The sequence below is a fragment of the Chelonia mydas genome, chromosome 9 (assembly GCF_015237465.2).
Source record: "Chelonia mydas isolate rCheMyd1 chromosome 9, rCheMyd1.pri.v2, whole genome shotgun sequence".
NCBI lineage: Eukaryota > Metazoa > Chordata > Testudines > Cheloniidae > Chelonia > Chelonia mydas.
Window position 1 is genome coordinate 61550533 of NC_057855.1, and position 112795 is coordinate 61663327.

Sequence of the window (112795 nt, forward strand, 5' to 3'; positions counted from 1 at the left end):
CAAGTCCCTTCGCCACCCTGTGCCTTAGTTTCCCACCTGTACAATAGGGACCATGGAGCCTCAGGGAGCCCTACCTCACACAGCTGTTGGGGGCAGGGGCAGAGCTGTAAAGATGCGGGGGTGGGGGAAATCAGGTACTATGGTGAGGGGGCCAGCTGAGTCCTTGCGAAGAAGAATCTTACAATCTAATTCAGGAAAGAGTGAGAGGCAAGGATTATTAATTACGATCAGACCTGTTTTTCTGAAGACCAGACTCAGCCCTCCAGTGCTGTGGGGAGGTAACCTGCCTCTCTCCTATTAAAAGACTGCTAGGAGCCCCTATCAGCCACAGAATCACTGGAGATGGAAGCAGTGTCCCTGGGCAGGGTAAAGCCACCAGTCCCCTGAGCCATTCAGCCCCTGCAAGTGCCCCTTCTATAGGAAGATAGAGACAGGCCCCTCACTGTAACTCTTCTCTCTCTCAGTATGTCCACACTGCACTGAAAACCCGGGTCCGTGAGACCTGCACTTGCGGACTCAGTGTTTCCAAGTCCGGGCTTGAGTGTCCACACTGCATTATAAACCTGGGTTTCCAATTGCTGGACCCACATCTCACAACCATGCTAACATGTCCATATTGTACCACGCAGATCTTCTTGGGTCTGCGACGTGAGCTGTGTCCACACCAGGGGCGCCGGAATGGTGGGGCCAGCGGGCCATGGCCCCCATCACTTTTAAAAGTGGAGGGCACTGCCCCCCCTTTTTACCTGCTGTAAGGGTTAGCAATGGAGGGAAAGGGGGCAGAGAGGAGCAAGCAGGGGATGGGGTCATGGATGGAAAAGGCAGCGTGAAAGCAGGGTCTTGGGGGAAGAGGTGGTGTGGGGGCAGGGCCTCAGGGGAAGAGACAGTGTGGGGGCGGGGTCTCAGGGGAAGGGGCAGCAATGGGGGTGGGGCCACAGTTCGGGCCCTGGTGGATCCCACTTTTAGGGGGTTTCCACTGTTCCTGGTTCAGGCTGTAAATGACAGGGCTTGGACCCAAGTCACAGCAAGATTTATGCTCTGACCCCCCCCACATCCCCTCCAGCAGGATTGTAGGGGTTTTGAGTGCTTGCTGAGCAGAGTCAGACTGATCTGTATGTGGACCAAAAAGGGGCTTGAGCTGAAACCTGGGTCATAGCCTGGGCTTAGTGTACAGTGTGGACGTAACCCTCAGTGTTTAAGCAGTTCCAGGTTTCTGTTAAAGGAAACTATTGGTACCAGGCGCCCACGACATGGAAGACCCCTCACAGGCTAGCAATATCTCTGCAAAAGCGATAAGCAGCAGCAGTTAAATTGTGTGGGAGGGAGGGGGCAGAGGGGGCAGAGGGGGCACAGTTTCCCTCTCAGCCTGCCCCACCTGGTGGGGTGAGCACAAGGATACCCTTCCACAGTGAGTGCAGGGAGAGCTCCCTCCCTCTAAACCCCCACTCCTTCCCTTAATCCCTTCTAGGCAGTGCTGGAAAATGCCCACACTGGAGGTGGGGGTGGGAAGCCCCTAGGGAGGGCCTGAGCCACAACCTCAGATCGTCCTGCCTGGCCCTTGAGCTCCAGGCCAGGGAGGCTAGTCCCTGGCCCCTCCCCTGCTGTCCCCCCCTCCCCCGCAGCCTCAGCTTGCCACACCACCAGCACTCTGGCCCACCGCTCCTGCCAGGCAGTGCCGGGCGGCGACCTCCTGCTGCTCTGATCGGCATGGTAAGGGGGTTTGGAGTGGGGGGGGGTTGGATAAGGGGCAGGGGATTCTGGGGGCAGTCAGGGGACAGGGAGCAGGGGGCAGTTAGATGGAGTGGAGGTTCTGGGGGGGATGGTCAGGGGATGGGGAACGGGGGTGTTGGATAGGCATGGGAGTCCCGGGGGACCTGTCAGAGGGTGGGGGTGTGGATAGGGGTCAGGGCAGTCAGGGGACAGGGAGCAGGGGGGGTTGGATGGGGGGTGGGATCCTGGGGGGTGGGATCCTGGGGGGCGGTTAGGGGTGGGGGTCCCGGGAGGGGACGGTCAGGGGATAAGAAGCAGGGGGGGGGGGAGGGATTGGATGGGTCCGGGGCTCTGAGGGGGGCAGTCAGGGGGCAGGAAGTAGGAGGGGGTGGATGGGGGCAGGGGCCAGCCTTCCCTACCCAACCCTCCATACAGTTTCACAACCCTGATGTGGCCCTCGGGCGAAAAAATTTGCCCACCCCTGAGGCAGAGAGACTTTGGACCCAGGATCAGCTGCTAGAACCCATCTCTAGATTTTACCAGCATACTTGACAGCTTCCAGCTGCCCTCGGACTGGACCACCCTGGTCTCAGCCTGTGCTCCTTCCATTCAGTGGCCCCTGCTGTGGAGCAGGGAGAGTGCTATACAGATGGTACTGGGGATGGCCTGGATCACACGGATTGCTGAGGGTGCGGAGCAGCCAAACCTACTGAAAATGCGTCATTTACTGGAGTTTCTTCTCATACCAAAATCCCGAGCAGTCGTATTGCTTGGGGTTGGTACGATTGTCCTTTGTGGCCGCTGAACCTTTATGTCTTGTCAATATACACTCTTCGGCCACCCACTGACGTCCTTTGTTCTTTGTGGTTGATTTCACTCTTACCCACACCGAGATTATCATCACTGGGTAACTGGGCTGCTTTCTCCACTCAGAACTCTTTCAATCATCATTGGTTTCAGTTGTTTGCTTGCTTGTTACAGTATGCGGCGGATGAACTATGTGAGAAAAGCAGAGGGTCTAGCATACCTCAGCTGAAATCAATTTTCATGCGGTTGGTACGACAGGGCTTACGGTGCATCCTTCAGTGGCCCGGCTTGATTGGTGTTTTTTTCAGGCCTTGGACTCCTTACAACTCTCTCCTCTTTAAGCACCGATTGTGACCACATGTATGACAGGAATTGCATGTGCTCTTCTGTGTCTGTGTCTGGAGCTGGGCAACTAACTGATTTTTCAAAATGTCAAAAAAAATTGTTTCAGGTTGGATTGAAAACAAATGGGTTTTTTTTTTTTAAAAAAGGTCATTGAATCAAAAAGGAAACAAAATAGTTTCAAGTTGAATGAAGCATTTCACCTCAATTGTGACCAATTTTCAACATTTTTTACTTAAAAAAAAATAAAATTAAAGGAGAATTTGAAACTAAAATCAGTTCCAAACGAAAAATTGAAAAATGAAAGCTTCATTTTGAAGACGCCCGCATGAAACACTTCAATCATTTCAGATTTTGGGAAGCATTTATTTTCAGAAATCAACTATTTGGTGGAATCAACAAAAATTCACAACCTGTGTCACCAAATCTGCATTTTTTTGCAGATTGGCAAGTGTCAGCTAAAAACTGTTGCCCAGCTGTCATATGAAATGAGGATGAGTTGTGTGTCTGCATCTGGTGTATGAATTGTGTGGGCTCTACAGTGTGCAAGTATAATTTGTGTAATCAACTGTGTGTGCACTTGTGCCATTGCACCTCTGCATGAATTGTGTCTGTGTGTGTGTTTGTGGGCATTGTGCGTCACTCTTTGGATGTTGTAGGTACTACTGTATGTGTGTATGAATTGTGTCACTCTGTGTGTGGGTATGTGTTGTATGAACGCGTGTGTGCGCGACTTGTGTTTATGAACATGTGTGTTACCGCACATGTGTACGTCTGCATTGGGCGAATGTGGCTGCATCCTGTGTGAACTGTTGTGTCTGGAAATTCTCAATGAAAATATTCAGGGTACAAATATAGCCCAGAAGTGACGTCCCTGGAAACTGTAACAAGGGTCCCCCCTCGCAGACCCCTGGAAAGGCCAAAGGTGGGATGTGCGTGCCTCTCGGGGACCGTAAGTTTCTTTGCAAACTTCCCACTGTTGCGACACTGAGTGCGTGGGCAGCACCCTCTGCCCTTTGTGTGTGCACGGGGGTGTGTGTGTGTGGGGGGGGAGGGGAATGGAACAGGCCATTGAGAAATTCAGCGGCGCTGCGGGCGTGAGTAACTTTCTCTGCTCACCCAACAGCTGACTATGACGAGCAGCGCCGCTTCCTGGTTGCGATCCACAGCGGGACCCATGTGTGACACCACCGACACGGAGAGAGCGGGGCGCTAGGGGCGTGACATCAGGGGCGTGCCCCGCGGCGGCGGCTCCTTACCCGGCACTCGGCTTCGCCCCTCCAGCGTGCCGGACAGCCCAGCCCCAGCCCCGAGCATGGAGACGGGCCCCCTCCTCGCCCTGCCGCACGATAAAGCAGAGCTCCTGCCCGAGCTGCAGAGAGGGGCCCCCACGCTGGATTTCTGCCTAGAGCAGGGCCCCCGGCTGGGCAGACCCCAGGATGATCTGGCTCTCAACAGGTAGGTAAAGCTCCAGCGGGGCCGGGGGCTATTGGGAGGGGGCGTGTGGCGAGCGGGGCGGGGGGTCTTAGGTCCCATCAGAGCTTTAGCTGGCAGGGAGCGAGAGGCATCAGCTGTGACCCCCCCCCCCCCCCCACTCCAGGTGCTGGAGCTGGGAGCGGGCAAGGGAGCGGGGAAGTGAAACAAGCCCCAGGAGCTGCCTTTACCACCTCTTAACGCCCTGCCCTGTTCTTCTGCGCGGGGGGCCAGAGAGCCCCTCCAGGGGGCTGTTTAAAGGAGTGCTTCGTGGTGCCTTGAGAGCAGCAGGAAGTTTGAGAGAAGGGCTGAAGCTGGGGGCTGTGTGTGAAGGGGAGACATAGGAGTTAGGCTGCCAGGTCGTATATAAAGAGCAGAAGGGGGTGTGTGTGTGTGTACAAAGATACACACTGGCATGTAACCAGGCCAACAGGCACCGGTTGGTGGTTGTGGCCGAAGCTGTGACATCAGTGCTGCTATGAAACAGGTGTGGACTGGGAGTTCTGTTCTGTGGGAGCCCGAATCCAATTCTGGATGGCTTGGCAGCTTCCCGGCTCACTGCTGAACCCCAGTGGTTCCTGTGCCCCCAACACACACACCTCTCCAAGAATCACAATATAAACCTACGTTGCTGAGGTAGGCTGGAGACCAGCAGTGTGAAGGAAAACCAGTCCTATGAATCTATCAGGAAGACTGTGCCAGGTCCCCGTTTCCAGCAACCATTTTTAAAGGGCAGCCCAACTCTGAACCAGTGACTGAACCAGTGGATCTGCATGCTTCCCTGTTTGTCTCAATAGGCTTGGTCTCCCAGTCAAGAGATGACTTTCTGTTTGACAGTCTTACAAACCTGGGAATCACCCTGGGCTCTTTCTAAATTGTGCATCATCATAACCCGTAATAAGGATTCTTGGAGCGAAACTTAGTTATTAATAACAATAGCGACAGATGAGCCAGACTAGAACCTACCTCAGCTTCCCATCACTGTGGTGGCTTGGCTGAGCTGACAGGAGCAGAGGCTGTCAGTTGCAGGAAAGGCATCTATCTAGGTATTTATTACTGTACTCATCTGATTCTCAGTACACACAAGGGACAGTGCTGTGGGATCAGAGGGAAACTTTTCTATATAGTCATTTTCCTGCTCATAACTACGCATCAAACACTCTTCTACCTAGCATAGCTTCAAATGCAGCATGGACAGGAGCTTGCTGGAAATTGGGATACAATTTCAGGGAAGTAAATTCTTTTTGATGAACAGCTTCACTCTGAGCACAATGACCCAGATCCCCAAAGGAATTTAGGTGCCCAGTGATTTACATGGGAATGAGGCACCTAAATACCTTTGAGAATCTAGGTCAAAACCACTATAGCTGGAATTTTAGGGCCACAGTTAGGGCCAGATTTTTCAAGAGCTCAGCATGTTGGGTGGACATTGAGTGCTGAAAATCTCAGTCTGAAAATCTGGCCTTAGAGTCACACTGGGAGTTGCTGGCTCTGAACTGATCCTTATTTAGGAGCCAGAATGGGAACTGACAGCTTGAGAATCTGGCCCCATAAGAAGCAGCGCATCACAATGCATTGGAATAACCTGGGATGGCCATTATACTGCACTAGATATACCAAGATTCACCTTTTAGTTTACTTTACAACAGGCACCACTAGATAGATTGATAGAGCCAGTTCCTAATTTGCTATATATCGGTGTCATTTCAATTACTCCAATGGAACTGTGTCAATTTACAGCAGCTAAGGATTTGGCCCATAAAATTTTACTCTTTCTCTCTCTCACACACACACATGCTTTTGTTCAGATATTTGAAGGTAGTAAATAGCAGCTTTCTGCCACGTGCAATGTTTGTTACTGACCTGAAACTCAAACAAAATTGACCAGCTACACGCCTCTGGGCAGATGGAGCCTGTACATTCTGCATATCAATGAGCAAGTAATTTGCATAAGCCCTCTGTGAAGTATACAGAGCCAATGATTGGTGAGTGTGGTCACCTCCAAGCATTGTTTAGGTGGCCCATTGTTCTCATAGACTCTGGCAGGCCCCGTATTCACACATTGCCCTGTTTTCTTTAATACACAAGATACCACACAATCACCAGAGATTTACATTATCATTATTTCGATTGCAATAGCACTTAAGGCTCCCAGGCAGGGATCAGGACCCCAGTGGGCAGGGACCATCTTGTCTATGCAGGAGACTGGCTTTTCTCAGAGGCTGGTCTAACTAAGGGCCATCACAAGCTACCTTCCACTCCAAGTGCCAGGCGGAGTCGGGACTTGGACTACTCCTGCCTGCCCTCTCTGACACCCACAGAGCAGCATCAGCATTTAAAAAAATAAAACCCAAATCAAACCCTCCCAAAACCAACCATTCCACTGCGCCCACAGTTCTCCCCCTGGGGAGAGGATGAGAGAGAGAATGAACCACATGCTTAATGCATGACTGGAAGGCAAGGCCGGCTCTACGATTTTTGCCACCCCAAGCAAAAAAATTTTTGGTCGCCCCGCTTTTTTATCGTGCCTCCCCTGGCTCCGCCCCTTCCCAACCCCTTCCCTAAATCCCCGGCCCCGCCTCCTCCCCCGGGCATGCCACATTTCCCACCCCCATTGCTTCCTGCGGCTCCCCCCCACACCGTCCTGCTCTAGCTCACCTCCGCTCCGCCTGCTCCCCTGAACACGCCGCTCCACTTCTCCCCGCTCCCTCTCAGGCGAGGGAGCAGCAGCGCGTTCTGGGGAGCAGGCGGAGTGGAGGTGAGCGTGGGGGGGAGAGCGCAGGAAGTAATGGGGGGTAGAGGAACCACTCCCCGCCCCAGCTCACCTCCGCTCCACCACCGCCGCCTCCCCCAAGCGCACTGCCACTTGGCTTCTCCCCCCTCCCTCCCAGGCTTGCCGCGCAAAACAGCTGTTTCGCACGCGGCAAGCCTAGGAGGGAGGGGGGAGAAGCCGAGCGGCGGCGGCGTGCTCAGGGGAGCAGGCGGAGGCAAGCTGGGGGCACATTTCTAGGGGCAGCATGGCAGGCGCCGGAATGCCACCCCTAGAAATGTGCCGCCCCAAGCACCTGCTTGTTTTGTTGGTGCCTAGAGCCAGCCCTGCTGGAAGGTCAGATACTGCGGTGATGAAAGCAGGACAAGGGCCTCAATAGAACTGTGTGTGTGTACAGCACCTGACACGATGGGGTCCTGGGCCATGCTTGGGATTCCTTGGCGCTATCACAATACAATTGCACCGGACAGACAAATAACACAAAAGCAGCCTCTGCCCCAGGCAGCTCACAATCTGGGATTTAGACAGAAGGTAACAGGTAAATGGGCAGTCATGGAGGGCAGGTTGGGAGAATAAGATTCCACTAGAGACAGGTGAGTATGTATAAGCTAATAGTCAGGGAGGTCTCAGTAATCACAAGTGACCACTAGCCTAAGCAGTGCCAGCTGGGCATGATTTGTAGGGATCAGCAAAGGCAGACATTAAGAAGAAATTTAGAAGAGGCTGAGGTCATGGGAGAACGAAAAAGAAAATATGGGGTGAAATCCTGGCTCCATTGACTTCAATGGGAAGTTTCCCATTGATTCCACCGTCAGGATTTCTCCCACAACCTCTCCAGTCTGGGATGCCAGTGGGAGCTGTTACTGAAGGTGAGAGGAAATGGAGTGGCTGGCTCCTCACCACTCTACAGTTTCAAGGAGGCCCTGGGAACTGGGAAGCAGTTTGGGTTGGGAAGGAAGGCTGGTTCTTGTCTCAGACCAGCATGGTGACACATTCCCAGTTCCAAGGTGCTCAGTCTCCAGCCAGCCTGCCTGCCAAGTTTTGTTCTGCTCCACCTATGACATTTCATGCAAATGGTTTAACAAGATCATGCCACGTGTGTAGTTGAAAAGAATTTGAATACGCGTAAGCTTTTATGGTCAACACGCCCTGCCCTGAGCAGTGGCTGGGGTAGGGGCTTGAGGTTGTAGGGGAGTGGGAATCTGAGTGAGGAGCTGGATGGGTTGCTACTGGGGTTGTGGGGGCTAGAGAGGTCTGGGGGGCAGCAAAGCTACCAGTGAAGGAGGAGGGAGGGGCGGACTGCTCGGTGGGTGCTACAGCAGCCTATAGTGGCCAAAAGGTGCAACTGCAGAAAAATACTCCCAGAAGAATGTGAGAGGTGTCAGCTGAGATGCAGGAATGTGTGACAGGGCTGCCTAACGCATGCCCTATTTGTATTTATTGTTACTGCTTGTGCCGCAGCCATGGCTGGAGGCCCCTGCCCCATTGTACTGGGTGCTGTACAAACACATAACAAAAAATGGCCCCTTGCCTGGAAGAGATGACTGCAATGCTCGTAAAAGGTGCTGCACGATTGGACAGACCTGGAGACTGATGTCCTATTGATCCCAAGAACAGAGGCAACAAAGGCAGACCGTGTCTAAGATTCCCCACTAGTGTGCATCATTCCTGCCCTAACGGCACCATTAGGCCTCTCCACGCTAGGTGTGTTTGTCAAACCTGACAGCTAACACATCATAAAATCCTAGTGGGTAGTTGGTGCCCAGGCGAGGCAAAGGGATTTAGGGGACACCCAGATTGTGACCCTGCTAAACTGCTACGTCCCCAGTCTACACTGGGATTTGAACACAAGAGCTAGTATTAGTGTAAACCACTCCCACTCAAGGTGGCACTGTGTGTGTCACCCCCTAGTGGTGGCTGTGTCACATAGAGGGTGATCTCCTGCTGCACCCTGACTTGCCCAGCAAGGCCTTTTAGCTCAGGCAAGTAGAGGCTCATGCCTGTACATCCAGAGGTGCTAGGTTCTTTCCCTATTGCCAACAGCCTACTCGTTTTAAAAACACCTTTTATCCTGATGTGGACAGACCCTTTGAGAATGACAGGGGAATTCTGTCTTCATAGACAGTTCGATCTTTGTTCTCCTTGCTGGGACTATTTATAAGGCATGTATGTGGTGTGTGTGTGAAAGGGTCAGTGCTAATTGTGGTGAGACCCCACCTTCTCCCCCCGAAAAACAACCTACATCTAGGCCTCTCCTGTGACAGTGCATAATCCTAGGGCTCACTGGACATGCACTCACCGATCTGTTTAATACGCATTGACATTTCTTACCTTCTAGCTTTTTGCTGAACCCTGTGGACATGGGAGTCATTGTCTAAGCCTCCTGCCCATAGCAGGGACTGAACCTCACAGCCCAATCCAAAAATCAAAGGCCCTCACGTGGGTCCCAGTTCTCAGATTGGACTGGTTTATGCCTGGGCAAATAACCCACAGTGATGCTAATCTAGTTAGAGATGTAGTCCATGCTACTCCTATGCAGGGTATTCTGGGAGGAGCTAGCTAGCTGGAGCACCTCTGAGAATATGCAGAGTTACAAATAGACACCGTGACATCATTGCAATTAAAGCTCTGGCACCTGTCAAGGGGGATTTCCCAGCTCTGGTCTCCAAGGCTATTTGCTCATGAACAACAACAGAGATTCATTTGCACAGGTGAAATCTTGCCTGCAACCAGCAATTATTTAGTTCTTTCCGATCACAGGTTCCAGGGCTGATACTTGAAGGACTTGACTGTTCCTGAAATCATGGGTAGTATTAACACTGCTCAGCACTGACACCGTGCTTTACTGCACATTTTCAAAGCACCAAGGTGACTCTGATCCTAGTAGATCACAAGATGCCAGATGATAAAATCACATCATTCTGATTAGCATCCTGTTTCACTTACACAGAGAGAGAGAGAGAGACCGACAGACATATCCTGCAAACTCTCATACATATGAGTTGGCATTATTTTAGTGGGTCTATTTGTGTGAGTGAGAGTTACTCACAAGAATCAGGGTGTGCAGGACTGGTCCCATTACATCATGCTAGTAGTAGCTGATATTTAAGGAACTGATGGGGCAAATGCTGTGTGCTATTTCCAAGCAGAGACCCAGGCTGCTTTTACAGGGCAGACAGAATTAAGTCCAAATTTTAAAAAATGGAGCCCATGATTTTGGGTGCTCAACATGAGACAGTGTGGCCTGATCCAAAGAAGTGCTGAGCACACATAACTCTACCTAATGTCAGTGGGGGCTGAAGATGCTCTGCACTGTTGAACATTAAGCCCAAGGTGTCTCAAACTACAAGCCTGAGTTGAAGCCCAATTTAAATACAGTTGTGGCTCAATGGGACTTGATCACAGGTTGGCAGACTAGTGTGTGAAGGGCTAACCCTATGTGAGTATCATTCAAGAATCCTAAACCCTACCTCAGGTTGAAGCCTTGTGTGTCTAATACATATAAGAACCCCACCACTATGACAGGTTTCAGAGTAACAGCCGTGTTACTCTGTATTCGCAAAAAGAAAAGGAGGACTTGTGGCACCTTAGAGACCAACCAATTTATTTGAGCATAAGCTTTCGTGAGCTACAGCTCACTTCATCGGCTGCAACTATGCTCCACCACTATGGATCATCCGCAGGGATCTTCATTGCCAAAAGCACAAGCTTCTAACACTTGCGCTAAAGGAATAACTCCACTGTTAGTAACAGGAGTAGGCCACTATCCTCTATTAAGCCAGTCACTAGAAGGGGACATACAATCGGGTCAGACAGCATGGATACTGCTAAACTGTACCTACCCCTCATTTCCTCTGGTTATCTCATCCCAAGCCTACAGATGGTGCCTCTCTGTCTGTAATACACTAGCCAAATTGTCATTAGAGTGGGAGATGGGCCAAAGCTGCACCCAGATTCCATTATACCCCTATGTTTGGGCATATTTGGGTGTGGGTTTTGGTTCAGGCCCATCTTCATTTACAACCCCACTTGACCACATTGGAGTTTAAATCCTTTTAAAGTGTGGTTGCTTACAGTAGTGTTGATGGGGCCTAAGAGACAGATTTCCAAAGCGATTTAGGGGCCTCAAGGTGCAGATAACAGGTGTGGCACCTAACTCCCATTGAAAGTCACTAACTGACTAGGCCTCTATCTGCCCCTCAGTTCAGAGCCAGCACCTAGCTTGCCCTAGCCCTAGATTCATAGATTCATAGATTCATAGATATTAAGGTCAGAAGGGACCATTATGATCAACTAGTCTGACCTCCTGCACAATGCAGGCCACAGAATCTCACCTACCCTCTCCTGCGATAAACCTCTCACCTATGTCTGAGCTACTGAAGTCCTCAAATCATGGTTTAAAGACTTCAAGGAGCAGAGAATCCTCCAGCAAGTGACCCGTGCTCCATGCTACAGAGGAAGGCGAAAAACCTCCAGGGCCTCTTCCAATCTGCCCTGGAGGAAAATTCCTTCCTGACCCCATATGTGGCGATCAGCTGAACCCTGAGTATATGGGCAAGATTCACCAGCCAGATACCCAGGAAAGAATTTTCTGTAGTAACTCAGTTCCCACCCCATCTAACATCCCATCACAGGCCATTGGGCCTATTTACCATGAATATTTAAAGATCAATTAATTGCCAGAATCATATTATCCCATCATACCCACCTTGAATGCTCATGTGCAACTCCTAGGAAAGGGAGATAGCTACACATGGTTACATCTCCTTATACACAGCAGTCTCATGACAGCTCCTGGCTAGAGATGGGCTAAATCTGCCAGCCCTCTAAACATCTGAACTAACAGGCCCAGAACACACATGCCAGGAGTAACAACAGTCAGCCTTGAGTGGAAACAAACCGGGCGGCCTTGTCTGTACTAGGACAGTGAGATATGTAGGATTTAAAATTCGATCTAGACAAACTAGGGCAGCCCCCTAACGTAGGTGCATAAATCAGTTTCACTCCTACACCAGTAAATTACCTATTTAAGTTAAAATCGATATAAGCAAGGGTTAAACCAGTTTGTGTGTGTCTGTATTGAGGGTTTGCACACATTTAACTGGCTCAAATTTTAAATAGATTTTCTTAGGCAAGAACTCAACCTCATTGTATCTGGAGTGAGACAGCCAGGAACAATGCAGAGCTAGTGAGAGAGTGAAATTCCCCTGGTCAATCAGGTTTGATAGTAGGATCACCAAGCTACATATATATATATCCAGTTCCCTGTTAGTAACACACCTCCTCCCACCAGGTATGCCACTGATTATTCCACTGACAGGGAACTGGCAGCAGGCTGCGTGAGAACAAGTCATACAATGAAGATCGAGCTCTAACTTATGTACATACTGGCTTCACAATGCCCTGGGTGCTGGAGATCAATATAGATGCACTTTGGAGCTCCCTCGCACAACAGGTTGTTGTAGCACAACACAGTCAGATACCCAGTCAAAGTATTGTCACTTACACTGTTACTGTGATACTCCCCCCATGGACTCAAGTAGAGAGGCTATTAGTAGGGATGGGAGAGCTGGTTTGGACGACATGAGAACCAGCGCCGAGCCTTTGAGTTTTGGTAAAAAGGTGGAAATGGGGCCTGGATTTCACATTCCATGTTTCCGAAAACAGAGTGTCTTTTCTTGTATTACTGGCCCCCTTCCCCTGTCTCTGGAGTACCCCTGCTGGCCTTTCTTGCTGTATTCCCCTCGCCCGCCCTCCCCCCCCCCCCCCCATTTTCTGCTTCTTCCCTTGAGCTGCCTCCCTCCAGCCAGCCATGCTGGCACAGCAGCTCTCGCTGCGTAAGTGACAAAGGAAGGACAGGGTTCAGCCACTGAGAATAAGGACTAGGACTTGGAAAACCAGCACAGGATATCAGTGCCCAACTGCCTGGACTCTGCCTGCTACACCTGCTGGGAACCCAGACTCCCATGCTCTGCTATTGCCATGGTTTGAAAGCCTGAGTATGAAAACGTACCAGCTGATGACAGGCTCCTCACATCAGTGACTGGGGTGAGAAAACAGACAGCGCCCACCAGCTCCAAAATAAACCAAAACACAGCTCTGTTCTTCTGCCTCCTGGAATGTCTCCATCCCTGCAGGAGAACTGACTCTGCTGATGCTACTGTGGGCAGGGCAGAGGGCTGGGCATCACGGCTTCTATCTGCAGCTCCCTGCATGAGGTCAGGCCCTGCCACTCTCCGTGCCTTTCTGTTTCCCACTGAAGTCACGATACCAAGCCTCCTCTGTAAAATGCTTTGAGATCCCCTGCTGGAAGATCTCCTCCGATCATTAATGCCAAGGACTCTCCCCATGCAGGACTCCACGCAGGCCACGGACTGGCCAAAGTTGGTGACACCAAGGGATAATCTGGCAAGTGATCCAAGCCCAGGGGCTGCCCTGTGTTTGCAGTCCCATGCTGTTAACAGCAAACAGGCTGCTTTTTCTTAACAGCACTGTTATTTCAGTATTGTCACACCAGGTGACAGCATCCCAGGGCGCAGGCGTCATGGCAGGGCAGCATGGGAGAAGGCTGCTGTGCAGATAAGGAGAGGTCTGCAGTCCCCATGGAGATAAAAGGATCTCTTCCTCCAGCACTAAGTTACCTTAGAAGCCAGAGGGTAAAGGCTGCATTGGCTAAGGTTGTCCCCTTACACAGGAACCTTTCCACCCCAGTGGACTTTTCCAGCCCATTTACTGGGCTCGTTGGCAAGATTTGTCGTGAGTGCGCCTTACTGGAAGTGTGATGGGTAGGGGGGGCTTTCCACCCAGCAGGGGGAACCCCATCGTTGCTCAAGTAACTGGGAGCAGGGTGGGTTTTTCAAGTCCTGTCTCGTGTCAGAGTTTCCTGTCACCGTGGCCCGTGCATCCTGTATCAGCATCACCACTTCCTTCCGCCATCAGACTGGCCTGGTGAAGCTGCTGCCTCAGAAACAGATTCTTGGGCAGAGGAAGCTGTGCCGCCCCAGTGGAACCTCTGAGTTTTAGGGGGTGGCTGGAGGCACAGGGCATGCGGGGGAGTCCGAGAGGTATCCGAGTACCTGCTTGCAGAGGGCCTGCTGATTTTGAGAACAGGGTGTGTGTGTGGGGGGGGGAAACTGCTTCAGTGCTACCCCTCGGCACACCTGCAGGATCACAGTTATGATCAGCTCCAGTTCCAAAACCCAGCTTCCCAGTCTTCTGGTAGATCTGGCCCAGGCTCTAATGACTGGCTGGTGTGTGGTCGTAAGGACCATCCTGGAAAGCAGTGAAAGGCCTGGCTCATTTCTAAGAGTTGCCAAGTGTATGAGACAAATGCTGCTTGCACTGAGCACTTCCTCGATGGAAAAGACAGTACCAGAAATGCTTGAGAGAGATCCGGCAAAGCATCCCCATGGTCAATCCAATGAAGAATTGGGTAGTGAGACTTTGGACCTGAGATTCAACATAAACAAGGTGGTAAAGATCCTGGAGCTGAGCCTGCACATCTGTGTTTAGGTGCAACACACACATAGCCCATCCTGTCCAGCCAAGTGGCCTCGTAGCACATGCAGAAACTCAGTGATGGGTAAGGTGGGTTTCATGCCCCGGAGCTTGGTTACGTGGACGGATCTGGCATCCAATACACAAGTGCATCTGGCCCCTGGAGGGGGAGAGACTTCATCCATGCTCCTGATTTATTCCAGTGAGGATACCTGGGTAAGACTGGGCTGGTTTGAAGGGTAGTTGGGAATGGAACACAGACATTTCAAGACATCCCCGTCCCAGGGGCATGAAGGGAAAGAGTCACGATGCTGTCCACTTGCAGCACGCCTGGTCTGTATGCATGGCATGATGCCTAGGCCAAGGAGGCAATGTAGGTTTCACTGGGCTGCAAGCAAAGGAGGGAGGATTTGTATCAGTACATGTGAGAAACAAGCCCAGAAACATTAGTAGAGTCATGGGCTTGTTTCTCACATGTACTGATACAAATCCTCCCTCCTTTGCTTGCAGCCCAGTGAAACCTACATTGCCTCCTTGGCCTAGGCATCATGCCATGCATACAGACCAGGCGTGCTGCAAGTGGACTGCACCAATGCACCAATGGGCTATTGCCTTTGGCAAGCCCACAATGCACCTACCTCTGGAAGGCAAAAGCCTACAGTAGAGATTCCTGTCTGTAGCATGGGCATCAATGGTGGAAATACTGCTTTGGTGCTAGGACAGTTTTGCTAGGCACAACACATCTTAGAAATGCAAGAGCTGAGTTTTCTCCCTGGGAAGACACACAAGCTTGGCAGTGCCCCAAGGTCTGGGCATTCATCAGATCAGTTTGCACCCTTTGGGACCCAACGGGCAAATTGGGATAACACACTGTGCTGGATATTAGTAGGATATTAGTACTGTTGCAATTTAAGGGATTCTTCCATCAACACCTGAATGAATCCCAAAAGGATTACACTGAAATATGGTCTAGCACTTGCTATATTTGGCCAGTAGTCCAAGGGACAAATGAAGGTCGCAAGGTCCCACAATACATACACCAGAAGGACTGGGGTGGAAAAATTGGTGAATCTGCCTGGCAAGCTATTGGGATTTCCAGCTCCCTGCTGGTATAAAGCAATCCTTTCCAGACCTGGCAGACCAAGAGATAGAAGCCCATAAAATTCTTCTGATTCCCATCTCGCTTTCCCCCTCAGACCTGGTTTTAGTGCCGTGATCTCAAGCCCAGGCCCATTACTGAAATTCAGACCTCTCGGTGTTTCCACAAAATGCAAATATATGTTAATATTTGTACTTCTGCTCCAATTCCCCCTTCCAGTGAACTGCAAGGGGCTGTTTGAGTCCCACGAGGCAGCTGCTGCTGCTGTCCTAAGCAGTTCCAGTTTCAATCATCAAGGGGATCTCAAATAACTCAATAAAGTGGAAAAAAGAGGTCACACTGTGATTTCCACCGGGCAGTTTTCTCCCATTGCCGATGGTCCCCAGCTAGCTTAGCTCATGGTAAGGACTCCATGGGGCTGCCCTGCTGGCACTGAGAAGGGATTTGGCTTTGATTCATGACTTTGTGACCATTCACCTCCCCACGGAGAGGTAAAATTGCAGACAGATCCGCTCTTAGTTCTGCTTTTGGAAGCACGTGGGGAAAGGAGACAGCTATTCTGGAGGCATTGGTCACGGATCCGTTGTTAAGGTTTGTGCTCAGTGACAGACAGGTTTAAATCCCTTTGTTACACATGACAACACCTCTTGGTCAGAACCACTTACTTACTCATAAGCAGATGGGTGGTTTTTTTTGGAAGGCTACAAGTAAAACTGTTTAGGAGCCTTTGAAATGTTGAGGCTGGGTGTGTGTGTGTGTGTTGGATTTCTGACCTTCTGGGCTTATTTTTTAACACCATAGATCTGTTAATAGAGATCTGAACATACCTCACTAAGACCCATTGACCCCCAGATGTAGCCTGACAAATAAACAAGGGTCACTTAATTTAACAGGTGCACCCTAGCTATGGTTGTTTACAGTGCCCCCATAGCATAACAGCAAAGGCACAGTGGTGCAGTCTAGGTTACAAAAGTCACATGGAGTCAGTGAGAGGACATTTCACTACAGCACTGTGCTGGGCCATGGGGCAGGTAGGCTGCGTGTAACCATGCCTCAGTGGGTCACAACTAAGAATACCAAATTCAGGACAAACTGCTGAAAAAATAGGGCAGACACTCTCCAAAACTGGTTGTTATTCTTCCATGAGATATACCAAACCAGCAACTTTCTGTTTCACCACACTTGCTAACCAGAAGTCAGAAAAGCAGTTTCCTTCGGTAATCCAGTCCTTGTATCACCACCAAAAACACTATTCTTATAGATGAGTGGTTCTTTAAAACCAATTTAATCAGATAAAAAGTTCTTCTGATCCCAAAGGACCAGCCACACACCCAGGTCAATATATAAGTCAGATCTTACCCAAAAATGATGCCGTTGCCAATCCTTTAGTATCTAAAATTGAAAGGTTTATTTATAAAAAGAAAGAAAGAAAGGTGAGAGTTAAAATTGGTTAAAGGAATCAAATACATACAATAAATGCAAAGTTCTTGGATCAAGCTTTTAGCCGTGATGGAATAAACTGCTGGCTTGACAAGTCTCTGGTTGCTTCCAACTCATTGGAAGGTCCTCAGTCCTTTGGTTATAATGCTCCCATTAATATAAGTCCAGAGGTTTGATGGAAATGTTTCCAGGGCCTTTTATAGCTTCTCTCAAGGGAAGGGAATCCTATTGTTCTTACTGTGGAAAATTACAGGTAAAAGATGGAGTTTGGAGTCACATAGGCAAGTCACATGTCCAAGCATAACTTGGCTTAGTCATAGCAGGAAAGTCCATTAAGAGTAGATAAGTATCTTCCATTGTAAGTTAAGTGTTCTTTAATGGGCCATTCTACTCGAATAGTTCCTTCATAATGTGCTGGCTAAACACCTTGTTGGCTAAACACCCAGAAGCAAACACCTTAAAAATACAGGTACATAGTTAATATTCCTAACTTCAGCTACAAAACTGATACATGCATACAAATGCCACAATCATATTCAGCAATCTATTGCCTTTCCATAGACATCTTACATGCCACATTTTGTACAAGATTTGTTTCAATTAGATAACAGTGGTAGCAACAATGATCTACATAGTCATAGTTTAATCAGATAACCTGCAAACCCAGCGTGACGTTAACACACTGAGAATTACTGTACGGGATGACAGTGGGCAGGGCATACTCATTAGAGGTGATCTGTTGGATCTTGAGCACGACTCCACTCGCAAACCTTCCAAGGGACAGTTTCTGGTGACACACTGTCCACTGTTGTGTGCGAGGGCCTGTCTGGGTGAGGTGCCGAGGGGCGGCCCTGGGAGATGTGAGTGCTCAGCAGTTTGAAGAATGAGGCTGGTAGGAACAAATCTAGGCTCATAGTGCCTCAGTCTCACACACACTTCTCTCTAGCTGAATTCCCCTTCAAAACCCCTTTTCAATGAAGCTGATTATGCAAATCTAGGGTATGCAAATACCACTTACCAAGAACTTCCCCAATTTCTGTGTGAGATCAGCGTAACTCTACTCCTCTGAGCCCTCCTCAGTATGTGACTGTGCTTGTAGTGGACAGGGAATGCATCAGAGAGAACTTGTTCTCCAGCTGGAGGCTTTGAGGAGCCTGCTAAGCTAGGCTGGGTCACAGCCCCCTATGTTGACACCCGGGTGAGGGGAGAGCTTTCTGTGCACAGATCTAGCCCCGCTGTGTTTCTTGGGTGCTGCTCCTGGAAAGCCAGGGTGGGGGAAGAGCAGGGCGTAAGCTGGGGCCCTCATGTCACTCCCTGGAGAGGATGCTGATGTGAGCATCAGGGCAGTGCTGGCAGGGTGCCTGCACAGGGAATGGGTGGGGAGGGGTACCCTGGGGTGAGGGCCCCAGAGAGGAGTGGGTGCTGATGCGGGGGCCCCTATCCTGGAGCCAGACACCTAGGTGAAGAATGGGAGTTGTGCCCATTCCTTCCTTTTCCCCTCGTTGACTTTCCTCCTCTCTTGGTGATGCTGGCAGGGAGGGCGCACCCCAAGTGCTCAGCGAGCCTGTCATCTCCAACCGGCACGACTCAGAGGAGATCGTCACCTACATCTCGGAGAGCATGACGGTGACCTCGGCTGACGAGGAGAAGCTGCTGCTGCTCAACAAGAACACGGAGCTGCGGCGCATCAACAAGGAGGTGAACAAAGCACAGGCGCCCCCGTCTCAGCTCCCTGGGCCATAGACCGCCTCACGCAAGCTACAGGCATGCCTTGAGCCGCCTCTCTGTGGCTGGTGCACACGCACACCCCATCTGTCCCCTGCAGTATGCTCAGCCCTCACACCCTCCTCTCCAGCGCCCTGTACTGAGCTATGCTACGTCAATCAGGGCCAGCCAAAGGGAAACTGTTGGTCCTTCCAGGGTTTGCCCATGATAGCGAGGACCAGACTCAATGACTCAAAAGGTCCCTTCCAGTCCAATGAACAGCTCACTCATTACCTCCTTGGCTAGCAGGGGTGGGGGTGGGGGTGGGGATGGGGGGGTGGGTAGGGGACAGAATAGTTCCTGCATGCAGATGTACAGTCCTCCTCACGCACTAAGAGCCCTTCCAGATCTGCCCCTCTTCCCAATAGCACTGTGTGGGTCCGGCTGTGCTCTGTTCTCCAAGTCCTGCCCTACGCATATCACAGTAGTGAGTGCAGTTACATCCCCATAGAAGCCAGGTCTTCATCTTTAGTCTCTTCCCTCCCATGGGACCATGCAGCTGACTATGCAGCCGCATACTGGACTTAGGGTACAGAGTCCAAGGCAGCAGCACCAGCAGAGGGTGAGCTCCTGTGTATCAAATCAGGCTGTGATCCTGCTGGATCTTGTCTGCCAGCTGGGTCATTGTCATCGTCGGCGGGCGGGATCCAACCTGGGACCTCTAGAGCTAAATGCATGAGCCTCTACTGCATGAATTAAAAGCCACATGGCTCTTAGCTAAGGCTGTAGCAGACTCATTAGTTTCTAAGTGGTCTCAGAGCCACTAGAGGGGACAGAGCACCACACCCAGGAGGTGTGTAGGTTACAATTGCACGAGCTTAACCACAACCCCCAGAATTAATGCTGAGCACAGCTCGCCCTAGTCTACACTGGGTACCATTGTGTTTGCTACCATGACTCCCCAACGTCATGTACCAACAGGAACCGATGTTCTAGTGAAGACAAGACCCTAGACTTACACACACACACCCCCCCGGCTCAGTCCTCCTACCACAGAAGCCCCTTGGTACCAGGACCTTCCATTGTTACGTGCCTAGGAAGTGCCCTGGGGCTAGAATCTATAATAATTTAATAGCCCATAGCCAGAGCAGAGTTGTTAAGACAAGTGTCCTGGGCAGGTCCTTTCCCCAATCCCTTCTGTCCCCATCATCTCCCTAGAAACTCCAACAGGAGAAGCTATTTCTCATTTGGCCCAGAATGGCTGAGTGACGTTCACCCGTGATGGGTGAATGCGCACATAACCTGTTGGGGGTTAGTCTGGCGCAGAGAACACTCACTCCCTGTGTGGAAAGAAGAAGGGCAACTAAACTCACCAGCGGCTTTTCTGCCCCACTCTTGCAGCTCATGAAGCTAAATCAGGAGTGGGACCAAATTTACCATACCACTACCCTGGGGCTGCAGCAGAAGATGCGGGCCCTGCAGGAGGACGTGGTCATCCTCAAGCAGCAGACGGAGAGGCTCTCCATGAAGCTTGAGCATGAACAGGTGAGCAAAGGAGCCCCTGCTACTTTCTGGGCATGCAGCAGAGCGCCTAGGGCTAGGCTTGTGTTGAGAGCACATGACAGCACAGGGGAGGGACTAAGGCAGCAAATCCTGAGACGGTGGTTCTGTGTAGAGTTCCAGGTCAGCCAATCTCCTCCCCTCGAGTCTTATTTGGCAGGTCAGTTTTTCAGTTGTGTAGCAACATTCTCTTGCCTCCCTCAGGGGCTCTTCCCTTCTCCCCCAAAAGGCAGAGCACTGCCATGCTGTGTTCATCCAGAGAGACTGCGTGGTGTAGAAAAAGAAGCACCAGGGGCAGAGGCACCAGCCTCCCCTGCAGTCAGAGCTACAGCGGTAGGTGAGCCCCTAGGTTACTTCTCTTGCACTGGGAAAAGCCCTGATTCAAATCTGTCTTAGATGACAAGAGACGTGAATCTGATGGGCCTTTGCCTAGTCCTAGAAATACTGGTGGCAGGAGGAAGGGATACGTAATACCGAGCTCGTTTTCCAAACCTACTCTCCTCATCTCTAATACCAAATTCATCAGGGAGTCATACCATCTACAGGAACTGTGCGGGGACAGAGCAAAGCCCAGCGAGCCTGATTCAGAGCCCACTGAAGAAACTTTTTATTTAGCACTTTACAAAGGAAGTCAGTATCATTATCTCCTTGTTAGGGAAACTGAGGCACAGAGAAGCAGAGCAACTTGCCTAAGGTCACCAAGCTGGCCTCTGCTAGAGCCTCATCCAGTGTACTATCCCTGTGGTGACACTGAAGACACCAATGATTTAGCTGACTGTGAGGGAGTTGGGGAGGTAAAGGACATAGGTTTGCTGCTTGCAAAAGACACACTGCAGCTCCCTTCTTTGCATAGATTTCCAGGAAGTGGCGCAATAAGGCTGGGTGGAGAAAGGTCAGAACAGAAACCCCTCTCCTACCACATGTGAGTTTAGGATGCTGCAAGTAGCATCCAGGGCCTGTCTGCTTCCTTTGACTGTTAGATGCTGTTCTGACTGTGTCCATCCCCATTGCAGAACAAGAGGGAGTACTACGAACAAACCCTCATCCAGGAGCTCAAGAAGAACCAGCATTTACAGGAGTACGTGAGGCAGCTAGAAGGCAGACAGCACCACGGCAGGGAGAAGAGGACCTCGGCTGTAAGTTCATTGTAAACCCTCCTCCTCCTCCCATAAAGGAATCTAAGAACGGGGACTGTACCAAAGCTGCAGTATTACAAACACAACTGACAGTGATTCATTGGGTTAGGAGAGTCCAGCTTTGTTATTGCACTGAAAACAGCCACCACCTCCATTTTCACTCAGGGAGGGCAAGGAACCCCACAGTCTTTAGACCAGCTCCTAGCTGTAGACTCAAAGGCCACCTGTGCTTGGCATTTGTCATACTGCTAGGAGTGAAAGACACTAGGTCAGTGCTGATGTACAGCTATGGCTTTGACAATGTCCCAGGGCCGTGCAAGTTGCCAGAGCATGTAGCCAACTCTATTAACAAAAATGCGTTAAGCAAGTTTGACTCAGCTGTAATTACTGAGGTTCAGGATGCAAAAATCAGAATGAAAGAAGCAAAGAAATATTCTCAGCAGCACAAAGAGTCCATCTCCCACCACAACCCTGTCCTCTAACAGCTGGGGATGGCCTGGTGCTCAGAGCGGGTTTAGAGGACAGGGAGATCAGCACACCCAGTCGACACCAGCATTCTCTGGGTTGGGCTAGAACAAGAGTGGGAGAATTATTGACAATGTATATGCCTCATCATGTGACCCCACCAGCCAGTCAGCACCTATAATTTCTCTTTCTTCCCTTGACTTTCCAAAGGACTCCGTTTCCATCTATCCTGGCTTTGAAGTACAATTGCACCCAAATGTGCTCCAGAATTTGGCTGGCGAGCATGGATGGGGATCCAACTGTGTTAAAACAACAAACCTGGCTCAAACCTGGCTAGGAATCAAGGCTAAATCAAGGCTCCCCTATAGCTTGGCCCCATACACACTGGCCAGCCAAACTGTACTCGATTATTTCAGCTATAGCCATGCTGAAGCTTTCAAACACCGCTTGAAAGCCAGTGCAGACATCTTATTTTGTTATTTGTATTAGAGTAATGTCTACAGGCCCCATGTTGTGTCCCTGTTCTGCTAAGCCCTGGCCATACACAACAGATTTTACATTCTGAACAGGAGGGGAAACTGAGGCAGAGTGAGGAAGTGACTTGCCCATGGTCACACAGCAGGTCAGTGGCAGAACCGAGACTAGAATCTACTTCTCCCAACTTCCAGGCCACACCTATCCACTGGACCACCTGTTTCCCTATATCATACAATAGTCTTATTTTGCTAAGCCCATTGTTTCAGGTGGCTCTTCGATGGAGTTGCTGGTAGCAGAGAGATGTGGTCTTGAACAGTTTAGTTGCTCTCTTGTTGGAACGGCTCATGATCCAAAATTATATCTGAAACAAACCGAAAAATGCAGAGGAGACTCAAATCTCCCCGGAGAGACTGACAGTAAATGCAGGTCTTCAGGACCAAGCTTCTCTGGTAGCACAGAACCCCTTTGTTAGGCTGGGGACCAGGAGACCTTAGCTTTACCTTCATGCTTTTCTGACTCATGCATGGTTCCATCTCCTACCATGGACATGACCTGATTTAGGGCTTCTCAGCTGTTTCCATATCACGATGCCACATGCAGCCACTCCGAACTGGCCTGTCTTGCTGGCTCCCTGAAGGCTGTAGGCTGACTCAATGGGAGGGTGGCTTGCGAGGGTCTGCTACCCCAAGAATGACTTTGCTATAAGCAACAAATTCAGTGTCAAACACAGCCCCACCCAGCCCCTCCCCCTATTGTCACCTAGAGACCAAACTGCTGTCCCTTATCCTAATGTATTGTGACCAGGAAGAGAATGAAACACCCAGGGCTCAACGTACATGTGATCATTTAGCATTTCTAAGAAGCTGGTCACCAATGCGCTGGATGATGCCAACAACTGACCTTTAAGCCTTTCCTTCCTTAGGGCTCCGAGGTATTGGCATCTGTGCCCTGGGAGGAATTTGTAGATGCTCAGTTCCTGCTTCCCAGGAAGAGCTTGAAGGAGAATTCATCCAAAAAGCATGAAGAGGCCAGTCAGAAAGTGCAAGGGGGTGAGACCTACAAGCCCAGGAAGTGCAAGCACTTGGTCCACGTGAATAATAGCTCGGATCCTGTGAAAGAGGTGACTGACTTGAAGGACCAGCTGGAGGCCTTGAAATGCCAGGTAACCAGCGCTCAGCAACGTGTTTGTGGTAAAAATGTTGAGTTCTGTGGTAATTTTTCAAAAAACTGAATGACCTAACTCCCCCACCCCCAACATCCGTCACTAAGTACGATACTTTTGTCAAGGGTCTGTCACGCAACATGGTGGTGCCGACCCCTGCAGGTAACTCAGCATCAGTCATGAAGGATGGGTGCTCATGGGGAAAGGGACTGCTGCGGGGGGAAGAAAAGAGAACCTCACTGAAATGTTTGGTAAGGCAGGTGGGGGAGGGAGCTAGTCTCAGGCGAACGTCCAAGAGCGGGGCAGTACTCCTCTCCAACCTTTCGCAGGAAGGACTGAGTATTGGCTCTGTGCTTTGCTCCTTCACCAGCTCACACCACCCCTCTGTATCAATTTAATCCCCCATCCTCCCAGCTTGGAGCGACCGTGGAAGCATTCTTCCAGCACCACCTTGTTAGAGTTCAAACAGCGTTGCTTAGTTGCTAGCGTACTGGACCAGGACTCGTGAGACCTGGGTTTTAGTCCCAGTTCTGCCACTGGGCTGCTGGGTAACCTTGGGCATGTCACTGTGTCTCTCTGCCTCACTTTCTGCATCTGTAAATTGGGGATAATGATCCCTAAGTGCTTTGAGATGGTTATATAAGAACTAGGTAGTATTAATGGAGTAGCAAGGGGAAGATATTGGCATAACCAGTCCCCAAAAGGTGGCAGTGACCTTTGCATGACAATGGGCATAAGACTGTAGAACAGAGGTGGGCAAACTGTGGCCCGCGGGCCACATCCGGCCCGTGGGACTGTCCTGCCTGGCCCCTGAGCTCTCGGATGGGGAGGCTAGTCCCCAGCCCCTCCCCCGCAGCGCCGCTGCCTGGCCCACTGCTCCTACTGGGCAGTGCGGGCGGCATGGCTGGCTCCGGTGGGGCTGCGAGCCCCTGCTGCTCTGAGCAGCATGGTAAGGGGGCGGGCAAGGGGGCGGGCAGGATAAGGAGCAGGGGGTCCCGGGAGGCAGTCAGGGGATAGGGAGCAGGGGGCAGTTGGATGGGTGTGGGAGTGCTGGGGGGGAGGGGCTGTCAGGGGGCACGGGTGTGGATAGGGGTAGGGGCACTCAGGGGACAGGGAGCAGGGTCCCGAGGGGTGGCTAGGGGCAGGGGGTCCCAGGAGGGGGCAGTCAAGGGACAAGGAGCAGGGGGGTTGGATGGGTCAGGGGGCAGTCAGGGGGTGGGAAGTGGGCAGATAGGGTGCAGGGGGCCAGGCTGTTTGGGAAGGCACAGCCTTCCCTATCTGGCCCTCCATACAGTTTCACAACCCCCATCTGGCCCTCGGGCCAAAAAGTTTTCTCACCCCTGCTGTAGAATGATCATCCCTCCCTAGTGTACTGGCCGGTTACCCGGCAGTGACAGGGCTTCCAAGCCCCTACTGACAGGCATCTCTTCCTGCTTTCACAGACAGAAATTTATGAGGCGGATTACAGGACAGAACACAAAGACCGGGAGCGAATCAAAGCAGAGAACGAGAAGCTACGGAAGAAGGAGGAGGAGATGAGGCAGCAGATGGCACTTCTGAGAGAGCAGGTGAGTCCCCCCCGCCAAATGCACTGGTCAGCCTGTTAATGCAACTCAGCTGGAGGGAAGGAACAACAACAGCCAGCAACTAGGCTGTATTTGAGGCTTTCCCAATGAGGGCAGAATGGATTTAGGAACATGGGGCTTGCCATACTGAATCAGATCACTGATCCTGCTGATTTAGCCTCCTGGCTCTGGCATTGACCAGTGCCTGAAGCGTGAGAAAATGTGAAAGACCCTTCCTGATATACCTTGCAAGTTTTTCTGCCTCCAGTTAATGTAGCTGTATGTGCAGGGGAATCCTTTCTGAACCCTGAAGGGCCCACCCTAAGCATGAGATGTGATTCTCCATATTGTCTCTTGGTCTGCAAGTTACAACTGTTAGCAGGTCCCATTTTCTTATAGTGTGGTGAAGATAGAAGAGCACCTTACCACTCAACAGATCTGTTCCTGATGGATACTTACAGCCAGCACTGAGATATTATGGTGATTGATGCTGTAGAAATGCTGAGAGATTAGATCTGCTGCTTTTGATAACAAAACTTGACTGCTGGCTCTACGGAGCCAACACAGCTACTGGGAAACGAGCTGGGGTCGGGTCTGGCTTATGGATCGCCAACTTTGTTAGCGAAGGTCCCTCTAAAGTGACATGCTCTGCCCTCAGTTTAGAGCTGAATATTCCCAGTAAATACAACAGGTGCAGAGGAGAACGCTGCTTGACTTTCCAATCCCAGCAGGAGGCTGAACTGGCAGTTAGAAAGACATCCCCTTCCTTGTGAGCAGTCAAATGGAGGAAGCAGCCACAGTCCCAGTGTCCTTTCAGCCATGGGCTACTTAAAAAATGAAGAGGGTTGCTTTTTGAAAGCGATGTAAGAAACCCATTCCAGCCAGTCTCTCCTTACCATCTGCAACTTTCCCCGATCTTCAGGGCTTAGAGAGTCTGTACCAACCCTCCATCGCTGCAGTGCACTGCCATGCTCCATGCAGTTTAATGGCACAAGGCTGCCTGTCCCACTTGTCCCGAAACACTCTCTTGAAGCTGAAGGATTCTCACTAGTCAGGGATGCAGATGCTACAAGGGGACTATTTCCTAATCCCGGATGGTCTAGATATCTAGAACATAAGAACAGCTATACTGGGTTAGACCAGTAGTCCATCTAGCTCAGTATCCTGTCTTTCGACAGCAGCCAATGCCAAATGCTTCAAAGGGAATAAACAGAACAGGGCAATTATCAAGTGACCCATTCCCTATCGCCCAGTCCCAGCATCTGGTAGTCAGAGGTTTAGGGACACCCAGAGCATGGGGTTGCGTCCCTGATCATCTTGGCTAATAGCCATTGATGGACCTATTCTCCATGAACTTTAGTTCTTTTTCTAATCCAGTTATAGCTTCAGCCTTCACAACATCCCTGGCAATGAGTTCCACAGGCTGACTGTGTGTTGTGTGAAGTAGTACTTCCTTTTGTTTGTTTTAAACCTGCCGCCTATTAATTTCATTGGGTGACCCCTAGTTCTTGTGTTATGTGACAGAGTAAATAACACTTCCTTATTCCCCTTCTCCACACCATTCCTGATTTTATAGCCCTCAATCACATTCCCCCCTTAGTCGTCTCTTTTCCAAACTGAAAAGTCCCAGGCTTTTTAATCTCTCCTCGTGTGGAAGCTGTTCCATAGTCGGAGTCATTTTTGTTGCCTTGTCCTTCTCTGTGCCTTTTCCATTTCTAATATATCTTTTTTGAGATGGGGCAACCAGAACTGTACACAGTATTCCAGGCATTGGTGTACCACGGATTTACATAATGGAATTATGATATTTTCTATCTTACTATCTATTCCTTTCCTAATGGTTCCTAACATTGTTAGCTTTTTTGACTTCTGCTGCATATCATGGATAGTTCTCTGAAAACATCCGCTCCACGACTCCAAGATCTTTCTTGAGTGGCAACAGCTAATTTAGACCTCATCATTTTGTATGTATAGTCTGGACTACGTTTTTCAATGTGCATTACTTTGCATTTATCAACACTGAATTTCATCTGCGATTTGGGTGCCCAGTCACCCAGTTTTGTGGGCTAACACAACTACAAGGGAATGAGCTGGGGTCAGGTCTGGCCTATGTATTTATATAGTACCCAATCACCATGCCAAGTGCTAGGTAGCTGAATAGCTGGAATTGTTATTCTGATCTTTGGAAAGTGCTTGCCACTTGGGAAAAGCAGATCAGAAAATAGGAGATGGGAATTATTCCCTCCCCAAATCAGTGTGGACTGAATTTAAAGTGTCTTCAAAACTGGTTCATGGTTTTAGCTGCACAATAGCTAGTGCCTCAAGTTGCACAGAGCTGGCCAGAGCCACCTCTGGGCTCACCTGCCTCTCCCTACTCAGTTTTGTTTTTCCTTTGTCTTCCCTGCAGCTTAAGATCTTTGAGGATGACTTCAGGAAGGAGCGGTCGGACAAGCAGCTGCTTCAGCGCCTCCTGAAGAGCAAGGCCAGCCCCAAGGAGCCCATCCTGGTTCATCGCTGCAACAGCCAGGAGAGGCCAGTGGTACCCGCCTCGCCTGCGCACTCCACTGCCACCACATCCAAGAGAGGCAACTGCAGCAAGCACTGTGAGAAGCACAGCCCCAAGCAGGGGGAGTGTGCCAAGCACCATTCGCGGGATGCTGAGGCACAGGCATCCCCATTTAACAGAGACTACTAGGAAGGAGAGTCATGGATCTTCCAGGTAGCACTTCTTAAGCTAACACACACAGTCTCTCCAGCAGTCACCTGCTGCTGGGTGCATGTCTCCAGCCACAGGAACCAGCACTGCTCTCCTGCAGAGGCCATCAGGACATTCTTTCAACACCGTAGATGCTTTCAGCAGCCACACCTTCCATTGGTTATAGCTCAGACCAATCAGGGCTTGAGGTTTTGGCAGCCCCGTAGAGCAGAAGCCCAAGTTAATTTACTTGCTTCCTCCCTATTTTTCTCCAAGCTACTGAAATAAGAATGGAAGGTTTGTGCCTGGATTGGAGCTCATCTCTTAGAGCCATCCAAGCACCTTCACCTTGTTCCGGGGCATCACTAGCTTAAATCCACCTTGCAAGTAATTCTGGGGCAGGGAACGCTTGACAAGAAGTATGTACGTTGCCCCCCACATCAAGAAGAGTGTCGATAACAAAAGGCCCTTGGACATTGTGGGGTGATGCTAGTGTCTGGAAAGGGCTCATCTCCCCCTCCTTGAGTCCTTAGCTGTAAGTCATCCTATATTCTAGCAGTGCCTCCCAGTGCAGCTGCTGCTCCAACAAAGGGATTTCAGCAGCTCCCCACTCCAGCCTCAAACTCAGCCAGCGAGGACTGGGGACAATTGTTACCTTTATTTATTTTAACCAATCTCCTAGATCCCATAGAGTTGGTACTTTATACAAGTGATTAAAAATAAATAAAATAAATACAAATGCCCTTGTTTCTTCTGCTTTCTATGTGCTTATAAGACTCAAGAGCAAAGACATGTTCTTCCCTTCATTAAAAGCTGACAGCTGTGGATTTAGGAACCAGCTCCACAGCACTGGAGATGGACGCTATTTACGTACAATGGAAGCAAAGCATGGCCAGCCGCAGGGCAAACTTCCCCAAGCCTGTCCTGAACAGTCCCCTGCTAGGGGAGAATTCTGTCTGGGTGGCCTCTCTCTGCCTCCTAAAGAAGTGGTCAGCAGGCAGCTGGTTGTGGCCACGCTAGACTGTTTGTGAAGTAGACTGTTGTCCATTAGGAACTGGACTGAACAACTTACAGACTCTGGTTGGCTAGGTCCAGACCACTAACCTAAAGCTAAAAGCCCCAAATTCCACTAAGGGATTTAAAATCCTGTTTGAGGCAGATCAGGCTCTCATGATCCTAGGTACTGCTAACAGCTGAACCAGTTAACTTTGAATGGCAACCACTGACTGGGCCAGGTTACCTGCTTTCCAAAGCAATACCAGGAGAATTTTATGCAATGTTATTTGTGACACACCAGATACGCATGTGCTTATGAGATGAACATAGATCTCTGCTCAGACACCTCAGTGATAAAGGTGGTATAACTACTTAGAGTGCAGATAGTCAGATCAGAGCCATCGTATCAGGGTGACAAGCTTGTGCATCAAGAAGTTCTAGCTGTGTGGAAAACATCCAAATAGTGATGTATGGGTCATTCTGGTTCAGCAAACTAGGACCACGCTTGTTAAAAACTGTCTAAAGTTCTGTTTACCAGACAGAGGGGGAAGGTCCTATGGGCAAACCTTTGGGCTTGTGTAGGGAAGTCACCAAATAACAAAGCATCATTGACCTTAGCGTCAAGTGTGAATCTCAGCTCGGAGTTGCATCATAGCCTAGCACCTTCTGTTAACGGTTGGCAAGGTTCAGTTTTCCTGAATGCCATCTTCCTTTGCTAGTCAGCAACATAAGAACAGCCATACTGGGTCAGACCAATGGTCCATCTAGCCCAGTGTCCTGTTTTCTGACTGTAGCCACTGCCAGGTGCCCCAGAGCAAATGAACAGAACAGGTAATCATCAAGCAATCCTTACCCTGTTGCCCATTCCCAGCTTCTGGCAACAGAGGCTAGGGACACTTCAGAGCATAGTTTTACATTCCTGCCAATCCTGACTAATAGCCATTGATAGAACTAGCAACACCAAACTGGGTTGAGCTTGATTTTTTTTTTTTTTTTTTGGTCCCAGAGCAGAGCCATCTATTCTCCAATTCCCATCTCTGCAGAGCATATATCATTTTGCACAGACACCTCAATACGCCACTCTGCGCATCTGCCTTGGCAGTATAAAGGTGGTGTCAGCATGGTTGCTTCCTAATGTGTTTTTTTTAAAATAACTAGATGAGCCTTTCCTAAATGATTTTTTTGCCCCCGAAATTGTATCTTGGCAATTGAATACCAGCATGACAAGTACCTCAGTATTGCTTATTAAGTAGAAAAGCTTTATTAAGTAGAAGAGCATATGTCCCCTCCTTCCCAGCCCACACCCGTACTACCACCCTGCCTCTTGGCATAGTTCCTGTAGCCTTTTAGAAAGATGTATTTTCCCAAATAAGTTTGTTCAAATGCCACATATGGCAGCAACACAAACCCAAGATTCATAGTTACAGCTAAGCCCCTCCTTCAGGGGCCATCTCAACCCATCTCCCTCACTCTATTTTATGCCAAACCCAACAACACTTTGCGATCCTCCTGCAGAAGGACAGAGGAGGGGAGAATGGTTCACAGAAATTTATTCACACTCACAAAACTGCTGGGAGAGAGCTGTCCTTATCTGATGTTACAGATGGGGAAACTGAGGCATGAAGAGACAATGTGACCTGCCCAAGGTCACAGAGAGGCAGTGTCAGCTGGGAATGGAACTCAGGTCTCTCAATTCCTAAACCAAAATGTCCAATTTTTACAACTGTGCTCCACTGGATGACTCCTTTCCACAGCTCAGATCGCACTCTATTGTTGGGGAAAAGAGTGCATTGTTACATGAGGTAGTAACACTGGGAGGGTATTAAAAGAGCTCAGTCTGAAAAGACCATGAAGGCATCACTGTGACCCTCTGCAGTACACAGGCCAGAGAATTCCCCCTTGTATTTGCTGCAGTGGAGAGAATTATTCCTCTTTGCTGTGTAAGTGAATACAATCAAGTCACCCCGCAATGGGAGCACCTGCTAATGGCTGCTCCTCTGGCACAGAGTTTCAGACTTAATAGGGCCAAACCTCCCTCATTACCTGCAGCCCTCACTGATCTAATCCCCCCAAGTCAAGTTAGTTCTAGCCTCATGTCCATCTGCCATGCCTCCAGCTTCAATATCAACCACAGATCTGATCATCACTGAACATACAGCAAAGGACAACTCAGCAAGCCACCACACAGGAGTGCAGCAGGAGACCAGGCAATGACCAGGATGGGGGAGGATCGGCACATTAGCCATAAATTACTCTCCCCCACCCCCAAACCTGTGGATTGAAGTTGTGATTTGGCCATCACTTTTGGCCATTTGAATCTCAGTTTATAGTACAGCCACTCAGCCCCTCCAACTGGATCATTCTGCAGGTCAGAAACCCTTGTAGCCCAGCCAAATGCAGCACGTTGCTAATAACTCTTGGTGTGCTGAGCAAGTACGCAAGTCATAAAATCAGCACAAATACAGCCTTTCTGATAACACTGCTTACATGCAACCCTTCAGTTCTGTTGGGGACAGCACCCCACTATTTGCATAACCATCCCAAGTACAAAAGCCACAGCCATACGTTCACTAGGATTCCCCACCTCCTGCCCCATTTTACTGAAAGCCTCTTAGTTTGCTATGGGGTTGTTCCCTACATGGAAATCCTGATTTGACTTTCAAGGAGGTTGTAAATTTCCTCCTTACACTAATTATATAAGATCTTTCAATCAAATGTGCTTCACAAACTTCATACACAGACAGAAATGCAGGCACCTCTGGGATAGAGCGCAGTAATCCATCAACACAGAGCACACTGTACAACAGAGGGACATGGGAGGAATTTGGGGCAAGGATACTGCAGGAAACTTCTGCAGAACTTTGTCAAATAGATGAGTCCTCGGTTAAAGTCACAAACCACATACAGCATGGAACTCCAGGAAGGACAAGGGCTGAATCAATGCTGCTGACAATGATAACGTTGTTCTTTACATAGAGTACTTGCAGGTTCTTTGAGTCCTATAACTTTTTACATCAAACATCTATTAGTTCATTTGCCCTTCTGTGGCACCACTGAATAGTAGCTTGTTCTTTTCTATACACCCAGAGTCTACTGCATGTAATGCTCTGCAGTAAGATGTCTAGCCAGGTACTAGTATAGGCCTAACAGTTGCTAGTGAAAGTCTGAATGTGGTTTATTGCTACGATAGTGACTATTTGATAGTTCAGCAGAGAGCGTGTCCTGGGCCAGTAAGTCTTTGGATGGCCCACATCCACACATCCAGAATCATCAGCAAACTCGATGTCAGTTCTAATGGCACAGTGAGAGGCCAACCCATACAGGACTTGCCAATCTCCACGTACACTCAGTGGGGAAGAGGAGGAGATGACAACTTTTCAATAAGACCGTGGCAAGGGTGCCTTGAATCAGAAACAAGGCACTATCACCCAACCAGAGATGCCGCTTTCAGTGTTTTGTACTTCTGATCATCAGAGGAGGCAGGGAACAAAAACCAAGCGAGAGTTTTAAGCACCTTACCCACGAATGGGAAAAAAAGCTGCAAACTGTGTTTGCCGCATTTCAAGGACAATGCCCTGCCTTTGATATCCATTAAATGCCCAGAGCCTCATGCCATACAAGGATAAGGAGCTGCAGGAGCAGCTTTATAAAATAAAAGGGGTTCTCTGAGAATCACCATAGACACTTTCATGATCATCACATCAGTTGATCTCGCAAAATTCTGATAAGAAATAAAGATTCATTTTTATAAGCCACATTTAAAGAAGGGTAAGAGTTCTACTTTGGATAATAAGTCTTTTCCTCTATGCTGTAGCCTAATTCAGACAGCAGGGGGAAGCAAGTGGCTACAGTACAAACACAAAAAGAGTGGTGGCACTAAGAATTGTACCAAAAGACTATTATAACCGGTACTTTTAAATTTAGAAGGGAACAGCTGAGCCTACAACACCTGCCCCAGCCTCAGCCCTGGCAAAACTATCTAGATTAAAGACAGGTTGCACAGGAGCATAGAGATGAGAACATGGGAAGAAAGGGTCAGGAGGAGGAGCAGCTTAGAAGGAAAAAGTTATTAGCTACCCAGGTACACTGGGGTTTTACAGTAAGGATTAAGAGTGTTTTTATATAGCCGGTATCTGAGTGGTTAACCCAATGTAGCATGGTATTCATCTTTAACCTGTTCCCTTAGCATGCAGGCAACACAGAGTAATGTTAAATCCTGCATCTACCTGAGACACAGAAAAGCAGCAGAGAGCCCTGTAAAATTTAGTTCCTGCAACATATGAGTTGCATTTACATCTTTCACCAAGACTTCCGTTCCATTCACGAGGTGGAGCCAGGCTAGGCACAGAGGTACTGAAATGGTGATTTAAATGCTGTTCGAACAACTTGTGAGGAGCCGATCCGGGTCTGTGAAACACTGCTTCTGTAATAGCTGCTGTTTCGGAATTTCAGCCATCATGTGGCAGGGCCTCACAGATGGCAAAGCTAAACACTGCCCCCTGCCAGCAGCACTTCTAGCTCTGACTGTAAGGGTGCCAACAGATTTTAAACTAATGGTTGCTATTGGACTAAATGCAGAAATAAATACCATCCAATGTATTGACAGATAGGTAGAGTAATCCAGTAGCAATTCAGCCTTTGGAGCAGCTGGGGGATGACAACATTCAGAAAAGTAAGGAAAAACCACCAGTTTAGTCCACTTTCATCACAATTTAGTGTGCAACTTGCACCTGTTAAACTGACATAAAAGCCCTTCCAGCTGAAGGATCCATGTCCAGATGCTGCTGCTTTGGCATACCAGTACGAAAAGTGCATGTGTCAGCCACAGGACAGCAGCCAGGGGCCTGCTTGAAAGGACCCTTACTAAGCACAAATGCACCTCAGATGACTTACAGTGCCCCGGCTAACACCACTGTGGGTTTCTATCATAACACTTGCCCTGAGGAGTTTACAACGTGCAAAGCTGAGCATTAGGCTTCACTTCAGGCTCACATTGATCTGTACAGTAAACAGGTATGTGGAATGAGGAAGAGGACCCTTCCAGGGCAGATAACATTTTCAATATTGTTCTGCTTTCACATGCTAGCCACAGCCACATTAAACTTTCCTGCGAGGGAATCAGAGATAAACAGTTTTCTAACTCATCAGAGCTACTTTTCCATTTTTTAGCATTCATTTTAGTAATCATGGCAAAGTAACTGTGGGGCTTTCTATTCCCACAGCCAACTCATCATATTTCATCCTCAGAGGTCCAGCATTCAAACATTTTCCCCAACACACAACTCCAACCTGCTCTAACCAGAAGAGAGTACTGTTTAGCTGCGTCAGGGGATGGTGAGATTAAATCTAAGGCAGAACGACAGAGGTCTCAGCCTTCAGAGGAGAATGTTCAGAATTTGTACCTACAGGCCATTTTCTGCTTCCTCAGCAATGTTTGAAGTTTGCAGGAGGAAGGCTCTCAAGTACAGGCTCAGAACCCTTCTTGCTAATTGTTTGGAGGTTTCATGAGTTGAAGTTCCCTGAACTCAGCCAGCATGTTAGCATAGCAGATAAGCACTGAGTCCACCTGCTTTGTCAGAAGAGCACTGAGGATAGTTCTTGGGTGGAAAAAAAAAAAAAGCAGGAAGAACTCCACTGATTGAACTTAGAACAGAGAGAGTAGTCAATAAAATGGAAAAAGGCGTGGCAATTTCACTGCTTGCTGCTAAAAGTAGGGACCAGATTAAGCTGCTAGTGGCTGGTATATCCCACACCAACACTTCACATTCCACATCCTGCCTCTGTCCTCCATATCCTTCTTCCTGGAAGCAGTACATACAACTAAAGCTTCTTGTACTTTTATAGTCCAGTCATAAGTCTCCCAGGTACTCAAATGTCTGACTCTTCAATATACACATGGTAATAGAGAATTCCACTCTTGCTGGGATGCTGGCTTGACAGCTATTTGACTGAATATCGTGCTAGTCATACAGAATCTTCATATAAACATGCCTGTTGAGTAGGCTGTTTGGGGCACTAGTATAAAATAATGCAAAGATTTAAAGATGATAAAAATTTGGGGGCATCTTATTAGCTTGTGTCAAGCTAAGATACGCACTTCACATTTCAGTGCTCACATCATGAAAAACTTACCGTTTACTAGCTTGACTTTGAGGCAACATGATAGAGTGAGGGATTATATAAGACAAGTGCCACACCTGTTTTAGATTCAATATGTCCTCTTTTTCCTAGAGTAACATCACTGTGTATGCAGAAATAATTGCTCAAAGGAACATCAGCTCATTCAACAACTCTTAGAGGTTATAGATTTTCCTAATTGACAGTGCTTTAGTTTTCCTGTGTTTAATGGAGAATCAAGCACAAGTCCAGTAAAACAAATTAGACCATAATGTAGAGTCACACTGGTGTCTAATATTGTCAGGCTGCCTTTTTGAGATCACAGATGACCGAGTGCAACATTTTCAGCAGGGCAATGAGATCTGTTATCTCATCTGACTTCTATACACTTGTCCCTTGCCCTTCTCAGCATCTCCCTGCTCAGGAGGAAGAAAACCTGAAGGTAAGGACTACTATCTTGTTAAGTGGGAGTATTACTTTCAGCTCCTTTCATATAACAAGGATGATCTTCATTCTGGCATGCCTAAAATCACAGCAAAACAAAACAAACAAAAAGATTAAGATGACGAATAAATGGTCATTCTGACTATGACTCTTCTGGATTAAATGAATTTTGACACAGTAGAAACTCTCTCTCTCAAATGAGGATCTGGTTAAAAAAGGCCCAGGTAACAAGAAAGGAGAAATGCAGCTATATACCTGTTTGCCTGTCCAATGGCAAAGCTTCACAACATTTTAAAAGGAAAAATAATCACTTCCAGAGCTCTGGGAATCAAAGTCCCTGGTAGCAAAAATTTATTTTCATGACTGAAGACAAGGAGAAATTTATAAATGTATCCTAGCAACTTGCTGATAAAATAGTAATATTCCATCCTTGTGATTTATATGATCATCTGGAATACAGGAAAACATCCATAAAGGCTTCAGTGTGCGTGACTATGGCAACTAGGCTTATCAGGCCAAGTGCAAATCACCTGCCCTTGCATCTTCCCCAACCCCTAGTGTGCCAGGAAGTCTCTCTTAAAGGTCCACTGTGTATCCAGACATCATCCAAATGACTAGTGTCCAATGTTAAAAGGAGAAAAAAATAAAGAAGATTGCGGTGGTAAGCAGCACACTCATTTCAAAGCCCACAAAGACACCCACATTGTTAGATTCTCCTAAAAAAACTGCAGTTCCAACTTTTCTCCCCCAAAGACCATGTGGCTTGGCCAGTGTTCAGCGCATGAGCAGACTGTGCTTTGGTCCATCCACTCTCTCCAGCTTCTCAAAGTGTTTCCTAGCGTTGCGGATGTTGATCAGTGTAGCTGCAGAAGCTAGTGGGAAGAAAGGGCAAGAGAGGAAAAACCAGAAAGGATGTGAGTAATTAGGTCACCAGGAGTTAAAAGCTGCCTGGAAAGGTTAGCTAGGAAGGCTCCCTGTAATGTAAAACGCTGGAGTTTTGGTTCACAGCAGCAGGACTGAAGCCACGAAGCTCTGTGTGGTTTTGGTTCATGTTTCCCCTAAAGCTCCATAGCTACAGGTTTCACCAGGAGTGAAACAAACAAGGCAAGTTGCCACCTTGTTTAGCACTGAAAAGGGAATATTTTACATTGACCAATGTCAGATTTCACTGATCAAACTCTCGAGAGGAAAACTAACATACGGAAACAGGACCTCTCTTCCTAAAGGGCCTAGTGCTTATGAGAAAGTACCACTAATCTAAAAAGTGAGTTCTACCAGGTCTGTTCTGCTACTCCCAGGCCACTGAGGATGTAATATGAGGGGCACAGCAGGCAAGACTGGGTTGCCCTGCTGGATGATCCCAGAGTGGTGCTGTCCGAGACCCAAAGGGAGCACCTAGTAAAGGTATACTATATTGATGCAAGGTTTGTTAACAGGAATTGTGATTATGGAAGGAAGGTGCTTTAACTTTTTCTTAGCTTCCCATTTGTGAGCTTCCAAAGGATAATGTCACAGCTGGTAGCAAGCCCCCAGTCTGGTAGGATTAAATGCATGGGGCTAACCAAATACAGTAAAGTAGTTTTTAAAAGGTATTTTCTGCTCTCAGGGAATCACAGCACTAGGCCCATGTGCCGTATGGCTATCTCACTTAAAATCCTCAAATAGTGTAATACAAAAAGCAGTTTCATAGTGCGCAATAGGAAAACGTGTTACCAAAGAACATACAAGGGCCTGCACTCTTTGGCTGTAAGCAATGGTAATTTTCTCTATCCATTTCTTCTTGAGTTAAAAAGGAAAATGCATCCATAATTGGAGCACTAACAAAGCACAACAATACACCTAGAAAATGCCCACATTCAAGTTTAGGCCTAAAACTCACAGCCCAGCTGCCAGATTAGATCTGGCAAAGAATATTTACTGTGCGCAGCTTTACTAGAATAGACATGTTAACTGACATTGCCTGAATAAACTCCCACCTGTATTAATCACCATGCTGAGAAACAGCAGAGAAGAACTTGATTTGCAAAGTCTGGTGCTGTTTGCACTGCATGATCAAGCCATCTTTTAACCAATGTTCCCAAACCATGGTGAAGCACACTTAACATGTGTAAGTCCTATCCACAATTCCAGAATTAAACTGTTTTAACTGTCTTAGGGGCTTCGCTGATTGTACAGTGTAGGTGGGTACTCATTTATGGTCTCAAGAGTCAAATGTAAGTTTAACTAGCTCTTGGTCCCTGTAAAAGCGACACAATAGATGCCTATGCTCTATTAAACTTACGTATGGAAGGATCAGACATGACCACCATCACATATGTATTCGATGTGAAGATGTCAATGAAAGCAGCAAAGTTAGAGTTCCTGACTTCCATGCTCTGGAAAGAAGCAGCCAGCTTACTGTGAGGAGGAAAGAAAAGAGTTAACTCCTGTTATGTGACCATTTCAAAAGCAACCACTGTATTTACAAAGCACCTCATATCTAGAGATCACTTTAGTCACATCATGTATTCATAACTGCACAGCTTTCTTTGTAAAATAAGAACTGAGCCAGTAGGAGGTTTTTGTTTTTGACAGATACAAAATCTGTGGCTATATTTATTTACTTGCTTCATGGTTACAAAACTTGAACACAATTTAAGCAGGGCCCTCTGTTCAGTACTGACTAGCCATGGTGGGTTAGTGTTCTCTTTTTATACTTAATAAAAAAAAAGCTTTTGCACTGCACAATAGTGACCGACACCTGTTTGAGTTTGCTACACCCCCAACAGTCAATGTCTCCTGACCAGTGCATGCTGGAACCATTCAGCACAGACCGAAAGTCAACAATAGCAGAATGACTCTGTGGACCAGCAAGAGAAGAGAGTAGTAAACTGAAGACTCTGGAAACAGCCTACTAAAGCACGCATGTAGCTATTCAGCTACTCCTACCCTATTAGTGTTCTAAATCTTTTCAAGTATTAGGGATGGAAGGGCAAAAGTGGAGCAATTTTGGGAAAAAAAAAACCAAAAACCTATTTCAAAGTTTAACTTTGTCTTAAGTCTTCTGCTTTCCTTTTGTGACTGTTGCTAAATTTGTTTGAGCAAGTGCTTCCTCTCACAAACCAGCTTTTTGGTTCTTGAGCCCATAACTAAGTGCTTTTCTTAGATTTGCAGTGCCTCTAAGTGTCATCAGTAACTGCCATTAGGTCACAAGCTCAGTACTATAACTTCTCCGCAGAACCCAGAAGAAAAAAGGATGGGAGCAAAACTGTTTCAGAACAAACCTCTTTCAATGAACACCCCACTCATCCCCCCCAAAAAAGATGAAAGGCATGAAAAACTGAGTCATGATTAAAACAGGATACATTCTAATACCTTTCTGAATAAGAGAACTTCTCTGGTGGCCTATTATCCATAGAACCATTACTCAATTCAAGGCCAGGATGTGCTACAGAGAATTTACAAGGCGTGTCTGGTTGACACAGTTATCATTTATGCCTAGCCAGGGTAGATGGACATCAACACAGCCAAGTCGGGCTGATGGCACTCACCCAGAGTCTAAAGATTTCCAGTTCTTAGTAACGTGAATACACAGATAATTCATCTCACCTGCAGCTCAGCTTGAACTGTTTAATAATATTGCTGATTTTCTCAAATCTGTGGATATCGCGCTGTTCTTTGCACTGATAATGGGAAATAACCTGCAAGGAAAAATCACTAACTCAGCAATCAAAGCAGAAGTTCCCATCCACCAGCACATCTCCTAATGAGTCCTGAGGATCTCCTCTTCCTTGCCCTGCAATTGCCCATGCTTCAACTTGCCCCCACACTGAGACAAGAACAGGCAGAATGTCTTTTAGAAAGCTATCAAGAATGCACTAAATAGTTTTAAATTTAATTTTAAAAAAAATCTGATTGTGTATTCAAACAAACGTGCATGTATCTGGACCCAGCAAATCCTCACACTGCATGCATGTCCAGTACGATTACCAAATACGCATAATGATGTTTTTGAACAGAGTTTCTTCAAGTGTGTCAAACAGATTTCTCCTCGAGGAGGACTAAGTCCATGGCGAAGTTACAAAGACATGAGAGTGCAGAAAAATCCAGAAATTTATATTTTTTGTAAAACAGTCACTTTTAAGCTGTGAGCATGAGAAGCTTCTGTCCCAAAAATAGCTGTTTTCAAGAGTTATGTGAAAATAGGGGTTTATTACAATGCTGTCAATCACGTTGATCATTAATGTCATACTAATTTACAAAACCCCTCAGAAACTAGTAGAGCATATTGGAAGATGGCAATTTCAAGAGAGAGATGTGGTTCCCTAAATTTTCCATTAAAAAAAACAAAACCAAAAAGTTTGTTTGTTTAAGTGGAAAGTTCCAAACAAAATAACTTTCTACAAAAGTTTTCATTTAGAAAGCGGGACATTGTGTCAGGAAGAAAGTTTTGAGGAAAGTTTTCAACCAGCTCTCAGGAGTAGGTTTATATTGGATCAGGTACTCAGCAACTGAGGGACTCTGAACGGTTAAAGTACCACCTGGGAGGAAGTGAAAATCTGCATCATAATTCTCCACGTGGACACATTTTATTCCACACTGAGTGTGCCTTTGTTTGGTTTGGCTTAATCCACATAAATAACTCTTGTGCATTAAATTCACATCCTACCTTATTTCAGAATAGCTTCCCTGGCTAGGCAAGCCCTTACTCCCTCTGTCATAAAGGCACTGAATGAAAAGTTCTGCAACCTGGAACTTCCAACTAGCATGTGTTATGGTCATCAACCCCACCTGAGTCCTTTGCACTCTACAGTGCTTTTCATACAAGGACCCTACGCATTTTATAATCATGAATCTGCCTCCTTAAGGGAAAGGGCCAAGGAGCAAATGGACACAGCAAAGAGCAAGGACGGCAGTTCTCACCAGGAAAGTGGCTCTCTCAAACAAAAGAACTTCATCTGCTTCTATAATCTGAGCAAAGTTCCTCAGGTTCATTTCTAGTTGCTGGACATTAGGAATCAGCTGATAGACTATACTGGACCAAGCCTGTCAGAAGACAAAACGTACAGTGAGTGCTATGAGGATTGCATAAGGGTGTCCCCATCCTCCCTCTCTTGTTATGCAAAGTGCTTGTAAGAGTCAGCGAATTCAGGCTACAGTCAATGATAGCAGAGACAGGAGTTATGCAAGCTTCCCCATCTCTCTGTGCCCACACACTTCAATTATGGTTATGGCCCCCACTGGTGTTCCAGTCCCACACTTTTTCTTGATCAATCTACCAGCCACGTCAAATTGTGACACAGGCAAAAATCTTGCAGGGACTAGTCTGATACCATCTATTTGCCAGGTGATGTCTGGGCTGAATTTGAACCCATGTTTCCAGAGGAGAAGCATTTGTTTACTGCTCCCAGCTAAAGCCTCACAGGTTTCTGTTTTCTTGCTTGGAAATAAGCAGATCTCTGCTGTGTACCCATAGAAGTAACAGCAGAAGGCTCTGAACCACTGCATTAACTCAGGGACTGATCCCCAGAGATGCCAAGCGCTCAATTACAGTTGGCTCCAGTGGAGTTACAGGTGCTCAGCACATCTCAGGATCAGGCCCTCAGTCTGTAAGGGCTTCACCTCACTGCCTATGCCAAGCATAGTATACAGATAGTGATTTGCTTATGTATTAGAATTCCAACATACAAGCAAATTGGGCAAAACCAAAGCTTTTTTTATATTTAATCGGCATATCTCTGGTGCTCAAGGGAACAGTTGAGGTTTCACCTTGTCTGAAGGCAGAAGGTCCAAAATATTCATTTTCAATACAGAGCTCTTATGGGACTGTACCTAGAATGATGCAGTTCTGCCTCTGGGCACTTCAATATGAAGCATAAACAAGAGCATCCACAGTGACTGACTGGCTGGATGCAGGGATCCATTTAAGAAGAAAGGTTAGCCAATCTGTACCCAGTTGGCTCTCAAAAGGGAAATGTGCTAAATGCCTACAGTATGGGACCAGCGTACACACTAAAGACACAGAAAAACTAATTTCAGGAGGGTGCAGCCTGGATCAGCTTCATTCAGGCTGATGCCACATACTGTAGGCTGGGGCATTCTTTGTATTCATGGATAGATTTTAGAAGGTGCCCAGCTTCACCTCCCACTGAACTCAAAGGGACTGCCAGAAGATCAACTCCTATGAACGTCAGTCTATCAAGAAGGCTAATGGGCTCTCGCTACCTTTGCCCATTGAGATGGCTGTGGCACATTTGTAGAACCATAATTTTCTCTCAGTCTGATCCATTTAACATCCATGACCTGAATATCTGGAGGGAGATCTTAATAGGTAACTGGGAAGCATGAAGGTAAGGAAAGTTTAGGCTAGATATCAAGATAAGCTTCCAGACTATGAAGAAGTCTCCCAGGCAGATGTGTGGAAGCCCAAACACTTGAGTCATTGAATACCTGACAATGTCCTAGAAAATAAAACATGGAAACAATTCTGCACTGGCTGAACACATTATTGTGCTAAGTGGGGTGGAGGTTCCTTCTAAATGAATTGGGCAGAGAGTATGTGGGCAGTATTAACAGGAAGATACAGGACTAGGAACCAGAATACTGATGGGAGAAGGGAAAGGTGGATTTATTTTATGAAGCCAGCAATTTAACTGCGATCAGCCCCACCACTTGAACAGCCAGAATGGAACCACTTGTTTCAGAAAACATTGAGACGTTAAAGGGTTAGGGGAGTCCCGTCAAGCTATGGAACTCTGCAGCAACTGACAATGCAGCTTACACAACAGTAGAGCAGGAGGAAGATGAAGGGAAATCCCACCCATGAAGAGAAGCAGCCATTCAAACCTTATAAAGTGTTTCATCCCAGATGGACGTTCTAAAGCATGCACACTCCAGGGGGCGGGACAGTCGCCGCAGGTCTTCCTCCCTCTCTTTAAAAATCTGAAAGACAGAAGTTTGATATTTTTAGATCAGTGATACTCAGACCTCAGTGGTTCAGGAGCCAAATCAGCAATTAACATTACCCAAAAGAGCAACAGCAGTGTTAATTCACGGTTTCATTTACTATTTTTATATACATAATTTTTTTCTTGGTTATTTTGACTAAGTATTATTTTATCAACAATTGGTTAATAACATAGTAAAAGCATCCTGATTGGTTAATAGCTTACATTGGTTAATAATTAATATCACACTGTGTTTTAATATTATATGCTGCAAAGAGCCACAAAAGACATATTGAAGAGCCACTTGCAGCTCCCAAGCCTCAGTCTGAGCACCACTGTCCTAGATGAACACATACATTCCTGTTTTTGGTGAATGCTTCTGCTGTGGTTATTTTACCACATTTATAGTAAGAACTTTGCATTTCAAAACAGAACTCAAGGGCGCACAATATTTTCCAATACCAGAGCAACTGAGGATGCTGCAGGCCAGGATAGAGGTGCACTAGCAGAGCTGTCTGAGGGATCCATGACTGGAAGAACAGGGGGCTGCAGATCAAAACTGAGTTACATCAGCAGAGCTGGGTGGGACCTCAGGACTGGAAAATCGTGCGTGCTACAGGTTAGGAACCAGGTGAATTGGCAGAGCTGCGCAGGAGAAGTGTGCACAATTGCTGCTTGTACATGCCTGGCTCCGGCAATAATCATTAGTCATGTTATATTTCATGAGTTCCAAATTTACTCCTAGATAGGGCCCTACCTTATTGTGAAAAACACTGTGAAATTTAAGGTTTAAATATCTGAAACTGTGAAATTCATGGTTTTAAAAATGCTATGACTGTGAAATTTGTGAAAATGGACCGTGAATTTGGTAGAGCCCTACTCATAGACTTACAAATGTGAACAAGGACTTAATAGGCATTCAGGTTAAAAGAGAATGGGAGAAAACCCTTACAATGAAGTGTGCTGCATTAACTAAGCTGCCATGGGTTAAGTAGTCACTGCATAACCCACTGTCCCACACCTTATTCTGCTCTTACAGGTTATGGTTTAAAAATAGCTGAGATGGGTCAAAATAAGACTTTCCAAGACATCAGAACTTAAGAAATCATTAGAAAAGCAAGGTAAACAGCTAGCAGTGAGCCCCCTGGTGTGGAAAAAGCAAATTTTTCATAATAAATTCACTGGCAAAATCCAGACTGTCTGTTCCACCCACATCTATGAGGCAGGAAGTCTCAGAAGTGGACATTAGGAATGAACAGGGATAGGGAAAAAATAATTTCTATCCCAGCCCAGTGTGTTAACAACACGCTGAAGATCAACAGCATTTTGATTTCTTTGAGGTTTCTCCTCTCTTTCTCTGATATTCTAATCCACAAGAGACCCCAACCTTAAGACATTTGAGACTCGTACGCTTAAGAAGGCCCCAACCTGAAAGCTGACCCATGTCACAGGGTTTATATTCCTGATTTCCACAAGCTATTTTTAATCTGTTTTCAGGAACGTGAAAGCAGGGAACATCCAGAAACCTCCTGATCGACAACGTAACCCAATACACACAAGACATCAAGGTCCACAATTTGGCACTACTTTCAAGTCAGGTCAACAGTTAGGCCCAAGCAAACAGACAGAATCCCTGACTCAAAGGAGACTAGCAGATACCTCAAAGCAGTTCCTATTAGAGGGGTTGCAATGCTTTCAAGTTGTGTCACTGCACGATTTCACCCCCCATGCCCTTCCTTATTTCAGAGAATGATTAGAATTCATATGCAGTTGGTTGGTGTCGATACTGATGTTAATAATTACTGGACAGCAAACTGAAATATCAAGCATCACAGCCCTATGGAACCAGTTTTCATTTAACTTATGCACAGTCCAGGACATTCCTGACCCCTTGCTGGGGAGGATGGAAGGTAACATTCAAACAAGCTCCAGAAGGAAAATGCTTTAAGTTACAGCCAGGTCGAGCTAGAGTGACAAAATGAGGCTCAGAACGCTGGCCAGTATCTGCTGATTTGTGAGCCAATTTGTTTCATTGAAGAAGTTTGTCTACCCAGGGAAGACCAGCCTGTGTCTTCACCCACGTGGCCAACTTGCTCTTTTCTGAGCCCTTCGTTGCACATCTGGACAGAGATGTATCAAGCTGGAAGTGACAAAGAGTTCAGTGCGTTGAGTACGCTAGACCAGCATTTCTCAAACTGGGGTCCGCCAGGGGGTCCAAGGATCCTGCTGATCAACTCCTCCCCCACCCCTCCCAGTGCTTCCTGCACACCAGGGAACAACTGTTCCCGGCGTGCAGGAGGCACTGGGAGGAGAGTGGGAGGAATCATGTCCGGGGCTACTGACCCCACTGATCAACTCCTCCCGCTCCCTCCCTAAACTCCTCCTGCTCCCCCCCAGCGCCTCCTGCACCCTGGGGAACTCCCCAGCGTGCAGGAGGTGCTAGGAGGGAGGGTGAGGAGGGGAATGGGGGCACTTGGGGGAGGTGGCAGAAAGAGGCATAGAAGAGGAGGGGCAAGGGTAGAGTGGGGGCAGGAAGAGGTGGGATGGGGGTGGGGATGGGGCCTGGGGCTGAGCAGCAAGCTTAGGGATCAGTGGCAAAAATTTTAAATCAAAATGGGGGTCCTCAGGTTACTAAAGTTTGAGAACCGCTGCACTAGACCAAAGAAGTGATCTCCAGGTCTGAACCAGGTTGATGATCAACCGCAGAGCTAGGGGTGTGCATATGTCATAAAGAAATGTATCTAACACACAAAGTTAAATTTCTCATCTAACACCAGGAGTTGGGTATAGCTTTCTCACTGAAAGATTACCATGGCCCAGACTGAAGAGAGAGCGCAGCATGCAACAGCTCCCACTGAGAACAATGGGGAATCTCACTCCTGTCCTAGGAATAACAGGAGCTGCTGGGCACTTTGGAACTCCATCCTTAAGTGTCTCCGCAGGTTTTGCACCGAGTGCTGGAAATACTTGGCTGTACTTCAGCCAGCCCATACATCTGAGCAAGAAGGCAGGTCAGACTCAATGCCAGTTCATAGTCCATGGCCCCTTTGCTTACAACTGTCAGTCTGTGTTGGCTACTGCCAACTGTGATGTGGACATCTGTCCACTAGGATTGAGATTGAGACTTCCCCAATTTACAACACAGGCTAAACAGCTGACACATGGTAACTATTTTTATTCAATACACAGCTGAGCTGGATTTGAACCAGCAGCATAGTGGTAATAGAGTTGATCACCTAAATCTTTGAAGTACAACAGGGAGGTTAAACCTTTTGAGTTTTTCTTTGTGCCACACATCCCAAAAATTGGTAATGATGCTAAAACTGACACCATAAAGGAGAAGATTACAGGTAATTTGGCATGGAGAGTCTCTTCTCTATGTAGGTCATTAGACAGGCATTATACAAAATGGGCCAGCAGTAGCATGGAGACTACAGGTTTGGAGGCTGGGAGCAACTCAACTTTTCAGAGATTTTCCCCACACACAAACCTGAAAAAAACTTTCTGGAGAAAGTGCGGGTGTGACTATGTTTAAAGTGAAAGATGGAAACAACATTATGCATGCTCTCTGTTACAGAGTCCACACTGATAAGGGAATGCTTAGCTCCTTACCAGATCACGCTGGTCCTCCTGCACTAGATCCATCTTGTGCACTAGGCAGAAGATCTTGGCATCAGGAGAGTTCTGCAGGATAGCCTCCAGACACGACTGGTAGTAGTGCATGTCCTTCTCCAACTCGCGACTCTCCACGTCGAAGACGTAGATCAGGACTTCCACGTTGCGGAAGATGTTGTCCCGCTGGCTGGTGAAGTAGTTCTCCATGAAGGTGTCTTGTCTGAGAAGGGGCACAGCAGCAAGGCAAAGGGACTCCAGTTAGATCAATCAGACCAGCTTCGTTTACCCATTTGTCTGCATTGCCAAGAAAGTCTATTATGTATGAGGATTGAGCTATCAATACAGCAACTGTAGAAACTGAAGTCCTCTTCTTAGCCACAGAACAGGTACAGTATGGGCGGTGTAAGCTTACTCTTTCAAATGAACCCCATCCTTGCCCCACTTGAGTATATCAACTTTTTATAGGAAACCAAGTCCATTCATCAGAAGGCTGTTCAGCCTTTATGCCTTTCCAATCTCTGCTGAGTGCCAGCGAGAGGGCTTCTTCTATGGACAGCTACCCATCAGGAACCATAGCGCCACCCCCAATTCATTTAACAAAAGCCAGTGGGCCAACATGACCAGTCTGGTCCAATCTGAAGCAATGACCCCAAAACAAAAAGTTCTAGAATCCATTTCCAACAACAATTTCTGCAGCCCTAGAGGTAGCTCATCTATTTTGCACGGCTCAGAGACATTGTTTTGACAGGATAAAGAAGCAGTGAGGGAAGGGAGAGGCAGTTTACTCCCCCTGTCCCATGGAGAGGTTACTTTGGGCTCCATGATCATCAAGTCAGCCCCTTTCACCCAGCCCCCATGTCTGAGTTTATGACGTGGTTTATTAATTATATGGTACCATCTACAGTTCTATAAGCCTTCATCAACAGTTCACTTAATACACAGAAAGCATTCCTACCCCACTGTAGCTAAAAGGACAGCCTCCTAATGTATCAGATCACCATCCTAGTTGCCACAGCCACCTCCATGGGTTTCACAAGCAGAAGAACAGACAATACCTACCCTCCACAGTCCCACAGGTTCAGCACCAGGTTTCCCAGAAATCGAACATGGGAGTGCTCCACGTCAACTGGAAAGAGACAAGAGAAGTCTAGTAACTGTTCTTATGTTGCCCCTGTAAAATTGGGACATCTGGTAACCCCAGTGTGGGGCGAACACCTCATCACAGAGACCAACACTCAGGCTCTGTAATCTGATACCACATGTACATGAAACACAGATCAACTGAAAAAGGGGGACTACTGGAAAGTTACCATCCAACACAGTTGAAAACGTGATTTATGGTGACTCTTTGAAGCCCAGAGCTGTAAGTGTGGAATTCCAGCTACTCAGCTTTACTAGGTATATTCTGCCATGGATGAATATAGAATCATAGAAATGTAGGGCTGGAAGGGACCTCATGATGTCATTAAGTCCAGCCCGCTGTGCTGTAGCAGGACTAAGTAAACTTAGACCATCCCTGATAGATGTTTATCCAACATGTTTTTAAAAACTTCCAATTATGGGGTCTCCCTTGGAAACCTATTCCAGAGCTTAACTACCCTTATATTTAGAAACCTTTTCCCAATATCTGTCCTAAATCTCCCTTGCTGCAGATTAAGACTCCACGTCCTAACTTCGATGGATATGGAGTATTGCGTATTGCAGAATCATCTATGCAGAGGTCTTTCTGCTAGGACCACTGAGCCCCACTCTCTAGCAAGTTTATTACTGCCCAAAATCATTGTGTTGGCATAGAGAAGTCAGGTCTTCTCTGGAGGGTTCATCAGCAATTCTGAACAGTTCTTCGTGGGAAGGCAGGGTCAGTGGAAAAGCACTGGCTTCCGAACTCTATTTGCATCAACATTTAAAGTCACCTTCTGGCCCACAGCTTAAAGGAGAGGGATCAATCCACCTCACCCACATCCAAGGTACTTTGGCTCAGATTTTCAGCCAGACCCCTCATGGAGGGGCCCAGCAGACAAAAGAGACACCCTATTACTCCATCCACAGAGGAAAGGGGAGAGTCTCAGTGGGTAACTGCCTTGCATCTCTGTGCAGATGGTCTTAAATGTTAATTCAAGTTCAAGAGCACAGGCATCAATAAGGAGTCAATAAGAGACCAAGATCTTACTTGTGGCACCAAGGCGCCGTGTGTCTCTGGCGATGTAGTTTGCAAAGATAATGGATCTCATGCTGGTCTTTCCAGACCCACTTTTACCCATCAACAGCACCTGGTAAGGAAAGGCAAGAGAGAAGAGTTAAACTACAGTGAACACTGGCTTCTCCATGGCTCTTTAATGCCTAAATACCAATGGTGTAAAGACAAAAGGTTTCAGTAGCCCCATGCACAGAGGACTTGACCTGTGCATATCGTGATTTGTCTGCCTCAGAAAAGGCTAGCAAACAAAAGTCTTAAACCTGAATGACTGGAAGACGTGTTCTTAATTCCTTGATATTCGTGGTCAATTAACAAGCATTACACACTATAAAACTCTCACTGTCACTTTACATGCCTTCCATTTACTCAACACACAGAAGGACCATTCCTCTTCTCCTTGGCTTTTGCTTTCTTCCTTCCCCACAGTCAGATCACTCTCTGGGAGCTGCATACCCTGTCCCTAGTATTGATTGTATAGTTTCCTAAAATCCAGAAGAAAAGTTACTGTGCTTCTTGAAGCTTATTCATTCTCCTCATCTTGACCCCCATGCCAATAAAAACCAATCACAATGGATGAATGCGTCACAGAGAAAGTCAACCCGAGATCATTTCTGCTACATACATTGAGAAGGCACTTTGCAGAGTTCACAGCTGGATTTCAGACATCCAGTGAAGAGCTACATTTATTTTTGAAGTAGTTTTTAATCTTTCACTTCCCCAGCCTCCACACGTTCTCCAAACACACTGGCACTTAAGATGAAAGCTTGCTCTTCCTGATTCATCAGAGAACAAGGATTTGATGAGCCAAACACATTTAATCCCAAACATTTAAAAAAAAAACACTGACCATTCAATGTCCTCTGCCCTCCCCTCACCACTCTTCTTATGTTTTGTACAGTCCACCTCACAATACAAGAATCAGATTCTCCTCCCTGACTGTGAAATAAAATCCACATCTGCCTTTTAGATGTGAACATGCTGGAAGGCAGAAAGAAGTTTAAAAGCAGACGGACCAGTATAATTTGACTACCCAGTATTGCTACACAGGAGGCACAGATGGAATCCCAATCTCTTGCTTCCCAGGTCAGCGGGCCATGAAAGAGCAGGAGACATTGTGATTAGGTTTTTGGGTTTTTGTGGGAGAAATAATTTGAATGGCTCAGTAGCAACCCTAAATGATTTTATAGCAGCAGGGATTGACTCACACTATCAAAAGAATCATTAGCCAAGTTCCAGTCCCAAAACAAAGTTCTGCCTTTGGCAACACCTCTGAAATCCTATTATAGACAGCAGGGTTTAAAAAAAAAAAAAAGATGCAACGCTAGGCTGAAGCTGTCCTACAGAAGCTTTGACTGGCAATAGAGTATGAGTCAGGAAGACACCCGCTTGATCCTCAGATCCCAGAGTTTACAGAGATCAGAGCATGGTTTACAACTAGAAAACAAATTTCAGACTCAACCAATTGACATGGAATCCCACCTTGCCATTTTTAGTCACTTTTCTGAGAAGAATCACATTTATAGGCTAACTAGTTCCCTTCCAAAAGCAGCTCACCACATCATTAAGGTACAAACTAGTTGAAGTGCTCCCACAGCATAACAGAGTTCAGGATAACAGGTTTTGGTGGACTTTGCAGCAGAAGAATGGCAAGATACTCTTCTTCAAAGAGGCAGACAGGCCCTGTAATGTGTCTCAGACTCTTTGAAGCTAACCCCTAAGTATAGTGTTCTCTGGTGATTGCATATAAGAGGCCAAAAGAAGGAGAGATATCTGATCTTGTTTCACAACAAAATTGGTGAAGAAATGTCTGCATGAGCGTCAGCCTGTTGTAATAGTTAGACATAGCGCTATCCAATTTAAAATCAAATCTAAATTCAAAGGTGTGAGATTCCACCACCAATTCCTCTGGTGGCTTTTCAAAGGGACTAGACCCTCATATGGTGGAAGAGGAGAAATCTGATCCAAGTAAAACATACAAGAATAGTCACATTCTTTAGTTAGCAATCTTAGGCATTTCTAATACAGTTATCACTGTAATATCTACACTCCTAATTCTGAGTAGAGGAGCTATATTTCCATCATTGGCTTCCAATCACTATCCAAGACAGCCAAACTTCCCTCTCCAGATAAGATATCACTTGAACCCCTCAATGCAAATATAACCTTCCAAAGCACATTTCTCTGACAGAGATCAGGAGTGTTTCATTACATACATACATATAAACTAGAACATAACACATTTTCTCCCCTTAACACTAAATTTTTACCTAAGTATTTGCCATGAGTGAGGTGTATTCAATTAGTGGTTACTATGGCAGGTTCCACTTTGCACAAGCCCAGCTGCTCTGATTATCAAAATATTTGAGAAATACTAATTTTCAAGTCCTATCATGTTAAGTGAAGAACACAGCAGCTATCACTACCACAGGATGCGAAAGAGATCTTTGAGTATTAATGGTCACTTGACAATCATGAAGATCATACCATGAGACTAGCGCAAGCACTCACACTAAATGGGCTTCCACACCAGAAGGTATCTGATGAGCACTTTGGGATCTCAAAGGTATTTTGCTAGGTTCAAAGGGAAACTTGATCAGCATTTGCCAACGTAGGTAGCAAAAACAGAGCGTGTGTAATCCAATTCTTACCTTTTTCTTCATGGCTGTGCTTGGCATCACCCACCTACAGATTTAAGACAAAGACAAGCATCCCTGTTACACTGCTGTACTTTCCTCTGCTCCAGTTAACAACTTCATCACAACCCAGATAACAGGGCCAGTTACAGAAGGCACTTTACAACTTTTGTCTCAGGCAAAAGAGCTGAAGGGATCTTTAGGAAAAACATCCTATCATAAAGAGATCCTTAAAACACCCATGCTTACACCTCTCTTAACTATGTAGTTAAATTAGACATAAGCAAGATAAATTCAGTGTGTGGCGGAAAATAACAGGACACCCTCCACCAGCATGTCAAACTCCTAATACCCACACACTCTCTCTCTCCATTCCCCTGCAGCACTGTCAATTAGCAACACTTCTATTCCCACATTTAAATTAACCCCCACATTACTGTTCCACATATTACCCATTCTCTAAACCCCAACAGTAAGTAGTTCCAACCAAACGCACAAACCCCCATGACCCTTCCCGTTCACCATTCGTCACTCATATACACACTAACCACCCCAAGACAAACTAGTCACATGCTCCCACATACCCTAATATCCCCCATTATCCTCTAACCACCCCACAAACTCTGACATTACACCCGGAACAAATTAATCTTTAGCCCTATACAAACCCCCTAGTTACACCCTACACAGAGTTCCCCGCACCCCAGGTTATTACACAGCCATTCACATACTGAGCCCTGCCCATCGCAACTCCCCCTTCATGTCAGTGATCCTGCTCTACCCCGTGCCTTTTAAACCCAGTTACTCATACCCCCCTCACCCCAGCCAGCCGCACTGACCCCCTCACAGTCACTGCATCCCCACAGCAACCCCAGACCCCCTCCCCCCAGACCCTGCTGCCCCGGCCCCTCGCCCCCGTTACCTCTGGCTCTGAGCGCGGCGCCGCCTGGGCCGACCCCGCGGTGGGGCGGGGGGTCCCTGCTCTGCGCCCCAGGCCGCCTCCCTGCCGAGCGGGGGCTGTGCGAGCGCAGCGGGTCGGGGGGGTCTCTCCCGGCCCGCGCCCAGCGGGGGGTCCTGAGGGCAGGGCTCGGCGCGCAGAGAGAGCCAATCCCCCCGCTAGGCCCCGAGGCCTCGGCCTTGCCTGAGCCAGCCGCCCGGCGGGGTCTCTCCTCCTTCGGATGCGGCCCCCGGGACACCCCCTGCGCCCCTGGCTCACGAGACTCGGGACTAGGCTGCCTCAGCCGGTCACGTGAACAGCCGCCCAGCCCTCTCCTCCCCCGCCCGTCAGGTGACTGAAGGCGGAAGGGCTAGAACTGCCGCAGGGCCGCGAAGGGTGGGTGAAGCCAGGGCGGCCATCTTGCGTAGGGGCAAATTGCCCATAAGTGAGGCATTGCTTCAGTAGCCGGCATGATCACTGGCAGCCTGGCCCGAAGGATTGGGGGGCACCACCAAGCCCGCTGTTGTCAATGGGGGTCATGGGTGCTCAGCACCTTGCAAGTCTGGGCTCAAGTGTATGACTGCAGAGAGCCTGGGGTGCATGTAGGGTACAGACTTGGGCCCTGTCTGCATGACTGGGGCACCTGTGGTGTTCTGTGTGTAGGATGCAGACTCAAGCCCCATCTATATGGCTGTGTATATGGTGCAGGATTGGGCCCCAATGTTTGATGGGGGATATCTGGGGTGTGGCATATGCAGTGGATATTGTGTCCTGATGGATTCATGTATGGGGTGCAGCATCAGGTCACATGTATGATTAGCATGTATGGGTTAAAAGAAAAGGAGTACTTGTGGCACCTTAAAGACTAACCAGTTTATTTGAGCATGAGCTTTCGTGAGCTACAGCTCACTTCATCTGAAACCTGTCATGTATGGGTTGTAGTTGATGGGGTACAGGATTGGGCCCCGTGGAAATGATTGGAACATGCATGGAATAAATAGCGCATGGAGTGAAGGGTTGGGCACTGTGTGTATGATTGGTGCATGCACCTGGTGCTGTATGATCAGTTCCCAGGGGTGTGATTGGTGCATTTGTGGGGGCATAGTGTGTGATGTGCAGGATCCAGTTCCATGTTCATGACTGACACCTGCTTAGGGCATAGAAGCAAGTCCCACACATATGATTGGCACATGTACAAAGTGCAGAATTAGGCTTAGAGTGTAGGATTTGCACATATGGGACATCAGGCCTCAGGTGTAGGATCATTGTGGGAGAGGGGAGCATTGCAGAATCAGGGCCCAAGTATACATATTAGAGATGGGCCTTAGCTGCAAAGTTTGGATCCAAATTTTCCCAAGATTTTGTTTGGATACAGGATTTGTCTCAGCCATTAAACAAACATTTCCAAACATTAGCACCATTTGGGGGTATTTGGCTCCAAGATTTTGATTTGGCCCATGATAGAGACTGGACCAGTCCGGTTGCAAAATTTGGATCCAATTTTATGGGTGTCTCACTCCACGACTTTAGTTCACACCCAACCTGGGAGCATATTGATTATTCCATCCAATACCACAGATAATGCAATGTAACCTATGGCTGGGGTGAATACAGGCCTATGTAGAACCATGCTTGTTATAATCCCATATGGGCATGTCTAGATGGTGTGCATTAGAGCAAGTCAAACTGGTTAGACATGGTTTGTGCATGCACACTGCAGGAATGTTGCAGGTTTGCATTTACCAAAAACTCAGTATTATTCAAGAGGCATTTATTTACCCTATCTGATCACTTTTCCTCAGTTTAGATACAGAGGGCAATTTTACCTGGGGTGATATGATTAGTCCTAATGCCTATCGCCACTATAAGGGAGTGCTACAGTCATATCATAGGTTTCAGAGTAACAGCCGTGTTAGTCTGTATTCGCAAAAAGAAAAGGAGTACTTGTGGCACCTTAGAGACTAACCAATTTATTTGAGCATAGGCTTGTTTGCTAGAGCCAAAGGCAAGTAGAAAGGGACCGAACAGATCAGTAAGTAGGACAAAGGAAACAGCAGAGAACAACTATGAGAGAGCCGGAAAGAACAGTTCATTCACCGCCTCCCATATGGTCTAGCGGTTAGGATTCCTGGTTTTCACCCAGGCGGCCCGGGTTCGACTCCCGGTATGGGAAGTTTCACTTTTTCCCTTCATAATTACATAGGTTACAAATTAAATTATGTTTAGTCGGGTACACTAAACCCCGCCAACAAATACTCCGCTTTTTAAAGGGCGAACCATGGTGCTTTAAGCAGGTAAAACCCGCGCAACATGGGCTTGGAAACAAGACGCATAGCTGAGACGCTGGCGGGACGCGGCCACTAGATGGCGCGTCGGTCCATGCCGGAGGCTAGCTGCATAGCCCGAGCCTCGCAAGGGACCTTCCGGAGCGCAGCTGGGCACAGGCTGTGTTACGGCTCCCCGCTGTTTCTTATTTGCTGGAATAGGAAGGGTCTCTTCAGCGCTCTGGCTTTGCAACCTGAGATGCAGGTAATACCAAATACCTTCGCTGATTTCCTCTTAGTACCGGTGGATTTGGGATAAATTATTTTAGTTTATTTGGCAAACCGCCCATAGTGGATTTAAGGAAACCAGCTCGGGTAGATTTGGGGTGCTTTCCTCCTCCTTGGTACAGCTCCCCCAGGAGGGATATTGGCAGGGATCAGGAGACCAGTTCCCAACTTTTCCCCAGCTGCAGAAATCCATCCCAGGTCGAGGTGCTGCATCTGGAAATACTGGCTGCTTTCACCTGACCTCCGGCACAGATTGTGTTTGAAAGCAGAAACAGTTGATCATCCCTGTCTTCTTTGGATCCATGCAGAACCTGCATTATAGCTCTTTGCAGTAGTGCCCAGGAGGAGCCAAGGTCAAGGAAGAGAACCTCGGTGTGCTAGGCGCTGTACAGATACAGAACCAAAAGGCAGTGTCTCTCGCCCCCGCCAAGGGCTTAAAATCTACATACATAAAGAAGAATCCATAGTAAAATACATACATAAATAAAAAGGAAGAAGAATCTTGGCCATCCACAGGGCAGATGTCCTTCCGAGCTGTGAACACTGCTCTACTCCCTGAGCTCCTGCATCACTGACAATGGAGAGAGAGCATTTCAGCCCTTTGTATTTCTTGACTTTTAAATGCAACAATACTTAGCACTTCTTTACATTTGTTGAGTGCTTCACAAACACTTAGGTCTGGTCTACACACAGTTTTTGTACTGATTTATTGGTGTAGGCTGGGGGTGTGATTTTATACCAGTAGAGTTATACTAGAACAACCCCTAGTGTGGATACAGTTAGGCTGAGAGAAAGGTGTCTGATACTGTACATTTATGGTAAGAAGGCCTGGTCCATACACAGTTTTTGTACCTACTTAATTATTTCAATTAAGGGTGTGATTTTCTACCAAAATAGTTAATCAGTATAACCTGGAGACCTGGTCTACTCGAGGAGAGTTTTGCCAGCATAGCTATGCTGCTTTGCCACACCAGCAGAGGGCTCCTAGTGTGGACACAACTTGTACTGGCAAAACTGCACTTCTGGTCATATACAATAGCTTATTCCAGACCCCGCTAGCAAAATGAACAATGCCAGTAAAAGCGCCAGTATAACTGCGTCTCCAGTATAACTGCGTCTCCACTAGGGCTGCTGCTGGCACAGCTACGTTGGGCACAAATCACACCTCTGACTGACAGAACGGTGCCAGCAAAGCTAGTCATGTAGGCCTGGCCCTAGTGTGGCTGCTGGTATACTGGTGTAAAGGTACCTAATAGAAATTTGCGGGAAAAAGCTAGACTGGCATTAGCATCTTTATACCGGTATAACTGTGTCTACACTACACGCTTGTACCACTTTAACTATACTGGTACCACTTTTGAGGGTAGCCATGTGTCACAGATCCCCAGGATCGGTGCTCAGACTCAGAGGCTGTAAAGCCAGTAGGGACCATCATGATCAGTCTGACCTCCTGCAATTGTAGGCCATTGAACTTCACCCACCCACTCCTGTAATAGACCCATAACCACTGGCTGAGTTACTGAAGTCTGCAAATCATGATTTAAAGACTTCAAGTTACAGAGAATCCACCATTTACATTAGTTTAAACTTGCAACTGACCCATGCTGAATGTTGCAGAGGAAGGCTAAAACCCCCTACGTTTCTCTGCCAATCTGACCTGGAGGAAGATTCCTTCTCAACCCCAAATATGGCAATCAGTTAGACCCTGAACATGTGGACAAGACCCACCAGCCAGCAAGACCAGGGCCGGCTCTACGTTTTTTGCCGCCCCAAGCAGCAAAAACAAAAACAAAAAACCTGCTGAATACGCCACCGCTGGAGAGAACAGGAACGTCAGAGGGAGCTGCCGCCGAATTGCCGCAGACGGCGAGACCTGAGCCACAAGAGTCGCCGCTGCATTGCTGCCACGGGAAACAATGGAGAGGAGCTGCAGCCGAATTGCCACCAGGGCTGCTGCCAGAGTGCCACCCCAAGAACAGCCGGAGTGCCACCCCTTTAGCAGCACCGTCCCAGGCACCAGCTTGCTTAGCTGCTGCCTAGAGCCGGCCCTGAGCAAGACACCAGGGAAAGAACTCTCTATAGTAGCTCAGAGCCATCCCCATCTAGTGTCCCATCACCGAGGCCGTTGGTGCTATGGCCTCGGCTTTGGAACAGTCTCTAGGGGGAACCTCTTCCATGGGCCAGGTCCCCAGTGGGGTCTCACACTTCCTCCCAGGTAAGCCATGCATCTTCACTGCCTCCTTTGGCTGGAGCTCTGGGCCTGCAGCACTCTTGCTTCACACTGTGAGTGCCAGTCAGGAAGTCCAACTGAGACAGACCCCTGATGGAGACTTGTTCACTCTTCAGAGGCTAATGCACCTCGCCAAGCATTTGCAGTGACACACAGCGTTGTCAAACCAGTGGGGTTTATTAGTCATCTGTAACAGAGCATAGGAAGTCCTTAGGTTAGCATAGAGGAATGTAGGTTAAAGCAAAGTCCAGTCTGGGGAGCCCAGCACCCAGCCAAGCTGTACCCCATTGTGCAAGCTCTGTGTGTCTGTCAGTTTGATCTCCTTGGGCTGAACCCCAGGTCAGAGCCTCCCAACTGCCTCCGGCAGCCAACACTTATCCCGCACTTCACCTCTCTCCAGTCCTTTGTTCCTGAGCTGGGGAGATGTGGCTCACCCCCCCCACCCCAGGCAGGGAAGTCTATATCTCTCTGGGTCACTGGTTGCTAGGTATCAGTGTCTGGGCAATTGGATTTGCCATTGTCTTCTCAGATGCTCCAATGATATGGGGATTAAGGCCCAGATAGCTAGGTGACACCCATATCTATGTCTCTTAGCTGTGTCCTTTCCTACCTGCCGGGTAATAATGCAGCACACAGGGGAAACTGAGGCACACACAGGCTTCTTAAAAATATTACAAAAAATTTGCACTTTGTCTCACCATGACCGTAAAGTGCTATGCCAGTATAAGCACCTTATTATTTTGCAAATGCACAAGTGGTATAATAAAGATGGAGAAAAGTTCAAACAACAAAGTATAAAGTAGGAAACTAAAACAAGTGTATAAGTCAAAAAGAAAATATCAAAAGTGTCAAAAGGACTTAAGTAAGAATCACAGGCATTGTCACTGTTCAAAAGCATTGGGGTCAGCAGTGTGGCATCTAGGAAGTACTCATGATAAACTAGCCTGACCACCACACCTCTGACATGGTTGAGCTTGCACCAGAGGTAGCATGGCAGCTCAAAACCAGGCAGTCTCTCATCAGGCTGAGTGATGAGGAAGGAATTTCTTACAGAGGGAACTGCTGGTTCCCATTCTGCTTGCCACAGTGTGGCCGCTGTGGGGACGGTTGGTAACATAGTGCAGACTGGTCTTGTGCTGGTCAGTCAATGGCAAGTGCCTCCTGTATATCTTTGAAAAGTGACAGTTACGTCTTAATATCCGTATAGCTGTACCTACACTAGGGGGTTGTGCTCTGTGTCTTCAAGCCTTACAGCCGCACAAAGTATATGAGAAAGAAAGACATGGAAGAGGAGGTTGTTAATTTAACTAATTTCTGGCATTGTGAGTTATGGCTGAAGAGCCCCCATAAATTTCACCTTCTGACTAGATCTGAATTAGAGGAGTGGCTATTGTTATTTCCTTCCCTCCTCCCTGCTGCTGGACGTGGGGTTGTCACAACTTCTTTCAAGCAGGGTGGTTAGCCTGGGGCCACACATCCAGGCAAAATCCCTCTGTTTACAACTCCCATTGTCAACAGGGGAGGTCCATGTCCGGAAGGTTTGCAGGACTGGGCCCGTAGGCCTAGTCTAGGCTAAGATTTAAAGGAGGGATGTCAGAACATGTTCTAACATTTGAAAAGTCTAGTGTAGACAACGCAGTGTAGCCTTTAACACATGTTAAACTGATCCACTGAAAGCCTAGGCTCCTTCCTTGGCTTCAGTTTGACCAGTTTAGCACATGGTAAAGGCAATCTACATCAGATCTTTCAAATGTGTTAGTTAGAATGTGTTAGCTAAGGTTCTACCATCATACCTTCAAACCCTAATCTAGACAAGTCCTTACTAAAGACTACACTCTATTAGATTTGAAATATTTGGATGGTCTCTGCATCCATGTTCTCTTATATGTAACAATGTTTGTGTTTTGTTTGACTGATGTAGGGTTGTGTGAAATAGTCACCCCAAAATCTGAACCCCTCTGAATTGGAGGTGTTGGCATTTCATTGCGATTTCATCAAAATGATCTGATTTCATCCCCAGAAAGTCAGCGTTCGAGGGAGTGTAACAGGGCGGTCTGCCCTTTTAAGGGTCAGGGTGCTTGGGGCCAGCCAAACTTGTTCAATGATGAGACCCATTTGGGAAGGGATCAGGTGATGCCTTTAAAGCTGGAAGGGAGGCTGTGTCCTGTGCCTCATCGCTGGAGCAGAGAGCATCCCAAAGGGAAAGACCTCTGGGTCCTGGAGTCCAGTAAACCGTGCCCTGAGGGAAGGGCCTGAAAGAAACCTGAACATGGAGTTGATCCTTCCTGGGCTGGGGGAGACAAACCAACAACGTTAGATGGGAGTTTACTCAAAATTCAGGTTATTTGGGAGTGAAAAGCTCAGTGTTGTTAAAACATCAAAAATCTCCTCCTGACTAAGGTCAGTTTCTGCCTGAAGACATACAAACACATTTGTGAGGAGAGTGTTAGCTGGAGGCTGGGCAGTTACATCTCCCATGAGGCACATCCAGTCTGGGCCAGTTCCTGTTCTGGCCTGCAGCTCGCAATCCACTAAAGTAAGCGGGTAGGAATAATGACGCTCCATTCACCTCTGCTCCTCATTGTCCCAGGGCTCTTCAAAACTTACCAGGATGTCCTGGGGAAACCCTCACCCCCCTCTACCTTCCAGCAACGTGATTTTTCAGACCCCTGGCTGGAGTCTAGATGCATGTTGATAGCTAGTATAGCAACCAGCCAACAAGCTAAGACTAAGGGTGTGCTTGGGGCAGAGGTTAGAGACCTTTGCTTGCAGTGGGAAATGTTAGGGTACAGTCTCATACAGTTTCATGTATAGACCCTGAAGCAGTCCACTAAAAATGAAACCATCCTAAGGCTGGATTGTGTGATGCTAAGCTCTCGAAGGCACCGGGAGCCTTTCTTTCATACACTGATTCTGGATTAAAGAACAAGTTAGGATATGGATCGCACTAAGCACGGCCAATTATCTATGTGAAATTAACCAATCCCTTCCAAAGTATCCTGTCCTAGCATGCACTGGGTCTGGTGTAAAACTCAGGCTGGATTCTTCATTCTTCTTTGGTTATTTTAAAGTCCTGGTCTGTGGCGTGGAAGGGAGATCATTGTGGTCCCATAATCCCCTGGGACAGCTGACACAAAAGCGGGTTAAGGGCGTGTGCTTTGAGCATCTAGAACTGATTTCATGGTCCGCCTCTGAGCCTGTGCTAATCCCATTTCTTAATGGGAGTTCTGTGTTCGGCTCCTATAACAGGTTTTGCGTTTCATACCCATGGTCTCCCGAAAGCTCTTAATACAGTGATGAGCTAAATGCTGAGAGCGCAGTCATGGTTCAGGCAAACGTTCCCACCAGCCCAGGCTCAGCCATGGCTCCCACGTGGCCTTCGACCTTGAATCCTTGTTAGTGAGAGAATCCGGGACACTAAGGTTAACTCCTTTTCTCTTCTCAGAGCCCTGGGGACTTTAATTGACACCATAAAGGACCGTGATGCAATGTCTGCTCTGAGAGATGGTGCCTCTAAGAGCCCACCACATGTACTCTTAGCAGTGATGAATGAACCCTTTTTGTCACTGAGGGACAAGACTACAAATATCCCCCATACACTCCAGCCATGAGAAAACCAAATGAAATGGACACCTTTTCCTCTCTTTCCCCCCTCATTTCTGTTTGTCTTTAGCCTTGGCCCATCCAGCCCATAGTTAAAGCCACCAGTCCAGCTGAAAATATGGATTGGAAGTGGGATGAACAACTCTCCCCTAAATATAGGGGGCCAAATTCTCTGCTAAACTCCATTGGGATCAACGGTGCTGACTCCACTCCAACAGAGAATTTAGTTCAGTGGCTTCTGTTGTGGTGCTTTAATATCCCAATGCACAGAGGTGAAATGTGGCTACTGCAGGCAACACTGGATGAGACAGGAGTTGTTTAGTGATACTTCACACGTTGAACTGGGAACTCTTTTGTTTGCGGCAGGATGGCACCTGCTCTCTTGATTTTTCTCAACCACAGGCTGCTTTAGAGTGCCAGAGAAAACTCAGGTTTCAGAGTAACAGCCGTGTTAGTCTGTATTCGTAAAAAGAAAAGGAGTACTTGTGGCACCTTAGAGACTAACCAGTTTATTTGAGCATGAGCTTTCGTGAGCTACAGCTCACTTCATCGGATGCATAGCATATCGTGGAAACTGCAGAAGACATTATATACACACAGAGACCATGAAACAAAACTTCCTCCCACCCCACTCTCCTGCTGGTAACAGCTTATCTAAAGTGATCATCAAGTAGAGCCATTTCCAGCACAAATCCCAGCCCATCCCTCTTTGAAACCTCTCTTTATAATGCGCATGATAATCAAGGTGGGTCATTTCCAGCACTAATCCAGGTTTTCTCACCCCCCCCCCCACACCCCCCTCCAAAAACCGCACACACACAAACTCACTCTCCTGCTGGCAATAACTTATCTTACAATGTGCACAGCAATAATCCAAGTTTAACCAGAACGTCTTGGGGGGGGTTTGTAGGAAAAAAACAAGGGGAGACAGGCTACCTTGCATAATGACTTAGCCACTCCCAGTCTCTATTCAAGCCCAAATTAATAGTATCCAATTTGCAAATGAATTCCAATTCAGCAGTTTCTCGCTGGAGTCTGGTTTTGAAGTTTTTTTGCTTTAAGATAGCGACCCTCATGTCTGTGATTGCGTGACCAGAGAGATTGAAGTGTTCTCCGACTGGTTTATGAATGTTATAATTCTTGACATCTGATTTGTGTCCATTTATTCTTTTACGTAGAGACTGTCCAGTTTGACCAATGTACATGGCAGAGGGGCATTGCTGGCACATGATGGCATATATCACATTGGTGGATGTGCAGGTGAACGAGCCTCTGATAGTGTGGCTGATGTTGTTAGGCCCTGTGATGGTGTCCCCTGAGGGGGGTGTGGGGGGGGGTGAGAAAACCTGGATTAGTGCTGGAAATGACCCACCTTGATTATCATGCGCATTATAAAGAGAGGTTTCAAAGAGGGATGGGCTGGGATTTGTGCTGGAAATGGCTCTACTTGATGATCACTTTAGATAAGCTGTTACCAGCAGGAGAGTGGGGTGGGAGGAAGTTTTGTTTCATGGTCTCTGTGTGTATATAATGTCTTCTGCAGTTTCCACGATATGCTATGCATCCGATGAAGTGAGCTGTAGCTCACGAAAGCTCATGCTCAAATAAACTGGTTAGTCTCTAAGGTGCCACAAGTACTCCTTTTCTTTTTAGAGAAAACTCAGTCGCAAAGAGGAGTCATACACTCCTCCTGCCACAGGGTGTCAGAGTTGGACAGAATTGGGCTAGGCAGCTCAGGAGTCAGGGAGTTGAGTTTCATTTCAAAGGAAAGGGATATTGTCACATTGTCACCTTGTGTTAGGGCCTCCGTGTTGTCAGGTCATGCTGCAGGTAGGGGGTTTTCCACAATCCAGGATGTTTTGTTTTTGCCTCTGGCACAGGAGAGAGCAGCGAACATCTGGAGCATCCAGCAATACTCAGGACGGGTGGGAACCAAAGGATTTAATGAAGCAATCTGTGTACATAGGCCTTGCTTCTGAGCATGCTAATGCTCTGGACATCTTGTCCTGCCTTGAAGGAAAGGCTGCTTCCTTCAGAAATAACAGCTGAGCTGCTAGGATTCCAAGGCATAGATCCAATCTGGCAAAAGAGTGATAACTCACATCTGTCTTTCAGATGAGATATAAAACCAAGGCTCTGACCTCGTGAAAGTTAAAAAGCCCAGGAACCATTTAATGGGGGCATCAACCCCAATTCTGTCTTGGGGAACATGTCCATGTGGACATCCCCATGTCATTTCAATCAGAGATCGAATCATAGAATCATAGAACTGGAAGGGACCTTGAGAGAAATATTCAAAAAGTGAAGAGTCAGCTCCCCCCCCCCCAAATCATAAAACTGGCTTAAAAAATCACAAGATTTCTTAAATAAAAACTTAACTTTTTGGTTCTTTTTCTTTGCCTTCTGGCTTCTGAGTCTTCAGAGTGCATTCAGGTCACATTTTTAAGCTTTTCTCCACAAGCAGAGCTTTTTAAATGGAAGCTGAGATTCTCCTGCCATCACATGACTCCAGCTGCTGGGGTCTGAAGCAAAACACTAGGTATCACGAGACTTGAGATCAAATCATCACAGCTGGCAACATTGCCAGTGGTACTGTATTGAAAGTAATGGAGTTATGTCAGCATAAACCTGAAGCACTGGAGAATCAGATGCCTTCATTGTGTGTGATTTTAACTCTGTAACCTAATGCTGCATAAATGCTGGCTTGATTTATTAGATTTTTTGTTTCTTTAAAGAAGAAAAATACGGAGCTCCCAGTCTTGTGGCACATATGGACTCCCATCTCTACAGCTGTTCAGCTCATGGAGCTAACAAATTCATTGGTTTTATTAGCAGAACTTGTAAATTCTTTAATTTAGAGCTCTACTTGACTTGCAGAACTTACAGGCTTTCTCCGCTTTGCCAACGGAGTTTTTAAATTCTTTGAACCAGCTGGTGTGTTCTTAGGACTCAGTTCTGCTTAGTGCTGAGCACCAGGGGCGTTGAGGTCACTCACTCAGCACCCATTTGGTTAACACCTCAATCCTGAATTCAGATCTGAGTTGCAATCACTTGCGCATGCATAGAGCTCTGTGTGGGCACAAACATCTGCTCACGTGTAACTGATTGCAGGAGCAGGGTAGATTTCAGGACATGTTCCACCATTTATGTTAAGGGCTTGTCTACACAGGGAAATAGCCTGGAATAGCTAATGTGGAAAAGTTATCGCTCTTTAAATTCACACCCTTGCTTATTTCGCAATAGCTTCCCCATATAGAAAAGCCCATTGTGTGTGGCTTTCAGACTTTCTTGTCTTTGCTAAATACGAACCAGGGCTTATATTTTCAAAAATCACGAGTGATTTTTGGGTGCCCAATTGGAGGGACTTTAAAGAGCCTGATTTTCAGACAGAGCTGGGCACTCATCTTCTGAAAATCAGAATCATTTATAGTGCGGAGACTGGACTTCTTAAAATCAAGGCACACCAAGCCTTCAGGATCCTGTTCAGGATCCTGACGCAGGGAAGAAAGGTAAGCAGCAGGATACGGACCCTGGACTTCAGGAAAGCAGACTTCGACTCCCTCAGGGAGCGGATGGGTAGGATCCCCTGGGGGACTAACATGAAGGGGAAAGGAGTCCAGGAGAGCTGGCTGTATTTCAAGGAATCCCTGTTGAGGTTACAGGGACAAACCATCCCGATGAGTCGAAAGAATAGTAAATATGGCAGGCGACCAGCTTGGCTTAACGGTGAAATCCTAGCGGATCTTAAACATAAAAAAGAAGCTTACAAGAAGTGGAAGGTTGGACATATGACCAGGGAGGAGTATAAAAATATTGCTCGGGCATGTAGGAATGAAATCAGGAGGGCCAAATCGCACCTGGAGCTGCAGCTAGCAAGAGATGTCAGGAGTAACAAGAAGGGTTTCTTCAGGTATGTTGGCAACAAGAAGAAAGCCAAGGAAAGTGTGGGCCCCTTACTGAATGAGGGAGGCAACCTAGTGACGGAGGATGTGGAAAAAGCTAATGTGCTCAATGCTTTTTTTGCCTCTGTCTTCACTAACAAGGACAGCTCCCAGACTGCTGCGCTGGGCATCGCAACATGGGGAGTAGATGGCCAGCCCTCTGTGGAGAAAGAGGTGGTTAGGGACTATTTAGAAAAGCTGGACGTGCGCAAGTCCATGGGGCCGGACGAGTTGCATCCGAGAGTGCTAAAGAAATTGGTGAATGTGATTGCAGAGCCGTTGGCCATTATCTTTGAAAACTCGTGGCGAATGGGGGAAGTCCCAGGTGACTGGAAAAAGGCTAATGTAGTGCCAATCTTTAAAAAAGGTAAGAAGGAGGATCCTGGGAACTACAGGCCAGTCAGCCTCACCTCAGTCCCCGGAAAAATCATGGAGCAGATCCTCAAGGAATCAATCCTGAAGCACTTACATGAGAGAAAAGTGATCAGGAACAGTCAGCATGGATTCACCAAGGGTAGGTCATGCCTGCCTAATCTAATAGCCTTCTATGATGAGATTACTGATTCTGTGGATGAAGGGAAAGCAGTGGATGTATTGTTTCTTGACTTTAGCAAAGCTTTTGACACGGTCTCCCACAGTATTCTTGTCAGCAAGTTAAAGAAGTATGGGCTGGATGAATGCACTATAAGGTGGGTAGAAAGTTGGCTAGATTGTCAGGCTCAACGGGTAGTGATCAATGGCTCCATGTCTAGTTGGCAGCCGGTGTCAAGTGGAGTGCCCCAGGGGTCGGTCCTGGGGCCGGTTTTGTTCAATATCTTCATAAATGATCTGGAGGATGGTGTGGATTGCACTCTCACCAAATTTGCGGATGATACTAAACTGGGAGGAGTGGTAGATACGCTGGAGGGCAGGGATAGGATACAGAGGGACCTAGACAAATTGGAGGATTGGGCCAAAAGAAACCTGATGAGGTTCAGTAAGGATAAGTGCAGGGTCCTGCACTTAGGACGGAAGAACCCAATGCACAGCTACAGACTAGGGACCGAATGGCTAGGCAGCAGTTCTGCGGAAAAGGACCTAGGGGTTACAGTGGACGAGAAGCTGGATATGAGTCAACAGTGTGCCCTTGTTGCCAAGAAGGCCAATGGCATTTTGGGATGTATAAGTAGGGGTATAGCGAGCAGATCGAGGGACGTGATCGTTCCCCTCTATTCGACATTGGTGGGGCCTCATCTGGAGTACTGTGTCCAGTTTTGGGCCCCACACTACAAGAAGGATGTGGATAAATTGGAGAGAGTCCAGCGAAGGGCAACAAAAATGATTAGGGGTCTGGAACACATGACTTATGAGGAGAGGCTGAGGGAGCTGGGATTGTTTAGTCTGCAGAAGAGAAGAATGAGGGGGGATTTGATAGCTGCTTTCAACTACCTGAAAGGTGGTTCCAGAGAGGATAGTTCTAGACTATTCTAGTGGTAGAAGAGGACAGGACAAGGAATAATGGTCTCAAGTTGCAGTGGGGGAGGTTTAGGTTGGATATTAGGAAAAACTTTTTCACTAGGAGGGTGGTGAAACACTGGAATGCGTTACCTAGGGAGGTGGTAGAATCTCCTTCCTTGGAAGTTTTTAAGGTCAGGCTTGACAAAGCCCTGGCTGGGATGATTTGATTGGGGATTGGTCCAGCTTTGAGCAGGGGGTTGGACTAGATGACCTCCTGAGGTCCCTTCCAACCCTGATATTCTATGATTCTATGATTCAAGCATGAGTCATTTTAAAATGCAGGCTCCTTTTTTTCCAGACCAAGCCAGACCCTTTGTCCTCAGTGACATTAATGGCAAGTTTCCACTTAGAAACTGAGTGAATTGTTTTTCTTTGCACCTTCCCCCAAGTCCTGAATTTTTGAGTTTGATTTAATTACAAGGAAATGCATAGCATTGTACCAGCAGTAGTTACAGCTCATGTAATCAAATTATGAATTTATCCTAAATACTCAGATCTGTGTCTTAATTGTGAATTAGCACCTTCAATGAACAGACACAGAAGGAAGTCAGTGTTTTCAAACAGAACAATTTGGGATTTACTGGTAGAAACAAGAAATACGGGAAACATGCAACCTACCAAAGTAAGCATGTTAAACTCAGCTCTTTGACAAGTGATTTTGCTTTTTAGTTTGTTTTTGACATTGTTAATTGGAGACTTGGGACCAAAGAAGGCACTGAGAAAAGGGTGATTTTACTGACTGGTGAAGTCCCCCACCCCCTCACCTGTCTGAATAGTGCTAAAGCATTTCTCCCCCGAACACTTGAAGCCCTCTTTACATGAGCTCTCAACTATAGGAGGGTGTTATGGGGCCGTCCATAAATTATGTAACACATTTTGGGTACTTTTCAAGACTCATCCACGCTGTGTAATGCTGAAAAGGGCCCGTCCCCCAGCTCCTGCTCTCAGATGTCTCCACATACCACTAAGGGATGTATCCATCCCCTCTGCTAGCACCCGGACTGAGCACTCTTCCTCGTGCATACACACGTTTTAGTCTCCCATCCCTTGCAAACAGACCTGGATACCTTTCTTTCCCTCCCTCCCGTAAATGTTTCATCCTCGCTCTGTCTAGATACTCTGCGAATCACCGCCAACAGTGGCTCTGCCTTCTCCTAATACCCCCCAAACACGTCACTGCCTCACCAAGGCATTATTACACGCAGGCACCTCCCACCCCCCCGATTTCAGTCCTCTCTGCAAACACCTCCACTATCGAGTCATCAAGGTTTTCATCCTTTCCGCCATACCCCACGCCCTTCAAGACTTTATTCTCTTCTGCAAATTGCTTCACACACACGGGTTAAATACTCCTACGCCTCCGGTCTATAAGCCCCACGATGCCCCACACTGGCGCCGTCGGCAGGATCCTGAGCGATCGCTCGGTGCCGCGGCGTGTATCGTTTTTCGGCCGGACATACGGCATTCTTTCCGGGACGCACGTTCCATTCCATTCACAGAAAACCCCCTTCTTTCAGCCGCCGCTCCTTGACAGGCTGCTGGGGTTTGCTAGGCGGAGCCCTGCGAGCGGCCCTCTGATTGGCTTAGCGCGAAGGAGGGGGCATGGCCGAAAGCACAAAACTTGCCGCGCCTGAGTGAAAATAGCTCTTAGAATTTAGTCATTTTCATATTGTGACCTATTGTCTTCCTGTGCAGAAGAGAAGAGCGTTTCCTCCGCTGATCATGGCCAGCCCCACAGAGAACATGAACAATGCAGGTTAGTGCTGCCTCCTTCTGTATTAACTTTCCTCCTTCTCCTGTGAATTATTACAATTATATTTGATCATTGAAATGCAAATGAGTTTCTATTCATTAATGTATTTGAAAACTCTTATTGACCTTTTCTGGCTGTTTTGTTAAAAACCTCGTAGCGCTTTATATGTTTAACCTTGCCTGTCATCCTTGGAAAATCCAATTTCTAAAAAGAGATAATATCGAAGAGGTTGGTGCATCGGTTTGAATGCTATAGTATGAATTAGCTGCATCACTACCTCTGATCTTCTTAGGGGGAGAAATAATTGTTCAGTGTGTTTGTATTTTTTAAAAGATCTCTCTTCACCCTCGCTTATAGAACTTCTCTCTATTCAATATAATTTGTTGCTCTAGATTAAAATCACAATAAAGCATCATCATAAATGGTGTTAAATAACTGAAAAAAGGTTTTATTGAAAACAATTCATATCACAAGAATTATTTCCACATGCTATTTTAAAAAATCCAATATGCAGTGTGTATTTTTGATTATTTGCCCTTAACCTAAAACCTGATCAGAGGAAAAATGCCAGACTTGTTCCTTTATTTTTAAACCAAGTACAGTGAGCTTGCTCTTTCATCTCTTCACTCATACTAAAGAGGGAAAGGTGTTCTCTTAGATATACATTTTGTATGTGTATTTACTTTGTTTGTGTACACCGTCAGGAAAAAGGAGTGCCTACCCTTTGCCTTAAGTAATCCTTGACATATTTTAAAAATAAAGTTATACAAATAGACTCTTTCCCCAATAATTAACATAAATCATCACACAGCAATATATATAAAATAAAATAAATATATTAAAATATATATCTCTGATCTTTATGATCTTGCAACAGTATCCTCCCAGCATCTCTCAGCCCCAGAAAACAAATGTACTTCAGACCAAACTTCAAAAGAAAAGAAGAAAGAAATAGATGTGTTCCTAAAAGTTCAGGTCACAAGTCCAGCTTGTCATGAAGAGACATTCCTTTTATTGAAATAATAATAATGTGAACAAAAAACCAACTAGCATTAATAATAAAACTCTGCCTGGTTTCAAAAAGCCATCAGTAACCAGCCATCCAAAATGTCACAAATCCTATAGTGCTTTATTATGTTTACAGATAACTGCAACTTGGGTTCAATTAACATTTCTTTTTGTGGGATCACAATAAATAAATAAAACCAACAAGCCCAAAGCCCGGCAAGCTTTCCTCCCCTTCTCCAACCCATTATGCTGTTCCACAAAGCTAGTGTGAGTTGTTTAACATTTTTAAAGAGTAAACTTCCATGTGGAACTGTTTTCACCCTTTGGATAGAATTTTGTGGTCTGATCCTCAGCTTATTGCACTGGCTTCAATGGATTAAGGGTTCCAGGATCGGACTGTGTTGTTATATTTCTTCCTTCTTCTCATGAACGTTAAAGGATGGGTAAAAACAATGGGGAGTCCTTGTGGCACCTTAGAGACTAACAAATTTATTTGGGCACAAGCTTTCGTGAGCTATAACCCACGCTCTTGTGGATTTGTGTCCCTGCATGCAGGGAGCAGTATCCATACACAGCCACATTTTGATTAAAAATCCCCCCTGCCCCAATTTTTTTTCTTGATCGTGTACTGATAGGCACTGACCATGAGAGGCAGCTCCAGCTGCCAGGCTTAAAGGGTACAGAGCGGCGGCTGCAGCATTGAACCTCAAAGCCTGTAGCGCCTCTCTCATGGGCAGGCAAGTCAGCTGTCTCCAGTGTTAACCCTGATTCCTTCCAAGGCTGTGGGGGAAAAAACCCCATCCTGGAATCACGCTCCTGTAAACTGTTTACTAGCCATTAATTATTCCAAGCAGCACCTTCTCTTCGGCAGCTTTCTCCCCATGAAGCCTATCTGCATTGCATTTCTGCCCAAAAGAGTAAATACATGTTGTACAATGGAAGGGAAAAAAGGTAGACTGCTTTACTGAAGACTAGGGAAATATTCTAAGGGTTTTCCCCTCTAAACTGTGGTAAGAACCACAAAACAAGTTATTTATTAGGGACTTTCAGAGAGCCAAGATATGTCGCTCAGAAGGCACTCTTGCAGCACAATTCTACCTCCTCTTGCCATACTCTGTAACTAAAAACAGTTGCTGGTGGATAGAAGTTGCATTGTGTATGTTTCCTGCCATCTGCAGATACCCTGTGTACCGTTAGCCTCATTCTTGAAATGGCACAAGGATCGGGGCAGTAACCGTTATCTCTCACTCATATGCACACACCCGCACATGCCCGTGCACACCCACACAGAAGTTGGGCTTCATCACATTCTCGATTATCTTGTCTGTGCTTGTGTTTGTAAGTGGTTTTAATTATAAGCTGTAAATGCAGCAGGAGAATTTTCTGATCTTTCTGAAAGCTGTTATGCATGGGTGACCGATGAGATCTTCCTCTGAGAGTGGTACTCTCAATCAATAGCCATGAATTTACAAAGATAGAGCTGGATCGCAGCTAAGCTAAATCCAGAGTAACTCAGTGGACTTAAACCTGATTTATACCAGCGTAGATGAAATCAGAACCCAGCTTGTGGATCTCCCAGTAGCTCACCAGGATCCATTTCAGTTGAGTACATCAGTTCTCATACAGGTCAGAAGGGTTTTTTGATTGGTTTTTTTTTTTTAAAGTCTACTGTCAAAAAAACCTCAGTGGAAATGAGCACATAGACAATAGGTTCTTGTATGTGATTGTGATTGAACTTGAAGCCAGCAAGGAAAGGAGGTTGATGGGTAAAGGAGCAGGATGGCTTTCCATTTTCAACTTGCCCTAATCTTCATGAGTATTGCAGGGGGTCTCCAACTCACAGAGGAGAGTGTATTCCATACAAAATCTAATCATAACAAGCTTTTCCTTGCTCAAGTTGGCTTGCATCAAAACCTTTGGGTCTCATAAACACATTCTATTGTGAGTTGAGGAGGGAGTGCGTGTGAACAGAAGAAGCTTTCAATAGTCTTTTGGAGATCAGAGCAAATGTTTATACTGTAAACTCTTTGAAGCTAAGATCTTATTTTAAGCTCTCTCTGCAAAGTGCCCGGTGTGTGCTGATGTGATCCCAAGAACATTACATGCTTTCTGGAGATAATGATGAGGCAAGGTAGTTTTGGGGGTCAAGGCATGGACCTGGGATTTGGGAGATCTGAGTCCTATTCCAGACTCTGCCACAAGCTTCCTGTGGGACCTGTGAGAAGTCACTTGGTCTCTCCGTGCCTTAGTTCTCCATATGTAAAATGGGGGAGGCAGTGCTGTCATGGGGGTGTTGTGAGGACAAATCCATTGGGCAATTAGCTACACAAGTTTCCAGCAGTTGAGGATCTGGCCTCTTAATGTTTGTGAGCCAGCCATCTACTATGGTGATGGGCCTATATATAGGTGGCTAGAGAGACCCAGCTGACAGGCCTGTTTCTGCTCACACACCAGCTTCCCTGTGGAGGGACTCCTGACTTACCCCACTCTGAGGGAGAGCAGAATCTGGCTCTGTGTAGTGTAGAGTGGTGGTTTGTAAATGTGCTGAAGACTCTCTTGCGGTCCTGTGATGCATCAGCTCAGCTCTTCTTTCTGCAAGTTTGTAATGTTGTTTCTTTATTACACTCCTAGGCTACTCTGTAAGTTTCTCAAGGCCAGCTGTGTGGGGGGAAAATGGCAGTGGGTTAGTGTCTTCCCTGCTGTAACTCTCCTGAGGGCAATGGAGTTAAACCAGGGAAGACTTTGGTTCAATGGGTCAAAGTCAGTGGTGATGTGACTGGTTGTGACAATTAGTTTGGCTACAAGCCACAAAGTGCTGATGCACCAGCTGGTGGGATGTCCATTGAAATCAAAGGAAATAGCTTTTATTTGCTCCCAGCTGCATTTGGCACATTCTTGCTGGTGGAACTGCAGAAGGGACATGCTCACTTCTCAAGGGGGAAGAAGAACCTTGCACCATCCATCAGCAACCCTGCTGCTCCTTAGCTGGCTAGAATTGCTGGCTCTCTTACAGCCCTCCTTAGCCAGAAAGCTGCTGCCCCTAGCAGTTGGGTGGAGTGAGGCTGAAAAAGTTCTGAGGGGGGTGAGCAAGAGTTGTCTGTCCAGTTGCTGAAGCTGGTGGCCTGGGGTCGGCTCAGATGCATCCTGGAGTACATCTGCTGCTCTACTCCAGGCTGGGATGACTGCACAGCTTTCCCAGCACTCCCTGCTGCATTTCAGATGGTTTTTTTTCTCCTACAGAATTGCCAAAGCTTACAGTCCCAGCTCATAGCTTCGCAACAAGGAAGTCAAATTATAGAGGAGACTCTGCCAATTGTATTTATATTGCTTGATTTGCACGTAGCTGGAGGGCTGGTCCTGGAAACTCACTCAGCTCCCAAGGAGTAAATACAGGGCTCCTTTAAAATCCTGACAAAGTTTCCTCTACAAATTTACATCCCTTGGTTTTCCCCCTCCCATCCCATCAAAAACCACTTGGAGGAATCCAGTGAACTGGTGTGATCTGATTCCGATCTCATGCCGGTGTAAACTGGGAGTAACTATTGAAACTGGTGACATTACACTCGGGTAAGGCAGTAAGTGAGATCAGAATCAGGCCCAGCATCTGTCTCAGATTCTCTACTGCACAACTGCATCCGCGCTGTTGCTGGCATAGTTTCAATCATTCTGTAGACAGAGCCCTGGTGTTCTCAGGTCACGCTCATGAGCACCACTGCAAATGAGTGGCTGCACAGTCATTGGCTGATTAGGACATGTTGGCCAGTCAATCACAGGGATAACTGAGAGCAAGTGGTTGATGTTCATATCGGACCCACTAGTCCATGATGCTGAGAGCATAACTGGGATTGGCTGCTGGGGTGTACATGGCGGGGAATGCTGGGGGTGGATAAAGGCACACCCAGGCAGCAGCTCCTCCTGTGTTCCATTATGTACGTGGCTAAAGGTGGCCATCCTACGGGAATGCTCTTCTGTTCTACAGATCACTTCAAAGTTGCATTTCTAGTCCCTCCCCCTTACTCAGATCCAGGGTCTGACTCTGATCACTCTCACATGGGCTCTACATTGGGGTAACGTCACTGACCTCAGGCTCCTAGTCTGTCTGCTCTCCTCAGGGCATTGAATTCCCAGTTCTCCCCCAAAATCTGGCCACTGTTGATGCGAGAGCCTTCTCCCATGCAGCTCCCACCACCCAGGACAACTACTGTCTTCTCCCCATGTCATCTGATTTTCAAGCTTCACAGCAAACCTCTTTCCTCCTTTTCCCCATAATTTCCCTCTCCTTCTGATATCCTGATCCCCTTTCCCACCCTGCCCAGAAGTACTCCTGGGTTCTGTGTGTGTGTGTTTGCCTTTGCCTCCGAATGACTCACCGGGCTGATCTATTGACTCTTCAGTGCTGCCAGACGACCTCCATGACCTCCTGAGGGAGTTTGACGAGGTGATCGAAGACTTTGACAAGGGTGAAGTTTGTCAGTATGAGCAGCATCTGGAGGAGCTGAAGAGAAGGACCCTCCCCAGTGTCTATGACAGCGGCATCGATGAGCTAGAAAGTGAGTTTTGGGGGCTCTCGGTGCAGAATAAAAGGAGTCATCGTGTTCACCTGGGGTGGGGGTGTTTCATCACTGGGGAAAACCCCACTGGGAGGGACAAGGGGAACTTGTCTGCCTCCTCCATCCCCACCCAACTGCTTACTATCTTGCTGGAGATCCCTTGAACGTGGCTGCAGGGCTCCTGCAATTTTACCTCCTCAACAGTCTGTAGCTGCACCTCTGGTTTGTTCAGTGATTAAACTTCCAGGTCATTCCGTCTTTGAGCATCCCCATGTTGGCCACACATTCATGGGTCTCTTCCCTCTAGGGCTTTGTTAGGTAGCATCTGTGCTTACTTTGAGGGGCTGTGGTATCTGTGTGCCTGACAGGTGCATCTTTAAAGTCAAGGGTTTGTCAGCCTCTGCATTGTATCCCCCATGCGAGAAGGGATTTAATGGCTTCACTGCTGCATAACATGCCAGGGTCTTGGGCCAAAACCCACCTCTCTGATCTTTCACTGCCCTCATGTGCCTGTGATAATCCCACTGAAGTTCCAGATCACTCTGTTCCACCATCACACCCAGACTACAGAAGATGCCGTTAGATTGAATTTGGCCTCTGCTGGGCTGGTAAAAGAGCGTTGTTCCCTTTTGTAGCTGAGATTTGTAGCAAGAGTGATGCAGTTCAGCAACTCAGCGGGCAGAAAGTGGGACCCAGCAGCTAGATTTGGGAATCCATGTTGCACCATGTTGGCCCCTGTCCCCTGCTGGCATCTTTATAATGCCCCTGTGGCTCTTGGAGCTAGATGATGCCTCGGTGCAGTGACTGATCTTGTTCTGTATGCAGGTACCAGCACGTCTCCTGGGAGCAGTTTAAACTCCAGTGAAGAAGATCTCAACACGTCGGCCAGCACTGCTAACTCCAAAGGTAAGACCAGGACCCTGCTCCATCAAAAAGTCCTCTTCAAGGGGTACCATGGGGAATCCTATTTAAAGTGTCCTCAGGGTAGAAGTATGCAGGATCTGAGCCCATTTCCTCAGCGATGGCCCTAGAGAAATTGAATGCATTGAAGGTAAGGTGCATTCAGTTCAATAACTGCAGCGTATCCACGTTTTTATGCGGGAATCCTGGCTAGAGGGGTGTGTTCTGTGAGGAATGGAGAGGAGAGTCGGCTCCCTCTGGATTGCAGAACATGCATGAAGTTACCGAGCTATGTTTCTGATCCAGGCTGGAATCCAATCTGATGGGTCCATTCAGAGCTCATGGATCCCAGCCCAGAACCTTGTTACTGAAAGGGTCACCCAGCCCTGGCCCTGACAGAGGGCCTAGCAGAGGGTGATCTCAGAAGCGGTGCCTTGCACAGGAACAAGAGCAATACTTGGGTCTGTAGCTCTGATTTTCCTTCTACATCAGAACGCCACTGATTTGCTTGGAGTCACTCCTGACTCACCCCAGTGAATGTGAGAGGAGAAGGGGGCCCTTGCCTCCAAGCTGTCAGTTCCTCCTAATATTCAACCCAAATTTTCCTTCGATTAAGTTCAGCCCATCAGTCCAGGTGACACCCCTTTGGGCCACTCCAAACCCCAGGAGCATGTTGGCTGGGCTGAACTGGTTGTGCTAATGGGGATACAGGCTGGTGGTTGCACAAGGACCTCTAAGGAGGTTTGTTCTGGGGTGACATCCTGTGTCCCCTGTAGAAATGAGACTGGAATCTGTATGAGGATTCAGAGATTAGGGAGAGTCCCCTACACACACTTCCATGCCACAATAAAGGAACCATGGCTTACGTGTCTGATGCTCTCCCAGGCGTCTCCTGGGGACACCACCATCATCCCTCAGTCTCTTCAGTTCCTAGTCAGGACTTTGGAAAGGCTATGCCCAGGAAAATCCATCCCACATTTTGCTCTAAGACGAGTGTGTACAATGCAGGGCCTTGAGAGATTAATAAGTGCTCATGCAGGGCTGATGTGATCAGTAAGGATCACAGTATAGGCATCTTCCTGTCAAGTCTCAGTGCTTTGGTTTAAGACGTTCCCAAGGACCTGGGCCATAATGCCAGACAGAACAATCATTTGTACTCCAGACTGGCCATCAGAAATACCCCACAGCCCAGTTAGATTTCACATTAAGGCTACGAGCTAGGGATGAGATTCCCCGGCTCATGTACACATGCCCACGCCAGCTCAGTGAGCACTCGCATGAGTCTAAAGAGTGGTGTCATTGTGGTAGCCCAGGTAGTGACCGAGGAGGCACACCTGAGCTGTGCTGAGTGCAAACCACCTTAAAACAGCAGGTACGTACTTGGCAGGGCTCAGCCACCTCTGCTGCAGCTACCCGTGCTACCGGGCCTCCGCTGTTGCAGCTGCATGGAGTGAGTGCCAGTGTGTGTGCACAAGCAGGGGAATCCCACCCCTACTTCACAGTGTAGACCTAGCCTGAGGCTAGTCTATAAACGACATCCCAGATGTTCCAAATCCTTGTGACAAGATGTGCCAATGGATGATGTTATGAAAGCAGTAATAGTAGCATGGCCTGAGCAGCCATGGGCAGAAGAAGCCGAGGAGAATCCCTTTTGTAACCTGCACTGGGATGGGTGTGGCATGCCGAGCATCTGACCATGGATCTTTCTCTCTGTTAGCTAAACTCGGGGACACACAGGAGCTGGAGGAGTTCATTGCGGATCTGGATAAAGTGCTAGAGGGTATGTATGGAGCCTTGATCTCTGCCATGTTTTGGTGACTGCTGAAAGCTAGATCCTCCACTGGTGGCCATCAGTGCAGCTCCCCTGAAATCAATAGAACTATGGCAACGGACCCAGGCTGAAGATTTGTCCCTAGGGCATGACTGTGTCTGACCACACCTCTCCCTGTTCTCCACCCGGTACAGTCCCTTGCAGGAGCTCCGCCTGTCCTGTGGCGGCTGCATCCTGCTCTCCTTTAACGTTAGGAATTGTACCTTGACAGACAGCATGGGAACCTGGCAGGTGTGAATTCTGGCCTGCTGCCTCCAGGGCTGTAGAGCCCCTGGGCTGGAAGGTGGTGTCTAGGCTATAGTGTATCCTCCTGGGTTAGTCTGGCACAAGGCAGCCATGGCGGGGAATGTAATCTAGTGTTTAAGGGTGGGGTTTTCAATGGGAGTTAAGGGCCTGAATCCCCTAGAGCACCACTCAGCTCCCATGCAATCAATAAACCTGGGCTCCTAAGTCCCTCAGGCTTGTTAGAAACACCAGCATTAAACACTAGTGGAATCTGGAGACCTTGGGTGAAATCCTGGCCCCATTGGAGTCAATTGCAAAACTCCCCCTGACCTCAATGGAGCCAGGATTTCACCCTGGGATTCCAGTCTAGTCTTTTCCACCTAGTTGCTGGGGTGACCTTGGGTGGGTCTCTCCTTTCCCCTCTCGCACACCCTTTCCCATCTGTCAATGGGGTGGGGGGGGGTGATGATACTGTCCAGCCCTGAGGGAGGTGGCTGGGGGGGGCCTGACAGATATTGGTGAAGTGCTGGGCGTGCCGCACTAAATTCTACAGTCTCCATCATTCAGGGCTACATTGGCCCAGTGTGTTCAGGGCAGCCCTGGCATGCTGCCGCCTGAGCTCTGCACCCCTGCTGCTTCCTTGCAGCCCCTCTCTAGTCTGAGAGGAGAGGGGAAATGACAGCACTTCCTGATTACATTTGTCTTGCGCTGTGCTGGCGCTGGCAGGAAACCCCCCAGAGAGAGCTAGCCCAGGTTGGATTTCCCCTCACTCAAGCAGCCGGCTGCAATGAAAAAAATCAAACCAGTGTGGATGTCCAGCATATAGGATCATCTGTGGTGACAGCAGGAGCTCAGGACAGTGGACAAACACTGACCCCAAGGCCTGTAACACTGGCCTTTACTGAGCAAGGCGAGAGATCTTTCCTGCAACTCTCTCTTTGCCTGCTAATGAAACCTAGGGGGGTTTTACATATGCAGGTGGGAGAGGGTTTCTAGCTTCAGTTTTGTCTAAGGGAAATCCTTGCCCTTTTCTGCCATCCGTATGCAGGGATACTGACCGCAACCTCTGGCCCACTTCTCTAGAATGAGTAAAAAGCTGTAAATGGAATCCTCTCCCATTCATAATGGCTCACTTGGGAGAGAAGCGGTGATAACAAAACACTGCTCCCCTCCAGCACCTGGCACCCAGGCATCTCCACGCTCTTTGCAGGATGGCTGGTCTCCATCTTTACAGATGGGAAACTGAGACACAATTAAGGTCCAAACTTTCTAAAGTCATTTTTTGGTGCCCAGCCTAAGGCAGTTACGGTCTGACTGTTTTCAGATGTGCTGAGCAGCTCCCCTGGAGTTCCTTTGTTACTTAGCACCCCTGAATGTCCCCCCACAGAAGTCACAAGTTCAGCTGGTCATTGTTGAAATGTTGGCTGTTAACCCCAAGCAGAGCCAGGAGCCGGATCCAGGAGGCCTGATTCCCAATCTCGTGCTTTAACCACTACACACACAGCCTGGCAAAACAGGGTTTGGGTTTCCTTTGCATTGGCTGAGTTCAATGGCCTAACAATACATTTTCTTCTTTGCCCTGCAGAGATGTGAGATGCTGTCTCTGGCCGGGAGTTCTGAGAAGAGGTTATGGCAGAACTGAGATGTTTCTCATTGTTCCACCCCATCCTTTCATGTTCTGCTCTGGAAGAGCAGGGTCTAAAATTCATACCCCATGGGGCAAGGATAATACAGGCACACTTTCCATCTGCAGAGCAACTGTCCAGCAACAACAACAGACCTGAAGTGCAAATCCATCATGCCTGAGAATCCTGGCTGGTTTCCTTCTGTCATCTGATTGTCCCTCTTCAGACAATCAGCATAAATGGCAAATACTGATTCATCTCAGGGTGGGGGGACCTGCGAGTTGGGATTTATTTAGGTACTGGCCTTGGCATGTTTCCTTCTGCATTTGGTGAGCTACTAACCACAAACTTTCCACTTTCAAGGCAAAATTTCTCCAGTTGTTACCCATAGCACTCCTCCACCCTCCTCTTCCCAATGTATTGTCTCCCCATCTGTGAGGGTAGGGTAGAGTGTTCTGAGGAGACCTCTTTACTCTGAGCAGAATTGCAAGTGCTGGAATTGTAAGCCAAGGTTAAGCTACTCCTGGAGTCCAGAGTCCCATCTGTAATGAGAAGGAAAGCAGGGTGAAGCCTCTTTATTTCCCAGCTCCATCAGGGTCCTCTCTATGAGAAATTGTACAGTCTTTCCTGGGCCTGTGGACAATGGTTTTGCTCTTAATGAACCTCCTGGCTCCTGCAGTACTTTAACACTGCAGGGCTCTTTGGCATCAGTGGTAGCTCTTCTGGCAAATACCACCTGCAGCAATTGAGGGGCATCTCCATTTTAAAGTCGGCTAAATGTCTGCTCATGCTCTAGGCACCTTCCATACGGGTTTCAGATGGGTTAGGCTAGCAATGGATTGCCATTTATTGTAGTTTGAGTAGAGAGAGACCCATACTAACCCTCTGGATCTCCATTAGAGGTATAATGGGACTGTGCAAACCACCAGAGCTGAACATCCCTCAGCTTTGGATTTGGGTCACAGCTTTACAGCTGATAACACCAAATTTTGTGTTGATCCATATTGACCAAAGGAGGCTGAATCCTAACAAATGGCCTTTAATAATGATTCCGAGCCAGCTCTTCAGCTGCCATAAATTGACATATCTCTGACGTCCATGGAGCAATGCCAAAGTACCACCAGCTGAGGATCTGTGCAATGAGGTGTCTCTCTTCAGGTTCAGGAAGATAGCTATTGCCTAAATTAGTGGCTTTCAACCTGTGGTCCGTGAACCCTCGGGGGTCCATGAACTATGATTTCCAAAGGGGTCCACATCTCCATTTGAAATTTTTTAGGGGTCTGCAAATGAAAAAAAGGTTGAAAACCTCTGGCCTAAATAAACAGATAATGGTTCTTAGTTTCTCATAAGTCCCCAGCTGTTTACTGGATGTCTTCAGACCAGACCCTAAGTGCCTCTGCCTTGAATGCTTGTATTCTGTTGTAAATATTGTAAAATAAGGATGATTCTAAAATTTTTATACAGACGTGCATGTATTTTATGAATAAAAGGATTTTGTGGAATTTTCCCTTTGCGTGGATTTGCTCTGTGAATGCTGCCTCCAAGGCTTTCCCATTCCTGAAGTTTCAGAGCTGTGCACTCAAGTAATCTTGTAGTTATAGGGTTGCACTGAACCCCATGGACAAAGGATCTGTGATGGAAGCTGGGGCTAAGTGATTCTCCCAAAAGTGGTATGTTTGACCCTTGGGTCACCCTGAGAAATATCACAGCATTCAGACAGAAGTAGCCAAGCAACGAGGATGCTTGAAAAAGGCTTCAATGGGCATGGTGGCTCATATGCAATGACTGCATCCTCTGACCCCTGGAGCCCTAATTACAGCAGAGAGGTGACTCTGTGATAGTTGAGGCTGAGACTTGTTTTTTTTCCTACAGTCTCCAAAAACAACATGCTGAGTCAGATGGTCTTGAATATGACTGTGCTTCAGGGGAGTGTCAGCAGTCCAAATCCGAGTCCATTTCACCAAAGGCTTCCTGAGATACAGCCCCCTAAATAATAAATCCAATGATATCCCAATGTTATGGTTTTGATAAAATTTTCTCACATGTGGGGTTCAAACTATGTCTCTGATCCTCCGCAAACTGCTGTCACCTGCTGGGGATTGTTCCCAGCTACTGTCTGACAAACCACTGCCTCTTTGAGGAAACACTGTTCAAAGAGTTGTTTGTGTTGATGAGCCAGAGGAAGGCACTTGCGTGGCCGCAGCAGGACAGGGCGTTGAAGGCAAGTCCAAGTGTTCACGAGCAGCCTGCCCTTAGCATGCGATGGCCATTAAACCCAAATGGCACCTATGCTACTGTGAGTCTGAGCATTGCCCTTGTCAGCTTTGTAAAACGTGTGTTTGTGCACCTGAGTTGCTCTCTGCATATGTTCTCTAGAACTACTTCAGGAACTTCACTGCTGGTTTACAAGCCAAGAAACTTTCCTAGGGAGACAGACCACGTGGGGTGGGGTGGAGAATCAGACTGGAGAACAGGAGTGTAAGACTGCAAGGGACAGGATGAGGTGTGAGTGTGACAGGCTGTGCACAGATGAATGTCTGGATGTGTAGGTGAATGTCTGGGTGTATGGTTTTGAGTCAAAGTGTCTGAGAAGGGGCATGTGTGTGGGGGGAGGTGTGAACTCTGTGTCCAGGGGACTGGCCAGCTCAAGTCAGGCCTCCTACAGCTGGTGCCTTGGAGTGGGTGGCTCTGATCTCACAACTGAGCTGGTGGGAGTTCTGCAGCTTGGACCAGCTGAGTTTCCCAGAGAGCGGGAGCAGGCAGTGCTTGGGCTGAAGCTGTCTGGCTCCGTGTGTGTTTTAAACAAATGTTGTGTACCGAACAGGACACTAACCCTTGACATGATCAGAGGAGATCATCAGTGGAAGGGCAGAATGCCGGCACCAGTTTATAGGGAACCAAACTGATATTATTCATCAAATATTATCAAATAGGGGACTCTGAAGGGAGCTGAACTGGGATTGGGTACTAGAAGAAATGAGGACGAGTGCTGATGCTGAGGGTAGATAGGGAAAAGCAAAGAGACTGGGTGTGGGAACAACAGCGTTTTCTCTCAGGGTCCGGGGAAGATATCTGACCACTTCTCACATTTCAATTCTCTGTTTTAGTCTTTTTCTAGTTCTTCCCTTTTTAACCCCCCACAAATTTAAACCTCACTCAAGAGGATTGAGTCCCCTTCCTTCGCTTCTTGCCACCTTTGTCTTTGTTAAAGGGAGGATGAGCCCAAACCAAAACCTCAGACCCTGAGCTGCCCTAAAGGTGTACATTGGTGGCACTTGCTTCCCTGACGTCAGTGGAGTGTTACTGATTTACATCAGCTGTGGCTTTGGCCCTTGAGCTGGGTGGGAGGTTGAAACTGGATTCCAGCTTGGTATCCATTGGCTCACAGAACAGTGTGTCTCCTGGCAAATCATTATTTATTTGTACTACTGTAGCCTATAGGAGCCCCACGCATGGCCCAGGGCCCCACAGCGTTAGGTGCTGTACAAACACAGAACACACCGATGAGCTCTGTCTCCAAAGCTGACGACCTAAGAGCACAGCTACACTCCCCCTCAGGCAGGCCAGTTCGGAGCCTGGCTCCACTGAATTGGGCTCACGCTGCAGGGCTAAAAATAGTTGTGTAGCTGCTCCCGCTAAGGGTGGAGCCCCCGTTCTGAGACCCAGCCCCATCGCCCGACTTTCAGAGCCTGGGCTGTAGCCTGAGCAGGAATGGCCACACTGCCATTTTTAGCCCTGTATCATGAGCCCCACGAGCCAGAGTCAACTGACCTGGGCGCTGCAACTCCCGGCCAGGGGCATTTTTGGGCAGTGTAGATGTACAGTGCCTATTGCCATAGCAACAGATGCCTGGGCAAAGGTGCATCCACCTGCATAAGTACCGTGCAGGGAACGCTGCAAGGACCCCAGAGCGGTGGGCAGGTAGGGCGCTGCTGGCATGGCTCAGTGAGGCTCGCTGGTGCTTGGGGCACTGCACTGGTGATGGGAGATATGGGGCTTTGCCCTGCGGGCCGCTCATTGAGATGTGGGGAGGAGGAGGAGACAGAGAAGCAAGCAGGCCCTGCCAGATCTCCAAGACATTCTGCAGGGCACTGAGGGCATCTCCAGTCCACTGAGGGATGCTCAGTGAGGCTGGGTGGGCAGCTATAGGCCATTGAGGGCTGCCTCACGAGGCTCAATGGTCACTTAGCTCCTGTTACCACATCCAAGTCATTGTGACATTTTGGTCACAGCATGGTTTTACAGAACAACTTGTTCAGACTTTGGGCGCTGAATACATCCATATCCACATGGCCAGGATACAGACTGACTCTGACTCTGAATCATAGAATATCAGGATTGGAAGGGAACCTCAGGAGACTCATCTAGTCCAGCCCCTTGCTCAAAGCAGGACCAATCCCCAATTTTTGCCCCAGGTCCCTAAAAGGCCCCCTCAAGGATTGAACTCACAACCCTAGGTTTAGCAGGCCAATGCTCAAACCACTGAGCTATCCCTCCCTCCGTGAATAAACATGTTCAAATTAAACTCCTGCTTCTCTTTATTCCATTGCACAGCAGCCCGAACGAAAGGGGCTTGTCTCTCATTTAAAATGACCTATAGTGAGAAGCCGGGGGCCTGATTCTCTTCTCACTGCTCCTCCCACTCAGAGTAACCCATTGACTTAAATGGAGATACTCCCAATTGGCAGTGGGATAAACTGGAGAAGAATCAGATCCCCTGCCCTGGAACCCATCTTTCTGCCTATGGATTTTAGTTTGACTGTGCTTGGAAATACGGGTGTATTGGAATCTCCTTCCTTAGATATTTTTAAGGTGAGTCTTAACAAAGCCCTGGCTGGGATGATTTAGTTGGGGATTAGTCCTGCTTTGAGCAGGGGGTTAGACTAGATGACCTCCTGAGGTCCCTTTCAACCCTGATATTCTATGATTCAACAATTTCCATCCCACCATCAGTTGGTCCCAGATTGCTTTTTTTCTGAATGAGTCCCATCGAGTTGCTTGTGCTTAAGAACAGACCTGGAATTTCCCTCTTTTCTTGCTTGCAGGGGCAGCCTGATTTGCCAGAAGATACCAGGACTTCTATAAACTTGCTGCCTCTGTGTTCTCACAGGGAGCACTGTGCCCTTGATTACACCTGTGCAATCTCACTGCCTGCCAACGATAACCTCAGTGGCAGCTCCCTTGCCCTCGGTGCGTTTGCACACATACAACTGATTGGCCCTGTAATGGGAATTTAATCAATGATCCCATTGAGGCTGTACAATGGAGATCAGAGCTCTGCTGAGCTGTACTGCTTCTTCAGGACTTTACAGGGATCAAAGCTATTAACAACAGCCCTTAGTTATTTGTCAGGAACTAGTGCTCAGAATGCACCCAGCAGGTCTAATGACCCCTGTGCAAGACTGTGCATCCCTCAAGCTCCAGTTTGAGGGTTTCCACTGCACTTCAGGGATGCGTAGGCTGGTGATGTCCTCTGCATGGAGCTGAGCCGACCCTGGGAGCAGATCTGGTGAGTAAGCAGTCTGACACAGTCACTTATCAAAGCATAACCACAAACTATAGCTAAGAGTTTCCCTTGTAAATAAATATCAGCATCACTTTCCCCTCAAACTATTTCTGTCCCCTTCTAGCTATATGTCACAATGCCCTGTTCCTCATGATTTCCTGCTGATAAAGTGAAACGACGCACAATTATGTCTGATAAGGAGATACCATCAGAACAGGAGAGCAAGGACATGTTTAGAGTGCATTTGCCATCAGCAGTTAATTGATGGCATTAATGTTATTTAAAGCCTCTAATTATGATCTGTCACATGATCTGATAGATCCATTTCTAACAACATCCCCAAAATCTACAGTAAAAGAACCGGGGGCAAGGTTTATAAATATCCAGCAGTCAACCGCTCTTTTAGAAAAAAAGGATCTATGGTGTCTTTAAAAAGGGACTGACCAGCACTTAGCTGCAGATGGGAACATGAGCTTTGTGATGCGCTGGCAGGGGAAGGAGACCTTTAGACTACCTAGTTCCTCCTCTGATTGCACAAGCCCTGCCTCTATAACATGGAAACACCTGTTTTTTCATGGCTTCCTGGGACAAGGGAGCACGTGTGATGAGGGGGCTGCAGCCAGCATGAGCTGTGTGTCCAGGTGCAGGGTCTAGGGCAGCTCAGCTGCAAGCACAGATGGTGCTTCCTGTGCCAGGGACTCTAACCTGGAGTCATGCAGGCAGCCCAGCTACAAAGCAGTCTAGTTCTGAGCCCTGTAGCAAGCAGTGGGCCAAATGTATTCTGGGTGTTGCAGTGGATTTATACCAGTTTGCAGGCCTCCAAGTGACCCTTAGGCATCTGCCACCATCACTATTGCAAAGATGACCATCCATTACAGAAAATGCCCACAAAGTGAGCTCATTGAACCTGAAAGAACAACAATTGCCATGGCCCTATCCTATTTCCCTGGAGGAAGTGTAGACCAAGCTGGATGAGCAAGCATCTTAGAGAGGTAATTAAGAAAAAGCAGAAAGCATATAGGGAGTGGAAGAAGGGAGGGATCAGTAAGGCAAGCTACCTTATTGAGGTCAGAATATGTAGGGATAAAGTGAGACAGGCTAAAAGTCAAGTAGAGTTGGACCTTGCAAAGGGAATTAAAACCAATAGTAAAAGGTTCTATAGTCATATAAATAGGAAGAAAACAAAGAAAGAGGAAGTGGGACCGCTAAAAACTGAGGATGGAGTGGAGGTCAAGGATAATCTAGGCATGGCCCAATATCTAAACAAATACTTTGCCTCAGTCTTTAATAAGACTAAAGAGGCTCTTAGGGATAATGGTAGCATGATAAATGGGAATGAGGATATGGAGGTAGACATCACCATATCTGAGGTAGAAGCGAAACTCAAACAGCTTAATGGGACTAAATCGGGGGGCCCAGATAATCTTCATCCAAGAATATTAAAGGAATTGGCACAAGAAATTGCAAGCCCATTAGCAAGAATTTTTAATGAATCTGTAAACTCAGGGGTTGTACCGTATGATTGGAGAATTGCTAACATAGTTCCTATTTTTAAGAAAGGGAAAAAAAGTGATCCAAGTAATTATAGGCCTGTTAGTTTGACATCTGTAGTATGCAAGGTCTTGGAAAAAATTTTGAAGGAGAAGGTAGTTAAGGACATTGAAGTCAATGGTAAATGGGACAAAATACAACATGGTTTTACAAAAGGTAGATCGTGCCAAACCAACCTGATCTCCTTCTTTGAGCAAGTAACAGATTTTTTAGATAAAGGAAACGCAGTGGATCTAATTTACTTAGATTTTAGTAAGGCGTTTGATACGGTGCCACATGGGGAATTATTAGTTAAATTGGATAAGATGGGCATCAATAGGAAAATTGAAAGGTGGATAGGGAATTGGTTAAAGGGGAGACTACAACGGGTCCTACTGAAAGGTGAACTGTCAAGTTGGAGGGAGGTTACCAGTGGAGTTCCTCAGGGATCGGTTTTGGGACCAATCTTATTTAATCTTTTTATTACTGACCTGGGCACAAAAAGTGGGAGTGTGCTAATAAAGTTTGCAGATGATACAAAGCTGGGAGGTATTGCTAATTTAGAGAAGGATAGGGATACCATACAGGAGGATCTGGATGACCTTGTAAACTGGAGTAATAGGAATAGGATGAAATTTAATAGTGAGAAGTGTAAGGTCATGCATTTAGGGATTAATAACAAGAATTTTAGTTATAAGCTAGGGACGCATCAACTAGAAGTAACGGAGGAGGAAAAGGACCTTGGAGTATTGGTTGATCATAGGATGACTATGAGCTGCCAATGTGATATGGCTGTGAAAAAAGCTAATGTCGTCTTGGGATGCATCAGGAGAGGTATTTCCAGTAGGGATAAGGAGGTCTTAGTACCGTTATATAAGGCACTGGTGAGACCTCACCTGGAGTACTGTGTGCAGTTCTGGTCTCCCATGTTTAAGAAGGATGAATTCAAACTGGAACAGGTACAGAGAAGGGCTACTAGGATGATCCGAGGAATGGAAAACTTGTCTTATGAAAGGAGACTCAGGGAGCTTGGCTTGTTTAGCCTAACTAAAAGAAGGTTGAGGGGAGATATGATTGCTCTCTATAAATATATCAGAGGGATAAATACCAGAGAGGGAGAGGAATTATTTAAACTCAGTACCAATGTGGACACAAGAACAAATGGATATAAACTGGCCACTAGGAAATTTAGATTAGAAATTAGACGAAGGTTTCTAACCATCAGAGGAGTGAAGTTTTGGAATAGCCTTCCGAGGGAAGTAGTGGGGGCAAAAGATCTATCTTGCTTTAAGATTAAACTCGATAAGTTTATGGAGGAGATGGTATGATGGGATAACATGGCTTTGGTAATTAAATATTCATGGTAAATAGGCCCAATGGCCTGTGATGGGTTTTAGATGGGGTAAGATCCAAGTTACCCGGGAAAGAATTTTCTGTAGTATCTGGCTGATGAATCTTGCCCATATGCTCAGGGTTTAGCTGATCGCCATATTTGGGGTCGGGAAGGAATTTTCCTCCTGGGCAGATTGGAAGGCCCTGGAGGTTTTTCGCCTTCCTCTGTAGCATGGGGCACGGATCACTTGCTGGAGGATTCTCTGCTCCTTGAGGTCTTTAAACTACAATTTGAGGACTTCAATAGCACAGATATAGGTGTGAGGTTTTTTTGTGGGAGTGGTGGGTGAAATTCTGTGGCCTGCGTTGTGCAGGAGGTCAGACTAGATGATCATAATGGTCCCTTCTGACCTAAATATCTATGAATCTATGAATCTATGAATCTATGGCCAGAGCACTGGTCTGGGACTCTTAAGACCTGGCTTCTACTCACTGATTTGCCATTGGTTGATCTTGGGCAAGTCATGTCACCTCTGTGTCTCAGTTTTCCCTCCTCTCCCCCAACTCTGAAATGGGTGTAACGATACTGACTTCTTTTATAAAGTGCTTTGAGATCTACCAATGAAAAGCGCTGCACAAGAGCAAGGCATTACATTATTATTTCAAATTCATCCTTTCACATATACCCATATGGGATGGAAGTCGTTGCGCTTGATTCTCATTTCCGGAAAGGCCCTTTTATACCATTCCAGTTGTGTAAAGGGGCCTTAAAGTGGGAGTGGAGGACCTGCAAGACTGCCAGAGTGGTGTGGATGGGTCTGGATGTAGATGAGAGTCAGGCCCATTCTGGCCAAGACTTTCCTGAAGTGGTGAGTTTCTGGGTGGTTCGTTAACGGGGATGACCTTTCAGCTGGCGGGTGCTCGGTCTTCCTGGAGATCAGGCCCCTTTATGGTATCCCAGCTCAGGCACCCCAAATCCCTAGCCACCCCTGAAATCTTGGCCTAGATCCATGTCAAAGATCACTATTGGCAAAGGGCCATGTGTACAGGGGAAGCTTGTGCTGCCCCTGGCCATGCAGTACCTGATTTGAGGATGAATCTGTCCCCACTGCTGCTGCTCTAGTGCCTTTCAGCAGCCACTTAAAGGACAAAAAGGCAACTTAGAGGTGGTCAGTGAGACACACTGAAAAGGCTGCAGCACCTTCTATGAAAGGTCAGAAGCTGGGTCTAACTGTGGGAAGACGCCCTATTCAGAGCTGCTCAGAAGTCTGCCACGGGGTGCCACGCAATTGGGAGAGCAAAGTGGATTGGGAACCACAGAGTGGTAAAAGACTCAACACTTAGGCTATATCAGCTGGGACAGGACAGAGCACTAGAGAGTGTGTTATAGGGACTCACCCTGAACTGGGGAGGGCTGGGTGGGATGGGCCAACTGTCACCTAGTAGGTTTCACCACTTCTATGAGTCATTCTGTGTAGCAGCATCACCACCAACACTGTCTCTGCATACCCCACCCACGTCCCCTGCCCCCCTAGTCTTGTGTCTGCAGTTAGCAGCATGTGGGAAAGTATTTAAAAATTCATCTCCAGCAAGGGTTGGAAACCAGACCTCTCCCTACTGGGCTTGCCTTGCTATGCATGCTATGCAGAGCCGGTGAGGTTAGCCACTTCCTCGCATCGGAGCCACGCATGATGTCAAGATTCCCAGAAGACATCTGCTAAACACACAGCGCAACGTGACCCGAGGAGTTGCCAAGCAACCGCTTCTATAAATATACGCAAGCCCCAAAGGTTCTTTCTAAGCAGCAAAATAGTAGGGGCAGCAAAATGTGTTAGTGATTGTTTAGTGGGTGAGTTGCTGGGAGGGGTGGCTGTTTTTGCGCAGGGCCTTTGGCAGCACAAACCCTTGAGTCAGTGCCGAAAGCCGTCCGTTAAAACATAAAAGCTGAGCAAACTCACCCTAGGACCTGTGGGCAATGCTGGCTCCCGCATGTTCTGTAGTGATAAGGACCCCGCAAGGAGGATCCAGTCACCATTCTGTTGCTGGTGCATGAGCCAGAAGAAATGGAGATCTTTTCTCCCCTGGCTGTGTTGGCTATGCCAGGCTAGCCAGGTGCAAGATGTAGGAAAACTGACATTTGCCATTAACACCAGCAGATCTTACCCTGAATCCAAGCAGGCAGGAGGGACATTTTTACAGCCTCCTGTGATCACAATCTAGGGGTACAAACAGGTGTTTGCTCTTAAATGGGAAGTGCTCTTCACTGTCGTGCGTGGCTGTCCCGCGGGACATCCCACTCAGCAGGTGTTTGCTGTACCTTCCTTTAGAGCTGGTCGAAATTTCTCACATTTCAATAATTTGATGCAAAATATCCACAAAAAATTGGCAAAAAAAAAGAAAAGAAAAAAAGATGGAACAAATTTTTTGGGAAAAGTCTTTTTTTTGCCATTTGTCCCAACCAACTGGTTGACGTTTTTCAAATTTGGGTGAAAATTCTCCTTGAAATTTCAGAGAAAACAGACAAAACTTCAAATAAAATAAAGGAAAAAGCCAATGAACCAGCTCTCCCTTCCTTTAGCATCTCTAACATAAGGTGTTAAGACCTGCGCTGTCCTTCCAATGTAGGGCACCAGCAGCATATGTGACATCCTCTTTGCTATTGGGTCCTTTGCACCCTCTTTCTTTAGGGCATGGTCCAATGTCTTGTCTACTGAAGTCAACAAAATGACTCTCATTTATTAACTTCAATAGGGTTTGGACAGGCGTTTATTGCCTACAATTTAGGCCCTGATCCAGCAAAGCCCAGAAGCACATGCTTAACTTTCAGCTACCGAGCAGATCCATTGATCTCCGAGATATGCAACACCTGCTGCGTGGAAAGGATGCCCCTTATCCTGCAAGAATTCTTCACCCGTGGTAAGTGAAGAGCTGTGGAGGAGCAGGGCGTACCCAAGCATGATGATAGCTTCCATTTAATTTCACAGGGCAGAGAAAATGTGGTTTTGAATATGCAGAATGGAGAGTGGGAAAGCCTAAAACAGCCTATAAATGGGTAAGATAAGAGCATCCCTCTCACATGTCTGTGGTGGACGTGGTGCAAAGTTTATCAGCCCTGATTGCATCCGCTTGACAGCAGCATGTGACAGGCTGGGTGTTTGCTACTCCCTGCAAGTCACATAGTTTCCCTCACCAACCTGGCTCTTTGCTGGAGGGTGGGGGACAGCTTGTGGGACACTCCCAACAACCAAACAGCTCTGCAGAGAGAACAGAGCTATTCAGACTTTGTTTAAAACTCCACAAGGCCTCTGAGATCTCAGTTTTGACCCCAACCTGCCCCTGGATCTCAATTCCTGAACCACCTTTGGCCAAGATCTAACCCTACACCTACCTGTGACCCACGCTCCAACCACTAGGCCTGATTATCAGAGGCAGTGCCAGACATCAACGGCTTCAAAAACTATAGATTAAAATGTTCTAGACGGGCTAGGTATTGTTACTAGCCGGCTGCTGATGCCAACGGTGCACTAAGATCACTTTTAATTTCACTTCTTCTTTGGAATTAGGAGTCTTTCCTAACCGTCTCATGACCCTTGTGATCAAAATCCCCATTACCCCTTTGTGAACAAGCCAGGGAAGAAATCCCCACAGCTGTGGTTCTCTTTTTCCACATTGCGAGGTGGGAGGAGGTAGTTACCCACTGTCCTGCCCAGACATTTCACAAAGAGACAGAGCTGTTTCCTAGCACCTTGAAATGCTGCCGTGCAGCAGGGTGTGTTGTCTTGCACACCTTCCTGCAGAAGAGGGTGAAGCAAAGGTCGTCTTCTGTAAAGCACTAAAAGGGAAGGAGCTCCCTGCTCCCTTCCGTTCCCTCAAAATATCCTTGGACCAGTTCATCGTGATGTAGGGGAGTTACACCAGGGATCAGCCTGGCCCCACAGATCAGCAGCCCTTGCTTGGTTCCACTCTTGTCTCTGAGCCTGAATGTTCCAGCTCCCAGGTCTACACAAGCACTCGTGCAGTGGGGTGGGGGTGCCATGCTGCAGGTGACATCACTTGGGTCTCTATATCTGTTCTTCCTGGAATGGCCGAATGGACATAAGTTGAAGTTCCCCTGGAAACCCCAGTGACCTGAGCAACACCCACTCTTGTTTAGGTCCAGGGCACAAGGGGCTAGGTGTGATCTGCTGTTCAGGGCAGGGCAGTTGTTGATCCAGGGTGTTTCTATCTTGCCCTGAGATCATCAGTCTGGAGGCTCTCTGGCCCCATCCTCAAGTATTCACAATATTAGAAACTTGTGTCATTTCATCACTAGAGGACCAGGTCAAATCTAGCCCAGTATGGTGTCCCTTGGGATAGAGAAGAGTAAAGATGCAGTAAGATGCAGTAAACCCACCAGGTATCCTGTAGTTGGGGTGTTGCACCCACACACAGACCCCTGGCTCCCTGCCTGTCCCCTTGCAGACTGGGGCACACAGCTTTGTTGGGCAGTGTCGCCCCCTGGGGCCTGCCTGGGGCCTCATCTGGATCCTGCGGTCACGGAGAGGATTGCTGACCACAGGCTGCAATGCCCCCATATCCCTATCACCCAAGTCAGTTTCCTAAGTGATAGGGATATGGGGGCATTGCAGCCTGTGGTCAGCAATCCTCTCCGTGACCGCAGGATCCGGTCAGTTTGCAGGAGCTCATTCCCTTCTCTGGACTCTAGCGAAGAACCACCACCTGTAGCAGTTCGTCGGCAGTCTCAGAAGAGAGGCTGAGGATTGAACAGGGCACAGAGACCTTCTGATGCCATGGAGGGCCCTCTGAGTGAGAACTGAGGGGCACAGACACATCCTTGGCAGGGCATGCTGAGTGGCGGTAGTATCGCCCTGGACCCACCGGCTCTGCAGAGACCTTTACTCCCCAGGGCTGTCAGCCCAGCGCCTCCCACCAGTGCTGAATGGGCTGTTTGACGGTAACGGACAACAGGACAGGTTGCTTGTAGCCCCGTGAGCTCCTGCAGAGGAGACAGAAGTGACGGAAACCACCTGTCAGACCAGAGCGGGCACGTGGGACTCATGAGTAGGGTGACCAGATGTCCCATTTTTAAAGGGACAGTCCCATTTTTGAGGACTTTTTCTTATATAGGCACCTATTACCCTCCCACCCCTTGTCCCCTTTTTTCACAGTTGCTATCTGGTCACCCTACTCATGAGTCCCCTGGCATGCCTTTGAGGCTGCCTGTTTCTTTACACCACAGGGCAGGTTGCCTAGCAACTCTTGTAGTCTTGCTGCCATCTGCTTTTCTTATAAGCCATACGTCACACACGGGGCTGCCTTGGGGCAGGAAGTGGCTAACCAAGAGCCTGGCAGCAAATCACACCAACCCAGAACAACACCTGCCTTGGGAGCTCCGCTGTAAACCTGTGCTCATTACAGAGAGCTGCCCCCTCTGCACCCTGCCGGGAGCCAGGGTCTGTAATATCATTTTTGGCCATAGGGGATCTGCTCTGCCACTGCCCACGGGCCCTGGGGAACTGACACCATGAGCCAGATCCCTGCTCGTCCAGTAGACAAGTCTCCATGTTGGGAACTGGGTGAGGTTCAGCCCCAATCCCCATTGGTAGCACAGTTCCAGCTGGCCAGATCTGCTGAGCTCATATGTACCACAAATGTCTGAGTTTTTTTCAGGCCAGATCTCCTGTGGTCACATTGACCCAACAGGTGCAGTGCTCCGTTGGTGCTGGCGGCCTCTCTTAAGAGGTGTGGGGAAAGCATTCCCACTAAGATATAGGGACTGACCTCCCTCACGTTTCAGAATCTCCCCAGTCCACACCCACATAGGAAACTCCCGTGACATTGCTATTGGGCACAGCACTGAGGTCTGTCAGAACCCTTGAGAGATGGAGTTCGTGGCCCGGTGAAGTAGCACCTTCAGCAGTGGCTGGGTCGCCCCTCCCGCATAAGACACCCACAGTGCACAGTCATCCTTTGCAATAAGGGTGCTGCTACTCACAGTGTGAATGCTTTGGCCACTAAGCGAAAGCATCATGGCAAAGGCAGTGCCATGGGGAAAGGCGCGCCCAATGCGTATGATGCTTACAAAGCCGTGAAGCTGTTAACCACAGATCTCCAGAGACTGGGGCCATATTCCCTCACGCTTATCCTGCTCTTCATTTAAATGGAACTAGTGAGCTGTAGCTCACGAAAGCTTATGCTCAAATAAATTGGTTAGTCTCTAAGGTGCCACAAGTACTCCTTTTCTTTTTATGTTCTCTAAGGGACTGTTCCTTGTCCTGGTGTTGCTAGCAGGGGGCTCCATTGACTCCAGTAGCATTGGAGCCTAAATTTGCCACATCACTCAGGCTCACATTTATATTTAGACTTTTAGCTGTTGTAGAAGGAAACACTTTTTGGATGGTTAACCTAGTTCTCTTCTAAAACTGCCCCCCATGGCATGTGGTGTTGTTGTAGCCACGTAGGTCCCAAGATATTAGTGAGACCAGGTGGGGGATGTAATATATGTTATAGGACCAATTTCTGTTGGTCAGAGAGACAAGCTTTCAAGCTTACACAGAGCTCTTCCTCAGGTCTGGTCTACACTACAGACTTACATCGGTATCACTACATCACCCAGGGGTATGAAAAATCCACACTCCTGAGCGACACAGTTATACCAACCTAAACCCTGGGGTAGACAGTGCTAAGTTGGTGGGAGAGCTTTTCCTGTCAACATAGACAGCACCTCTCCTGATTAACTGCGCTGACAGGAGAGCTCTCTCTTGTACACATGGAGCATCTTCATTAAAGTGCTTCAGCAGTGCAGCTGTAGAGCTGCCCTCTGAGAGTCACAGCTACATACAAGGTACAACAGATTGTTTAGCATAAGTAGTTAATGCATACTTCAAGGGACTATTCAAGGTGAAGTGGCCCATTAAATCTCCTCTAGTCATATGGGGGGAAAGGAAGTGTGTGTGTGTGTGGCAGGGAAGCAGCTGGGGGGGGGGGAGGGGGAGAGATTGTTAGTGGGTTTCAGATTGTTGTAATAAGCCATAAATCCAGTGTCTCTGTTCAGTCCATGATTTTTAGTTTCCAGCAAAGTTATGAATTTAAACTCCCAGGCTCATCTTTTGAAATTGTTGTACAGGTTTCCTTCGAGGATGAGTACCGAGAGGTCAGATATAGAGTGATCACTGTGAAAAGTGTTCACCCACAGGTGATGTGGTGTTTTTTATCGTTTTCCTATGTGAGCTCATTTGAGAGTGCAGTGATTGCCTGGTTTCACCCACATAGTTGTTATTGGGGCATTTAGCGCACTGGATGAGGTATACCACCTATTGTGATAGGTATGCGTAGGACCCATGGATCTTGAAAAGTTTGTTGTGGAGGGTGTTGATCATTGTAGGAATGGAGATATGTCTGCGGGTTTTGCATCTGTTGTTCTGGCAGGGTCTGGTGCTGCTTTGAGTTGGTGGGTTCTGGTCTGTGGGGATCTTGCTTCTCATGATGCCATTGGAGAGGTTGGAGGGTTGTTTGAAGCGCAGAAGAGGGGTTCAGGAAAGATTTCTTTCAGGGTGGGGTCCCCATCGAGTATTTGTTGTAGCTGTTGATACCTTGTATGTGTCCCAGTGTGAGAGGGTGGGTGACTGCTAAGAGTGTGTAATCAGAGGGAATTTTACTTCTGTATTGAAGCAGGTTATCTCAGGGTATTTGGGTGCCAATTCCATGATGTGATCTACTTCTCTGGTGGAATCTCTTTGTTTGGTGAAGGCAGTTTTGAGTGTGTTAATGTGTATATCCCGGACTTTCTCCTTGGAGCATATTCTGTGGTATCTGAGCGCCTGGCTATAGAAAACAGATTTCTTGGTGGTTACTGGATCTGTGAAGGTAGGTGTGATCCGTGGGTTTCCTGTATATAGTTGTCTGCAAGGTTCCATTGTTGAAGCTGATCCTGGTGTCCAGGAAGTTGATGCTGATGTGGGAGTGTTCCAGAGAGAGTTTAATGGATGAATGGTGGTTGTTGAAGTAGTGGTGGAAATCTCACTGACCCAGATGTGGATATAGGGGCAGCTTCAGGCCACCAGAGGCAGGCTAAGGATGTGATTGCTACCTCGGCCCCCAAAGAAACTGTGGGATCATCAGCTGAATTTCCATACTTCAGACCTTCATTGAGTCTGGTGGGCCCTTGGAGATGAGCTCCTGAAGAGCAGGTGAGCAGGAGTCATCCTCTCTGACGCTGAGGCAAAGCAGTTGGTTTCCTTGCTGGATGTGAATTAATCAGGGCAGAAGAGATTCATTATCTAATCAAGAGCTCATAGAAAGGGTGGGAAGAGAAAGCTTCTGAGAGAGACAGCCTGACCAGGATTTATCCCTGGTCCATATGTACCCCATACTAAAGCACTGTGGTTCTTTGTCTCCTTTTAGTGGTTGGAACAAGAATAGAGGTTGATGAGTCTACTGTTGCGTCCAAGATGAGGAGCTTTGCCTTTAGTTCAGGCAGGAGAGGCTCATATCTTCAGAGCCAAAAGTCCTGGGTTCAATCCTCTAGCAGGGATGTTATTACACATACAATTGCACAACCATGTAGCTTCTGTACTAACTGTTTGCTGGGCACCCAGAAGCTGAGGGTGACCATAGGAATGGAAGATGCTGATGTTATCTGAGTGGAACCACAGCAGTGAACGTGTCCCCTGCCTCTGCAGAAAGTTTGTTTTCCTGTGTGACAAACACTTCCATGTGGTTTGTGGGGGAAGTTCCAGGGTTAATGGGGGCTGCAGAGGAGGCGCTAGCCTCTGTGCACTACTTTGTTTCTATTTGAAGAGCATGTTTTCTAGAACGTACTCTGGCAGAGAGTGAGGGAGCGTTCGAGTGCAGGGAGTGGATTGATTTGTACTGTATTTATTCCCCCCACACACACATGCCCCAAAGAGTGTTGAATCAGTTCCTACCTCTCAAGATCCAATTCTATCTGAAGATGGTTTTGTTACCTTGGTCCCAGTTTCATTTGGTTCCATGGTTAAGCTGAACAGTTTAAGGGCAGGGTGGCAGGCAGACAGCAGACCTGTTCTGTGGAGTCTGGGGCAGCCAGAGATTCTTAGATAGTGAGACCTCTATGATCATTTAGTCTGATCTCCTGTGTAACACAGGCCAGTGATTTCACCCAGCAATGCCCTGGACAGCTCCCTCCAAACACTAATGTGTTATTAAATGTCTAGTAATGCAGAACAAGCCCCGTAGACATCGAAATAGTTTAATTCTTGATGAGTTGGAGAATTTAAGTCAAAGTGTCCCTGAAAGATCTAGCTGAAGCACCAGGTCAGATTGGAAACCAGTCCTGCATTCTTCACACAGAGAACAGGGCCAGAATAAAACAGGAGCTGAGGTACAGAGCCTATCTCCTCTAGATCATTGGTCCCACTGCAGGTAGATGGTAACTGAAAGCTGGCTGTTTGGGAGCCTTTGTGAAGCGCAGTGTTGGGTGTCAGGCTAGTTTCTAGAGACTGGTCTCCACAATCTATTCAGCCCTTGACCTCTCTGCTGAGAGAATCGGTTATGGTGGGGTTTTGGGGGTATGAACACAAACGGCGCTCTCACCCCGAGCGGTGGTCCCTTCATTCGTAGGCCAGGGTAGTGGACTTTTGTACTACCATGGCCAGTGCAGCACTTGTTCTAGGGACTTGAGTCTCCAGCATTATCGATCTGGCACCTTTCATCAGTGCTGCATGCACCAACACCTACGTTAGAGTGTATGGGCTCAAGGAAAGCGTCTTTGTTGCACCTCAAGAGAGTCTCACTTGGCATGCAGTGAGAGAAATGAGAACATGCTGGAGACTGGAGTGGGTACCTCATCCTGAAACTACCCAGTGTGAGTAATTTCCTGTGTGGAGCTGGGAAAGCCACATGTCCTCCAGCTCTGTGCTTTCACTATGTCACCATCACAGCTTTCCTCGGTGGAAGTGGCAGACCTCAGCAGCATCCAGGGAACAAGGGAAGCCCTTGGGGGAATGAGCTTTCAGGGGTGTTGAGATTTTATATGGAAAGTAGTACACTGTATGATTTGTCCTATTAAGCATGCAGCAGTCTGGGTGATCTTGTAATTCACATGGGGGGACAGCATTCACTGAGAATCAACTATACATACAATATAATGAGGGCTAATTTAGCTACAGCTAATCAGGAGAAAGATCTTGGAGTGATCGTGGATAGTTCTCTGCAGACGTCCACGCAGTGTGCAGCGGCAGTCAAAAAAGGAATCATTAAAAAAGGGATAGAGAATAAGAAGGAAAATATCTTATTGCCCTTATATAAATCCATGGTATGCCCACATCTTGAATACTGCATACAGATGTGGTCCCCTTATCTCAAAAAAGATCTACTGGCATTAGAAAAGGTTCAGAAAAGGGCAACTAAAATGATTAGGGGTTTGGAACGGGTCCCATATGAGGGGAGATTAAAGAGGCTAGGACTTTTCAGCTTGGAAAAGAGGAGACTAAGGGGGGATATGGTAGAGGTATCTAAAATCATGAGTGGTGTGGAGAAAGTGAACAAGGAAAAGTTATTTACTTGTTCCCATAACATAAGAACTAGGGGCCACCAAATGAAATGAATGGGTAGCAGGTTTAAAACAAAGAAAAGGAAGTTCTTCTTCACTCAGCGCACAGTGAACCTGTGGAACTCCTTGCCTGAGGAGGTTGTGAAAGCTAGGACTATAACAGGATTTAAAAGAGAACTGGATAAATTCATGGAGGTTAAGTCCATTAATGGCTATTAGCCAAGATGGGTAAGGAATGGTGTCCCTAGCATATGTTTGTCAGAGGGTGGAGATGATTGGCAGGAGAGAGATCACTAGATCATTACCTGTTAAGTTCTCTTCCTCTGGAGCACCTGGCATTGGCCACTGTCGGTAAACAGGATACTTGGCTGGATGGACCTTTAGTCTGACCCAGTATAGCCATTCTTATGTTCTTATGTTCTGATGCTGGCATGTCTGAGACTGGCTAGACAGTGCATAGATTCAGCCATTAGGGCATGGCTTGTCAGGGAAGGGGGCCCTCAAGGGCCATTTGTGAATGGCGCAGATCTTCAGAGGGTGTCATTCTAGCAGGGCCTGGGGTCAGGCTTCTTGGGTGGGGCTGCATGGAAATCTGCTCTAGCCAGAGGCGAGCAGCAGTGGGAGAAGGGGACGGAGAGAGACATTCGGACACTAAGGCCAAAAGAGAGGACAGCAAAGAGAGAGGAAAAGCAATGTGATTTGAAGGCTGCATATGGAACAGCGACCTGGAACCATGGAGCTGGGTGATAACGGTCCCTATCTATAGGGCTCTGATGCCTCGTTCTCTGGAACACTGAGTTCAGTTCTGGATTCCTCAGGACCGGAAAGATGTCACAAAAAATGGAAGCAATTCAGAGAAGAACAAAAGTAATGAACATAAGAATGGTTATTCTGGGTCAGACCAATGGTCCATCTAGCCCAATATCCTGTCTTCCGACAGTGGCCAGGGCCAGATGCTTCAGAGGGAATGAACAGAACAAGGCAATTTATCAAATGATCCATCCCCTAACATCTAGTCCCAGCTTCTGGCAGTCAGAGGCTAGGGACACCCAGAGCAGGGGTTGCATTCCTGACCATCTTAACTAGTAGCCATGGATGGACCTATCCTCCATGAACTTATCTAATTCTTTTTTGAACCCTGTTATAGTCTAGGCCTTCACAACATCCCCTGGCAATGAGTTCCACTGGTCGACTGTGCGTTGTGTAAGAAGTACTTCCTTATGTTTGGTTTCAGAGTAACAGCCGTGTTAGTCTGTATTCGCAAAAAGAAAAGGAGTACTTGTGGCACCTTAGAGACTAACCAATTTATTTGAGCATAAGCTTTCGTGAGCTACAGTTCACTTCATCGAATGCATACTGCGGAAAGTATAGAAGATCTTTTTATACACACAAAGCATGAAAAAATGGGTGTTTACCACTACAAAAGGTTTTCTCTCCCGCACCCCACTCTCCTGCTGGTAATAGCTTATCTAAAGTGATCACTCTCCTTACAATGTGTATGATAATCAAGTTGGGCCATTTCCAGCACAAATCCAGGTTTTCTTCCCCCCCCCAAAAAACCTACTCTCCTGTTGGTAATACCTTACCTAAAGTGATCACTCTCCTTACAATGTGTATGATAATCCAGGATTTGTGCTGGAAATGGCCCACCTTGATTATCATACACATTTTGTAGTGGTAAACACCCATTTTTTCATGCTTTGTGTGTATAAAAAGATCTTCTATACTTTCCACAGTATGCATCTGATGAAGTGAGCTGTAGCTCACGAAAGCTTATGCTCAAATAAACTTGTTAGTCTCTAAGGTGCCACAAGTACTCCTTTTCTTTTTCCTTATGTTTTTTTTAATTCTGCTGCCTATTAATTTCACTGGGTGACCCCTGGTTCGTGTGCTATGTGAAGGGGTAAATAACACTTCCTTGTTCACTTTCTTCAGACCAGTCATGATTTTATAGACCACCATCGTATGCCCTCCTTAGTCGTCTCTTTTCCAAGCTGAACAGTCCCAGGCTTTTTAATCTCTCCTATGGAAGCTGTTTTGTGCCCCTCATCATTTTTCCTGCCCTTCTCTGCACCTTTTTCAATGCTAACATATCCCTTTGAACCTGGGGCGAGCAGATCTGCACCGAGTGTTCAAGGTGTGGGCGTACCATGGAAGAAGAGGGCAGGAAAGCATGAGTTTCATGAGGAAGGGTCACATGGACTGAACAGCTGATTCGGAATCGCAGTGGTGAGTCAGGCCCTAGATATGTGCAGTTTGGCTGGGGATGTGCTAACCATCCACAAGCATCTGAAGAGGGTGACCCTTCACGGCTGGAGCTGGGTTGTTTAGGGCGGTCCAGGGACTGAGGGTAACTGGGAGCAATGGGATGAAACTGAGCAGAGGAAACCTCTGTGGAATCATCTGCCAAGGGAAATGACGGCAGCCCCATTGCTTGGGACGTTTCGGCCTGGCTTAGTAGTTGGGGATATACCGAACGAACAATTCTGCAGTGCCCAGGAGGGAAGTGGCAGACTGGATGGTTTCTCCTCATGGCATCCCATGGGAGTTGTGATCACAAGGCACTCGAGCTAACAGTGCTGGGACCGCCAGGAGGGACTGAAACCTGGGACCTCTCTGCATCTGCACCAGCTCCATCCCCAAACTGAGCAGGTACCCGGAAGAACCTTGCCCTTTGGTGTGAGGCAGTGCCAGAGACAGCACGGCCTGTGGGAGCTTTAATGCGGCTGTGCAGGGACTGGTTATAAACTACAGCAGGGGCTCTGAAGCCTGCAGTAACCCCACAGTGCGTGGGAGTGTTTGGAACTGGAACCAAGACTGTATGGTGCAGCACCCAGAAGGAGAGCACTGGAAAGAGGGCGTGAGTGGGTGTGAGCTATACTCTGCTCCAGAAAGAGAAGTGGTCACGGCCACTTGCTCCACCCTCGGCTCTGTCCCACGGCAGTTCCTTTGGCTGTCCCGAATGTGCCACACTTTCCTGCAATGTGTCTCAGTGTCCTGTTCCCCCAGATGATCCTGTGACAGTCACTGCTGCCGCTGACTCACTTGCCATAGCCTCCTCCCTGGCGCTCTCTCCAGCCGGAGGGGGTTTGGACGAAGCCGTGCTCTCCCCACAGCTTGGCTGTGACCCTGCTGTGATGAGCAGTCCCCTGATCAGGAGAGAGGAGGAACATTGCTCAGCCAGGCGAGTCACAGCTGTCACTTGGACTCAATGTTTCTATTGCTAATGGGGAGAGATGAGTTGCAAGCTGGGTGTGGCCACCCCTTCTTCCCACTTTCCGGCGCTTACAGCGAGCCACTGTAACAGAGGAGGGGTTGGGGCAGAGGATGTAAAGAGAGGTTGCTGCGGGGTGGGGTGGGGATGGTTACATCTCACACGTACACATCCCAGCTGCTAATCTACCCCTCCTATCACATCCCTTCCCCAAAGCCACGCCCTTCAGTCACATAACAGCATCCTCCTCTGGCATCTCACCCCTTCTCCCCGGTGCCAGTCCCCAGGCACCCTCTTTCCTTTCTGGAGAGATGTGATGCCAACAGCCTGGATTTGGGCTCAGCTATGGCACGCCAGCTGGTTTTCAAGGCCTAGAGATAAACAATGCCTTAAATAGTAGGGAAGATGCTGAACACTGGGCCACTGGTATCACAGACCGACTCCCACAGTCCAGGCATTGCTGCTGTGTTACGTCACGCACCCTGATTTCAATCACCAGGCCCTAAGGTAAAAGTAGATGCAGCCCTATCTCCCCATCCCATGCCATCCTCCGGACAGCCTAGGATTGCAATAGGAAGGGGTCTATAGTAAGCCTCGGTGTACTAGAGGAAGATGATGAAGGGTTTTCAAAGGGTACTTCAGGCAAATGGCCTCTGAGCAGAGTGGGTTTGATATACAGCTGCCCTGGCTGGCCAGGAGGATCCACATTTCACACCATTCCTCTGAGCTCCCAGGTGGGGCTGGGAGTTCTCCCAAACAGGTGTGGTATTGCGCCTTCATCGCATCCCACCAAAAAGACACAGGAGCACACGTGCTGACTTTTATTTTCCTTGGTGGGCGCTCTACCCCCACTTCTTCCCAAGGCCCGGCCCTCACTCTGTCTCTTCCCGCCCCCGCTCTGCCCCTTCCCCCAAGCGCCTCCTGCCAGCTGCCAAACAGCTGTGGCTGGTGGGTGCTGAGCACCCACTATTTTTTCCCAGTGGGAGCTCCAGCCCCAGAGCTTCCCAAATGACAGGAGTTTGCTCAGTGCACAGGGCTAACCCAATCACCACAGCTCAGGGGCGAATGCATTTCCCCCTGGGGTGTGCTGGAGTGGATTGTGGGCAGGGGGAGAGGATCACTTGATTTTGGAGCACGGGGCATGGATCATCCGTTAGGGGGAGTATCCTATATAAATGATTTCCCATGATCACAGCAGAGGAAGGGGTATTTGTGGCCCTTGATCCTCCCGGCCTTCTCCCTTCCCCCTTCAGCTCCCCTCTTACTAGCAAGGCTGGAGTCTGACTTCATCCGTGAGGAATCCAAAGGCACAATGCAGCCTGCGGTGCTGCTGAGCGGTATCCTGTCCCCTCTCCTTGCTGGGTCATTTCCACAGATTGTTTTACTCTGATTCTGCGGGGCCCGGATGTCGTGAGTCCCCCCCGGGAACTGTGGTGATGCGTGATGCACACTGCATGGTATGACGGTACTTCACTCAGACTCGGCACGCGCTGCTTACCCCGGGGCCTAGGACAATAGAGTGGAAAGGCCATTCAGCCACTCCCGGTCTCTTTCCCACCTGGCTTTCCGCTGCCACTTTTACTCCTACCTTTTCCTGCTTAAAGGGACCTTAGGCCCAGACCCTCCAAGGTGTGCAGGTGCCTAACTCGCACTGATTTAGGAGCCTAAATACCACTGAGGGTCTGGGTGTAGTGCTGGCGAAAGCTGCTGGCTTGGCCACCCTGGGACTGGACTTCTGCAGTCACAGCACGTGGGCAGAAAGGGCAGCAGTGGTGCAAGCGGCCCTCACAGGGAGGGAGGTCAATTCCCATTCCGCCCTGGGCCTCTCTGCTGAGACTGCCTTGAAGGGACCAGTCTGTGCCAGTCTGGATGATGTGCGCTGGGAGCCAATGTGGGCCCCCAGCTCATTTCCTATTGGCCACTGAACAGCCATGAGCTAGGAACAGCTTTTGTCCTCTGCTGATCTAGGCTGGACTGAGATCAGTGACGGAGAGGTTGACTCTGCACTACCGCAGCGATAGGTGCTGTATGAAAGCGTAAGGTAGATAAAGAGGCAGTAGGTTCTATATCCTCTTTGCTGCCCTGTTCTCGGGCTCCCATGCTCATCCAGGAGAAAAGAAGAAGAACTGCTCCTGTGACGCTAATGAACGTGAGCTCTTCCTTGACTGTCCAACGCCCTCTTAGATTGGACCCAAACTCAGCTCTGCTTTACTTCTTGTACATTCCTAGGTACACATCAGAGCTCTCTGTCATGGTGGTGGGTATAAGAGGCCGGGGAGGCTAAGCCTCCCTAAACAGCCGGCCCACTACGTTTGATGCGCACTGCTGCTGAAAGGGTGCCGGGGCCATGGCCCTGCCCACGCTCCGCCCCAAGGCCCCACTCCCACTCGTCCTCTTCCCCCAGAGGCCCCGCCCTTGCTTCACCTCTCCTGGTCCCAGCTCTTCCCACATGGGGGTCTTGGGGAGGGGGTGAAGAGGCGTGTGTAAGCAGTGAGGGGCCAGCTGGCTGGCTGGCTGCCCAGTCAGCAGGCAGGCGGGTGGGGTGGAGGGCCTCGGGGGAAGAGGTGTAAGAGGCAGGTGAGGGGAACCTCAGGGAAAAGGGCAGTTGTAGGGTTGGAGTGGGGGCTGGCCTTGGGGCGGGGCCACAGCCTGCAAAAGGAGGAGTCACGTGCCACCCATACTTTCTATCCATAAATAGTGACCTTGTGGAGCACAGGGAACTGGTTATTTCTTTTTCCAGGGTCCTCCACGGAGAATATTCCAGTTTACCCTCCCCCCAGCACACACTTAAACTTCCCATCAAGGTTGTGAATCACAGGGAATTCCCTTCGGCCAGACAGGGGGCTGGATCGGCAATGCCAACCTATACCAGCCAGCAGCAACAGGAGGCTCTCCATTGCCTATAGCTCGGGGTGCTGTTTCATCAGTCCCAACCTCTGCTGGCGGATTAGTGATTTAGATTCTTGACTCAGATTTGGCTCAGAATGGAGGGGAGTAGCCGCAGAGCCCCCAGCACCATGGATGGACAACTCAGCTGGGCAGAATGTTCTACAGTGCAAACGCCGTGGGGGAGGGGAGATTTGCAGGGTTTTTGACAAGTTTGCAAAGCGGTGACATCAGTGTGACAAGGCCAAGCGCTTGCTATGAGTGCGTGGGGCTGGGTCTGTAATCAATGGGCACAGCGCTCCAGCATCCACAGTAGCTCTTCTCTCTGCACACCAGCATCGAGCCGCACACTTCCGGTCTCCTGCTATTTCAGTGCTTCCCTTTTACAATAAGCGGTTTCCTAGCACACTGGAGGCAGAAGGGGTGGCAGTCGGGCAGAGGTTGCCTTCACATGATTTAGTTCTATCTTTAATGTTGAGCCAGGGGAATTTTTCTCTTAAAACAATGCCCAGTCCTTGGATAGGAAAACGCAGTGAGAAAGTTGCCTTTGACTTCCCATCCTCAATACAGCCTCACTGTCCACAGACCACAGGGATGAGGCAAGGAGACCCAGAGCTTCTGTTAAAGCTCCCACATGTAGCTGTATAAGACCTTTGGTGAAATGTATATCTCATTCGAGTAGGGAGGGGTGGAACTAGTGTAATTCCTGGAGCTGTTTGGAAAATGGCAGTTTTTTCCTCCCAGGGAAAATTTCAATGAAAATGAAACTTTTTTATGTGGTTTCATTGAAATTTTGGACATTTTGTTGGAAAACTGAAAACCCAACAATCCAAAATGTTTGGCTGATATTTCAAACATTTCCGGTTGCCAGGTTTGGGGTTTTCAATGAAATCCAAATTTTGGGGGGCAATCAGGCACTTTCCACACATTTCCATTTAAAAAACAAATTAGCAGCAAATGTCCAGCCAGCCCCAGCAATTCCAGCTCCCCCCACCATGCACACAGAACACAATTGCATGACAAATATTGACACTGATCATTCTCCATTTCCATGCCTTTTCCTCTGGGTGCCTATTGTTCCTGAAAAGCAAATGGCGAAGAGCTGCCCCCTGTTTAAGGGTGAACGGTATTAATGCTCACACACACTGCCGGTTGTTTGCTTCAGATGATCTGACCACTGCCCCGACAGCTTTTGGGAGTGGATGCCTGTCACAGCATGGCCTTCCCCTTTAAGGGAATTTAGGCTCATCCTCACCTGTGCCTAGGTGTCTGCCTCCCAGGTGATGGGTTTGGGACTGGGCTGGGGGTTGGCCAGGCATCATGTGATGGTAGCCCCAAGGTGGGGCTTCCTATATGAGGAGAAGAAAAGGGGAGATCCAACACTAGGGAAGGTCTAGCTTGAGAGTCTTCTGGTGGAGCTGGTAGAATGCATCTGCTTAGATCTGAGAGTGAGACGGGACCTGATTCAAGGGTAAAGAGGGGAGAGACCTAGAGGAGATGCAAGTTCAGATTACCCCAGGGCAGAAGCTCTTTTTATCACAGAGAGGGAAAGGCTAGGCTAGAGCTACCTGGAGGGAGGGGTTGGAGGAAATCCCTTAAGAGGGCATTAGGAGACTGGTGAGCCTGGAGAAGAAGACTGGGCATGTCTATTGAGTTAAACTTTTTGCATGTTAGTAAATCAGTCCCCAGAAGGGGAGAGTAATGACAAAGTACCAGCTGTGGTGGTTTTGTTTGGCTCTGACAGTGAGGCAACTGAGGCAGCAGCAGGGCGTTACCTCTGATGAGGTAAGGCCTTGTCATGCTGCCACTTGTGAATGTGTTATTCAGGGCGTTGGTGAATGCAAAGCTAATTTTGTGTGCTATGGAGGTGGGTGGAGGCCAGGACTGACCTCTGACATATTGCCTTTCGCTGGAGATTAGGAATGTTGTGGTGGTGATACGGTCTTGAGCTAGGAAACTCTGGCTCCTGTAACATTCTCCACTGGCATGTCCATGCTGGCTGCAATGATGACTTCAATATTCTAGGAAGATCCTCTCCATGTTCCTGATGAAGACTTCAAAACCATCAAATAGAAATGTCTCCCAAACAATTGCAGGAAACCCAGCGCATGTTGCACCATTGAGGATGTCTATTCTAGGCAGACTCCAGAGGAGCTGGATGGATTCAGTAGAGCTGCCAGATCTCAGAAGTGAATGCTGGGTGTGGGCTGTCAGCAACAGAGCTGTGCAGACAAAGGTATTTCCGGTTTGTGGAGCATTTAGATATTTTGACATTGGTTTCAGAAGAAATTCAAAGTTTTCCACCAGAGGGACAGCCCACGGGTCCCAGACTCAGTGGCAGTCTGCATGGTGGAGCTTCCTTGGGGTCCGCAGCCCACTCCACGTAGCTTGCTCCAAACCCTGGAAAATCAGGACTGGTGAAGAGCCGGGCAAGCTGGCAGGAAACCAGGCAGGTTTTGAAAGCTGCCTGACAGGCAGGGTTCCACTGGATCCCTGTCTGGTTTCTGGAGGAATGTTGTCAAAATCAACCCCCCCCTGCAGAACCTTTCAATTCCAACAAAACTGTTTCACTGGAATTTTTCCAACCAGTTCAGGGGGCAGCGTTGCTCACTGCACCCTCCAAGGTAATGGCAAATCCCCCCCGGTAGCTGCTGGGGCAAGAGACGAAAGACCTCTCAAAAGGCAACTTTATTTTAGCATTGCATTTTAAGAGTGGGGCCTGATATGAGGGGCACGGGAGACGATGGGAGTTGAGGATGCTCACTGCATGGCAGGATCAGGCCCTTAGAACAGAGGGCTGGCACGTTGATATAAGCTGCATGATGCCATCTTACACCTCATTTCTCCCCAGTGATATCCCTACTCCCTCTTCTACTGCAACAGTACACTACTATGTCTATTTCCTCCTTCTCCAGTGGTGAACCTGGTGAAAGCTGATGGGCTGACTCACCCACCAGTGCAACAGATAAAGCTCCCAAAGGAGGCCGAACTTCAACCTCTTTCTTCAGGGATGGGTTTATTTCTCAGACTCCGCAACAGCTCCTTTCCCGGGACCCAGGGACTCCTGAAGGCCTGTCTCAATGGGGATGCTTTTTGGCCTTTCATCTAAGAACCAGGGCCTAGGTCCTCAAAGGTATTTAGGTGCTTCACTCCCATTGAAATCAAAGGCTTTGACTGATCCCTGGCCTCCCAGGTGGAACGAGGCTCTTAAAGGGCTAGTGGCCCTGTAACAGGAAGCTTGTTAAAGTCAGTTTGGGGGAGAGAATGGATCTGAAAAGTAACCCCTTCCCACCACCCACTGTCCAGATCCCTCACCCCAGCAATAGCTCGCCAATCATTTCTGTGCAGCAAAAGTAAGTTTTGAAGGGAGGGTGTTGACACTGAGTCCCTTAAGCTCATGGTTCAGAAGTGGGCTGGGATCCAAAGTGTTATTCAGGCCAGAACTAACCAAGCAGCTTCTGAGGATCACATTGTTATGAAGTAATCCAGTTCTGCCCCCAGTGCCTGGGAGAAGTCACCTGCTTCCCTGTAATGAGTGTCAGCGGCATCAGGGCTGCACTGTGGGAAGTTACAAAACAGGATCTCAGCAGAAGTCTGCAGCATGTCTCACTTCTCTACATGTTCCTCCCACAAAGCGCCTGGAATTTCCACTGAGGGGAGACAACAACTAGGGTAAGTAAAGAAACTGAATGGGCCTGCGGGTCACTTGGTTACTGAAATGGAAACCAGAGCAGAAGAGACCCACTGATTCTAACCAGGGCTTGATTGTTTGGGCCAAATTCATCCTGGGTGTGAATTCCTTGGTGTTCTTTGTCCCCCACAGATCCTGGGATGCCTGTCTCTCCTGCAGCCAAGCTGCATGCACCACATTTTGGGAGTGTCTTTAAGCCATCCTTCTGTGCTCTTGAGCCTTTGGTCCTGCAGGGCAAGCCGGAGGGCTACTCTAACTTGTGCCAGTTGCCAACAGCCTGGAGGGACCATGATGGCAGATGGGAATAACCAGGGTGGCCCATTTAACCCAGTATCCTGTCTCTGACAGTGGTCAGCACTGAAGGTTTTAGCAGAAGGTGTAAGAATGCTATGACAGGTAGATATGGGATCATCTGCCCCTGCATTAGCTCACCTCCTAATCTCTGATTGCCAGAGGTTGGTTTAAGCCCCGCAGCATGAGGTTTAGTATCCCTTCCAAAATTGTTGTTGGCAAGAACTATTATAATTTTGCATATTGTATGTGCATAAGTGTTCAATTCCATCTTGAATTTTGCCAAGTGTTTTGCCTCGACAATTTCCTGTGGCCATAAACTCCAGAGTCGAATTAAGTGTTGTGTGAAAAAGTGGTGCTCTGCTCACAAGTTCAAGCTCTCAGCAAATTCCAGAAAAACTGAATGTTTCTGCTAAAATCATTGGCAGTCAAATAGCTCACAAGTATTTAAATGATCATCATTAGGTTTCAGGGTTAACACTCCACTCCAGGGATTGGGGCAGTTTACATCTCTGAGCTATTGTTTCAGGCAGGACTGCAGGGAGGTTAGTTGTCAGTCCTTCTAGGTCAGGAATTAGCCCTAATGAGTTGAAGACAGGGATTTCCTAGACAGAAGAATGGCGCTTTTGTGACAGTACAAGGTTACAGGAACAGTCCATGTTAGCCTCCTCACCCAGCATTCCTCATACTCCCAGGTCCCTAGCTGGGTACCTGTGCAACTTGAAAGGAATTCCTGGCTAGCACAAAACAGGGACTGCTAGGATAGATGGCATGGAAACCAGTTGTACACGGGGCCTGGGAAGGGCTATGGAACCTTTTTAGGGTTGCCACCTTTCTAATTGCTGGTAACTGGACCCCTAAGACCCTGTCCCTGCTCCGCCTCTTTCCCAGAGGCCCCACCCCTGCTCTGCCTCTTCCCTCAAGGTGCTGCCCCCTGTCATTCATTCCTCTCCCTCCTTCCGCCCGTCACTTGCTGGATTATCTCAAGGAGCCTGCCTGCAGATAGGAGGCAGCCCTGGTTAGGCAGGGATTGTATGGGTTAATGACCTGGCGCCTCCCCACACCCCATGGTAATGAGACTTTTGGTTTGGGTGCCATTTAGGGTTGCCAGGTCCCCTTTTCAACCAGACTTTCTGGTAAAAAAAAAAAAAAAGAGGCACCTGGCAACCCTATGGCACCTGGACACAGAAGCCAAAAACCGGACTATCAGGGTAAAACCTGGATGGATGCAACCCTAAATCTTTCACCCTTAGGGCACCAGATCAAACCCAGCTCAGTTTAGTAGGCCCAGTTGTTACCAGCTGACTGCCTGGCAGTCTCTGTGAAATGAGTGGGGTGAGTGTGCGTGTCTGTCTATTTCCTGGTGGATAGGTGTCCCCATTACAAACGTCACCGTTCCAGCTGAGTGTCGTTGATAGCAGCACACAGGCCAAGGGCTGAATGGGTTATGGTGGCTACTGAGTCCTCTCTCCCTCTTAAGCGTGGGCTGAGCGTGCCTTGCTGTTGTTTAGGGGGTAGCTGTTGTGGAGATGACTCACCCCCATCAGTCTGCCAGGGCTATCAGTCCGGCATCTCTTGCCCACACAGATTCACTGTCAATCAGTTTTGCCGGAATGACTGCGTTAGTACGTAGCATCTATCTGGGGGGAATTCACACCAGAAGTGGAATCAGCTCAACAGAGAGAGATCAGAACAGGGGGTTGTACACTCTGCTGCATTATTACATGGCAGCCCAAGATCATGCAGGGGGGAATGCAAGTAATGTGCACTGGAAACCAGCAAGTTGGTATCAGGCTGGCTGTTTCTAAGAAAAGTGTTGTGGAGTGGAAGCGAAGAACAGGTGTTGTTTATTTCCTGACAGTCACCATTCACCACTCCTCCCCATTCAGGGGGGATCCAGCTAGGGAATGAACTACCAGTGGAGAAGAGGCAAATCCAGAGTGTGACTATATTTAGTAAATGTGGCAAAACTCTCCTCTTTGAAAAGGCCTTTCCACAGCACTGACACCCCCTTCTGCCCCTAAATCCCAACCACCTAAACCCTAGCACAAGCAGAGTTCTGACCCTCTAAAGAGAACAGAGCCAGAGACTCCATGAAATCCACTAGAGACTTATTGCTATTTATCATACATGAAAGGTGCTCAGATGCTATGGTAATGAGCAGTAGGTTAAGATCCTTACATTCTGAACCTTGGGGCTTTTCAAAGTCACATGGCATTGGAGCAGAAACCGTTGAACCCTAGGACCAGCATGTCATTCTCTCGCAGGAGCAATCATGCCATTGAGGTGACCTGGGGGACCAATGCCGGTCTCCAAAAAGACTGCAGCAAGCTGGGTCTGATTGCACAGAGAGAAAAGAAAGCAGCAGATAAGATAGGTGCCCTGACCCAATTCTGTCTCAGTCAACACACACAACCACGGCACCATGCACACACAAGTTATCCCTGTAGGGAGAAACACAGCTTTAATAGAAAAAGACCTGACTTTTTTCCAGTTCGTGCTAGGGATGTAAATACCGTTTCAAAAGTTAAACAATTAAAAAATATTTTGTTTAAACAGTTAACCGGCTGGGGCTGATCCGGATGGCTGGTGTTGCTGGGGCAACTCTGGCTGGTGCGGGGCCGGCCAGCTGGCCTGGGGGGTTAACAGTTAAGGCGGGTTAACCGGTTAACATTTTACATCCCTAGCTCATGGTTCGTCAACTGACTGAATTCTAATTGCTTATTTTTATTATGACTGATGCTGTAAAGGGCAGAACCCACTGGATTTTCAGTCCCCAGGAAGAGTAAGAAAAAACTCTTTGACTTGTAAACAAAACTGATTTCCTCTGGAATCACTGAGGGGGGAGGATAAAGACTGAGCCCCTTGATGACCTATATACAGAGTCATTTTTCTGACTGTCCTTTACCACTGCTGCTTAGTTATACAACATGCTGTGACCTCTGCAGCTGGTAGGCAGCCAGAGTTTAAAGGTATTTTCCTCTGATCTCTCTCTGGGGACAAGCTGTAAGTTCAGACAAGTGCTTGGTCCAATAAAAGGGAAACTGTCCAAGCCTCAACTGCAGCAAACCAGATCTTGTGTTGAAAGCCGTGTTGCTCACCAGACAGCCCCAGAGAGAGCTTTGTATCTGTAAAAAGAAAAGGAGTACTTGTGGCACCTTAGAGACTAACCAATTTATTTGAGCATAAGCTTTCGTGAGCTACAGCTCACTTCATCGGATGCATAATTGGTTAGTCTCTAAGGTGCCACAAGTACTCCTTTTCTTTTTGCGAATACAGACTAACATGGCTGTTACTCTGAAACCTTTGTATCTGTGTTACAGCTGCCCTCTAGTGCCAGGAAAATATATTTGGGTTAGTGATGCCCTCTCCTGCCAGATTTGGAGGATGAGCTGTGCCGATTGGGAACCCCTACAAATGCGCTTACCATCATGCCCACAATAAAAGTCTGCTGGAGCCCAAAGCTTGGCAGCAAGAAGCATCTGAACTGTATTATGATGAAAAAATAATGAGGAGTCCTTGTGGCACCTTAGAGACTAACACATTTATTTGGGCATAAGCATACAAATACAGGGAAATTTAATAGCAATCAAACCAGCACAGAAGCTACTGTGCTGCTTGTGGATTCATTTATTGGGGGGTAGGGGGGAGGGATAGCTCAGTGGTTTGAGCATTGGCCTGCTAAACCCAGTTTGTGAGTTCAATCCTTGAGGGGGCCATTTAGAGATCTGGGCAAAAATTGGGGATTGGTCCTGCTTTGAGAAGGGGGTTGGACTAGATGACCTCCTGAGGTCCCTTCCAACCCTGATATCTATGATTCTATGATTGCCCTGTCCATACAAACCTTCACTGGCTTCTGCAAAGCTCCTGCAGGATTTCCAGTCTGTTGTGCTAGAGAAATCACAGAGCTTGCTACAGAATTTAGATCCAGCTTGCTAAATAGTCCACAAGGCCCTGGATCTAAGGGTCCTGCAGAAAGCACCTGGGAGGGCTACTGCTTCATGGCATTCCAGTCACTGAGACTAACTTAATAATTATAAGGAAAAGAACACCAGCAACACAGATGGGAAGAGGATATTTGAGAAAGTCATGGAGGCTGGAGAATGTACTGTGCTGCTTGGAAACCCACCTCCTCAGCCACCGACCTGGAGAAGCTGAGGAACTGGAGAGAAATTTCCCGAAATCAGAGGAAATGAAGAGAAATCCACCTGCTTCTGTTGCGTCCAGTATGAAGTCCTATAACTGCAGCTCATTCAACTCATTCAAACAAGGCCTGTGTAGACCAGGCAGCTGGGAGCTTCCATTCAGTTCCTGCTGGAAAGAGGAACTCGCCATCAGAGTTGATCACCATGTTTCATCATCACAGAGACAAAAAATGTCAAAGCTATTCAACCAAGTGTGGAGTCACCCTCTAGTGGCTAAATGCTACTATGCAAATTATAGTACAGTCCCGCTCCTGTGTGTGTGTGTGAACTTTAATACATGACACCCAATTTTCTGACAATCTGGCCCTATGAAAGCTGAAGTTAATTACATATTAGACTCTGCATAACCCTCTTTGTTGCCTTTACCTCACTGTATTGACAACTATCCATTCCATTCCAATAGCCTCTCTACATTCAGTGTCATTGAGTTAAAGAGAAAATCTGCGTAGCTTGTATGTACTGCAACATTATTTAATCACAAACACATCTGTCCAAATCAGGGTTCCAGTTTTAAAGTCTTCTATTGTCAGACACCCCAATATCTCCTAGCAGCCCATTACAAGAAGAAACATGCACTAATTTGCAGCACTTTACAAGGGCTTATTGTATACCCTAAGCTTACTATAAAGCATCTGACTGGTTGCTCTAAGTTGCCTGCTTATTCTCAGACAGTATAGTAATTCTGGCCCAAATCCACATTCAGTGATGTTAGGAGTCCTAAAAACCTGACCCAGAAGATTATTATATTTCCCTCCTCTTTTCTTTACAATATTTTTTTCTTTGATCCTCTCTTCTGCCTCCCAATGTGCTCATAAAACGGAGAAACAGCATTGGAAAGAAACAGGTATGCTCTTTGCAAGTCACCATGCACAGTTCTGCCAGTTTCCCTCCATTGCATTCTGCAGCCGTCCTCTGCTATTCCAGCTTGGGGTTCCCCACACATTGTTCTCCTGATACCCCTCAAACTCAAACTGTAGCCCACCCTGCTATCCAGCCCTGAGCTTCTCCCCTGACCCACAGCTCTGCCAGTGCACCTCAGTCCTGACCTGATGCATCTCCTGCTATTCCAAGAACACGTTTGGTCTTCCAGGACAAATCTTCAAAAGGCAAAACCCGATGCAGAGCGCACAATGGCTGATCACTCTGTGAACAGTCCCAGTACTTGAAGAATTTCACATCTGGCAAATGCTTTAGGATGTCAGAAATATGAAAGGTAATTCTGTTCTATTCTATGGGACAAACAAGACCATTTGGAACCTTCCATTGGATCAGTATATAAATTTTAATGTGTATACCAATATTTTGCTCTTCTCTAGCATCTTTCCTACAGGCATCTCAGAACACTGTACATGCATTAATGAATTTATTCCCACTCCCTCTTGGGTATTATAATCCCCATTTAACAGGTTGGGAAACTGAGGCACAGAGTGGCTACCCACATTCTTATAGCAAGCCAGAGTTAGGGATGGAATCTAGCTTTCATGACTCCTAGGCCTGTGCCTTAAACATAAGATCATCCTTCTTCCATTTAAATTTTCTGGCCCAAACTAAGCAGTGTGATCTAGTGGATAAGGCACTAGACAGGTGGACGCAAGTAGAGCCTGACAAAATTTTTGCACTGTAACTTTTCTCGAGTGAAAATAGCATACTTGGTGCCACCGAAACATTTAGCAAATTTGGGTCAATTTCACCAAATTGTTTCATTTAAAAATTAAAAAAAGCTCCTAATACATAAAGCTACACGAAATCAGTGTTTCATTTTGACACTTTCAAAATGAAATGTTTTGATTTTTTTAATTTGAGATGACTTTTTGTTGCAAAATTTCCTTTACTTTTATTCTTTGTAATATGAAAACATGCTCAAAATGGAAATGAAATGTTTTCTTTCACCCCAAGCAAATTTTTTAGCTTTTTGATATGCCAAATACTTTGAAAAAGATGGTTTTCAAGTTTGACCCATTTCCCCCCCAATTTTTTGAAATTGCTAGTAAACCAAAAAATCTATTATTTGCCCAGCTGTAGTCAGGGCACCTAAGCATGCAGGCCAGAGCCATAAGCTGCTTCTAGCTGGGCAAAGGAAGCCCAGATAGAGGGTCCACAGAGAAGGCATAGGATGGGAACTGTGAG

The 112795-nt window shown here is 47.7% G+C and overlaps 3 protein-coding genes and 1 non-coding gene across 6 annotated transcripts; 3 read left to right on the plus strand and 1 right to left on the minus strand.

Moving 5' to 3' along the window:
• Positions 1-3950: 3950 nt before the first annotated feature.
• Positions 3951-29657, plus strand: LOC114020410 (TNFAIP3-interacting protein 3). Of its 2 annotated transcripts, none has more exons than XM_027826396.3 (7): positions 3951-4317; positions 18674-18836; positions 20244-20387; positions 21416-21538; positions 23403-23642; positions 25085-25210; positions 27615-29657. In XM_027826396.3, exons 1-7 carry the CDS (start codon positions 4175-4177, stop codon positions 27900-27902), a joined length of 1227 nt encoding a protein of 408 aa, XP_027682197.2. In that variant the 5' UTR covers positions 3951-4174; the 3' UTR covers positions 27903-29657. The 2 variants fall into 2 exon arrangements, with proteins under 2 accessions (XP_027682197.2, XP_043378300.1); XM_043522365.1 differs by lacking the exon at positions 3951-4317 and adding an exon at positions 14680-14815 and having other exon boundaries at positions 27615-29656.
• Positions 29658-35787: 6130 nt separating this feature from the next.
• Positions 35788-52105, minus strand: LOC102931028 (ras-related GTP-binding protein A). 2 transcript variants are annotated; one of them, XM_037908601.2, is made up of 10 exons: positions 51753-52105; positions 50846-50879; positions 48171-48270; positions 47060-47126; positions 45998-46220; positions 42285-42380; positions 40362-40484; positions 39048-39139; positions 37741-37856; positions 35788-36331 (listed from the first exon to the last, which is right to left on the minus strand). In XM_037908601.2, exons 2-10 carry the CDS (start codon positions 50870-50872, stop codon positions 36234-36236), a joined length of 942 nt encoding a protein of 313 aa, XP_037764529.1. In that variant the 5' UTR covers positions 50873-50879; positions 51753-52105; the 3' UTR covers positions 35788-36233. The 2 variants fall into 2 exon arrangements, with proteins under 2 accessions (XP_037764529.1, XP_027682190.1); XM_027826389.3 differs by lacking the exons at positions 50846-50879; positions 51753-52105 and adding an exon at positions 48553-48898.
• Positions 52106-53868: 1763 nt separating this feature from the next.
• TRNAE-UUC lies at positions 53869-53940 on the plus strand. The gene has a single exon. It is a non-coding gene; the product is annotated as a tRNA-Glu (tRNA).
• Positions 53941-66925: 12985 nt separating this feature from the next.
• On the plus strand, positions 66926-78989 carry LOC102938491 (regulator of cell cycle RGCC). The gene is made up of 5 exons (XM_007063975.4): positions 66926-67346; positions 72746-72901; positions 73727-73807; positions 75519-75581; positions 77443-78989. Exons 1-5 carry the CDS (start codon positions 67313-67315, stop codon positions 77448-77450), a joined length of 342 nt encoding a protein of 113 aa, XP_007064037.2. The 5' UTR covers positions 66926-67312; the 3' UTR covers positions 77451-78989.
• Positions 78990-112795: the final 33806 nt, after the last annotated feature.

Excerpts from the sequence above, each read along its gene's own strand:
- LOC102938491 (XM_007063975.4), top strand. The coding sequence starts at position 67,313 with ATGGCCAGCCCCACAGAGAACATGAACAATGCAG. Across the intron at positions 67,347-72,745 it reads AGAGAACATGAACAATGCAG|TGCTGCCAGACGACCTCCAT; the intron begins GTTAGTGCTGCC and ends TTGACTCTTCAG. Across the intron at positions 73,808-75,518 it reads CAGCACTGCTAACTCCAAAG|CTAAACTCGGGGACACACAG; the intron begins GTAAGACCAGGA and ends TCTCTCTGTTAG.
- LOC114020410 (XM_027826396.3), top strand. The coding sequence starts at position 4,175 with ATGGAGACGGGCCCCCTCCTCGCCCTGCCGCACGATAAAGCAGAGCTC. Across the intron at positions 4,318-18,673 it reads GATGATCTGGCTCTCAACAG|GGAGGGCGCACCCCAAGTGC; the intron begins GTAGGTAAAGCT and ends TGATGCTGGCAG. Across the intron at positions 23,643-25,084 it reads TGGAGGCCTTGAAATGCCAG|ACAGAAATTTATGAGGCGGA; the intron begins GTAACCAGCGCT and ends CTGCTTTCACAG.
- LOC102931028 (XM_027826389.3), bottom strand. The coding sequence starts at position 48,648 with ATGCAGCTCCCAGAGAGTGATCTGACTGTGGGGAAGGAAGAAAGCAAA. Across the intron at positions 40,485-42,284 it reads GGGATGAAACACTTTATAAG|GCTTGGTCCAGTATAGTCTA; the intron begins GTTTGAATGGCT and ends GTCTTCTGACAG. Across the intron at positions 36,332-37,740 it reads CATGTCTGATCCTTCCATAC|CTTCTGCAGCTACACTGATC; the intron begins GTAAGTTTAATA and ends TCTTCCCACTAG.